At 48.3% G+C, this 142,099-nt stretch overlaps 1 protein-coding gene and 2 long non-coding RNA genes across 4 annotated transcripts; all 3 read left to right on the top strand.

Moving 5' to 3' along the window:
* Positions 1-29,801: 29,801 nt before the first annotated feature.
* SENP5 (SUMO specific peptidase 5) lies at positions 29,802-47,573 on the top strand. Of its 2 annotated transcripts, none has more exons than XM_059855687.1 (9): positions 29,802-30,056; positions 34,452-34,557; positions 34,707-34,854; positions 35,473-35,520; positions 37,418-37,495; positions 40,799-40,936; positions 42,612-42,695; positions 44,084-44,134; positions 44,225-47,573. In XM_059855687.1, exons 2-9 carry the CDS (start codon positions 34,469-34,471, stop codon positions 44,333-44,335), a joined length of 747 nt encoding a protein of 248 aa, XP_059711670.1. In that variant the 5' UTR covers positions 29,802-30,056; positions 34,452-34,468; the 3' UTR covers positions 44,336-47,573. The 2 variants fall into 2 exon arrangements, with proteins under 2 accessions (XP_059711670.1, XP_059711669.1); XM_059855686.1 differs by lacking the exon at positions 29,802-30,056 and adding an exon at positions 30,279-31,375.
* A 21,099-nt stretch (positions 47,574-68,672) lies between these two features.
* Positions 68,673-72,150, top strand: LOC132331837 (uncharacterized). The gene is made up of 2 exons (XR_009487691.1): positions 68,673-71,090; positions 71,910-72,150. It is a non-coding gene; the product is annotated as an uncharacterized LOC132331837 (long non-coding RNA).
* Positions 72,151-81,142: 8,992 nt separating this feature from the next.
* On the top strand, positions 81,143-85,788 carry LOC132331480 (uncharacterized). The gene is made up of 3 exons (XR_009487600.1): positions 81,143-82,633; positions 83,926-84,162; positions 85,483-85,788. It is a non-coding gene; the product is annotated as an uncharacterized LOC132331480 (long non-coding RNA).
* Positions 85,789-142,099: the final 56,311 nt, after the last annotated feature.

The following is a 142,099-nucleotide window of genomic DNA, read 5'->3' as shown; positions in this document are numbered from 1 at the left end:
CTAAATTTCTAAAGTAACAAAGAGCAATTCTAAATTTCAGATCCTGACAAAGGCTATCATCATTCCTGATGCCCTTAGATACTTATTTCAACTTTTTGCAACTTACCTTTGCAGTAGCTGGTGAGAAAAGAAAGCTAAGAAACACTAAAGTGATTTTGTGGTTAACTCAGTTATGTATGCAGTGCATAGGAAATCTGGATTCAGCTCCCGGCTTTGTTTTAGATGTGCTGTGTAATTGAATACACAGTGTCTGTTCACCTCACCTCTCCTTCCATCAGTTAAAACTGAGAACATTTCCATACCATCAGAAGGTGATTTTGAAGATATATTCACTGGTGAGAGATTAAAATAGACATAGGCCAGTAAATACTATTCTTTAACTGGGTTTTACTCTTTCTGTGAGAATTAACAGTGAGACAAGACTTTTAGGGACAGCTTCTTTCTTAAGAACAAAATTTAGTTGACCTTCATTAGTCTTTTACAAGATACTACAACTCTCAGCAGACTTTCTCATGCTAGATTTCTTCATCAAGAGGGTGGTGTAGCACTGGAAGAGGTCACCAAAAGTGGTTGTGAAATTTCTATCTTTATATATTTTTAAGAGGCTGCAGGGCCAAGCTGTGGATGACCTGATCTGGTGTTGGCAGCACTCCTGCTTTGAGTGGGAGGCTGGACTGCAGATCTCCAGAGGTCTCCTCCAACTAAGATTTCTGTGACTCTGTGAATCTAATTAGCTCCGTCCTACATGGAAATATCAAAGTTATTTTAGGAAATATCTGTATCTTTGTGCAGTGGAAGCAAAGAAGATAAGTGTTTGTTATCCTTTATTACTAGGATTGAGTAAGTATTCTACCAAAGGCAAACTCTTGAATAGCCCTGTTTTCTGGCTCTCTCAAAGCAAAACTAAAGACAGATATTAGATTAGATATGTTATCCATTTTTCAAATTATCTTTCTATTATATCCATTGATTATGCATCTTACATAATAATTTATTTGACAACACTATCCTGGTATCACTTCTGTATAATAATACTAAACCAAAAAATTGTCAAGCATTAACTCTACAAACATATTGCAAACTGCAGCTTAAGTATGTCAGTGTCTTATGAGGATACTTGAGGCTGAAATATCTTCCCTACCTACAGACTTTTCAAACTAATACATATATGCTCTACAGAGTTAACAGCTGCTGCTATCCCACTAATGGGAAGTATCTTCTCTCTCTTATATTCCAAATAAATCATTATTCACGTCTTTCTGTCTTATGTTCAAGGTCCAAATAGTCTCATCTCTGTAATAGAAACCAGCAGAACTTAATGAGTTCTCTCAACTGAGAGTGACTTGTGTGTACTCTCCTCTAGCTATTAATGCTAAAAGCTCTCACATAAAGAAGAAGAACTGTAGTGTAGTAACAACATGAGGCTCTCATTTTATATTTTTGTGTTTATTACTTATTACTATTTCACGTACATGAACTGATATAAAAAGAGTGTGCATGCATATTTACAAGGATGCACAATGCAATGAATTCTGCATAGTTCTATTAATGGGCTTTTGAGTTCTGTTTTTTTGGTGGAGGAGAATTGTTGCATTTGAGTGTCATTTGGTCCTTATGCATATATGAAAAAAGTCTGACTGCCAGGAATTAGGGAAATGAAAGATACAGAAAGTCCAGGCACTGAGTAAATGTTGGCCTTGATTTCCTCCTGTCATCTTACTGGTAACTTACATGCATATTGAATACCTAAATTCTCAATCCCTGCAGTTTTAGTCCTGAGAAAAAGTATAGTAAGTGTGCTAAAGAATAATTATTTTCCTTTGATGCACATTAATAATTTAAGTGTTCCTTTTAAGCACCAGAGATCTGGCTTGTTACTCTGGGTGTGTGTGCTGGGAGAAAAGGGTAGGAAGAGAAGCAATGACAGCACTGTTTGGCTGGGACTTGGGGAGCTCCAGAGATGAGCTGTGTAAGCTGCCCCAGGTGCAGCCAGGGGCAGGGACACATGTGGGCAGTGAGTGCCACAAGTCAGGAAGAGAGCACACCGTGACTGCAATGTGGGGTCTCCATCTCCTACAGCCACCAGCATTGTGTGGGACTGGGGAGGACACTGATTGCCTACATGGCAGAAGACCAAGCAGAAGTACCAAATCAGAGTGGCCTCTATTCTTCTGGCTTGGATATCTATTTTTTTTAAGGTGAATTCAATAGACTGATCCTAGTTTCAAGAGGTAAACAGCAGTGAAGGGTACTGTGCCTGCCAGAGCTGCCTGGACTGGCTCTGGAATGGAATCTGAACACATACTTACGTTACTCTCTCTTCCTTAGGAGTCCTTGCACTGTGCTTTTTGCCATTATGTCCCAAGAGTGTGGATGCAGGGGTGTAGCAAACAGCTGCCTTGTGTCACTCGCTGGCTGGTTCTCTGCCTGGGCTGGGAGCAGTGCAGGGTTTCAGCAGGGGATGTCTGTCTAAATCTGTGCTCTGCTCTGTGTTTATGTTGGAAAAGGAAAGATCAAAGCATGTGCATGGAGCTGAAAATGGAGACTGTGTAATTAGGGACCCCCTCTCATTCCCAGTCCCATGTACATGTACTGACATCCATGAGATCCTCCTGCCCTCACCACCGCCCATCCCGGGCCAGCAGACAGCTCTGAATCGAGCTGTTCTTGCCATGGCCATCAGAGGTCAGGGCTGCCTTTGAAGGGAAGTGGCTTAACCTTATCTGTGACTAATCTGTTTTCTGCAGCCAGGAAAGACCCAAGACCAGGTGATGATAGTGTCCCTGTCGAGTCAGAACAAGGCCCTGCCCAGCCTGGTGTCCTGTCTCAGACTGCAGTGCTGGAAGTGTAAGGAAAGAGCATAAGATGGTACTGGAGAGGACTCCATTTTCTGATGTCTTTCCAGCTTTGGTGCTCAATGTGGAGGCACTTGCTGAGCTCCAGGCTGTATCTGAATTGCAATATGTAGTGGCTGTTAGATTCCCATGAATTTATCTAATTTTTTCAATGCACTTATTCCTTTGGACTCTATATCAATGAACATTCACATGCAACTACCGACAGTGTAAAAAGTGTTTCCTTTAATTGTAAGAAGAGCAATTACTCCATTTGCTTTCTCCATCCCACTCCATGCTAAATACCTCAATCACATCCAAGTTCAGCTATTGTTTGCCAAGCAAAGGAGTCCTTGTGTATGAAGTCTCTTCTGCCACAGAAGCCATTTGGTACCTCTGATGTTCTTGTTGCTTTTCCTCACTCTAATGTACCTTTTTGAGATTGCACAAACAGAATTGCAGGCAGTGCTCAAAACATGGGCACACTGGGGAATGACAAAATTGCAGAATAATGTTTTCCATTTTGTTGCCTCTTCCTTTCCCATTTGTCCTTAGCAGTGTGTGAGTTATCAAGTCGCTCTGTTGTTAGAAGGGCCTACAGGGAGAGCCTTGCAGACTCCTTTTGGAGGAAGGATGTGGATAACAGGACATGATTTATCTGTTTAATTCATGTTGGACTGTTTGATTTTGCAAAATTAACTTCCTCCCCGAAGAAAGATGTCAGATGAAATTTTCAGTTGAAAGGTGCAAGGGGAGAGTGAGAGATTAGTGTTCAGAGCAGCGCAAAGTTGTGTGCTTTGATCCTTCTGCACACTTACTGCTCCTCTCCACTGCGTGTCTTGCCTATAGGACACAGTCTGGGGGCAGGACTGGGGGACTTATCCAAAAACTGCCAACCAGATTGTTTCCCTTGGATCAGACTCTATCGAAGCAGTTATGTCCTTGGCTTTTCACATGCAAAAGAAGCACTTTATTAAAAGAAACAAGATACTTCCCAGAGTCTGACAGCTTGCATTTTAACTATCACCCCTAACAAGGGACCTTAAAACTGACCCCAAGACTTAATTTAACCATTACAATTCCATTAGTCTAATTTGTCATGAAACGTCTTTAACTAATTACCTGCATTTGTAAGTTAGTCCACATGTCATGAGATAAGAAGTCAAGCATAGTCATAGGTCACTGCTCTGGGCTGCCATCACATAACACAGACCCTAGATGAAAGGGAATTCAGAGTTGATAGGAGGAATCCAAATGACAGCTACTCAGCCAGTACAAGGCAGACACGGCTGTAATGTAAAAACTGGACCATTGTCTTAGAAGTGGTGTTTTGGAAAAGATGGGGCATGCCCTCATTAGCAGAATAAGGTCTAGGAAGACTGAGCATTCCTCGTAAGCATTTGTCTTGAAGGTGGTAATTTGATAAATACAGGTCCCCACTAAAACCATTTGCTAAATTTGGCAGACAACAGTTTTAAATATTTATGACTGAATTTAGAGCTGTCCCTTTTCAAAGAGACCTGATTATATCCTGAATGGCACTTTAAAAAGCTCATTTGGGAACTTTTGTTGGTTTCCTCAAACAACAAATGTTGAAACAGAGGAAAAGACCAATTAGGAGTCTGATTAAAGGTTGCTCAAGCCTTTCACTGAATAGTTTGGATTTGGCTCCCTATTACTTGTTGGAAATCTGCCCATGAATTTATAGTGGGAGCTACAACATGCTGTGTGCCACAAACACCTCTCTCTCTCTTAGATTTAGGCAACTGTAAACTTCCCCTCATTTCACTTGTTCCAGTGCCTGTGACATTCCCCCTGAGACTAGATGAGGAGAAGGATATGGTACGTGATTAATGCAGGATGAAGCATTCAAAAGATTTTCTCATTCTGGTTCCCGTTTCCTTCCTCACTGAGCGGAGGTGCAGAGGGAGGTCGCCAAGAGTGATTCCCCCATCAATACAGGGTGTCACCATCACACTTCTGGCTGCTGGTGCTGGGTGTGAGGGGTAATTAAATCCCTGCCTCCACCCCAGCTCCTGTCCCTTCGCTGTTCCTTACAGACAGCGAATGCCGTTGAATTCTTCACTTCCATCACTCACTGGATCAATACAAAGGGCCGGCAACGACACAGTTATACTGGTCAGGCCAGCCCTACCTTGGTACTCCCTAAGTACAGGCTCTGTCCAAGCCATAAATCACAGCTACTCTAAATTATAGAGGCTGCCAACACATCAGAGGCCTGGAGTGGGAGCTCCCTGTGATCACAGCAGGGAGGGGAGGATAAGGAAGGCCCTGACCAAGCTGTCTATTCTGTACTCAGGAGCTTTATTCAGACAGCAAGGAAGAGGGCCTGGGAGCCTCTGTGCTCCTCTTGCCTGCCGCAGTGGCTCAGCAGTGTTCTGGGGTTACATGCTGTCCTCAGGAAAAATCAAAATCCTCCTTCTAAAGGCCACAAGGCAGTCACTGGGATTAGCAAGAAACTTCCTTTGCTGGCATATTACTGCAGACTTTATACCTGCACGTACCCTTTTTTGCATCCTGTGGGGAGAGAGGACTGACTCATTGATTTGCATCTTCCTCTTAGCAGCACTGGGAGTGCTCAGTCCTCTGTGAGGGGGAGGAAGGGCAGCGCCCCACTGTCCCAGCTCCTGCCACACAGCCACACCATGGCACTTCTTTCCTTCCTGTGTGGAAGTTCACCTGTTATTTTCTACCAATATTCTTCCAAATCTTTCAAGATAAATGAATCTTCAGATCTCCAAATCTTTAGCCTGTCTGAAACCAGCATAAAATATCTACCAGTCTGCAATGAAAAATCACAGACAATCCATCCTTTCGATCTCTTGCTTTTATCCTAAGCTGATAAGGGAGGCCCTCGTGTGCTTGTCAGCTTTGCATTCTTGGTGTGTGCAGCATAGCTGAGGATTGCAGATTAAAGGTGAAGAGTTGAACAGGGAAAAAATGCAGGAACGAAGCAGCTGTTTAATGAGATAGAGGGGCTTTCCTCTTGAAAACTGCTTATCCATATCCTGTCTCTTGGTAATTACAGAGTATTTTCTTTATGGGGAATGCTAGCACTGTTTTCCTTGTTTAATATATTTTACCCACTTGCATGATCATCTTTCCCCTCTGGTAGGTGAAACCATTCTTTATGAAATTGTGAATGTCAACAGCATTGTTTTAAGCTGCTTAGTTCTGTCTTGTGCATCTTTTGTCTTATAGTTAGAACAAAGTTCAAGTGTACTCAGGAGTTAAAGCTCAATCTGTAACTAAATTTGAGCCTTTGCAGTTTCAGGCTTGGAAACTCCTTTCCAGCCAAGTGTGTCTCAATCTCTAACAGAGCAAGTAAAGTTACTAATGCAGATATTGTTGAATTGACTTTCAGTGATTGGATGTGCTGTTCTGATAGTTAGAACCTAACATTTGAAACACAAGCTCTGGCAGCTGTTTTAGACTGCTCACGTCGCCGTCTGGCTTTCTGCTAGAAATTTTAATTTTTGAAAAGTCCTCCCTATGCCTTGCTCTGTTTTTCAGGTAGACCCTTCACCTCCTAGTGTCCCTAAGGATCTCAGGTGTGACAGCTTCATCACTGGTCCTGGTGCCTTCATCAGTGCTGTAATTTTCTGGTATTCACCTCCAAAAAGAGATCTAAGAATCCATCATTACAAAATCTGCATAAGCTTACAGGGGCTAGAGCAGCTAGTAAAGATCACTGGGAAATGACTAATGCAGATGTGCTGCCACTGTACCTACCACTGTCTTTGCTGGTCTCTGGAGAGGTGCTGGGAGAGCACAACACCCACCGGTGGAGAAAAACAAGAGAAGAGAAAGGATTCATCTGCCAGGAAGAGATGCAGTCATGACTCTGGCTTGGTGTGATAAACAGCATGTGCTGTTCAGAGATCTGGCTGTGCACAGGCCATATTCCCCTGATCTCTCTCCAGCTTGGAGATCCTTCTGCTGTGGTCGATGTCAATAAGTCTCATTCTTTGTATCACCTCCATTGCAAATGAGGTTAGGAAATGGGAACATTTCAAGGTTGGAAGGAGTGATCTGGGATTCTTCAGATACCAGAAGTTCCTGATCTTTCCTTGTACAGATAATGTCAATGTTTATATATGTAAAGGTGATAACAGGGAGGTTGGAGAAATGGTGGGATTTTGAGTTGGGATTGGGGGGGTTGCTGTGAGGTGGGGGTTTCTGAAATGGCAGAGACTTGGGATCATAGTCTGGAGAAGATGGATGCCTTGGCTTGAAGTGTATTGCCACAGTCTGGAGCGGGAAATCATACTGGATTTGAGACGTGGAACAGAAGAGACAGAAAATCTGCCTCACAAGGGATTGAAGGAATTTATTTTAGGGACTTGAAGTAACTCATTTCACGTGACTTTTCCTCCTCTATCCCATGCTCATGACTGCATGCAACAGTCATTTTTGCTGATGGAAATGTGGTCGCTGTATTTTCTGTGCCACTGTCATCTCCTTGTCTCTTTACTTGTCCATACAGTATCATATACCCTATGGCATCATATAATTAAAATAGATGATTATGCAGATGTAAGTGGATCCCTAAGGAAACTTAGCACATGGACATAACACCACAGGCAACTTTTAACTGATTATGCAGCTATAAAGGAGTTCCTTCTTTTTAAAATTAAAAACACCTTAACTTTTTTCCCTTCTTTTAAACGCTAACAACTTAACATTTTCCTCTCCAGATAAGCTTTGAAATGGAAGAGAGAGAGCAGTATACCTTATGGAAGCAAAGGCTGTAGGTTTATGAAATCTTTGGAAAGCACAAAAATATTTCCTCCCATTTGCAACACCCCTCCCCCTGCATGCAGAGTGCAGCCCCTGTATGCATTTGGTTTTCAGATCTGTGATTCCCACCCTCCTTTTTATAAGCTGCGAATTTTTTCCCTTTCAAAGCACAGATTTTACCCCCCCTCCCATGCCCCCAGGGAAGCTTTTGTCCCGTGAGTGCCCTAGGTTTTTAAAGAATGTGGTAAGTCCTTGGTTTATTCTGTTTCTGTACTGCTACCTCCAGTTCCTGATTCCTGTTCCTCTGCGGCCTCTGCTAACGCAGAGTCCATCCCAAAAGGGGCTTTCTCTGCAGCTCCAGTGACATGTGGCTGTGTGCACAGGGACTGCAGCCTTCTAGCCAGCATTCTTTTCTTCTTATTTAGTAGAGAAGAGGTATCACTTTTTCCCCCTCTCCATCATCAGCCTGATTTTATTACAATCACATAATGCCAACACTGTTCATGTTTCCTCATCCCAAGACTTGGTGGATCCATTCAAACACCGTGTTAATCCCCCTCTATTCTCAGTAGCACCTTTATGATGGTATTGCCTTTCCAAGCTACAGTTGATCTTGCAAGCCTTCACACCAGCTAATCCAGCCTCTTTTGGCTTCTTTCCCAAAGATGTAGAGTTCTAAGGGGAACACTCAGCAAGGATATTTTCACTCAGTATCAGTGGATCCAGAATTTCTTATTTTCTTACCTACAGGGCTGCTCACTCCTCTCCATAACTAGCAGCAATGAGGGATAGATACTGCTTACAGAATATAATAATTTTAAAAGGAAATAAGACAGAAAATAAGGAATCTAAAAGGTGTCTGCATTTTCCATCTGTATGTACAAGTCAGGTAGAGCTGCCCTAACATTTGTGCTACTGATTAAGGAATAGCCTGTTATGTAATAAGCAGTACACACTCTTCTCTAGGAGCAATGTTGCAGTGAAGCAGGAGAAACCACCTGGGTGGAGGGACCAAGGATTAGCTGGTGCCTGAAGCAGAGACTGTATAGACAGCATCTTCAGCAGTATTCCTCAGAGCAGCTCGAACAACTCTGGCAGATCATAGCAGAACTCTTCTACTTTATTATGTGCTGAAAAGTAACTGGTTTTTACACATTAGACACTAATCAAGGTCACCCTTTCATTGCTGAATGCTCTGCATTCACTGCGCTTTTGGCAGGAGGGTTTGCTCTGCTCCTGTGTGTTCAGAAAAAAAACCAAAATAAAATAAAAGGAGAAGAAATCCTTTGGCCAACCATCTGTTGGAACAGAGGCCATGGACACAATGCAGACATGAATGCCTGGATGCATTTTGCAGGTGTGCCCTGTGACCCATCTTTCCGTGGAGAAATTCACTGGAAAAATAGATTGCACTAGACTGTTCCTGCAACTGCAGTTAATCGTGCCTTTTCTATATTACTGCTACAGGATTAACACAAACATTGCTTCTATTTTCAGGCTTATCAAAGGCAGCAGCACATCTCTCTAATCTCCTATTTCCCTGCTCTCTTTAAAGTGTTTAAATGAATGGAGCACTGATGAGCAGGGATGTGGTGCCAGCAGGGATGGTGTCATTTAATGCCTCGCTATTTATGCTGTTTAATGCCTGTGTGGCTTTATGTGCCCTGGGTGACTTGCAAACCATCTGGCAGCCTCCACCCTTTCGCAGGACAGAAGGAGGTGTAGACAGCACCTTCACTTGTCTCTGGCTCAGAGAGTGACCAGCAGCAGTAAAACAGCTCAGTTCTGATGTGCCTGCTCCAACAGAGCCTGCACCTGCTGTCACTGAAGGATGAAGCTTGGAGGCCATGGATTGGTGACTCTTGAGACCAGGCAGGCTGGATCCCAGTGAGCTGTGGGCACTTACCTACATTCCTGTTGGACTGGTTGGCACACACAACCTGGATTTTTCTTACAGCAGTAAAAAGCATAATGATATCTGATCTTCCCCAGCACCTGTTTGTGCACTGTTAACTTGTCAAAAGGTTTCAGACAAGCTGGAATCGGCAGAATTGTGTGTGTCATATCAGCTCCTCGTCCTAAGAGCCCTACTGCTAGATTTGCAGTATCATTGAATCACAGCCTGAATTTGTAGCTGTATTACTTACACAAACCACAAATACTTGGGTTGTGTCCTCCAATCTGCTAGGAAGTGGGCTGAGATCAACCCTGCAGCTTTCACACCACTGTCAACTGGCATTAGCTTCCAGTCACTTTTTCCTTTGAGGCCAGATTGAAATCAGTGACCTAGAAGTAAAATACTCTGTATTTTGTTATCAAGAAGTCCCTGGAGTTGTGCAGTCTAAATTGGGATGTTTTCTCAGTAAGCTCTTTTGTATATCTACTACGGCAATTGTGCTGTAATCACCACAATCCTCTTTCTGGCAACAGAATTTATTAATTGCTTTCCACTTTCTTCGATGCATTTCTGCTCAGATCACAGTGAAATAAAGACTTTCTTCAGTGTGTGGAACAGTTAGCCTAATGTAACACATTAGTTTTCTATGGTGACATAATCAGAGATTATATTATGGATTCACTGATATTCCTGCACGGAGAGCAAACTAGAAACTGTGTTGAACGCTTACTGCACTGTCTATTAGCAGCACAGCTGTGGGATCTGACCCTGAAAATGCTCATGTCTGGGAGAATATTTGCAGAAGTAAGGACTAGTCATGTGTAGAAAAATTTTCACAATCAGCCTTCATGTTTATGGGATGGATCACTTTTGGACAGCACTGAGAGTCTGCTGGGAAGTGCTGGCTGCCCTTGGCAGTGCCATTGCTGGAGGTTCATTTTATTCAGCATTTTAAGGAAGTGCCCAGCTCATGTTGTAACTTTACTGCAGTCTGTTCATATGAATAAGTTATGTTTCCACTTTTTCTGGAGTTCAGATTCTGTGTTCAGATTCAAGGTCAGATCCAGTTGGTCACTCTGTGGCACTGTATAATGAATTGCCAGCATCCAAGAATATACAAAATTGGAGATTAGAAGCAGCTCCACCTTATTATCATGATAGTCAATTGCAAGTGGTAGTGCAGTGGATAAAGGGCAAGGTAATGTGACATGTGAGTGGAATAGCTCTCAATCTGTGTATTATGAAATTGTCATTCTGTGCCACTGTTCAGCATAAATGGACTAATCTTCAGTTTGAAAATGAGGAGAGCTTGACTGTTAAAGAATAGGTCATTTGGCTTCTGGCAGCAGCAGAAGATGCTGTAATATTAGCTGTAAGAACTTGTGCATTCTTGGTAAGGAGATAAAAATGATTAAATTGCACTGCTTGCTTCTCTATCTTTTAAAGTAATTCATATTTGGACCCGGATTCAGCTAAGCATTTGCATAATTCCTCAGGCCATTCCTATTCAGCCAAGCATTTCAGCTTGTGCTTAAGCTCAAGCAAGTGCTGAAGTTCCTTTCAGTTCCTGGGGCTTCAGCCTTGCAGAACAAAGTCTGGGCTGTTACTTTATGTTTCAGCAGCTTCTGAGGTGGCTGTGCTGTAGCAAATGGAAGTTTGCTTTGTATGTAGCAAATGGAAGTTTGTATTTGTTGTCTTATGGGCTGAATACTCTTTAATGACTCAGAAAGGTTAAGGGTGAAGATGTTGGGGCCCTGGAGAGGATAATTTTTAATAGAGTCCTCTGTTGGAAATCCAAGAGCCAGAACGGGGGTCACGTCTCCAAAGAGTTTCACAGACTCTGCAAAACTGGCGGTCACACTGACTGCCTCCCTTCCGCTGGGCTCCTCCTGGAAAGGAATGAGCAGAGCCAAGGGAAAGGTTTTGTTGGGCTCTTTGGGAAATGGAGCTCTTCAGGCTGAATTCTGTTCCAAATTATGCTCTGTTTTCCAGAGTAACTTCTCAGTTTGGTAGGGTTGTGCCAGGTGGTAGCCATTTGTGATGTGAATTGTAGTTTTAACATATCTTTCAAAAACTGCAGTGTTACCATATGTATTTGTACTGTGAAAACTTGGGAGTGAGGGTTGAAGAAGAACCTTGATATGCTGATTTTTTTTCTTTTGTGGGCTGAAAGTTCAAAACGTTTTGCCTGGCATTATCAAACTCTTGTGTGTCAGTTCAGTTTAGCAACAGAACATGTCAGCCAACAGAGTCCTACTGCTTTGTGAAAATGTGTGTGGGAACTGAAAATTTTTTAACTGAGATTGACCCCAATCTAAAATGAAATGTTTGGTTACGGCTTTTTATAGAAAATACAATGAAACAATTAAGTTTTTTTTTTTCCTTTGGAAAAAATAATTTTCAAACATTTGGTAGGAAACCCTTTACAGAACAGATTTATGGCCTGAAGTCTTGTTCACAGTGAAACTGGTGGGAATTTTGCTGTTGACTTTCATGTAGCCATTTCACTGAGGTTTTCTTTGCAGCAGGAGGGATTGTGTGATTCTCTATCTGGAGGTATTAATGCAACTTCAAAGCTTCTTGGCCCACTTCAGAAATAAAAAATATTCTTATATATCCCATTGACTTGTTAGAGGTCTTGCTTCACTGAAGGTAACATAATTTTTTGTCCCTGTCCCAGAGAACCACAAGGAACTCAATCTATATTTGTTAAAATGGAGACCAGCAACATGTTCTTCTAATATAAGAGCAGCAGAGGAAAGGGCAAATGGCCAGGTTAGTGCTCTGCTTTGCTCAGCTGTTTTCACATCATTGCTTTAAAATGTTTGCTCTGTAGAGGAGAATCACTGCAGGTTCCAGATGTAGGTGTTTACAGGGTGATTCTGTTTCAGTGCAGTGCTGTGCATGACTTTGTCTCTGTTTACCTGCTCCCAGTGCATGAGATGATTCACCTGCTCCTAGATTTTCCTTTCTGTATAGCAGATTCTATTAACCCCCAGAAAGCTCCAGCAATAGGAAGACCTCAGTTTTGGGTGGAAGCTGGTTTTCCACCCCAAACTGAGGTCTTACTATTAACAATATTTTATGAGCATGGAGCAGTTCATTCCATTGCTGAGTCCTTTGTTACCTCTTCTTCACATGTGTCAAAGTGTCAGCAATGGTGAGAGAAGGAAGAGAAAGGACTGGAAGACTCAGAGGATTCGGGAAAGGAGAACTCTGTGATCACTTTTCATGAGATACATGCATTTGGAAATTTGCTAAAATATGTCTGTAATGTTTTTCATAAGAAACATTAAATGAAAGTACAGTTAGTCCTGGACTATCCATTTTTCCTTGGATTTAGGGCTACCTCAGGGCAATCTTCTAGTTTTGCACTTCAAGCCCATCTCTACCTGATTTACTGGCAGGTTACACTGCACTGAGGACAGCTCTGTCCAGCTCTGTGTGGTAGATACAAAAAGAGCAGGACCTTCCATGAAAGAAGTGATTTCTAGGAGGGGCCTGAGAGCCGAGTTTCAAAAGCATCATGTTCCCAAAGAAAGGCCAAATTTTTCAGAAGGGCTGAACAACAAGCACTCCTGCTGTGACAGATGGCTGAGTATTTCAAAAGAACTTGCTATTAAAGCTGGCTGGAGATTCTCTATTCTCTTGTTTTTGACAGGAACTTGGGTTTTCTGTTAGACACAATAACAGTGCAGAATGGACAGATTTTCCTTCCAGCATTCTATTTTTATGTGAGAGTTTTAATTGTTTTGGTCAGGGAAACTCTCACCCCTGTAATACATTGATTTACACTCACTGTGCTGGGGAGCCATGTGACAGACTCTTCCCAAAGTCTGATCCCAGGTTCTGACTCCCCAGTGGCAACAAAGGTGTTCCAAAGCTCTGGCTGAACACAGGGGTGCTGTGTGTGATGTGGTGGGCAGAGCACTGGAGTGTGCTGCTTCTAGACATGTTTTCTTGGGTTTTCTTTTAGGTTTCCTAGAGACGGTTGAGTTTTGAGATACTTGATTTGGGATCCTGAACACAAGATCTCCAGTGAGTGAATGTCTTCACTTGTGGCTTCTCCCAGGTAGGACTGGGAGTGAAAGGCAAGCTGTGTCTGTATGTAGCTTAACATGCAGAAGGTAGGATCTTGGACCTTGAGGCTGTTTCTCAAAATGTGTGCTTTAACATTCCATGATCTAACTTTCCCACCCATAAACAGGAAATAAATCATCATCATCAGTGAAGGACTTGAAAAGTTCAGTGTTTATACATGCAACTTTGGAGAAGCAGAAATACAAAAAAATCCTTTTATTTCATCTGAATGTCTCAAAGCTCTTTTAAAGTGTTAATTAATTGAGCAGTCATAATGATGTGCCAATGGGGATGAAGGGGGAGGAATAATTTACAGGTGGGAGAAATGAGGCATGAATGACTGCCTGGCCTTACCTGTGCCATGCTGTTAGTCTGTGTCAGATCCAGACAGATACCTTCTGTCCCGTCTCCTTTTGCATCTGTGATGGGTGGCTCCTAGCATCAGTTTTCCCCCCTCCCTGCTTCCTCCTCTTCTGTAGGGAGCCCAACTCCTTATCCTCAGGCTGCTGTTTCATAGAAGTACAAGGAGTCCACGTGGCTCACCTCTCTGAGGGAGCAGGCCTGGAAGCTGGGACATCTGTTTCAACCTACTGTTCCACCTACTGAACAGGACACAGCCAGAGTCAATCCCACTGCATGGGAGAATGGAGTAAATAAATTATACTTCTGGGTTCTCTTAAAGCAATGGCACATTCTGCCCTGCCTTCCTCCTCCTGACCTCTGCACAGCTGGATTAATGTGTGCTGTCCTCTGCACTCCTTCCACAACAATTCAGTTTATACCTTTGCTGCACTGAGCAGAGTAGCTCAGGAATATCTGAGCTGGCTCTGAAATACCAGCTCCCCTCTGAGAAACAACAGAGCCTCCTCTGCCACTGTCTATTTCTTGTGTGAGCTCCTGTATCTGGGGTCAGTACACTTCTGTACAGAAAACATTGAATCTTCTGGCATACATTGAATAAATGAGCACAAGGTAAATTCAAATTGTTCAAAACTTATGGAATGGGCAGGATAAAACTCCTGCTTAGGAAAATACCCAGTGCACAATTTCATCTAGAATTTGGCTGAGAATCCTGTTTAAACTTGGTTCTTAAACACAGTTGTGAAATTCATGAAGATGTCATATCAGTAGCTCATCCAACAACCTTGAGAGCCTCTTGGGAAGGTAATCACAGCACCAATAGTGAGCAGTAATTCTAACAGGCTGCTTTGCTTCATTCCTCTGGCTACTCCTTGTTGAGCTCCTACAACTCCAGAGATGAAGTTTTTCTTCTACCCAACATGGTTCCAACTGCTTCTCCCTATCAGTTATTCATATCTGAAAGGGAAAGGAAAAACACTGACATAAATTGCTGGATCCTGGAATATGAGTTTTTTATTCAACTGACAGGGTTTATGGTTACCTTCAGACATAGCTTTTAAAGTAGTTTTTAGCTGGATGACAGAGATAAGCCCTCCAGGAAAAAGCAGTGGTAAAGTGGTGGGTCATTATAAATATTTTGCTCTCTCTGTAGTCGTGTTTTCCATTATTTTTCAGTTTATATATCTTGTAAAATTTTCCCAGTAAATCTGCTACCTTCTATGTGGTGAATTTAAGCCTATTGATTTGTAGCTGTCCTAATTGCATTTTACAGAACCCCTGCTGCCTCTGGGAGCAGAGCCTGAAAAGTCCTGTTTAGTGAAATGGATTGTCTTCCACAGGTCATTGACACCCTATATTCTGCCCTATCTAAATTAGGCAGTCTCCAGTATCTCTGATCTAATCCCAAAAGTGGTGGGTGTGTGTTATGTGCAGATATAATGCTTACACATAAATTTCTATTGAGCAGTTGTTGGAAAAGGAGCTGAAAGCAGGTAGAGTTTGCCCTCCCAGCTCAGTGCAAAGGCGGGATGCAGTGCCTGCTAACAGCTGGCTTTTCTGCAGCTCGGCAGGTGATGAGTTCCCACCACTTCAGGAGCCCACTGCCAGTGCTTAGCACATGCTGCTGTGAGAAATCTCATCAGTCAAAAGCATCTCATAAATAATTTAGAGGAAAGCAATTAGCACACACAGCTGTGGCTGTTTGCAAAGTCACAGTTATACCTGCCAGGGCAATCTGGAAATGGAAATTTCAAAACCATTTCTTGAAGTGGCCAGAATGGTCTAGCTTGGAGCTAAGGCTGATGGGTAGTTGTTGATGAGTAAGGAGCAAATTGCATTTTCATGTCTTTTTATGTGTAATGAAATCCAGGAGAGAATTTTAGTATTTTGTTCATATTGGGAAAGGGATCAAAGGGATGCATAGTTTTTAAAACTCCAGCAGTGAAGGCCTTATCCTTTTAGAAGCTCTGCAACTCATTCAGCTTCAGAGCAGGGGGGACAGATTTTAACAGAGACTTGGACATGCGTTTTGAAGGCATCAGCTAGTTAGAGTTTGTCTATATGTACAGACTGCTCAGAGAGGACAGGCAGGAGGAAAAGGAAGAAGATACTGTTTGAAGTGTCTCATCTGAGTATGCTTGCCTTGACAGATCGATGAGAGCAAATTGTTTGAGGACTTCTGGGTAATGATAAAAGGAAAGGGAACCTGCTCTTTAAGAATCTCAAGCAACTACAGGGAAGGTGTGAAAATAGATTTGTTTGTACAGGTGAGTCCTGAAGAAGGGGCATCAGAAGAAGGGTATCAAACATTAAATCTAGAGAAGACAAAAGGCTGTGTAAATAGGGCACATGTAAATATATTCTAGGAGAGGGTTAGAAGTCACCTACCATGTCACTATATTGGGACAAGGGGACACACAACATAACAGTACCAGATCCTCTCAGCATTTCTGATAGCTGTGCATTCAATCATGGTATCTCTGCTAACTGAATGCCTAAAACATGTTCATCTTCACAGGATCCCCCCTTGGCTGGGGAATTCCTTTGTTACCAACTGGAAACTAAATCACAGTATGTTACCACATGAGTCAATCCCAGTCCTAAACTCTGATTCTTTCCTCTAAGAGGGAACACTGTATTGAGAAAAAAGCATTCAAATGCAGGTTGCTCATAGTATGAATGCTACAAAGCATTTCAACTATGCTTAAAGACCATCTGAATTAGAAAAGACTGGAGTTAGTAGCAGTGGTATTATTTTATTCCGCAACTCTCCTCTGGGAAAACACGTCCCATTTCCTACTGTTGTCTGCACCATTTGACCTTTTCTTCTAAATCCAACTGCCATCACCTGGCCAAGAAAGCACCAGAGAAGCCCAAGAACCTGCCTGCCACTTTTGGGTGGTCAAGGCCTCCATCCAAGGAAAATTCCACAGGTGAGCCTTAGAGAGAACCAAAGGCAGCAGCTGCTCATTGACTGTGAGCTGGATGAAAATCCCTGCAGTCAGCCAACAGGCTGCCCCAGCTGCTCTGGCCTCACAGAGACAAGTAAGACCTCCTGTAAGTGACATTAATTGGAGTCTATCTAGAAATCTCTTACCACAGATTTTGCTTGACTGCAATGGGAACTTTAACACATTATTGAATACATTATGGCAGCCTTCCTTCCTGGACTGCATTATGATTAGCTGTTAGTGTGTTTTGGTAAGAGGCTCAGTATTTCATTTGCTTATTTCTTTCATGTTTTTATACTTAATAGCTCTTAGTAGAAGTGGGGAATGTGAAGAATGTCCTTTAGAACTGCAGATGAATAATTGCTGAACAGATAGAACTTCAGTAACTTTGAAAATCTTCCTTGAACTGAAATTCAGCCTGGGGTGAATCACTGGTCACTGGGGTGGATCTGGAGTATTTTGTGGTTTTTCTTCTTGTGAGTTAATCCAACTTTATTCCAATTTAACATGTTAGCTAGATGGGATCACTGTGTGGCTCTTCTTAAGCCAACTTAACACATTTTATAAGATTCTAAATCACATTATCTTCTGGACCACAAATAAGTGTTCAAGAAATGTAAGTTAAAATAATTATCTAACGGGCTTTAAATGAACATCTTTCCCTCCTATCCAGAGAAAAGTGAGTGCAGAATTTGGATCACTATTCATAAAAGCCTGTAAGAATATTTACTGGTATCCTTCTTGAAACAAGTTGAGCCCTTGATCTTTATAACAATATTGCAGGTATATACTAACAGCACTGCAATGCAGAAATGTGAGAAACTACTAAAAATGTCAACTAGGTCAACTAAGGATGAGTCAGGATTTTGTTCAAAATAATAGGCACAATGTTTTCATAATTCAAGAAAATATTCACTGTACAGGAAAGATTACTTCTGTTTTTAAAAAGGGGATTATCTGGCTACGGGGTTTGGCTGGGCTTTGCCAGTGACTGCCCTGTACATGAGGGTAAACATCTGCCTTAGATGGTTTCTTCTGGGTCCAGAGGTTACCACCTGAAGTGTCCTATCACATCCCATGCTGGGAGCTCTGGAGTCTGGATTGGGATGTCTCTCCATCGTCTCTGGTGATAAATTAGGGAAGAAAGGAAGAAACTGTTTTTCACTAAAGGTAGATTCATCTGCCTCACCTTTAATTTGTAGGAGCTGTCTGGGTGTGTCCACAATGAATGGAGAAGAAATGGTGTCTTCACCTGAAGATTCATCATCTAATCTAGATTTGATGATTTGCCACTGGAGAAGGATATACTTTACTGTTCATTTCAGAAGTCCTGGCAGTAAGGTCAGACTGGATGTCTCCTTTTACACAGTCAATTTTAGTTAATACCACTGTATTTCAGCACAGGAGGATCCCTGATATTTCTTGTGCTAGAACAACTCCATTAACACTGTACAGGTTTTGCTAGGAGTTTTTTTATGTGTTGCTTGTGTTTTTGGGGTTTTTTCTTGGGGGGGGGGGGGGGGTGTTGTTGTTTGGTTGGTTTTTTTGGATACTTGAAAAGCACAAGGAATTTTTCCTTTCCTCGTCTCTTTCCTCGTCTCTTTCCTCGTCTCTTTCCTCGTCTCTTTCCTCGTCTCTTTCCTCGTCTCTTTCCTCGTCTCTTTCCTCGTCTCTTTCCTCGTCTCTTTCCTCGTCTCTTTCCTCGTCTCTTTCCTCGTCTCTTTCCTCGTCTCTTTCCTCGTCTCTTTCCTTCATTTTATTTGTCAGTTCTAACTTGAAAAGCAAAGTTCATTCTGTGTCAAAAGCCTTAGGTATGGCAGGCAAGCTTACAGATAATATTGCATAAATGTCTTCATAGGACACTGGGAAAGGCTGACATCCTTGCCCATGTCATTTTGATTGCCCCATTTGACCTTACTCTCTCCTAGCGGATTCTCCCAGGCTAAGAAAAATCCATAAACACAGCTGCCTTTAAATGGTGTGAAAACATGTAGGAAGGCCCCTCCAGCATTCTCATTTTTCTCTGAATATGGTCTCGGCTTCTCCAGCCTCTCCAGAGAACAAAGATTTTCACCGACTCAAACATCCTCATTTCTGTCCTACAGTGCATGTTCTGTATCCTTCTCCAAGTACAGTTCTGGTGCTGCAGTAACTGGAGCTATATCCTGCTTTAGAAGGAGTTCACCAATTACAATATTAGTATCATTTCAGGAAGCTGATAATCAAATCTCTGCTAGTTTTTACCTCTTTTTCTTTCAAGTTGCAAGAATTGCAACAACAGCTTGGTCCTTCTTCTAATTTATTCCTTATTCCATTTCATTCTTTTGTTTCTGATGAAACAACCCCTCACAATCTGATATCAGTGAAAGCCAGCACAGTGTCAAAAGCAAGTCCCACGTCTGGCTGCCAAGCAAAAGACAAAATGTACCAGTAGGATGCTGTGCAGCAGCAGCATTTCCAGGAGGCAGCCTTCTTCCAGATTTAGTCCCTGGTGTGTCACTGCTAGAGAGAACACAACCAACATGTTTTAATAAAGAATATTGGCAGCTGACTGGAAAAGAAAAAACTGTGTTTATTCTTTCTGTATCACCATTTGGACTAGTGCCATTTATACATGTTCAGGGGAGATTCCCACCTGTGCTTCCAGCCTTGACCATTTCAGCCCCTGCCTCTGGTGGTCTCTGTGCAACTCTTGAGAACCTTGAGAAAAATTGTTGAGCATTTCTTCTCCTCTTTTTTTTTTTTATGGTTTGGGGTTTTTTTCTGTTTTGTTTTGTTTTCTTTTTGTTTGTTTGTTTTGGTTTTGGTTTTGTTCTCTCCATGTGGATAAATTCAATCATTCCGTTTCCAGTGAGCCTCATGGATAGTTGTAGTGGCATAACAGGAGACAGTGGAAGGGAACAGAGATGCAAGAGCAAAAAAGAGTGACAGGAATCAAGAAATTCTTCTGCTGGCTTCACTACTCTAATAAATATGTGGAATTGTACCTAGAACTAGCTTTATATTACCTGCTGAGCAGCTGGTGAGCTGCAGAGCAGTGGTTTATCTGCATGTTTTCAGAGGTGGACTCTGCAGCCTGTGTTGGTACCCTGATGACACTGCCTGTGGTACCTGGAATAAATATAGCCTGTACATGGTCTCCACGAGCTTTGGTCTGTGCAGACACACAGCAAGATATAATTATGAATTTTCCAAGTCCAAAGCTAAGCATTATGTCAGGGCTGCCTTTCTTTCACTACCACAGTCCCTTCTGCAGTTAAATCTCAAGCCTGTTGATTTCAATCTGTTTGTTTTCAAAACATACCTGCAAGGCAGGCAAGCAGCCCTGTCTGTGTCCTGTCAGTGAGATGTGAGAACACACTCAAAAGCAGCAAGGATCACTTGGGACTTTACTACTCCACCAGTGTGAGGGCAGCCACTGAGAGTGCCAGGAGAGCTGATGGGCTGTGTGGCTCCTCATCCCTCAGCACAAGGCTGGGTATCTGCACTTCACCACTTCAGGATGGCCCAAGCTATTCTGACTTGCACACAAAGTGGACAGAGAGCAAGAGCATTTTGTGTCCTGCAGCCTGGGCTAGGAGGTGACCACTGTGGGGTAGCACTGTCCTGAAATGCCAGATATATGGGGGCTCACTCTAGGAGTTTGTAGTGGAGCAGAATATTGATGTCAATGCACATCATTCTCAATCGCTAAGCATCCCCTCTCCCCCATGAAAATTAGCCTTGCCTCTGAAATCCTTGTCAATGTTGTAATTATGAAAGTACAGATATTTTAAATGCAGTTGAGTAAATGTGCAAGTTGTGGTGGTTTTGTGCTTTAAAAGCTCTCTCTGTATTTATATAATTGGGTTATAATCATAGAGGAGGAACTGAAAGCCTCACCCTGCAGTGGTAGAAAATGTCAGAGGTGCCCTCACCCCCACCTCTGCCAGAAGTTGCTGTGGGTGAATTGTGCAGGCCATGGAGTAGCCCTAAACAAGCTATCAGAAGTCTGCCTTTAAAATGTTGTGGGTTTGGGGGTTTTTAACCAGGTCACTTTGCAAATCAAGTTTGGAGTTTGCTGCATACATTATATGGACAGTCCTTACTTTGGGGTAACTGCATATACTAAGATGTGCAGCTGGAAAATTGACAACCCCTTAAATAAGTTTTGTGTGGATCTACATGGCTGTAGAGATATAAGGCCTAATCTTTATTGAGTCCATTGAGTTTTGGGGAAGAAGAAATGACACTTTTACTTTATTGTGACAGAGAGATCAATGTTTAAATTCTAGAAGATTCACTTCTGGGATATGTTGAAGTGATCTGCTTTTCAGAAGCTGCTGTGCACTTGTCCTGGGAGGAATAAGTGAACAAATAGGGGTGGAGGCAGCAGAATCCTGGGCAGAATGTGAACTCATGGAGTGGCCATAGGGAGGATCAGCAGGGGCAGAGCTTCTCCAACTGACTGAGATTCTCTTCATTAACTGAGCAGGGGCTAGAAGTACTGAGGCAAGGTTAAATAGTGGGGCTGTTTCCTCTTAGGGGAGCTTGGGCTACCTCTGCTGTATCATTGCTTCCTTCCTACCTCATGTACCCCTGTGCCATAGAAGGATTAACCTCATGAAAATTCTTGTGGCCTGAAAAAAACTTCAGACTTCCAAAGCATGGGCCAAGAAGTAGCCACATTCCATCATTACGTCCATAGTTATGTTCAGGTTAGAGTTTGCCTGCTGTGAATGTACCTTTTTTCAAGCTTCTTTACTTAGTTGTAATTTAACAACAATCCATTCCATGTATTTAAGGAAAGTATGTGCTGAGACCTACAGATATTTCTGCCAGTATAGTCTTTACATCACAACTTGACTTTATGTGAAGGAATGTGCAAGCTCTCTGGAGTGGTCCTTCATTTTATTCTGATTCAGAAGTGGAAAAACAGGCAGGGAAAACAAAAAGCAAATTTAATTTTCCTTCTTAAAGCCTGCCAGTTCGAATAATCTCTTGCTGAGTTTCCTGATGTGGCTGTACACATTCCTTCATGAATTCAGACTGGCTGTTAGCAGCCTCCAAATAAAACATAGTTACATGGAGATTTACCTTGGCCCTGTTCTTGCTTGGCGACATGAGATGCAGAGAGCAGCCAACTGGTTCAGCTCATGCTACATGTCCTCTTCCAGCAACTGCTTCCTGTACAAGCCCACTGGTCTCCAAATTAATGGGATTGTTGCTTTAGCTCAAGATGTAGGAGATTTAATTCTGGTGTTTGTGTCAGCGATCAATGAAGTCAGGAAACTGCCTTTACAGAGCATTCAAAAGCCCTTTTATTCCAAAAGAATCAAATCCAGGCTTCTGTTAAATGCAGTAAAGGCTGCCATCATTAAAACATTGAGGCTGCAAGTTTGGCCACAAAAATGTTACCGTAATGCAGCTGGTATTCAGTCCTTTCTGTCAGCGTTGCCAAGTCCAGCTTTTATTTATTTATTCATTTTCACAAGTCTCATGTTTTTCAGGCATTCCATAAAGCCTCGGTGTTTACAGGCATCTTACTCATCTGAGAAGCTCAGCTTCCAGTTTTTAAAGATCTGCTATTAGCCCTCACGGATGGGGAGGAAGCAGGAACGTGTGATGAGGCTGATCCTCACAGGCAAAACCAGAAGGCTCATAAAACCCCGCATTTAAAAAGTCAAATATGATTTTTTAAGAGGATCTCATGAACTGGGTCTCCCATTTATGTGTCTCAAGTGCCTGGCATAGACTCTACTAATGATTGCTTGGGTCAAGCCATGATGTGAGTGCAGAGGTGTTGTTAGATGCAGAGAGCTCCGCAGCATTCAGATGGATTGGGGGAGGAATCCTCTTTCCATTTACTATATTCCTGTTTTAACTTCATGGCCTGAGCCTTGCCCTGTGCAGCCTGGTTACTGTGTGTTTCATAAAGGCCAGAGGACTCATCCTGCTGCTCTGAAACTGTTTAGCCCATCTTTGGCTGGATTTACTGTTCAGGAAGAACAAGCGGTTGCTTAGGAAAGTGCTGTAGTTAAGGAGAGAAACGGGCTGGACATTTTTCAAACAAACAGATAAAAGCCAGCAACTCTGAGCTTGGCATGGACTTTACCATTTTGTTTGTTGCATCACCCCTTTGTCTTCTTTATCCCTTCTTTTTTTAAATTTCTTTGTTACAGCATTTCACAACCCACAGCCTGGATACGGTAATTCCTGAAGGAATGCACAGCATAATGAATACTGCATGATCACAAAATAGTTCACCTCGTGCAAAGCCATTGCAGAAAATGATGCAACATGGCTGTTTCCCAACCATCCCTGCTTCACTGGTTTCTTTTATTTGGAGAAATTCTTTCAGCTTCTCCTCACAGAGGCTACTGAGTGAGAGAGGAAGTGTAACCTTTCTCCACCCAGCAACAAAAATGCAATGGTTTTGGAGCACTTCCCATTTCCATGATGTCTCTCTACAATGCAGCACAGAAGTTAAACTGGCCTGTACCTTCTTCCCCAGCTGCAGGCAGGGGAACTGGGGTACAGAGACGCTGGGTGACCCACACATGGGGAACTGGGGTACAGAGACGCTGGGTGACCCACACATGGCAGCACACGGAGAAATAAGCCCTGCCTCCCAGGAGAAGGAGCTTTGCGAGACTGCCGGGGCCAGAGTTAACAGCAGAACTTTTTAATTTGGGGATTTTTAGCAGCACTTCCGTACATCGAGATACTAATTAATGGCTTCTTTTAAAAGGTCAGGTTGTTCAGCTTCTTATTTTATAAATTGAGTTTTTGAGAAGCACTTCCACAGACCGAGATATTAATTAACGGTTTATTTTAAAAAGTCAGGTTGGCATTTTTAAGTGTCTCATTTCCGCGGCCGTTCCCGGGCACAGCAGCGGCCCCGAGGTGCCGGCAGGACCAGGGCAGCACGGAGGGCCCGTGGCACCTTCGGCTTCGCAGCTGACGGCCGCACGCGGGCCCCGCGAGCGCTTCCCACAGACCGCGGGCAGGGCGGGAATGGCTGCGCCGGGTGGGGCCGGGCCCCGGCCCTGCCCTGCGGGCCCGGCCCCGCTGCGCTGGCTACCCGGGCGGGCCCTGCCCGCGGTGCCGCCCGGCCGCTCCCCGCCCGTCGCAGGGCTGACGCGGCGGCGCCGGCGCAGCTCCGGCCCGAGAGCGGCGGGGGCGGAGCGCGGCCCTGGCGGCGGCCGGGCTGAGCCGGGCGGCGCCGCGGGCAGAGGTGAGCGGGGGGCGGCGGGCGGCGGTCCCGGCCCGCCCGGAGCTCGGCCCCGCGGAGCGGCGGGGCCCGGGCGCTGTCAGCGCGGGTCCGCGGGCAGGCGGGCGGAGGCCGCGGGGCGCCGCGTGTGGCTGCGCTGCCTTCCGGCCCTCCCTGCGCTCCGGCCTCCTGCCCTGCCCGCCCCGCGCTGGCCGGGGCTGCCGCGGGGCTGTGACCGGGCCTGCGGGAGTCGGGGGCAGTCCGGGCACGCTGTGCCTTGGGCAGCACGGGGAGGCTCTCCCTGGCTACGTGCTGTGAGAGTTGGGGCGTTGGTGGGGTTGGGAAGCTGTAGAAGGGAATTTTCAGGTGTTGCAAGAGCTTTGTTTCTCCATCACTGGGCTCTCGACCCCACTCTGCCCCCGAGTTGTCTTCTCCCTGAGACCCCCAGTCTCTCTGCAATGTAAGCACAGCGCTTATCTGCTCCAGTACTATTTGCCCTCCCCTCTCTCAGCCCTTCCAAGCTGTGCTGGCCGGGAGGGACAGGGAGCTCAGCAACAGCAGCTGTGAGTGCTGAGCCACGGGACAGGCATGGCAGAGATGTGTTCCTCAGCTAAAAGCTGTTTAACTACGTGCTCTACTACTTCCAAACTCCACTTACTCTAGCCCAGACTTCTAGCTCAGAAGAGAGATAGATTGCATTTGGTAATACCCTCATCTTATCTTTTCATGTTGCTAACACAAGAGAAGTAATTTTTAAAAGGTGCAGGAAAATGTGTTTAATACTTGTAGAAATACACTCTCTCTTAAGGAAGGCCCTCAGAAAGCATCAGGAAGACCCTTGACCTCCGACACATTCAAGGACCCCAGATTAAATACCAGTTTCTGTTCCCTTCACAGAGCTTGGACAGCAGAGTTTGATGGACTTTGTTTCAGCTACTTCCGTGCTTCTCCCTTGCAGAGGTAGTCAGGAAGGAAGGGACAAAGCTTGAGTAACATTTCATTAAAATCAATCTAAAGCCTGAAGATTAAAAAAAATTTATATCCTTATGTTTTGCTTATAGAAAAAAATATTTGGGTTCTTTAATCTAGAAAATTTCCATCTCTGATTTGTGATAGTATGTCTCTTAAAAGTTCTGTTATCTAATATATATGTCTCCATTAATCCTGTTTAGCCTAAAGGAGGGTGTTTCTGTAAGTAAATTCTATCATCTTGTCAGAAATAAATCCAGTAGTTGTGTAGCCAGCTAGGTGAGACTGTGAGTTCCCAGAAGTGCTGGTTGAGAGAAGAGTCCGTGGTAGCTGTAGGAGTTGGAACTTTGCAGTGTGACCATGAGGTCACCAGCTGCATGTCCTGCTGTGTTCCTCTGAGTCAGTAACTCTGGACTTTGGCTATTTCTGTATGGTCTTGTGCTAATGAGTTATGTTGTGTCAAAGTGCCTTTCCCTAGGGCTTGCTTCACTTCTGGGACAAAATGTTTGCTTAACAGTTCACAGAACTGTGCTGGTCAGAAAAGAAAGAGAAGAGAGGATGGTTGCCAGTGCTGTGAGTCTGCTTTTGCATGTGCTAATTGAGTAATTTCAGACTTCCTGACCTTATCAGCTTAGCTCTGGCCACGTGGTGGTTTAAAGAGAGACACTCTTCTCCAGCTTCCTCTCTCTCTCCAGTTTTGGATCCTGCTTGGTGGAGGGAGGGCATCTTCTTGCCCAGCATATCTCAGCTGCACACCATAGTCTCAGGGCTGGCTTTCTCTTTCCTCCTGTCCTTGGGAGCTGCCCAGACCTCCAATGGGAAAGGCTGAGCTCTGGATGTTGTAAGAACTGCCTCCCACGGGAGCAGGTGATGCCTGAGCTACTCCTGCCTGCACAAGGCCATGCTCTCGCAGCTGTTCACTTTATTTACATTACTGATGCTCTTAGAAACAAGCTTCTTTAACAGAAGAATTTCCATGTGTCTCTTGACCCACTGGGCACCCTGACGCAGCCCTAGATGGCTTGTGCTGATCTCAGCAGAAAGGAGAGCTCTTCTGCAGTACTGTGGGTTTGTCCTGCACTTGTGTGGACAAAAGGTTTCTGTGGTCTGACAGTTCAGGTGTCAGCTAGAAACCTTTGGTGGCATTCTGTCAGCAGCATTTGCTGGGGTTGCTTTCCCCATTTATGTGCTTTTCAGTTAGAACTTGGGGTCTGTAAAACTGTCAAAAATAAATAGGACTGCCAAGGACTAATGAGTGGTTAAACTAAGAGGCTTATAATGGGTGAAAGGTGAATGTGAAGTATCTTTTACAGTACTCAACTTCACTGAAGGTGATGCAAGTTTCAGCCATGTAAGTTGCAAATGGAGTGATCTGCTGATTGATCTAAGGAAAATACAGAGTGTGTGTGCACTGAATTTGTTACTCATAAAGGATGGAGGGCCTCATGTTCTTCCATCCCAGTGCAAGTGTGCAGTGCTTGATGACAAGTTGCTACATTCTTTTTGCTTGTATCTTACCAGAGCTCTTGGGATAAGCATTCTGAAAACTGAGTGGTTCCCAAACATATTTTTTAAAAATTCGAGTATAAGCAAATCTGTAATCAGAATCTGCCATTAATATAGAGGTGTAACAGTGTGGGGTTGTCTTCGTCCAGTGCAAAAGAGATTGTACCTTTTAATATTTAACCAGTTGCAGGTGGTATGTCAAACACAGCTAAAGGGGTGAGTTACAATAAATTTCTTTCACTTTTGGTCTTTGGGCTTTTTGAGGTTTGCTGGTGTAGTACTGGCGGCATCCATGTGCAGTCACACAGCACAGGAACCCGGCTACCTCCACTGACTAGCCACACGACTCCAAGTTCCTCAGTTCAGAGGTTTTTCATCTCAGTTAATGAATGGGGCACATATTTCACTTCTCTTCAGGTTCTTAAACTTCGGGGAGTGCTTGCTTTATTTTTGGTTTTACATTGCTCACTTCGGTTCCCTTTCTAGCAGTGCACTTCTAAGCTGCCCCTTTGTCTTGCTGGTTTATGGTGCCAAGTAGACCCCACTGATACTCCTGTAGCACTGGTGGAAAGTAAGTTCTTCAAGCAGCATCTTGAATTAAGTATTTGCATATGGATTATCTTTTGTCACTCTAAGTAACACTGCTGTTGGAAAAGTGAACGGTTTTAGCTCCTAGGTCTGGGATTAACTGCTCTTTGGAGGCCTTCACTTTAAGGGGATCCAGACTCAAAACAGATCATGTTTGAAAGAGAGAGGGGAGGGCAAGAAAACTTTGCTTGGATTAAATGACTTACTCAGACTTTATTTACACTTTGGGGAGAAACTTTTTTGCACAGAAAAATTGTATAATGTGGAAAAATTGATGTGGACATCACAGACAAACATGAAATATTTTTTAATCCTTTAAGTTATAATTAAAGCATTTTTTAATGGTCTAAGTTAAAAATGAAACAGAAGAACAGGTAGGTAGAGTAACTTTCCTAACGTCTTCCTTTGCTGCAGTTTTAAGAAGCTGGATTTCATGACACCAATGAGTAAATATTTCCATTGCTGTTGCTATTATGTTGAAACTGTGGCATCATTCTTGTCTCCATTTAGGTTTGCCTTGAGTCCTTTTTGTTTCCAGGACTTACCTTTGCAAGAATCTGATGCAGTGTTTTTCCCCATGAGTTCAGTCTGGGTAGAGCAGTGGCAACTGTAGGAATTTCAGCTCCTGCATAATCTCTGCCCATTCAGAGAGCCTTTTCCTGTATCTCAGGCAGTGTCTGTGGAGACTCTTGGGCTTGGCTGTGAGAGAGCAAGGGGAAAGGTGATGATTCCAAATTGTTCAGGAGTGTTCTTAAAAACTGGCAGGTATGTGGCACCTATTGCAGAGCCTGAGAAGCTTAAACCCTTGCCTTCATCTGCTGTGCTGTCCTTGGAGTGCTCAACACCCGCTGTGTTGGCAGAAGCCCCTTGTGTATGGGGCTCTGCTGAGAATGTTGAGATTTGCCTGGGTTTGTTTGTTTTACCTGGATGAAATGTGTCTGGAATAAGCTGTCCTAGCAAGTCTGTGGTTTGGCTGATGTTTACTGAGGCCACTCAAGGAATGTTTTGTAGGTGCTGCACACAACAGACAGACACATAAGAGTTTATAGTGGAAAAGCAGGGGTAAATTGCATCTAGGGTAGAGAAATATGGAAGTGCTAGACAAGCAAGTACAAGAAAATTGGTGTGACGAGATGTTATGTCCTGATTTTTCTGATAACTGACTTGTGTGGTAAGAGAGGGTTACAAAAGAGCTAGGCCCTGTTGCCATGCTTTTATACTGTTAAGCTGTGCTATCAGTGGAGGTAGCCAGATTTACTTCTATGTTGTAGGTCCAGTGAATTCTGGACAGTTTTCTATGTGATGGGAATATCTTACCCAAGTGATAAGTTCTATTCTTTGTCCTCTCTGCATTTGCACTCCCCTCTCACTCCTCCACAAAAACAAAAAACGAAACAAAATTAAAAAACAACAACCAATCAACCAAAAACACACAAAAAATCCCAACTGCTGTTTGTGTCTAAGATAAGTAGAGTGAAAAATGCAGAAGAGCTTCTTAAGGCAGACTTTGAATACCTGTTTTTGCAGGTGTTATTCATACTTTCCTTAAAAGTCCAGTTGTTAATGTTTTATGTTTATTTATAGACTCCTTTATTTTGAGCTACACATGCCTATGTGTAATGATTAGGACAGACATAGCTAAGGCAAAACTTGCTATAATAGTCTGTAAGTCAGAATAATTATGATAGAGGGGCAGGACAAAGTCCTTTTCTGAACTTGAAAAAGTACAGACTTGTAAAGTACAGGATGAGATGTACATAGTGAGGCTGGGGCAATTTTCATGAAGCGTCCTATGTTGTGTGTGCTGCTTTTGCCTTCCCCTTTCTAAATTCTTCTAACTTCTAATTAATATTTTTAGCTATGTAGTGAAGATAAACAGATATTACTATGCAGGCATTACATGCTTGTGTAGTCTCAGATATATCCTTATTGAACACTTTGAGATACAGGTTTTTTAGTGGGGAAAGGAGTTTTTAGGATGATTAGCTGCTGTGCTGCTTTGTTAATGCAAAGATAAACACCGATTGTAGAAGCTGATGGTGGTGGTGTCATACGGAGTGAGGTGTTGCTGTAAATAAAGAGCAATTACTTCAGGAGTAAACTGTGCCATTCTTTATCTAGTCAGAGAATCAAAATTTCTGTGGGTGTTTGTGTTTTGCTGTTCCTTTAAAGGAAAATTGTGAGAGCTTGTGAAGTGTTTTCAGAGGCTGCTCACGTTTATTGCACAAGAGTAAGGGCTCCTTTGTACAGTGCTGATGGTGTGGGGTACCTGCACACACTTGTTGCTATCTTGGACTTCAGAGTTTTGTTTTTCAAAAGCCTTTTGCGGCAAACTGGTTAACTGTGCTTGCCCTAGGCATAGGCAGGGAGAGAGGTTTAACCTCAGGCTAGAGACTCATGAATTACATATGGGGAGCATGGGATGGGTCGGAATTACCTCTTTATTGCTCTACCTCTAGGGAAGGCCTGTTTACACACCAAAACGCTGCAACTATTACTTGTTTTTCCTTTTGGTGGAGTGAAAATGTCTTCGGGAATGTGGGGTTGTGAATGGAGGAGGGGGGGAATTTTAGATAGGCATGTGGCCTGAGGGGTGTGCCGAAGTGTTTTGCTATTATGTTACAGTCCAGATAACTCTGAATTAATTTCCCTTATTCTTTCAGCTATTTTTGTAGATCATAATGCAGCAGAAAAATGAAAAGCCATAGAAGACGTTTGCTTTGGCAAAGAAGTCAGCCGTTGGCCCAGTCTGGAAGATGGACCACTGGCTTTGGGAAGCTTGGGAAATACTGCTTCAAAAAACAAGTTTTCCTAACTTAGAAGAAAAGACAGAGTGCCCAGCTGTTTGTGAGTTTAAATCACAACAAACTGTACAGAATACTGCAGTGCAGAAGGAAGACACTTGAGCTCCAAAGCAGGTGGGCTCCTGATGTGCTTCTAAATGCAGAAACCTGTCCAAAACCTACTGTTGAATTATACAGCTTTCCTTACAAAACTACTGAGAGCAAAAAGGTCCTGTCCCTATCACGAAGCTAAAAGCTCGTCTGGAGAAGCAGTGAGGAAACTCAACAATGAATCCTTTCAGAGTGAAGATCCCTTGAATGAAGAATTTGAAACTGTTGCTGTTCTCAATAGCATCTCTGGCCATATCCATTATGTCTCATGTGACTCGCTGGAAGGTGCTGCCTTACCTGTAAAGAAAGGTGGTTTTGTATATAGCGTGGAGGAGAGCAATAATGATGAGGGCAACACAGTCCTGGTAGTTTTAAGCAACTATAAAAGGAAATGCTGTTGCAAAGGGAGTGGAATGGAACTTGTGGCCCCTTGACAGCTCTAAAGAGGTCCAAATTTAACCATCATACTGTAAAAAAGAGATTTTTATTTATGATGCATAAGAAACTTTCTATGGTTAGGTTTCGGTATAGAATCATAAAATTCCCGAAACTTCGAGCAAGAGGCAAGACTTGCAAATTAAAAAAAATCAAGCGAAGGTGGGTGCAGAAAGTTACAAGGGACCATCAGGAAACGCTTCAGCAGGATTTTGAAGGTGGATTGTGTAATTTGTTTTCCTCCTGGAAATCTAAAAGTAAGCGTCTTTGGAAGCGGTACAGCTTATCAGATATGAACAGTAATACACCAAAATCTTTAGGAGCGGAGAATGAGATATGTGCACCTGAGATCTGCCACACACAGGATGTGTCCGCTGAGCCGTGTTCTGAGGATCCAGAATCCGGAGGGCACGGTGGCAGTGTGGATGCTGTCCCACCAGAACTGCATGTTAGAGCTTCTCCAGAGGCAGAAACCCTGCACCAGGTGGAGACCAATGGGGCTCTTGCAGAGGATCATTGCTCTGATGTTGTCGTCTCTGTGACAGGAAAAGAAATCGCTGTTTCAGATCAAGATGGTGCAGACTCCAAGGAGGTTGTAGGTGTAGATGGAATGACACTGTTGCAATCCTCCTTGCAGGATTCTGATGTCAGTGATAATTTTGCAAATGGACCTTTTTCCATGGAGCTGACACAGAACGAGGACAGCTCTAGCCAGATGGAAGTAGAAGGCTCCTTAAACTTGGACATTTTTAGTTCAAAATTACTAGATCACCCTTACTGTAAAAGTCCTCTGGAGGAGCCTTCACCAGAAAGCACAGGACTGAAATCAGGAACTCGGAAGGGAGGCAAAAGGAACAGTCAGAAAACTTCCCGGGTGGCTGATGAGCAGTTGGCAGCGTGGCTTTGTGGTATACCTTTTAAATATCTTAGGGCATCCAGGAGTTCCTGAAAACTGCTGCGTGTATTGTGGAGTTTACATATTGTGTTAATTCCTTTATAAAAATGGTTTCTTACTCTGAATTGTAAAGGTCACTTAGCATAACATTTGATTAAATGAGGCTGCATAGAGGAGAGCTGCATGAAGGAGGGACAAATGAATGTTTATCTGACAAGCTATTTTAAGATTATTTTGTTTTAAAGACTACAATATAGTTTAATTGGAATCTGCAGGAGATTGTTGATAGAAATTTTAAATGTCTTATCATGTGGAATCAAAACGTTCAGGTTTTTAACTGGTTGACAATTGTTAATTTGTTTTTTGAAAATCCTAGGTATTCTAATGCTTCCTTCTGCTCTTATACTCTCTTCTCTTGCTCACTAAATCACTTAAACTTGGGTTTTAATATCCAAATACTGTTCATTGTCCCTTAGTTTTCTCTCAAATTGTCCATAGAGTAAGCTTAATGAATCCTATGAGACAATATTTTTTTTAAAAGACCGGTCTTAGCAAAGGGTTCAGCAAAAAGTCTTTGGGGTTTTTTTGTGCTATGCTGAGCATGCAGTATTTGATAGTCTGTCTAAAGAGAAGCATGATAAAAATAGTAATTGGTGTCTTATTTAGGTGTAGCAGCTTTTTACACACAGAGTAAGGAGCAGTAAGCTAACACGTTGTGCCATCTTGTATCATCAGTGTAACTTCAGAGATGTTCTGATATCTTCCTTTGGAGAAATTGGCTTTTTAGAGTCCCGTAAACTGTGAGCTGGTGTCAATGAGTGTTAAAGGAATTGTTTGAAGTTTGACGTGCTCTGATTTTTCTGCCTACCTGTTTTCTCCTTCAATTTTGTGATTGATTTCTCTAAAGCAAAATGTGAAAAAGGAGACAGTGAACCTCAAGAGAGGAGTTAGCTCTCCACATCCATATCTGTAAGTTAGTGTGGGATGTGCATCTCAGTGACTGGCTTTATGTGATCCAGCAAGGACCAGATGCTGGGTGAGAAATGGAGAGAAACTCTGGTAACCCAGTGAAGAGATCACTTCTGCAATGGAGTTTTAAAGTTCGTCCATCAGAAAAAGATGAACAGGCAAGAGCCAAGGTTGTATCAGGGTGGCAAAGGTTAATGTTTTGTGGTCTGATAGTATAGTACTTCTGAGTTTTCTCAGCTGAAAAGTTGTAAAGAAGAATTTTAGTTGTAGGAGTTCTTGTGTGTTTAGGAGTGTTGTTAATAATTAACTGCACCCTAAAATATAGTGCTGACCTGGCAAGAGTTCCTGGGGTAGAAACATGAAGGAGGTGCAAGTGTTAGGGCTGCTCTTGGGTTTTGAATTTCTCTGCAGCAGCTGAACTTGGACGTTAATGGGCTGCAATGCTTAGTGCATTCAGAAGTGCTATTAGGTATCAAACAGCCCCATGGTAAATCCTGTTCATGATGGGTATCTGATTTTGCCCCGGGGCTGAACTTTGTATTCTCTTCCTTGAGTTACACCAGCCCAAGTGAGGTCAGTAGTGCTGGAGGTCTGGAGCTCTGCTGCTCTTAGTTGTAATTAGAAGAACAGTCCTTCCTCTGTGCATTAATAAAAAGCCTTTAAAATTTTTACATATTAAAACAGAATAAGGTACACTCATAAGCCCCATGCATTGTCTAGCTAGACTTCTAGCCAGAGTGAGGAACATCTTCCCTATCACAGTGTACTGAGATGTAAGGGATAAAAATTGTTAGGCAAAAGTGTGGCAGAGTTGCCAGAAGGCTCTTTTCCCATGAAGAATGCTTCACTGGGCTTTGATCTTGTTCTTCAATCCTTCCTCTCTTCCTTCTCTCACACTTCTTGTTATATCTTCACTGCTATTCTCAGCTCATTTTGGTTTGGGTTTTTTCTTGGTCTCTCTCCTTTGGTTTTTATTCTAACTGCTGTTCTTCTGGCACTTTTTCTGTCCAATGTTTCTCTCGTCTTGCTTTTTCCTGTTCTGATCTTGAAAGTTTCCAGGAAATGTTCTTAAAGCCTTAGTAAGCACACAATGCTCTATCCAGTGATGCTCTGCCATCACACCCCAGCCTCAGAAGAGTCCTGGACTTTGGATTAATGCAGTTTTCCTGGACTCTGATCTCAGATCCAGCTTTCTGTACACAGAACGCATGTTTTCTGCTGCATCTGAAAATTCATTTTCAGAGAGCTGGACAACTTGGTCTTTTTTCTCTTGTTTACTAGCAAGTGTTGAAATCCTGTTCTCCATTCTCTTTCATTCTCAGAGTGGTTTTGGATGCTTGTGTGGAATTTTTATCTCCAGTGTTCCAGTCTTGTGTTTGAGAAAGAAAAACATTTATTTCCTAAGTTTTTCAATTCTTCCAGCACTCATCTCTTCATTATTTCCAAGTTAATATGTTTTTCTGGTGTGCTTGCTCAGTGTTTTCCTGGGCAATGACAGGCTGACATGGCTGTCTGTGTCACCTTAAATGCCATCCCTAGGATACAGGGGTAGAGGAGTTAAAGTTGCTGCAACTCTGTCTGGTGTCTTTTCCATTCACTGTGGTGTGGCAGCGGAACTGAGCAGGCTGCAAACACTGCCAGCTCCAGCTGCCTGCATTTGAGGAGAGTCATTCTGCCTGCCATAAGGACAGGATACTGGCTTCTCAGTGAAACCTGTTGCAGGAGCTGATGGCTTTTCACGTTGCAGTAAAATGATTTAAAATGCTAATTGAAGCAGGGAAGGGGATGGGTTCTTCTCTAGCACTGGTATAATTAGTTTGCTGTAGATATGTATGTGTATGGCAAGAAGAGGGGGTGATCTTTTCCTGTGTCGCTGAGTGATCAGATTCATGCATTTTTATTTTTGTCCTTCTTCCCCTACCTCCTCTTTTATTTTATGTTGTCAGTTTGAGCTTAGTTTTGTTAAATATGTGCTTGCCACGTGTGGTGATGCTGCTGCTTGTTGGTTGGGTGCAGAATGACTGCTGCTTTTACCTGTAAGAGCTGAGAGCTTTATTGGATTGGTGAACTCAGAAGCTTTTTATATGTTTGCACTTTAATTTTTTCTGGTATATTTAAAGGATTCCTAGATGAAGTTATGAAGAAATATGGCAGTTTAGTACCACTCTGTGAAAAAGATGTCATGGGAAGATTAAAAGAAGTCTTTAATGAAGATTTCTCCCATAGGTGTGTAGCAGTATCACATTGTCCACCTGGTAAAGAACAAAAATCACTGGCATTGCTTCTGCATGTTGTACATCTAACAACTAGGAGAACAGAATCCATTTGACATGACCTTGACTTTATTTTTCTCTACCTTTTCAATCCTGTTTTAGAAAACCTTTTATCACCAGGGAAATCATGAAGTATCGAGAAAAACATCCAAAAACCTCCACTTGTAATTTCCGGGTCTTCTATAATAAGCACATGCTAGATATGGATGATTTGGCTACACTGGAAGGCCAGAACTGGCTGAATGACCAGGTCAGAGATGCTTGGTGTTTATGTGCTTCCCTAACCCTTTTTAGCCCATTTTTATTAGAAAACCAGTTGTACACCTTCTGCTGGCATTACAGGTGGGCTACCCTTACTTTGCACTTCACAAGAAAAGGAGTGGTGGGCAGCTTTTACAGTGACAGGTGCAGTAAGTCTGGAAGCTGGGAGGTGTCACAATTACACTGTTTCCTTTTGAACAAATTATGTTGTACTATTTTGATAAAATAGTGGCTACTCATATAGGTTTTAGTAACTCTCCCCATCCTGAGCTTGAGCAGATTGCAAGAATGACAGAGTGAAACAGCAAACTGTGTCCCACAGCCAAAAAAACAGGAAGGCTGCAGAGCCCAGGGCATGCACCAGTAGATTTAAATTGAATTAAACTGCATTTAAGATTGAGGCAGACTTCAAGCAGCAAGTTACAGTCTCTCTCCAGGATGACCACTATTAGTTGCAGAGTTCTTGTCCTTCAGACAATGTGGCTCTTAAATCTCCTCTCCATATTGCTGATTTAAGTGGGTAGGGGCCGGTGTTTTATGGGCACTTGAGAATTTGGGTCTTAAAAAATTGTAATGCATGTATTAAACTATTTACTAACTCTTCCAGATAATTAACATGTATGGAGAGCTCGTAATGGATGCGGTCCCTGAAAAGGTGAGGGAGTTTTGTTATTACAAATGTACCTAATGAGAGATGGAGAGCGGAGGGTGAACCTTTGCACACTTCAGGCATAGAATCAGGATTCAACTCAACGATGGCCAACAAATTATAATGGAACGAGTGGTTCCCTTATAATTTTTTGCCATGTGCTGCTTAAATTTTCTACCTTTCCTTTTCCCTTTTCAGTGCTGTTGCTCCTGTTTCAAGAACTGACTGTATTAGCCCTGCAGGTGCTCTCTGTGGTAGCTTGGTGTCAGTGATGTACCTGTAGAAGACACGTGCCCCGTTTTGGCCCATCCCACTCTCCTTAATTCCCTGGAAGTTTCTGTTTCTAGCTTATCTGCATCTAAAGTGCTGTGTTCATGCCTATGCTCAGCAGCCTGGTGTTTCAGCTGAAATTTCTGATGAAGATGGATTTCTGCTGAGATGACAAACCATGAGTGTTAGCATCTGAACCATGCACATGTGCTGCTTGCACTCACCCTCCCGCCCACCTTGTAGCTGTGGGGGCTGTAACAGCTCAAGCTGTGTCAGCTGCCTGCCTGGTGAATGTGAATTTGTGTGGAGCTGCTTGGTTCCTTGGCAGTATTGACTCTGCAGGACTCTGTTTTGTGCATCCTCCTCAGAATGCTTACAGCTTTGCAACTGCAGTTCCTGACTGTTGGTGGCAATTGAGAGAAATAAAGCGAAAAAAAGTAATCAAGATAACAACCCCCCCCCATTTTGTGACTAAATTTGCAGCAGTGACAATTATAAAAACCCATCTGTTTAGGGACAGAACAGTTTTCAGGTGAGACCACAAAGGAAGAACCAAACAAAGCCATTTTTAGATGAGCTCTGCACAATGTAACTCTTAAAATCTTCGAGCTCTGAAGAAAGAGCATTGTTGCTTTGATTGGAGGTGATGGTGATTCTTCATTAGTATTCTCCGTATTTCCTGAGTGTGCTAGGCTAGGGGTATTGGAGATTGTATCTGTTTGCTTGTGTCTGCTTTTTCTTCCTAGTGCATAATTGAAATCCTCATGGGAGATTTTGTGCTGGTACCTCAGAATGTGGTTTTGAAGTCTGTTGGCATAGCTAATGGCTATTAGACTGTGTTCTCAGATGCTGAATTTTCTAACTTTTTTTTCAAGTAACAGCTCAAGCCTCCTACCACCTCTACACTAGCAGAATTATTAAAAACAGATGTTGCAGATTTCTATTTGTATTAATCTGTTAGTATAATTGCCAGAAGTGAAGCACAGGGAATAATAGTGTGAACTTGGAGCTATTTTTTTTTTTTTTGCATAAGCCTACATTTTTTTGTAATAAATGTTGATTTTCACTTTCCAAATGGATCAGTCATACCTTAAAAATACTTCTCAATAGCAGAATATTGTTCATGTCATAAGAGCTGAATGCCAAAGACAATGTTGTTGGACTGAATCTCATAACTGGTTTGATCAATTTTCTTTTTCTGAGTCTCAGCTTCCAGCAACTAAAGCCAGAAGTTGCTCCCTTCTCTACCACCCCTGCTTTTCCAGTCCAGTGTTCTCTTCCCTGTAAAGAAGAACAAAAACTAACTCCTTGTCCTGGTGTTTTTCTCCCAAGTCTGTCCCCAACAAAAAAATTAAACATGATATGCCTGGAGATACAAAAATGTAAATATAAATGCTGCAGTGGCTCATATGATATATTATAGGAAAAGGAGGCTTATTTTATTAGCTTGCTGAAGAACAGTAAAGTTGAGGCTTGGCAAAGCCTCTGTTTGTCCCTACTGGGGTTCTGTTTCTAAACCTACATTAAATATTGCCTCATTACAAGTTGTTTTGTATAAATTATCCTGGGGGAAGGGGAATGACTGTGCATAAAAATTTCTGTGCTCATTGCTCCCCTCTCTCTCTCTTTTTAGGTTCATTTCTTTAACAGCTTTTTTCATAGACAGCTCGTAACCAAAGGATATAATGGGGTGAAACGATGGACTAAAAAGGTACCTTCAGCATGCTGTCATCAGTGCTGGGGTTCTGCTGGGCTGGGCTCAGGCACTAACTTGGAGCTGGGTTACAGAGTCTTATTTGCAAAAGATGGGTTAGCAGAGGAGCTGTACAAAGTGGGAAGGGCTTGATGAAAATAGTAGTGTGGCACTATTCAAGTTAGTACGGGTATGTTGTACTTGGAATGGCTAAATCTTCAGTGAGAGGTTATCTCTTTGTGTATGTTCATGCAAGTTGTTAATTTAACTGCAAGAAATGTCTCTTACTGCTCCTGACAGTGCCAGGTACGCTAATCTACAGGAGAGCAGACTTAATTCTGCTTCTTCCTTTTATCTCAACTTGGTATTCTTTGACAAAATCAAATTGTTACTCCAAGTAACATATACCAGGTACTAGAAAGCAAAAAAGAGACCCATGGTTAATAAGCTGGACCGCTGTTCTCTTGACAAGAGCAGAATTCACGTTGCTTTCCAGAACCCACACCAGATCATGGGTGGGATATTTTCAGGGATAGCTAATGCAAAAAGAAATACTCTTTTTTTTTTTTTTCTATGAACATTTGTCCTTTCTAATATGGGAGATGAGGCAAGACTAATCAAAGGCCATGTTTGAATGTATGATCTTTCTGCAGAAGTACTTAAATAGCACACATCTGTGAAATGCTAGAGATGAACTCATTATCCAAATATAAAATCTATTCATATAATTTATTAAAAATCTCTTTAAAGTGAGATGGAATATCGGTGCTTAATATTCCCACATATTATTTTTTAAACATTCCTTTTTTCCAGCAACGCAAGTTTTGTAAAAACCCCTGAAATTAAGGCAGATTCTGGAAGCAGGGTCTGTATTGCTGTTGCTGTTGAGAGGTACCTGATGAGACAGGACAATTTTTAGATATTTACACTTAAATTCCTAAAGAATCTCTCAAGCAAGAATGAGAACTAAGCAGTTTCTATGGGAAGGATTCTGTAGACTCCTTCATCCTGCAATGTGCAATTAAGGGAATTTGTTTCTGCTCTTTAAACACCCCAGAGTATAGCACCATGTTTTGTAAATGTTCTCTCCTGGGATACAGAATATCCTTGCTGGCTCTGGCTGTAGTGGTTTCAGAGCTCCTGTTAGTGTCTGTCCCTTCTGATCACCCATCACACTGCCACTCCTGGTTCACTGTCATCACACAGAGCTGACTCTGCTCTCATGGTGAAGTGAATCAGGGTTGCCACCACTCTTCCTGTACATCAGTTTGTAACTAAAGACAAACTTTTTTCTGCCTGTTTCTACTCTTCTGCTGCAGGATTGCACACCTGCAGTAATCCCACAACTAGGGCCACATGAGGACCCTTGAGTTTTGTGTGGCTCTGCTGTTACTGGACATCACAGAAGATGTAGTTCATTTCTCTTATTCCAGTTTTCCTTTGTGGTCTCAGCTTGCTGCTGGCTGACATCCCTGTGCTTCTCTCCAGGAGTGATGGATTGGTGTGTAGTGAATGTGCTGTAATCCGGTCAGGAAGCAGTTTCTGCAGGTGGGAGCAGGGTCCGTGCTTGTCACAATCAAAGGACTGTTGTGAGCCAGGCTCAGCTGATAACTGCTGTGAATGCCCACACCTTTTTGTCTCTTGACTTCCCATTGTTACTCAAGAAATAGACTTTTCTTTCCTACAAAAGAACTGCCCTTGCCAGTCGTGTTGCAATTATGTACTGTTCAAATTGCACAGTGCTTAAAAAAAACAGGAAAAAAGCTTAGAAATCTTCCCACAGGATGAGTTCATTTAGTTCAGGATTCTATTTTTGCTTATTTTCTGGACTGTGCCACCAAAACCCCAGTAATTAGGCACTTCTTTCAAGAGGAGCTAGGAGAAGGAAGATCATGAAAGGCCTGGGCTTGGCTGGCTTCCAAAAGCATAAGGGCTCATCTGCCATACAGACACGGGGGGTGTTGCATCTGATCTACTCGTTCTGTACTTCAAGACCTTTTCCCTTGTTTGCTTGCCTGCGACCACAGTACATCTGCTACAAAGCTACCTTTGAGAAAGGATGAACCTGCTCTACCTTCTTGCCCTCCTTTCCTCTGTTCACCAAATCATCCTGCCCTCCTCTGTTTTCCTCTGGCAAGTCTCAAAGCCTGTGTTAGAGCAGAAGGGGTCAAACTACAAACTTGCTGTTTTTGTGGGGTGTTTGTAATTACAGCCTCTTCATAGAATCATGGAATGATTTGGGTTGGAAGAGACCTTACAGATCATCCAGTTCTGCCTCTCTGCCATGAGCAGGGACACCTTCCACTATCCCAGGTTGCTCCAAGCCCATTCAGCCTGGCCTTGAACACTTCCAGGGGTGGGGCAGCCACAGCTTCTCTGGGCAACCTGTGCCTATGTCTCACCACCCTCACAGGGAAGAATTTCTTTCTTCCATGTAATCTAAGCCTGTCCTCTGTCAGTTTAAAGCCATTCCCTCTTGTTCTGTCACTCCATGCCCTTGTCCAAAGTCCATCTCCAGCTTTGTTGGAGTCCTTTAGGTACTAGAGGGTGCTATAAAGTCTCTGCAGAGCCTTCTCTTCTCCAGACTGGACAGCCCAAACTCCCTCAGTCTGTCTCCATAGTAGAGGTACCCCAGGCCTCTGAACATCTTTTTGGCTTCATCTGGACCTGATCCAACAGGTCCACCTCCTTCTTACATGTGGGGCCTCAGAGCTGGATGCAGCACTTCAGGTGTGGTCTCCTGTGAGAGCAGTAGAAGGGCACAGTCTCCTCCCTGACCTGCTGGTCTCACTGCTTGTGATGCAGCCCAGCATGCAGTTGGTTTTCTGGGCTGTGAATGGGCTGTGAATGTACATTGCTACCTTGTGTTGAGCTTCTCAACAGCCCCAAATTCTGTCTCTTACTCATTTCTATCAGCACCTCTGATAGAAATGAGTAGTGCTCACACTGGACAAGTGTCATTACTGAAGAGATGAGGAGCTAACCTAAACTGAGGCTCAATTGTATTGCCGTCATTACCTAAGAAATCCCACTTCAGCACAGATGTTGCAGTGCAGCATGAGCAGGATTTTGTCACAAGTACAGTAGTGATTAATTCTGATACTGTAGAAGGTTCCACAGCCACTTTCTGGTCTGTAACTGTATTTCCGTGCCTGCTAATAAGTTGTGTATTAGGTAAACATGAAGAATGTAGTGAAAGAGTGGAGGTGGCAAAAGAAGATTTCAGTTATGGAGTGGCAGAAAGGAAACTTGGATACAATTATCTCTGGCTATGCTGTATTCTGCCTATGGAACTCTAATATATGTTGTTCTTTTTGCCAGGTGGACTTGTTTAAGAAGACTCTCTTGTTAATTCCTATTCACCTGGAGGTCCACTGGTCCCTCATTACTGTGAACATCCCCAGTCGAATTATTTCATTTTATGATTCCCAAGGCATTCATTTTAAGTTTTGTGTAGAGGTAAGAGTGACAGCTATGTCTGCAAAGTCTGAACTGTTTTCTTAAAGGAAACACTCCCCCTTTGTTTCTGTTCAGCCATAAGCTTTAAATGGGGTATGTCTGTCATTGTCTTGCTGTGTATGAAACGAGAATCAGCCTGTCCTGCTGAGGAGTCTGAAGCACAGAGCTCGAGGGTCACACCAGAGCTGGGAGCTGAGGTCAGACTGCCTATTGCCCAATTAGCCTGACCGTGTAATCAGCACAGCTTTGGTGGCTCTGACTTGGCACTCCCACAAAAAGCAGAAGCTCAAAGCCCAGTGCCATGGGGAAGCAGAAGGACCCCAAGGAGAGTGAGGGCACTTCTTTCATCTGTTAAGGGGCTTGTGTTTAGGATAAATGATAAATTGTAGTCCTTTAGGGGATAGGTTGCCTGGGTGAGAGCACAGGACTGAAGATGCTGTAGTGTTGCCCAGTGGGGTTTATGTGTTACTGTGCTATTAACAGTGTGTTGCCTTTTTCCTTGTCCTGCATTGAAATGGGGTGTTTGCCTCTGGTTAGAACCCAGCAACCTTTCAGGGCTGCAACCTGAACACTGGAGTTAAATTATCAGTTTTCCTGATAAAGAACAGCCAGGAACTTTTTGCTGGGCTTAGCAAATTGTAATGACCCTCTTACAAAAGCTAATTTTGTCAACTTAATTGCTTGCTTGATGCAAGCCCTCTACTTTTAACTGTGTGTAGTTGTTGGCTTACAGAAGAGTAGTAATTATTGTACCCAGGAGAGTTCCCAGCCAGGACTTCTGAATGAAGATAGTATGCCTGCTGGCATTTACTGAGGATGAAGCTAATGTTTGTCCTGGGAGCAAGAGATCTCATGCTCTCTAGCTTGTGAACGTGCAGCATGAACCAGCCATCCCTGTCAGCAGCCCTATGGTCTCTCCTGCAGTTTTGCAACCTGATCTCTCCCATCCCATTCCAGGCGAGGCATTTGCACCTGAATGTCTCACAGACATGAGGAAATCTTATGTATGCCTGTTCTAGGGCTAGGAGGGGAGCAATACCCCAAAATTCACTGTGATCCACACACTAAGGTGAATATTTGTGTACTTCAGTGTGTAAATTGTGCTGTAAATTCCCAGCCTGTTTACAGAGAAGTAGGATTTGCTTAACCCAAGACCGTAGTCTCATTTATCTTCCTTCCTTCTCTTCGCTTGTGTCAGCCTGTTTTTTTTCCCTGTATGTCACTAAAGCTCTCCCTGGAGCTTTGTTGATTAGCTGCAGAACTCGAGCATTTTGTATTGAGATTCCAGCAGGAAAATGTGGCCGTATTGAATGTAAGGGCCTTGGTGTCAGCCAGGAAAGAACACATGCCAGGCTGCTCTGTTTTTCTGTGCATGTCTGGGAGCACTCTGACCTTATGCCTGGGTGCCACAGCTAGTCTGGTATGAAGTAGAGCAGTGTTCAGTGTGGCTGAGGGGTGTTAGAGCTCCCCTTGATAGACTAAAATGAGCCTTGATGGTAGAAGGCACAGTACCCACCAGAGTTCATTTCTTTACCTCTAGATTTTAGCTGAGCTCCTAATGCTCACCTGAAATTTGTCCTCATTGTCAAAAGGATGCCAACCAAGCAGTCAGTGTTTCTCTCCTGTTCTTTAGCTGGTGAATAATGTTGCTTTTTTTCCCCTTTCTTCTTTGAAGAACATTCGAAAGTATTTGCTGACTGAAGCAAAAGAGAAGAATCGCCCCGAGTTCCTTCAGGGTTGGCAGACTGCTGTGACAAAGGTAAATGACAGCACTTTGAGCCCTGGGGTCTGACTTTGTGGGAGATTTCATGAAGCTGCTTCTAAATTCATGTATTTGTACAAGTACTAAATGGGTTTATGCTGCCCACATAGAGGGTGCTGGGAGAGATGCAGGTAGTTACGCATTGGAATTCCAGCTCTGTTGGTCATTCGAGTCCCACCAGGGCTTTAGCACTTTCTGCAAGTGGCTTGATGATCTGAGCCTTTCTCTGAACAATTAAATGTGTGCACAGCAAAACCTGCAGCTGGTGTCCATATTGACACAAGGTCAAGGACTGACTGAGCTGGACACTCAGCTGCCCCCCTTCTCCTGAAAGGGCTGTTCTGAATGGATGGGCTTTGGTGAGGGAAGGAAGGCTGGTGTTGCTACTGCTGATATTTTATGTTTGCTATGGATAGAGGGCTTTGGTCTCCAGGGCTGTTTGTGGCACATTGCGTTTGATCACAAGTAAACAAAGTCTGGCAACAATAAAAGGGAATAACTTGTGTGTAGTGTAAATGAGGGAATATGTAATTTGCGTAGCCATCCCATAATGGCTCCAAAGATATAAAACAGGTCATTGCACACTAGACATACTTCCAACAGCTCCCTCCTTGCACAGATTTATTTTTAGATGCTGATACAATGATAAAATGATTCTTCTCTGCACTCATGCACAACCTGTGCAGTCAGTTCATCCTCCTGCATTCTGTGAGGCAGAAGATCTGGGAGTTGAGAAAAAACAATTACTTTGCCTTTTCAAGTGCCAGAGACATAATAGCACTAGTGATTGGGACTTTTTAGCTCTGCATATCAAAATTGAGCATGTTTGAGAAAATAATGAAGGTTGAAAGTTATCATTTGAGACTGCCTTGCTCAGTCCTGTTGCCTAGTGATGAACCATTTGTCATGTTCTCTGAAACCCTTTGGTGTGGCTGGGGGAGGAAAGCCACTGCTAGTAGCATGGATGCTGAGAGTAATCTTCCTCCAGGCCTGTGTGACTTTGCTGATATAGTTTTGTCCTGTGTAAAGTAGATAATGCTGTACAAACATTTATTTAAACTAATTGAGACGCTGTTCTGTGTAGGTCACTAAAAGAAAATAAACTTGAAAGAAAGACTGTAATTTATTTTCTGTCCTACACTATATATTTTTCTAAATATTAGGTGTTATTCTAACAAGGTGTTGAGTGTCACCTTGCAAAGTTTGGGATGAGAACAAGTAATTACAACTCCAGTTTCTGGTGCTGCAGAACAGCTATCTCTGAGCATGAGACAACTGATCCTTAAGCTGAATCTGCTTTAGGACATTAAGCAGAGAGAGAACGAAATGATCTAAGTAAAAGGATAAAGATCTGACGTGTCTCTGGTTGTTTCTTTTCCTTTCAGTGCATTCCACAACAGAAAAATGACAGTGACTGTGGGGTTTTTGTGCTCCAGGTAAGAGTATTCCTATGTAAAAATCAGTGGCCTATGTTGTTCATGTAGTAAATGTCCTTTTTTTCAACCAAGCCTTTTCCTTTTCCCCAGTACTGCAAGTGCCTCGCCTTAGACCAGCCTTTTCAGTTCTCCCAGGAAGATATGCCCCGAGTGAGAAAAAGGATTTACAAGGAGCTGTGTGAACGCCAGCTAATAGACTAATAAAATGCAGCCAACCTAATTTCTCTGGCATTTCTGACAAGTTGCAGCTGGTGTTTGTGTACTTGAATTTCTGAAAATTTCCATGAATTTTGAGCGATTCTCAGCTGAGTGGTGTGGCCACTGTTGTTACCTCAACCTTTTGCAAAGTTCTTTAACTGGCAGAACATAACAGAGCTGCCATAGACTATTCCTAATGTCAGTTTGGTTCTCTTATGTTCTTTCCTGTATTTAATATTTATTATTTCAGCATGCATATAGGCAAAGCATGCAACTAAACCCATGAAACGGTAGATTTGGGGCACCTTTGAGGTGTAGCTAGAAATGACAAATACAGGTGAATTTGTCTGGAAAAATAAAGATGCATGGTATGTTTTCTGATGCAATAATGCTTTGAATGTATCAAAAAAAAAAAATCAATGCCATAAAAAGAACAGCTAGAATGTATTTGATAGTTCCATTGTCCCTGTTGTGGCTGTGTAATACTGGATACCACATTTTAGGGTGGCTAAACTCATCTACAGCTTTAATTTGTGAAGACCCCTTTTTCAAATAGTCCAAGTTGCTAATAAAGTTTGTTCTGTTAGCATTTCTCTGGCTGTCATTATCAGCCTGTCCCTATAGACAAAAAGCAGTCTTTGCACAAATAAAGCTTCAGCACTTGTCTGTGTAAGAGAAAGTACAGAAGTGTTCAGCCAGTCAGATAGATGGTAAGTTCCAAGATGCTGCAGAAGTCTCCATGATATGTGTATTAAGGAGAACTGTAAAGCTAGCCTTGAAGAGTCACAGCCTAGATAGTAAGATAAACTCGTTGACAGTGACTGTTTACATCTCAGATGGCTTGGAGTCATTTCTCAGATCCATGATATGCAGTGAAAATGTACCATTTCTTCCTTCAGCTCTGTCTGCAAAGCTTGTTGTCTTTAACCTCCCATTGGCTTTTGCTTTTGTTCAAATGTAAATTAATTAATTTCTGCTGCATCTGCTGTTTGATTGTCTCGAACATCCCTGGTTTTGTCTGTGTCCAGTAGCACTGATGGGTCTGGTTGGGAGTTGCGGCACTTGCGGGTGCAGTGCAAACACAGCGAGGTGATGTCACCCTGCTCCAGAGGGGTGGGAGGCCACGAGCCCAGCCCTGAACTTCACAGGGTTGTTGTGCTGGGCAGAGGGTGGGTGAGAGCAGTAGATCTGCTGGGCTTTCACCTTGGGCTGTAAACTGTGATGTGCTCCTTGTTGAAGAGAGCTACTTCTGCTTGAAGAGATTGTTGTCTGGCACTGCTACACCGGCAAATGTCTTTGCTGTGTTTTTCTGCCAGATACAGGAATGAGCCCAGAGGGAAAGTATTTTCATTGCTAAGCGTCATCTGCTGCACAGCTTCACTTTGTGTCCATCCATAGCCCTGGCTTCTGATGGAGGAAAACCACTTTGACTTCCCTGTCTTGCAAATTAATTCAGACTTGAGCTAAGCCAGGTGCAAATCCCTCCTAGAGGACGGGAGGGAGAAGGGAGGGAGTGCCAAGCACAGTCAGGCCAGGAAGTGGAAGCACGTGCACACTGCTGTGCTGGAGAAGGAGTTCCTGCAGTATTCTTGCGTGTTCCCACTTCCCCTTGTTGGCAGCTGGCAAGGACTGGCTTAATTTAGCAAGATAAGGAAAGCCTTAAGCACTTGGTTAGATAATTTAAATGAGGAACTTAATGAATCAGAAAGAACCTAAAACCCAGACAGGCAAGATACATCTGCCCATTGTATGGTGCAGAGCACCCCACAGCACACGGTTTGTGTTTCCCTGAGGTGTAACTGACAGGACAGCAGCACCTTCTTGAGGTGAGTGCTTGTGAGCAGTGGAGGGTGACTTCCGTGAAAACTGAAACTTGGGATGTAGTTCCTCCTGCGGGGTAGCACGTATAAGCCACTGCAGCCATTCTCATCTTCTCTGTGCACTGCTGTCACATGAATGGTTCCAATGCTTATGTGGTGGGACAACTGACCCAGGCCACAGCTAAGCCAGAGGAAAGTTCTTACCTCAGTATAACCTGCTACTAATTGTGCATCCCGGTATGAAGGAATACACAGAATTGGGGGGCCAGGAAGAGATGTGGAGGTGGTGCCACTTTGGGTGCATGAAAGTGAGGCTTTATTTTCAAGACTTCTGGCAGAAAGGGAGTGGAACAAAAGGAACTGCATGAGCAGATTGCCTTTATTTTCAGAACTTGAGCATTTGGTAAGGAAGCTTGAGAGGTGTCCTGTGAGACTACCAGCCTGGGAGGCTCAATGCCTCAAAGAAAGACCCTTATTTTTTTGTGCAAGTTGCCTTGTTGATGGATATTTTTCATTGCATGGGAATGTGCTGGAACACTGCACTACAGACAGTTGTTTCCAAAGGCTTGGTGCCTACTACGGGTTGGTAGGCATCCATCTTGCTGTGTGAGAGATGGTGAGGAGCCTTTAATCACGATCCCCTTATCAGCAGCATCAGCCAAAGCACAGGATTTCTGTGAGCTGTGTTGAACGTGGGTGCTTTGAAGCAAGTGCATGTGTGTCCCAGATCATTGGAGGGGAGGGGGCTTGCATTTGAATCTGCTGCCTTGTGAACTGGGGAACAGGGTGGGGAAACATGCATGTTGGAAAGTACTTCTTATGTGCTTTCTTGTCATCTAGAGGTTTCCTGACAAGTGTTCCAGTTGGTTATGGGGCAGCACAGAGGAGTTGCACTTGAGTCTCCAGCTGTGAACACACCAGTGAGGGGCCTCTGAAAAAAGAAAAAGGAGGGGAAATTGAAAACAGATCTAATGTAAGCAAAGTATGTTGGTGCAGTGTTGAAATTAATCACAGGCAGTCAGAATCTCAGGCTCTGTAATGGTGTATCCTGTGAAACTGGACTAATTAACTCCTCCTTGAGAATGTCTTTGATGCCTTAAAGGAGATAGACTTCATAATCTGTAGTCATTTTACTAGTTCTTAAAACATTCAGAACTATGTAGAGTGTTTTTATTATGAGAGGCACATTTATGTGGATGTAGTTATGGCTGTTAGCAATTCCATTAATGTGATCTTCAGATTTTCATAAATCACTCTGAACTGGTTTGGCAGATGCTTAAATTTCACGACTTGTTCCAAAGAGATTGTCTCCCTGTGCTGATTTATACAAATAGTCCCAGAACTGGTGAAGCCTCTGCCTCGTGCGTGACAAATTTAAGCTACCTGAGTTGTAATAAACCTTAAACAGAATTGAAAATGAATTATCAGTTTCCATTTTGTTTGCTCTAATCTATAGTTTTAAATGACTGTGCCCCTGATACAAATCAATAATACAGAGTGTGGCCTTGATTCTGCAAGGTGAGTAGAGAGATGCCTATTGCTGAGCTGCTGGCACTTGCAGAATGGAGGCTGGACCTTTGTGCTGTCTAATATGCAGTTGTTCTGTTCTTTCCTGGCTCTCTTGAGTGTGAAGGTGATATTTTGAATGTTTCACATGCACTGATCACCGAGCCAGACGGGCTTGCCCAGAGCTGCTGGCTTGTGTTGAATCTCCAGCGTAATGCTTAACCTGCCTTTACTTTCTCAGACTTTTGATTGGCGTTATCTACTGTAGCATTTACTCAATTCAACGTGAAAATTTAAACCTTGGGAAGTGCTGCAGAGTTAACTCCACTGAGCAACGACTGTGCACTGTGGGTGTGCTCTTGCATTGAATGAAGCCCATGTTCTGTGCAGTAATAAAATTGAGTTTTACCATAAACCCTGTTTTCTTTCAGTGGTTTGGTTTCATTTTAATTTTAAAAGCAACCGATGTGATGTTTGAGGGAATGTTTGTAGCAGCTTGTTTTGGGATGTGTTATTAGGAGAAGCCTCTCCAGTTGATTAGTTCAGTAACTCTGAGCTGAACACTAATGATGCTCTCTGTCTCACAGTGATGTAACTTACTGTGGCTTAAGTTCTGACAACATACAAGATTGGAGATGTCACCCATTGCATAAATAAGGGTGGAAATCTTGCATTAGACACTTTCTTCTAAGGTGGCATTTAAAAAACACAAATCTGTCAACAGAGCACGTAGGACTTAAATTGCTTTTCTAGATCAAACTACACTAATGCCCTTCTTGTATTGCTTGTGGATTTAGCTGTGTAACTATAGAGTTAAATCTTGTCTGTGCTACGTGTTACAAAGCTATGCAGCTTGTGAATTTGTGATAATGGTGAGAATGAAGGCTTAGCAAATGTCTCTTTAAGCTATTAATCATGAGACTGGCAACATCATTGTCTTTATTACATTCATAATTTAAAAATCCTATCTTGGAGGAGGAAACATGGATGCTTGTTAAATATATTCTTCAGTGGAAAGTACTAAGAAATCAGATCATTAAAGTACAGAATCATAAGAGACACTAGAGCCTTGCCAGGAACAATAATTACTATTTATATGTAATAGGCACTGGGAGGGAAAAAGATGAGTCTGGTTTGCTTATGCCTGAACTTAATGGGTTTTATGAGTAACCAGCTAGAAGGATTTGGGGATTGAATTTCATTTCAGAGTATGTAATATTACAAACTATAGAGCTAAAAACTGTTGTAAACGGAGCGAAATATCTTGAGAAATCAACTGGTTTGTTTTCTCTCAACACAAGGAAGCAGAACATGTGTGAAGCAGCTCCAGCTCCTGCCTGAAATTCTGATGATTATTCATTCTTGGGTTTAATTTCAGCATTGCTGGTAACTCATCTCCCCTGGCCTGGCACTTTGGGGTTCCAGACCTTACCTGAGCACTAAGGTTACCTGGGGCTCTTTACAGGCAACTTTGGGAAGTGGCTGAGGGGAGGAGGGATCAAAAATCCATTGGGAAATCTGTTTGCACCACCTTGTGATAAATGTTTTGTGGGAGGAAGGGCAGGGGAGAAACTGAGCTTTAAAAAAGATGTATTTTACTGGATAGTGTGGGTCAGGTCATGTTTATGGTATGTATAGAGCTCGATGCAGACAAGGAGCCATCTTGTGTATGGAAACCTTTGAGATGAGTGGGAGAGAAATGCAGGGAAGAGATGCCTTCTGCAGGGATCGTTGCTCTGCACAAATGGACACTCTGTCTTGCTTCAAGCCTGTGCATTTTACATCAACTTAATGCAGGCAGCAACTGCAGCAAAGGAAGAAATTCCCTCTGCAGTGTTCAGCTGAACATCAAGTTTCTTTAGGGCAGTTGGAGCTTGACAGTTCCTCCTCAGCATTTCTTGGCAGCTCCAGCCCATTGAAGAGCTGGCAGGCATTGCTGCTCCAGGCAAATACAGGGGTGCTCCAAGGGAGGATGCTCACAAATCCAATCGATTCCAGCTCACCTTTCAGGTCTGGCTTCCTTGGGGTTTCAGGTTCAGGGGATTGCTGGTTTTTGTTTTGTTTTTAAAGAAGTCTGAAGTACAGAGAGTTTTAGGGTAATTCTTCAATTAGTATGTCCCCTTTTCATTCAGGAAACTTGGCTTAGGAGATCTGCTCTCAGTTTTGCATACTGAAGTGCTTCTGTTTCACTATTAATGGGCAGAAAAGAGTCTTCAGGGCCAAATTTTGGGCAGAATTTTGGATTTTGTTCTCTGGTGAATGGATCTTCAGGTCAATAGTTTTTTTCCTTTAGAACATGAATATAGCTAAAATATTCTTAAGTAATGAAGTGTAATGCCTTGAATTAATTGACCACTTAAAATTATTGTAAGCAATTGTTTGTCCCCAGATGGGATGTCCTAGTCTTTAGAAGGGACTGGGAGGTATTTTGAGGGGATCAGTGCTGTTTAGAAAACAGGGAGCAAAAAGGTCCAGCTCCCAAATTCACTCTCTGATCATTTTACCTGAACGAACATCAGAAACAGAGCATTTAAGTTTTGATGCAGTTCTTAGAAGGGCTGTAGCTCATGGCATTTCCTGGGGCTGGGGGGGTTCCCTGGGTGCAGCCTGAGTCAGATGGATCTTCCCAGGGTACTCTTTGGCCACCAGATGTCACACAAGGACCACCAGAACAGCGTGTGCTGCTGAGCTCCAGCTCCCAGCTCATGGGGTGACCAAGCCATGGTGTCTCCTGGTTGCGTGTCGCTGCCACGTCGGTGGTTGTCTCCTCGCACGTTCCTCAGCAACGTCTGCACTGCAGTTGCAGAAAGAATGTGTGTGTTAAACCAACCCCCCCACCACCACCTTCCACCCACCATCAAATCCACTGAAAATCCCTCTGTATCAAACATGTAAGTGTTTGGCTCCAGTGTGATTACTCCAGAGTCCCATCAATTTTACAAATTGGCCGAAACATTTTTTGGTAGAGAAGCCTTGCATACCAGAGGTCTTTAGTCTGATCAAACTGCTGCCCTACCATAGATCATGACTGTTATTTTTATAACTCTGTATTACCGTGGCAAATGCTGGGAGGGGGGAGAAACCACATCAGTAGCAACCTCTGTCTGATTTGTGGTCATATGCTTATAACTTGACATGGTTTTGCAAATAACTAAACAAAACCAGGAATTCTTTTAGGGGGAGGAAAAAACCCTACCCAAAACTCCAAAAAACGGCTGCATCAAATATCTTGTGTGGAGTCTGAATTGCTCACAATTTGCATCTTCTAATGGAAAATGGTTCAGCACAGGAATGGGAACTGGTTGCCCTCTGTTAGCTGGGACTGTGCTGTGGCTGTCAACCACTGCCAAACACTGTGACAGCCTCTGGGCCGTGCATTTTCTTGAATTTTTATTTAATTGCTGGTGTCTGCTCAGGCTTTATCCTAATTTTAGTAACATTCAGTGCTCACTTTTCTCTGCAATACCTTTATAAATTCCCATATAATCTGATCTCTAATTTTAAAGCCATCTGTCATTTTTGAGCTGTATATTTTCCAGCTTTAAAAGGTCTTGTTGAAGGAAAATTTAAATTCATGGTCTACTGAAAATGTATTTTTCTTTAAATTATTCATTGGTAAAATGTCTTTGAACTTGTGTTTGTGTAGCTGGTGAGTTGGGGGCAGATGTTGGGATTCCTGGATGGTCCTTGCTCAGATGCCCTATCCAGAGCACTGCTCACCTCTTGGCAACAGTGGGACTTGCTGCATCAACACCTCACCCAAGGAGGGACCAACCTTCAGAGAGGTGTCCCCTGTCTGTCACACGCCATCCTGTTCACTAGGTGGCATTGCTTCCCATTCTAAAAGCTTCTAAATACTTCATTAATTATGCTAATCTCCGTGGTGGATGGAAAGTGAACTGCACTGCCATGTCTTCACCCTGGTGTCCTTTTTATTCTACTTTGCTGATGGGATTTCTTGGGTTGAGTGACCTGCAGCATCCTCATCCCAGTTGTTGAAGTTCTGGGTCCAGGGAAGGCTTTGGCTTGGCAAACGTGAGCGAGCCTGTTGGGAACACTCTGAAGGTACTGCCCAGGCTGTTGGTAGCCAGCTCTGTGGTGCCAAGTCCACCAAAGTCATTATTCTCCTCAAGTTACTGACCTGGATTATCATCTTTAATATAAATTGTCAATGTACTTGCTGGAGCAGGGATGCTGAAGCTTGCCTGTCCTAGAGTGGGAGTGAAGTGTGCTGATGTGAGAATCCTTTCTGACATCAGACCAACCATGGGGGCAGCAGGAGAGCAAGGTGCTCTGGAGGATAATGAGCTGCTACTCATCACTTGGGTGTTTTGAGGAAGATTTGTTCATCTCTTTTCCATGTAGCCCTGTTATTTTATTTTACATTCTTATGCCCTTTCTTGTCTTCCTCCTTTCCTTACACAAAGTCTTAATTAAGGGCTGGAATGCACTATGTAAGAATTGCACTATGTAAGATGTAAGAATCCTGTCTGTTGCCAATGGGAATTAATTGCAGCCTTTTGTAGGCTTTAAAATGAGATGAATTTTGCTTTTACAGGCTTGTTTTAGAGCAGGAGTACTTGGTTTGTCTGTGGGACACATCAGGAAGGCAAGGTGGCAAGGTCTCTGTGAGGTGCAGCTCTCACCTCTTAGGAGTCAGGTCCTGGGTGTGGGAAGTTACAGGAACCTGTGAGGCTGAGAAGGACCAAGCCCCCTGAAGCAACTGATGCAGTTGAGATCAGGGTGCTGCCCCTCGAGGGAGGGGGTCCTGCCACTTCCCAGCCTGCAATATTTATGCCCCTTTCCCCTTGCAAACCCTGGTGGTGCCACATGTGAGTTAAGACCTGCAGAGGCCGATCAGGACAGGCGAGTCCCACGCTGAGCTCAAGAACATCCTTGCTTTACTCTCAACCTCCTTGCTTTGCTCTCATGAAAGGACAAGACAAAGTAGTTTTTGAACAAGACTTTTAATGAACAAGCAAGATAAAAATAAATGTAAATTGAAGATCCTGTTTCTCATGTGTATTTTATTAAAGACTACAGAGTTGTTCATTCTTGCTGTGTAGTATAATTGCTAAAACATGATTTGTAACCAAATATAGCTGCTTGCATTAAAAATGGCAGTACTTCTTGCTAGGGAGGATGATATGGTAAAGGAATGCTCATTTAAACAATTACATAGTTCAATTTTTGTATTCAAAACCTCAGCTTTTTCACTTTTTTAAAAGAAAGCATAACCTTGAGATGGTTTTTAGCTTGAATTTTGTTGAGCTGCACTTGGATGAAGAATGGTATGCAATTAAAATAAACAATATACTTTTAAAACTCGTTATATACAGAAATTAAACTTGTCAAACCATGTTTTGCATTTTGCAGTGATTGAGTACAAGATAATGAATGTGACAGATTCTGGTCACAACAGGACTATGCCTTTCATTGTCCAGGGCCTCTGCAGCCATGGAAAGCATTTCCAGAAGCCATTTATGAGAGAGCAAGGGCTTGCATTTAGTGGCTTAGTACCTACAGCTTTTTGAAATGTTTTGTGTGGCTTTTTTCCTCTGAAATTCTAGAATTTTTAGCTCTCACCCTTCTGTTGTGGGTTCAGATTTGCCAGGTGAGCAAGGATGGGAAGATTGATTCCCTGTTTTCCCAGTTCCATCTGAGCTGGGCTGGGTGAAGATCACCTTAACCTACACTTGGCAGGTCTGGAAACTGGTGGCATGAGGAGATGAGCTTTGTGTGACAAAATGTGCAGATATTTACATGTAGCAAATAAATCCATCCTTTGTTCCCGTCTAAAGAGTGGCATGGTGTTCTAGTGTGGGACCCAATGCAGTTAAGTAACCAAAGGGTAACCAAGGGTTACCTGTCTTCTGAAGGCAGGGATGCTCCTTTCTGAGTTTGTAACCTGCTGAAACTCCCACATCCATCACCTGAAGTTGGCCTTTCTGAAATACTTGGTTGTTGATGATGTGAGAGCAGTCAAGGCTGTGCTGTACAAGGCTGGGATCCTGAGGTCTCTTCATTTCTCTCTTGCCCTCAAAAGGTTTAAGTGTTTGCTGACTCAAGCTCAGTGTTGACTGGAAAGAGAATGTGTTGTGGCAGTCCTGGTGTGCAGGAAAATGCCTTTTCAAACCTCCTCTCTGCTGTTTCCCAAGGAATTCAAGAGCCGGTTTTACATCCACACCTTTTATTCCTAAGTACCCCTCTCGTGAGATCCAGATACAAACTGTTTCAGAGATGTCTTTAAAAATCAATAGTCCTGGAAAAAAGTAAACAACTTCCCTCTGTTTTGAGATGAAGTCTCCAAGAGCCTGTGGATGTCTCTGGGGAGGATCATCAAAACCATCTTTAGCCCCACTCCCATGCCAGAGTTTTTATCCGGAGGAAAAGAACAATTGCATTTAATTTGAAATGCTCTTAGGACATGATAACTTATTTTAGAAATAGAATTGAAATAAGTTTTTTTAGACTTGATTGGAAGTTTTGGATACTTTCAACCTTATCTAAACAAAAACATTGATTTTTGGTTAGATGTCTCTAAAGCCACACTTCTGAAAGCTCATTCAACAGAATGCTTAAAGGTTTTATTTCTATCCCAAAGGTGAAAGAAAACAACTTCAAAATGTCAGAAATGCTGTTACCTGATGAGCTCTATTTTTTGTAAGGTCAAGAAAAAGTGATGGATACAGTAACAAGCGTTTCTACTGTTTCCTTTTAAAATATATATGTGATGCTCAAGTTCATAAGTGAAGTGTGTGCCTTTCAGAAGCTAAAAAATAGCAGTGTAAAACCAGAGTCCTTGGTCTGTCCCTCCTTGTTTCTCTTGAAATCGATTTTTGTTTTAAGTTCTTCTGGTGTAAATAATTTTAATGAAAAGGAGAAAATTGCTAGGTGGAGTTTATCATCTGGAATATATAGGCTTAGATGGTTTCTTGAAATACAGAAGACATGTGAGCAGAGCTCTGAATGCCCTGGAGAAATAGTGCCCAACCCCTTAAAAAGAAAATAATAATTTAAAAAAATTGTTGTTATCCTGCAGTAGAGTGGCCTGGTACCATTCTGTGTGGATGGAAGGGTTGGGGCTGTGGGTGCAGCCCTGGCACAGCCAGGGTGTACCTGGGTGTGTGATGGAGCTGCCCCTGTGCCTTGGACATGTTGCAGGGCCAGACCCCTTTCTCACAGCCCTTGAAGCAGGGGCAAGAGCAGCTGAGGAGCCTCATCCTCATCCTCCCCACTTCATTTTCTTGAAACTGTGGTCCCAGGAGATGGGGAAGCACGTGTTTGTGAGGGACTGGGGGAAAAAGGGGATTTGAGCAAGGTCATGATCCATCCCACAATGGATCCATGTGATCCATGATCACACTTGCTCTGTGCTCTTTGTTTCTTCCTTTTATCCACTGGTAAACAGTGGAAGGAAAAAGAGAGAGGAGAAGAAACACTTGAGGTAGGCAGGGACCACCTGGGTGCCAGCCCATCTCCTTCCCAGGAGAGGGCTGCATGCAGGAATATGTGTGTCTAGAGAGTTCTGTGCTCTCAAAACCTCTTTGTGCCTTTGGCCTTTACTGCTGGGAGATCCTCTGAGGCAGTGGTTCAAAATTTAGCTTGTGTCTCTTCCTCCACTCCCCCACACCTTTATCAGGGTCCCATTGAGCATCCTCACCCTCCTGTGCCCCCATGCCAGCCCAGCAGGGGCTGGTCCCAGCTCCCAGCCCTGGTTGTTCCCCCAGACACCTGAATTCCCCTGCCCTGATCCTGTCCCTGGTCACCTCCGTGTGGTTTTGTCACCTCAGCGCTGCCCGGGGCTGTGCCCATGAGCCTCCCCCTGTCCCTGCCGTGCCTCTGCCATCAGCAGTGACCGTCCCCAGGGCGTCACAGCAGGGAGCAGGAACCTCTTTGCTGACACCAGCGGGCGTCCGAGGGGGTCCGTAATGCTTTGCAGACAATTTTCTCTCTGTTATTGTTTTAAACTCCGTGTTAGCCATTCCTGCTTCCCAGGTTTCCGCGTGTTTCAAATTATTTTCCCCAGAGGCATCGACAGCATTTTTCCAAATTGAATCTCATTTATTTTCTACCCAGGTTTCCAATCTCTCTGGGGCCCTTTGTATTATTTCTCAGTCCGCACTGCCGTACAATATATCCTAATTTAGTATCATCTGTGAATTATATTACCATGCCCTTTAGTTCTTCTATTTAATGAAGATATTTCCAAGAAAAAAAAAATCTAAACTACATTTTATTAAAATAAGAAGGTAGAGTCTTAAAAACTCCTTTGTGGGTTTCCAATATGAATTCTACATCTTTTTCAAAAGAATCTTCAGCGTTTTAAAGAGAAATTAAAATCTTCCAAATACCAAAGTTCGTAGGTATAAAAAATAATCAGTTTTTCAATTAGTTGAGACCTCTGTCCCTGTGTAGTGAGCTCTGCATAGTGCACTTTCCCTGACATAGACACCACCTATGTACTCGCAGCAGATTTTTTTTTTAGACCAGCACCAAACATATGTTTCAATTCCTCAGTAAATTTGTTCCCTTTCCCTTCCTGACCTTTTCAGGTTTGCTCTATGTGGCTGTTCTAGCAAGCATGTACACTGTCAGGAATGGTGCTGAAGCAGCATATTTTAATGCAAACTATGCAGGCTTATTCATAGGAAGTGATTTTCAAATTCAGAATCATGAATATTTGCACTGTAAGGTTGATTCTGTTGTAGCTTTTTATTTATAAGCTGAGAAGTGCTGCCCGTTGGTGCCCGGCTGGGAGAGCACCACGCCTCTGTTGAGGGAATGCACCGAGCCATGGGAGCTGCATGTCCTGTCAACACAGCTCAGATTTCCAGCCCTGCACAGGGAAATAGCACTGGCAGCAGGCAGTTTGCTGGAGATTCATATCCTAAAATATTTGCTGCATAATTTCTAGCAGTGGGCAATTTCATGAAGACTATGATCTGCTTGTGAAGAGAAATAAGATGTAAATTGAATTAATAAATTGTTCTCTGCAAACGGTTTTCTGGCTCCAGAGGGCTTTTCTCTTTGAGAAGTGCTGGGGTCTTTGGTCCTCTGTGGATTGGGGGTTTGACCCTGCATGCAAACCAGCACTGGGGGAGGCTTCTGAAACACCTCAAGCTTTGGCAGCTCCTGGCTATGCTGACCCATCCCACTCTGCCTCTGGCTCCTGCTCTCTGGGGACTTTCCCCCCTCAGCTGGGGATGACCATGCTGAGCAGGGCTATGGATGCTGCTGGAAAAATTCGTGCTCTGTTTTCTCTTGGACAACGTGGAGGCTAATTGGGGTGGGTAGTGCTGTGTCTCCCCTGCCCTCGGGGGTGAGGAGGGCTGGTGTTGGAGCTTGGAAGCGTCCACAGTGTCAGTGCACAGGCTGAGCTGCCTGCGTGTCCCTGTCCCCTCTGGGTTGCTGTTGTTTGTTTTGGTGTTAAAAAATGAGCCTTGTTCTCTGCAGGTGTAGGGACTTCCCCAGGGATGAGGAATCCCCACGCTCCGGGGGCTGTGCCACCGACATTCCTGCCACCACCGAGGGGGATGCTCCGGGTGGAGCCGCCGGCTCGCTGCCACGCAGCAGCTGTAGGAAGTTAGAGGAGCCTTGGGGCTATTCTGGGAAACACTGAGGGAGATTCCCGAGGTTTCCAGAGCAGAAAACTGGCTCAGAACTGCCTGCCTCCATGCCAGACAGGGATGATGTAGAGCTGGGCGCAGAGCCCTGCAGAGAAGGGTGTTTGATTGACAAATCAATGGGATCCTGTAGGAGCGATGCAGAGTCAGGGACCACCCAGAGGGGTGCTGGAGGGCCTGGCCTTGTGCTAGTGGACTGCTCAGCAGGCTGCAGGTGAGCTCCACGTCCCTTGTATGGCACAGCAGGCTCCCTCAGGATACTGGCATAACCCTCACATGGCACTGTGTGTAGGGCCCATGGCTGATAGGGGACAGGGGGTGTAGGACATCACCTGCCTGTCCCCTGGGTCAGAGAGAAGATGCTTGTTGCATTGTCTTGATGTGTCCAAAGGTAGTAAAATTGCTTATCCCTCATGCCAATCCCATGGAGCAAAAACCTTGGGAAAAGAGGGACTAAAAGCCACATGTGCAATGCTGATATTTGCACTGTGTCTTCCACATGAGCACATATGGGTGTGGAAAACACTGGGTCCAGAACCTCCTTGGTAACTTCAGGTCTGGTGAAGCTGTGCTTCCTTAGCTCTACATGAAAGCCACCTTTTGTTTCCAAAGCCACCTTTCCTTCAAGTCCTGGTCATGAAAGGAAGCTCCAGCTCAGTGGGCAGTGTTGTGTTACTCAAGCAAGTGGTTAGAGAGTGCCATGTCCCTGGGGACAGTGGTGCCTTTATCCCAGGGGACACACCCAGACCCGCGCACCCCTCCTGTGCCACAGGCCAAATACCAAGTTCTCTGACTGAGCTCCCTTCCTCCCCTTTATCAATAATTTTAATCGTTTTAATAATGTCCCCTTGCATGGATAGGATTACGATTAGAAAATGTCAGAGCCTTGTTATCATCTAATTAGAGTCACATTTCAGCAGAACAGAAAGGAAAATCTTCAAGCGCTGCCTTGTGCAGTGAAATGGGGAGAAAGTGCTGATTTGAACCAGCTGCGGGCTGGGCTGCAGCCCCGGCTGGGACGCGGGCAGGGCGCAGGACATGGCAGCGGGCCCTGGTCAGAGCCCTCCGTGCAATCAGTGCAAACTGCTCCCAGATCGCTTTCGCAGAGCGAAAAACTCCGGCACAGTCCAGTAAAAACAATCAGGCTGTCAAGTTTGCCGGCTAACAGCTGAGGGGGTCAGAGCAGCAACACAACACAAACCAAAATAAACACCACCTCACTCTACCAAAAAGCCTTTATCACTCTTCTGGGAGAGAGGGAGGCACTTTCAGATGGCTTTAACTTTTCCCTTTTTTTGGTTGTTTGTTTTTGTATGCTTAAATGTGAGCTGAGAGTTAGGATCTCTTTCCGCCCTTCCCCTAATGCCATTATGGCAGGCCGAGGTACTCTTAGGAGAGCCTCTTTGTTTGCCTTTTGCAGGAGGAGGCTGGAAAGGCAGAGGGGAGACTGGGTGTGCTTAACCCCTTGGAAGCTGCCTGGGGGTTAGCTTTGGCTTGGCTCATCCTTGGGCCTTTGCAGCACAGCATCCCATCTGGGGAGGAGGTTGCATGGCTGCAGTGAGGGGCAGGGCTCTGATGATGCTGGAGTATCCATGTCTGTGTGGGATTTGCAGTGGCAGTGTGCCTGGTGGAGGAAAGACTCAGCTCCTGCAGGCCTAATGACCCCGAGGGCTGCAGCAACGCAGGAGTGACACTGTGCAATGTTAGGGCTCAAATGACCATTCACAAGTGCCATGGCTGCAGGGAGAGCAATGCATGCCCTGGCTCCTCGGTCCCTCCACGCAGAGCCCCTTTGGCTGCCCTCCCACTGGGATGTGCCATCAGTCTGCCCAGGGAGCTCATGTCTGGTAGCTGAGCAGGAGAGCCAGCAGGGAGCTGTAAAACCCAAACCTTCTGCAGCTGCTGTGAGCCTGAGCTGGGGTTGTGGTCCTGCTGTCATCCCAGTGGGACGAGCAGAACTGGCGGCACTTGGCCAGATCACAGGGTGAGGGGAGAAAAATGGAGTATTTCTCTCAAAACTAATGCCTGCTTGTGCCTCACCCCACTCTGTAGGGATAGAACCATAGATTCATAGAATTCAGGCTGGGAAAGACCTCCAAGTTTCTCAAGCCAAACCAAACCCAAGGGATACACCCCTTGCAGCCACATTACAGTGCTTTTCTCCGGGGAAGCAGCCATGGTTCCCCCACGGGTTTAGCAATATGAATGGCTCCAAGGGTCTGGGCTTAACCACTCTCCTTAGGGCCAAAAGAATCTTCCCCCAGTGATTCCTGCCTTTGGGAGCCTGCTGAAGGAGCAGGAGGACCATGGCCACCTGCTGGTGTGGTGCTTGCCTGAGGCTGGCCCACCTTAGACCAGCATTTTGTGCTGGGAGCACCTGCTGTGCAGAGGGGGGCGGACCCCAGCACTGACCAGCCCCACATAATAAATAACCACAGTAAAAATAGCTATCACTTAAATAGCACTTTACATCCTCAGGATGCAGTAAAACCCCAAATGCTTAATCACAAGCAGCTCTCTTGATGTTTAGAGTGAGCTGATATTTTTGGTCTCGGAGGAGAATGTATTTTCTGGTGCCAAGAGCTACAGTGGCTGTGTCAGCAGCTCCTCCGGGAGCAGGACATGGCCACAGCAGAGGCAATTAAAGCTCAGGTGTTACACCAGCACATCGGAGTGACCCAGCCCGTGGCAGGGACTGGTTCTGAGCCAGCCCCCAGCACTGAGCCCCGCCTCCCCCCTGCCACTGCTCCGCAGCCATCTACAGAACTCCTGACATTTTGGGATTTGCTATATTTAAACGGGTGGACAGTTTAGCCCTGGCCAGGAGCTCACCTCTGACAGTGATGGCTATTGAGAGTGGCACCGGGCTGCCCCCGCTGGGCCAGGGGCCAGCAGTGCCATTTCTGCCAGGCACAGCTCCCCCTTCCCAATTAGGGGTGCTGCTAATTTTAAACGAGCTGCTGCCACCAAGTAGGAGCACTTAAAATATCATCCAGCCAAAGTGCCTGTGGTGAGAGCCGAGGGTTGAGTGTGAAGTGGAAGCTCTGGTCCCTGATATTTCAGGGCAGGGAGAGCTGTACCCCTCTGCCTGCTGGAATGGGCAGGCTTGGGAAAGGAGGATTTTCTTTGGGTCTATGTTTTCCAGAACTTGGGGAGGGAGAGGGAGGTTTCTTTAATCAAAGTGAAAACTAGCTCTGATTTCATTTGAAAACTTGTGAAAACGTTTAATTTGACCTGATGCAAAGTGTTGCATTTCATTTTGCATTTTAATTAATTTTGTGATCTTCTAATTGGACTAATTTCAAAGAAAAAAAGTGTTTCTCTCAAAACTAGAAGTCAGAAGATTTTGAAGATCATTTTTGGCTCTGAAACACTGCTTAAAAGCGTCAGAGATGCTTTCTAGAAACCCAGGTTAATTCCTGCCTTTAAAGAGTTTACAAATGTCGTGGGAGTTAAACCTAAGGAGTGCTTTTAAAAAGGACCCTTGTTCCTCAGAAAGTGAGCACTGCTGCCTGTGATCCTGCGATGAAAGGGGAGAGGGTCTCTTCTCAGACCTTTCCTGCTCCTGAAAATATTCAGGGCACTCGTGGATATAGAGGGAGCTGGAGCCCATCACTGGCCAAGGCCCTCATGACTTCAGGAAACCCCAGCAATGGCAAAATCTCACACTGCCTGAGTCACTGCTCTTAAAGGAACACAACCAAGGACCTGGGATGGAGCCTCGTGGGATATTTCCCACTGAAGAGGCTTTTGCTCCCACACATTGTTTAGCTGCTGCAGTGGGCAGTTTGAGGATGAGTCCACCTGGAGAGCCTTCGGCTCAGTAGCCAGAGGGCTGAGCTTCCACCAGCTCCAGCTTCAAGCCCTGCTGGCACTGTGAGTATCCAAGGTCATCTGACACTGCTCAGATCTTAGTTTTGCTTTAATGCATCTCTTTTTCCAGTCAATTAGCAAAATAGAATCACGGATTTTAAAATGCATACATGTTTACAAAGTATTATAGCCAGTAAATCCCACTCTGAGGTCCCATGGGTTTCCTCAAGCCATATGGACACACCTAAGCTCAATGCATTCCTAGAGGAAAAAACCATTTCTTTAGAGAAAACTGTTAAAGATGTCAGTGGATGGCTGTAGCTGCAGCATGGGCCCAGGGGACAGATGCTCAGCTGCTGCTCTGCCACTGGCCCTCATCACACCAGAGTTACCAGTACCTGTATGAAGGAGACCACACTGAGCCTTAAATGAGGAACTTGCTTGTCTGCTGACCATCATCAGGGCTTGGACACAGCAGGGCTTCTCCAAAAGAGTCCTCTGCCCTGTAAAGATAAGTATGTGTCACCCTCGAATATTGTTCCCTGCTCAGAGCTCCACCAAGGCAGCTCCAGCCCCTTCCAGGTGCTCCTTAACTTGTGCTGGGTCTCATCTCCTCAGGCTCCAGGGGCTGGTGGCATCCAGCTGCCTGATGCTGATGCAGGAGAAGAGGCTCACGTAGGGTCAGATGCAACCTCCAGCTCCACCACAGCCATAGCTCCCATGTAAAAACCTGCAGGTGTGGGACAAAGGTGCCGTCCTAGGGCAGAAGGACCACTGGCTGATGCTGATCCCATAAGATGAAGGGAAGCTTTGGGAAACTAAAAATCCTTCGGGAGTTTGGCAACACCATCACCCCCAGTGGAAGTTGTCACAGGGCTGTTCCTTCTCCTAGAGCCCTGTTGGTGTTTCACGTCTATTAACTTCAGTTTTTAATTGGATTTTGGGTGTCCATCCAACTTTGTCCATTTCAGACACTTGGGAAGCCAACAATGGAGGAGCTGCCTGCTGTTGCACATTGGGTTTTTGTACATTATATTGAAGGGACAATGGGTACCAGATACCTCAACTGCTTTTGGCAAGTTTAGACTGCATTTTGGAAAGTGTTAGGGCTGCATTAGCTGGAGGTAATTTTATGCAGCATGACATTGGCACTCAAATAAGCTCTGACCCTCGGTGGGCACAGAGCAGGGCCCTACTGAGTGTGTGTGCCCTTGGATTGACTCAGCTGGTGGGATTGTGTTTCCCTGTACCACTGACCTGCCCCGACCCACCCCCAGAGCCTTTTCTCCATGTTAGTATTCCTGGGTGTATTTTCTCTGCTCGGTGATTAGAAGTCAGCACTCTGAGGCTGCAGAACAAAACACTTTCCTTGAGGATGGCATTTGCATTTGAAAGGCACGTTAGCTGTTCCAGGGACTTCACTACTTCACCAACTTCTTCTGTACAGTCTCCTGGCTCCGTTCTCACAGTGCTTAATTTGGGGCTCCATGCTCTGATCCCAGCGACCTGCATCTGGCTCGAAGCCAGCCTTAATTGCCCTGTCTGGGGGTGGTTGGGAGAGCCATCCAGCTCCAGCACAAATTACAGTGCTCTGAGGACAGCTGCAATTTCTGTCCTGCTGCCCCCAGTTCCTGGGAACTCTCCTGGCAATCAGCAAATGATGTGACTCACGTTCAAAGAAGCCAGATCCACTCCAGCCTAGCATGATATTTTGATTAGGAAGAGGCTGGCATAAGAGCCGAGTGGTTCCTGTGTGTGTGACAGGCTGTGAGCGTTATTCCCCCACTGCACCAGGCTCCTGCTCACTGCTGTGGCTTTGGGGAGTGAGTAAGGACCAAGCTGGGGTGCACACTTGCACCTCACCTTCCCTGCGATGGATGAGGAGCTCCTGCTGGCCAGCCACGCTGACAGGACGCTCACAGCCCTGCTCTCCCTGCAGGACTGGGCTTGGTCCCCCTGGGGCAAGCAGAGCTTTGGTGGCAAAGCTGTGTAAGCCAGCCCTGCCTAGACCTTCTCTTCTTTGCACAAAAATTCTACAGCTGGAAGTCAGGATTTGTTTGCCCAGAAACCCAGGCAGTTTGCAGGAGAGTGACTTAGGTCCCCAGATGTGTGGGTGAGATGGGAAATTGCAAACGCTCACACCTATAAATGTGTGTGTGAGCTGGGATGTGCTCAGAAGTGCTCACTTTTATCAGCTCTACCTAGTTCTGGAGATGCCTGGTTAATTTATCAACTGAGAAGCTCCATCTCGCTAAAAGTCTCATTTCCATATTCTTTCCAGATGGTCAAGATGCCACAGAGACAGTTTCTAAGTAAATAACTTGCTTCTTCAAGCAACCCACTGCCAGCCTCCCAAGTAGCTGCCCCAGATGGCTGGAGCATCCGAGAGGCACCTGGGTTGTGAGAGAAAGTGCCGAGTCGCATGAATAATAGACACGGGGTGGCTGTGGCTTTGTCCGGCAAATTCTGTGTTTGCAGCCCGGATCTGGGATGGAGAACTGCTGGGAAGTCACAAAGCCCTCTCCTGTGTGGGTCCAGCACAGCTGGGCGGTGCTTCGGTGGCACTCGGGGTGCGGATGGGGATGCCCCGTGGCTGGGCTGGGGTGCGGCCGTGCCGGGCTCCTGCTCCTTACGGCTTCTCTCTGCACCGCCGGCTGATCGCAAGTTAAAACCGAAAGGTTAAAAGCATTTAATTATGCTGATGCTTTCCCAGCGGATTAAACAAGAGGATAAATAGACTGCAGCGTGTTATTTGGGATTTGATTTTGTTTTTTAAACAAGGGGAGGGAGGCGGGAGGCTGCGGCTCCTTGGCAGCTGTCACACGTTCCGCTTTTGATGGTGTCAGTTGTGTCTGTGAGGAGGTGTTTCTCTTGCCACTGTCAGCATTTTCCGGGGGAGGCTGAATTCATTGATACAGTCTGTTTGCTGTCCACATATTCACAGTTCATGTGTTACATTTTACATAAAGTAAACTTAGCGAGGGGAAAACCTATTCTGCAATTCTTCAAAGCTAATGCACACTAAATATATTCTGACACTGACAGGTATTTCTTATTAAATAGCTCTGAACTGCAGTACCAGGTTTTGCTTAAGTGGCATTATTCTCCCTGAGCAAAGACAGTTCATTTATTAGTCATTCTGAAAACCAAATAACAAATATTATTCTCTAAGCAAACTAAACAAACCATTTAAAAGGGGCCTGTCTGAAATGATTAAAGTACAGTGTCTGAAAAGCAGCTGACATTTTAGTGCCAAAATACCATATGGAGGCTCAAATGCTTTATTAGCATCCTTTGACCTAAGCTGCAAAATCTCCCAACACCTTTGAGCGTGGCAGAGCTGCCTTCCTGCATGCAAGGGAGAGTGCAGAGGCAAATCTTCCTGCCAGTTCTTCAGATGTCATTTTGGCACACGGCAAAGTGAGGTGCAATAATTGAGGGGCTGGATGCAAGCAGGTCTCTTTTCGATTTCTGCCAGAGATACAGCGTAAAATAATTCAACAAAGCTGAAAGCGCAGGCTTTTCACTTATGCCATAAAAAATAAATATATAGTGTTTTTCTTTTTTCTAACAGCTCTCTCTTTTTCTCCTAACTAAATATTTCCTTTCTTCTAAGCATCAGACATTTCTAGCTTTCAGGCGTGCAAAGTAAAAGAGCACGTGCACTGATATATATTTATTTATGGTCTACATGGAGCTGCCTTTGTGTATCCCCAGCTCTGCTCTGAAGATTTCCTTCACAAGTAGGAAAACAATTTTGTGCTGCAGGTCAGACAGAATAACTGATACCACTGTTTACAGATCTGCACTCACTGGAGAAGCTTATTAAGCCACAGTTGGGTAAGGAAAAGCCTGTTCATCCACACTGGGATGATAAAGCTGTGGGTAAGAGGGCTTACGTGGCTGCTGCGCCAGGCGCCGGTGGGAAGGTCTCCGTGAGCACCAGGGAGTCGCTGGATGCCGGGAGAAGATGCTGGCCAAAGGAGCTGCTCAGACAACCTGTTGTAACATCATTCAGTCAGTCGTTCTCAGCCTGTTCCATCTGTAAAATGCTTGGGATCTGACCCACTTTTTTTATTTTTTAAACAAATATTTTCATTATTAATAAGAGTTTATCAGATAGTGAGAGGAAATAAGTTTTAGCCTGAGGTCTGCTCACGAAACGTCTCCTGTGAGCACATCCTTGCTGGCTCTGAAGCTGGGCAGCTTGACTTGGCAAGGATCAAAATAATATAAAATTTACGCGAGGAGTTTAATAAAAAACCTGCAGATACTGAGCTGATGTATGTTATTAACTTGCTTCTCTGGGATTAGGTAGGTCTGGGTAAATGAGGAGATATTGGTCCAGGTTTGCTTTCTGCCGGTGTTGTCCTAGTGACAGGGGATTACGCGCCGCTGGGGATTAGCCTGATGGCGTGACATCGCCGGGGTAACCATGTACATGCTGATGTCACTGAAGGCATTTGGTCATGTCCAGAGATTCTGGCATGAGCTGATGATTCTTCCCCCCATTAGCATCCCGGGAATGCCCAGCCGAGCAGCACATCCCCAGCACTCTGTTGTGTCCATCGGTCCTCTGCTCTCCCTGGCAGGGGCTGTGTGATCCCAGCGGTCGCTCCCTCCTTGCTGACAAGAGTGCACAAACAGCATTTTCATAGCTGGCACCAGCAAGAGCTGTACAATAGTGGGAGCATTCGAAGTTCCTCTGTGGACACATGATATGGTTCAATAGGATGGTTTAAATAGCTCCTCTTTGGAGAGAGAGAGCGGGTCAGAGAGGCACAATGGCTGTGGCTCTGTGCAGCCATCGCCGAGTAATGATAGGAGCAGCAGATGTGGTTTGTGCTTTCAAAGGCACTTCTGCCGGCAGCCTGCGTTAGGGAAAATGAAAGCTGGGCTGTTCCTGCAGCTCATGGGGGGTGCAAGGCATCCACATGACACAGGGAATAATTGGGATCTGGGGAAAAGCAGCAGAATGAGCGCTGGAGAGCAGCCCGTGCCCTGGTCGTGCCGCTGCCTTCCCGCCGTGGTGCCAGGTTCCTGTGGCTGGGCTCCCTTCCCACACTGGTGCCAGGCTCCCAGGCTGGTTTCTCGTCCCACAGCCGGGTGGTGGCTGCAGGTGAAGCCATGGCCCGCGCTGGCGAACGGCGCCGGAACAGCTGCAGCTCCTGCCAGTGCTGTGAGGGAACAACTTCGCTAATCTGACATCGGGAGCAAATGTTGCTAATGAGGAGCCCAGGCTTTGGTAACCATGGCAATTCATGTTCCTGAAAATGTGAAACAAAGTCAGAGAAGGGGCCAATCCTGCTCCCCTCTCCACTCCAGCACATTTTGCTTGCCAGGGATTGCCAGAGGATCACCGGGTCCAGCAGCCCGAGGAGTGAGGAGAGCTGGAGAGCAGGAGCAGCCTGGGGGCCTCATCCACCCCTCACAGGAGGAGCCTGTCTTGCTCTCAAAATATTGCCCTCCCACTGCCCACTCGAGGCCAGGCTGAGCCCCATCAGCCTGGCACAGGGCAGAGGCTTTGGCTGGTGCCAGGACTGCTTTAGCCATGACCCCCAGCTGGGAAAGGCAGCAGCACTGCCAGCACGTGCTGCATGGTCACCTCTGCCAAGTGGCAATTCACTGTCTGCTCCTCACACGGTGTCTCTAGGGCCAGCTGGGTTCCCTATAAATTTTTATAGAAAATATAAAATGACATCTGGAAGCCTATGGCAGGCAGATAGATTCTCATTCTTCCTCTAAGCAGGGAAGAGCATTGCCCTTTCTTAATTTTTCACAAATCTTGTTGTCGAGCTCAGTGGAGAAAAAAACCTGGTAATTGGGTAATCCTGTCTCCTGTTCCAGCTGCAGAGCCATCACCAGCTCCACACATCTTTGGAGAATAAACACAAATTCCAGCCTGTGCAATGGCCACAAAGCCATTTGCAGATATAGAAGCTAAATTGCAACGCACTGAGCCTAAAGCAAAACCAGGGTTAAGACCAAAAATATAATTTCCCAGGATAAGGCCAGTCTCAGTTCAATGAGCAGATGCATCCAGGTGCATCCCTGGGTGTCAGGACATCCCACATAGGTGCCCTCAGAGGCACCCAAAATCCAGGTTTCTCCCATAGCCCCTGTGCAGCCAGGGATTGCTGCGCTGCTGGCAGAGGAGGAGCAGGCGGAGAGGAGCGTTCTGCTTGATGAGGCCTTAGGGAAATCCACTGGTAAGCGAAAACCTCTAAAGCAAGGAGGGGGTTTTGCCTTAATTAAACTGCAGTGGGGCCACTGGTGCAGAAACCTGACAAAGCTTGGGGGATTATTTCAGCTGAGGAATGCGGGAGGTGCCACAGAACCCTTGGGTTGGTGGGAGACATCTGTCCAGGGCAGCAGCGAGTGCTGGTGCCACTGGTGGGGAGCACATGTGCTGCTGGGGACTGGAGACACCCCAGTGAGGGAACAGGGCTGTCAGACAAGGCAGGAAAATTTTAAAAAACTGGCAAATAGAAAAAAAAATAGTAAAGCAACAAAAGCGACAACCCATGCAGGTTTGTAACTGGAGTAAAGCTCAGAAAGAAGATCGATTAGGAGCCAAAAACCCCAAAATCCCAAGGCTTTGGGGCAGCCAAGGTTTCCAGTGCTGCACAGGATGAAGCACAGCTGCTGGCTCTCCTGCTGTGGCCCTGGTGCCTTCCTCAGGAGCTGTCTCAAAGACACCAGGAGCAGGGAGGGGTTTGTATGATGCCTGCAGAGATGTGCCCTCGCTGCCTGCAGGGCCAAGGTCTGCCTCCCCAAAGGATGGCCCTTGTTCTCTCAGGTTTTTCCCTGCTTGCCCAATCCCCCTGCCAGCAGCACTCCTTGCTTTTTCTGCCCACCATGCTTTGCAGAATCAAGAACGTTTCCCCGTCTCTTCTGCCTCTCTAATCTCACTCATGTTTATAGGCTTCAGGAGGCCAATTCTGGTGGAACAGCTTAGTTTTTTTAAATATTCTTCTTTTTGATGAAGTTAGGGTTTGGGAAGTCCTGGAGGACTGCCTCAAAGGAAGTGTTAGGTTCATGTGCAGAACAACGCAAAAAAAACAAATCTCATTTTACTCTCTTTGGAACAAGAATTGTCCCCTCTCTCCCTCTCTCCCCTTGGCTCCCTTCCTTCTTCATGACTGTGAAGAGAGAAAAAGCTCCTCTTGCTGCTAGTATGCATTTCCAGAGCACACTGGACATGTTCAGTATTTTCAGCATACTGGAAAGATCCCTCCCACAGGCTGCTGTCTTTGCTGCTGTGTGGCACCATAATTTTTTTTTTTTTTTTCGGAAAGGGGTAATTACTTTTCTTTATTTTGACCTGTTACTAATTCCCACCCATCAGACTGTCCTGGATCAACCACCATCACCTCCTGCAAAGGTGGGATCTGCCACTTGGTTCTGCTGAAGAAGGAATGGAGGAGGACAAGGGGTCCAAATCAAGAATCGAAGTGAAGCTTCAAAGCAGAGAAGGCATCAGGAAAAAACCTCAGTTAGGAGGAAGAAGGCAGGGAGGGAAGGAAAGGAGACCTGGGCTTCAGCTGCCGCTCCGTAGGGCTGTTTGAGGTGAAAGCTCCTTCCTGGGCTGGACACATGCTGTCCCATGCTTGACCAGGAAAACAGCAAGGCTCCCAGAAAAACATCAGCAGAGCAGCCACCCACCCTGTTCACATCTCGACACTTCACCAACACCTCCCCCTGCTTACAGTGATGCTGTGCAGGGCATTTCTGGCATGACCTGCAAGGGTCTGGTGGCCACAGCAATCAGTGCTGCCTGAGGGCTTCTGGCTATCGAGGCTGGGGTCCCTTCTTGCTGTGTGTATGAGCAAGTGACCTGTGCCAGGGACAGTGCCCCAGCCCAGGGCAGGGCTCCTGGGGCTGCTCTGAGTGTTCATCACGTTCTTACTACCCGAGCACACATTCTGGCAAGACATTCAGCCTCCCCTTGACTCACAGAGCTGACAGCTCTCAAGTACGTCCCAAGGATGAATAAAAAGTGACAGAACAGGTAGTGATTTCTGCAGTCAGCCAGAGTCTCTGTGAAGACAGTCTCAAAACTGTCTCACTGTCTTAGTGGCCAGAGGATGCCTGTCACAGGCACTTGACCTGTAGGCAGATGGTTACTGTCTGTCTAACACTGTCTTTTGGGGCTTGATAGGCACTTCTAAAATGCAGATAGATGGTGAGCCCTCACTGGGGGAAGGGGGCAGTGCTTGGCAGCTGAATGCCAGCGTTAGGATGTGCAGGGCAGGTTGCTGGGGAGCACGGCATGTGTCTGTTATCGGGGGCCAATTTGACAGCCCCCATCTGTATTCACCCTGAGGCTGGCAGGGGTTTGCAGAGCAGGATGGAAGAGCAGAAGTGTCACGGGGCTGATGTCACCTGCCTGTGATGTCACCACTGTCTTCTTCAGAGGAGCACTTCCAGTGATAGCAGAGCTTCTGCAGTCTGTCTGCCAGGCTGGCACTCGCTCTGTAGAGCGTAATTAAGGAAATATATTAATAGGTTGGGAGCCAGGGCCTGGGCAATGTTCTTGTGTGACAGACAAATGCAGAGACAAAGCAGACGCTCCCTTCAGAAGTCCTGCAGGATGCTATTAGCAGGCACAAACTCACATCCCATTAATGCCATTGCTGTTAGGCAACACCGAGTCATTTACGTTTTAAACAAAGCTCCCAGACCAGCTCCAGTCCAGGATCAGCTCCGGGAAACCTGCAAGGCTGTGTCTGCACCCAGGGAGCCTTGGGGTGTCCAGGAATACCCTGCAAGTGAAAACAAACATTGCAAGGGCTCAGCTTTTGTGCTGATTGCAAAGCCACCCCACAGAGGTGACACGGGACAGGAACGAGAGCATGGGGGATGCTGGCAGGGCTCATCTTTGCCAGGGTTTTTTTGAGGATGGTGGAGTTGGTCTAAGTTGATACTCCCTCATGGGCCATTAGTAACTTAAATGTAGCCCATGGGGTGGCCAGCAGGAAAGGACTCTGCCAGCTGCATTTACAGGGACAGCTCCTGCACTCTGCATCACTTACAAGCAGAACATGTTGCCCAACTCCACTGAAACAGCTCTGAGAGCCCTGAAACTGCCAGTTTCCAATCCCTGGCCTTACATGATGGTCTTAACAAACTATGGCATAAATATGCCAGGCAAGGGAAGGCAGCTTTCACAGAGGATTGGGAATGTCCTAAAACAAGGAATGTGTTTTTCAGTGAAAGGGAGATCTACTCATTTGAATGGACAGTGCTGCAGAAACAAACTGTTCAGAGGTGTTGGGAGGGGAGGAGAGGGGCACTGCAGCCAAAAACCAAGGGGCTAATTGTGTAAGGCTGGTGAGGAGATGCCTTGGTCTGAGCCACCGGTGTGCTAATGGGGAGGTTGCTTAGTTACAGTGTCAATGGTACCTCAGCAGCCCCAGGTAGGGGAGGGAGAGCCCAGCGTAAACAGCCAGGAGGAAGAAGGGTCATTAAACTGTTCCCTAAAGACCCCTAACTAGTGCTGGTTGGAGGAAATAAATAAGGAGGAAAAGTTGGTCTAAGTGCCAGGGAGGAAGCCAAGCTGTTCAGGAGATGGCTTGTCTGCTGCCTGAAACCACCTCTTGTCACTAATTTCAGCTGGAGACTTTTCCGTAGCGTGGTCTCAGCCCTCAAGCATTCCTGGCTTTTTTGTCTCTCTTCCACTTTCTCATTTAATTCCTTCTCCTTGGAGGTGGAGGCTGAGAGCTCTGGTGTGAGGGGGGCCGCGGTGCAGCCGGGGAAGCGGAAGGGTGCCTGGGGATGGGAGCACACACGTGTTGCCCCTTCACATGTGCCTCAGGCCTTTCAGGAAGAGCGGCCAGGTGGCTTTATGTGACCTTTCCTCTGTGGGCAAACATCACCCAAGCTGACCTGAGCCTGCAGCCTGTGGTACACATTAACAGAAAATCACGGGCCAAGCTGTGCCTGTGTCCTGGTCCTGTCCAGCAGGGGACAGTGGGCAGGGAGAAAATCACGGTGAGTGGCACTGACAGCACCGGCTCTAAACAACAGTTAGGAGGAGAATTATTTTAATGAATACATTTCCTTTCAATTGTATGCGAATAGTGAGATCCCATTAGAACGGGGAAGCAATTAAAGCTAATAAAGATGAACACGCAGCACTGGGCGCATGTGGAATAACAAACAGCGAACAAAGGATTCGGGAGAGAGCTGACTCTAATCCAAATAAATGAGCGGCGATGAAAGGGAAAGCAGCTCGGCTCTCCTGCCGTGAGACACGCTTCCTCCCCGCCGGCTCCCTGCCCGCCTTCACCTCAGCCTGGCAGGGAAAGTCATCCTCGGGATCGGGATCGGGATTGGGATCGGGCGTGGAGGCAACTGGTCAGTGGGATGGTCCCTGCCATGCCGTGCTGCTTGCCATGGGGCTGGAGGGGTGGCCATGCTCCCTGGGGAGCATCCTGCTGGATTTTGATGAAGGTGGCAAGTGGCCCCAGCTGGGGCAAGAGAGCTCAGCATTGTTTGGTGAGGCTGCAGTGGAGAGAAGGGCTGGACTGGGAGGGTGGCAGGAGCACCTAAAGTCGTGCCATTCCCTGCCTTGTATTTGATTATCGGTAGTGACTGTCCACCAAAATTAAGAGCCCTGAAGACAACAGGCTCGTGACAAGCCCGAAACTATCAGTGCTATGGTGAGGTGGAGCATGGAGGAAATAATAACCTCTTACAATGGTGTATTTACACAGTAGGCTCACAGGAAAATTGGGTAAACTGATAATTACCCAAGGATATTATTGGCTTTGGCAGAGTTAATAATAATTAGTACTTCTCCTTTTCCAGGCTACTTACAGGAGAGACCTTTTATAATCCACAGAATACAAAGGACCCAAACCACCAAGAACTGCTTCCACGTGTGGCTTTGGAAAAAAACCACACCGACTATTTCAGCTGGCAGGCTCCAAGGGTGAAAATCACACAAAAGACACTGGGGAGCCAGACTGAGAAATAATAATAACACTAGTAATAATAACAACAGTAACAATAATAATAATAATAAACTATTTTCTGTATTTGAAGAAAACCTTGTGTCAGGACTGCATTTTCCCCAGTCTATCTCATGCAGCCTAGCCAGAGATAAACCCAGTGCTGACACTTGACAGATTCGTGGGATGCTGGAAGCTGCCCTGCTGTTCCTCTCCCAGCGCTGGCAGCTCCTGGTTTGCTTTCTAGCTGTTGCTCTCCGTGGCAGTGCAGCACTTGCTCTTTCCAGAAAGCAGATATTATCCATCACATCTCCTCCTTCAGAGTCTCCCCAGTGCCCGTGAGACAGCAGCTCTGCACCGCGAAGTGCCTGGGGCTGCAGTGCCACGGCCAAGGATGCTGTCACCGCTGCCTTCCTGCACCCAGCCTGCTCAGCAGCACTGAGGGGGACACTGCCCTCCCTCCTGCCCCAGCCCGCTCTGCTGCTGCCCCCCCAGGAGAAGCCTTTTCTGGGTCAATGCCGCTTGACAGTTTGGGTTAAACGGGGTGAATTTGTTTTGAGACTCGCTGGAAGAGGAGTGTGTGTGTGCCCCCACCAGCCCATGGCCTCCTGCTTGCTGCTGCCTGGGGAAGGGGAGGTGTGGGGTGAGAGGGATCAGCCGGGGGATAAGTACTCAGAATGGATGTGTGTGATCAGGCGTGTGAGCACACCTCCAAAGCCGAGTGCTGCGAGGGATGCCGAAGGAGGGCTCCCGATTTCGGCACGCCAGCTGCGAGAGCAATCGCCTCCCCCCAGTCCCCCAGCTCCGGGTGAGCCCAAACCCCAGCAGTCCCTAAGGCATAGCTTTGCCTATCACTCCTACAGCCCCGCCTCTCATTCCCAGTTTTGCCCCCACGTTCCACCCAGCCCTGCCCAGCTGCAGTGCCCTGGCAGAGACCTCTGTGCCATTCCCGCTGCTGCCCTCGCTGCCCTCTGCCCCTGCCTGTGACAGCCACATCCCTGGCACGTAGGATCTTGGCCGTCTCTCCTGCTATGGGCAGCCTTCAAATGCTCAGAAATCACCAGTGAAACCCCCCCCTGCCCCAAGCTGGCCCATAAATCACAGCATTATAAAAATAAAACTGTTTTGTGCGTGCATGCACATTTCAGGTTGCCTTTTAAACCTGAACTTGTTTCTCACACGTTGGCAGAAGAACAGAGGGGAGTTGGAGTCAAAAGGCAAGCTTGAAAAATAAACGCATACTTCTCTCTTGCTGCTCATGAAGGGCTCCCAGAGGAAAACAGAGAAAAACAGGGCAGGAAGAGGCCCCGGAGGGGTCAGTGTGCCCATTCCCCAAAGCGAGGGCAAGCTCTTCCCTGCAGGCATCAGGCTGGTTTGTGCCCAGCACCTAGGGTGGTGGGAGTGCCAACTTGGTACCCACAGACCCCCATTTCCATTGCCCTCCCAATTTTTCTCTTTCTCCCTTTTCCACCCAGTTTTCCCTGCTTTCTTGTTGTCTCATGTCCATCCCTCGTGGCCGTCCCGTGTCCCTGCAGGGCTGCAGCACTGCTCTGGTGCCATGCCCTGCCTGGCCATGCCACGTGTGCTCTGCTCCTGCATGAGCCACCCAAGGAAGAGACTGAAAACTGTGCTGTCTTAAGCCACAGTTTAACATAATTAGACATCCTGGCTTGAGGGCAGTAATTACTTTTATAATCCTTAAACATATCTTAAAAAAAAAGTAATTGCCTCCCAATTCAATACCTTTCAAAAAATCCTTTTAAACAGCGCGGCCTCCTTCAAACACAACTCAGTCAACAGTAATTACAATAAATTATTCTGGGTTCTAAAAAACATATAGGAATTAATCTATATGTGCAAACTGCTAAGCAGTTGTGTTAACCCTTCCCTCCTGCCAGCCAGGTGCTTCCCAGCTCCCTGGCTGCAGCCCTGCCCTCGCTGGGCTCCCATCCTTGGGATCCAGCAAAGTCTCTGCCTGCCCTCAGCAGCACCAGATCTGCACAAAGCTCACACCACCAGGTTTGGCCTGGACACAGCTGCAGCCAGCTCTGGCTGGCGCTTCGCAGCCTTGGCTGCATTTCAGAGCCAAGCCATGGGCAGGCATCACCAAATTTACCAACTTTTTAGGCATAACTTTACTCTAACCTGTGAGGCAAAGGTGGCATAAGTGCTGCCCAATGGATTTGATCCTCAGCTGGGAAAAATAAGGCATAATTCTGCTCAAGTCAAAGGCGAGATCGTGATTCACAGCAGCTGAGAATCTGGCCAACAGTGTCAGCAGCACGACAATAACGTAATGTTTTCATTATGCATTGTTTTTTTCCAAATACTTAAAAAATTATCTAGGAATTACTCACACATCCAGTAATAGTTACCAGTCTTGGTGTTTAGGCGAAGGTTTCTTGAGACAGGGATGGGATTGAAACAGCTTTAGTATCGCCTCTCATGCTCTGTGCACTCCTCCTATCACTTCTGCTCTCCTCCTCCTCTGTGTACACAGTCCAGTAACCTCTTCCTGACAATCTCCAGATCCACAAAATTGCTCAGTTGGAATTTTGCAGTAAATAGAAAATTGCTTTGCTCCTTTCTCTCAGGACAGCACAGAAAATGAATCCAAATGAAAAAGCAAGTAGTGTGTATCTGGTAGACATAAACAGCACAAGAAAGGCAATTCTGTTTTCCAGCCCTGCTGCAGAGCAAATGACCTTGGAAATAATAAAAAGCCTGGGGCCTGAGCCTGCTGCAGAGCAGTATGAGCCTTTATTTGGGGAAAGGCTGGAAAGGAAAACCTGGAGGAATGGATATGTTGATGTGCAAGTCTCTACCAGCTGAAATGTCTCTGCTTGGGTCCACAGCTCGCAGCAGGAGGAGGACAGAGCTCATTAGTCCTTTCAGCCTCACCTGGTGCTCCTGGGATGATTTGCCCAAACCATCTCCCTCTCCTCTGCCAGCTGCCCACAGTGTGCCTTTCCCAGTTTGGAATGCCTTTCCCCGGTTGGGGTGGTGGGATGATGGCACGTGGCCAGGGGTGAGCAGCCCTCCCAACACCATATTCAGTCATCCCTGCAAACATTTGTAAATTATGAAAGCCTGATGAGGAGATCAGGGTAATTCATGGCTGTGGGAGGAAGGATGGGAAAAATTTCTAATTCTAATTGCACCTCAGACCAGTGCACCAAAACATGACCAAGTAGGAGGCATCTGTTGGGTCTCCAGCTCAGTCAGTGGCATCATCCACTTCCACCTGTGGCACTCAGCAGCAAGAGCTCCATGGATGCTCATGGAGAGGTCAGGAGAGAACTGAGGAGAATGAGGGATTGGACCCGGGAGTAGTTTGTGTCAGAGTTTGTGCTTTGGCTTGTGGGGCTGCCAAGGGGATGGTACCATTCAGAGCTCTGGCTGTGCTGGATCCAGCAGCACTGGCCAGGTCATTGTGTGCTGTGAGCCGTGTGCTTCTGGATTCCCACATTTCTTCAGAAAAAAGGAAATAAATAAATAAATACATTTTTTTTAAAGTCCATGGAGGCAGCCAGCAGAAAATATGTGCTTTAAAATATAGGTTCCTGGATAAGAGCAAAAGGACAGCGTGTGCAGCTCTGCTTGGCACGGTTCGCTGGTGCCGGGGACGCCGTGTCTGCCTGCACTGGAGCAGATCAGCGGCTCTACAGGGACAGCAGGGGAGTCCCAGGACAGCTTCACCCCCCTGCAACTCCCCCAGTGCTGCTTTACCCACCCATTTATCCAGTACAGACGACTCAAAGCAATTTGTGATTCCAAGGAAGGCCTTTGAACCGTAATAATCCCAATATTTGCTCTGTTACTGCTGCTTTTCTGGCCCCAGCTGCTCTCAGGCAGAGCAGGGTGTTGGATCTGCAGTGGTGAAGCCAAATGGAGGCTGGGCTGCTGGGACAGTTGAGCGAGTGCAGCTTGCCTGGCTGTGAGCAAACGACAGGCTTAGGTTTCACTGAGGATGGAAGGGGCAAAGCAGTTACCCACGGGGTCTGGAGGGCTGAGGAATGCCCCGGTGACCCACGCGTGTATCTCCCGGAGCGGCATCTCCCTAAATCTCAGAGCTTGTTAACTCAGATGCATTTTTATTCTGCAGCAAACTGTTCAATCTGAGCTTCAGAGGTGCAGCTTGCCCCCGCAGAAAGCAGTGAAATGATGAGGGGGGGAAAGGGAGAAGTAAATCCCACCTGTTTCCTGTTTTTATTTCCCCCACCCCCATCTTTCTGTATTTTCTTAGTGTTCCCTGGTCGTTTGGGAGCTCCTGCAACTTGTCCAGAAATACCTCTGCTAGTTCAGTGGCATTTTGGAGCCCAGGAATTTAAGGAGGGCTTAGAAATTCCTAACGCAACTTTCAACTGACTAAATGTGGGCGAAGGCAGTTCGCTGCTCTTTCTATCAGCATTTCTCTTTTGTGTCTCCCTTCCCCTCTCCTGACCTCTCCCTTGTCCCCCTCAGGCCCAGGAGCTGTGGTACCCAGCTCGTCTTCTCCTGCCCCGCGTCCATGGACATTTGGTGCACACGTGTGGTGGTGGCAGTGAGATCCAAACCTTCCCTCAGACAAATCCTATGAGCAGCTCTGCAGACTTCTGTATCTCTGACATGGTTTTGGGTACAAAATTCCACTATATTGCACGGTAGTGGAGAAATCCCTGAATGTGGGACTGCTCTGAAGACATCAGCTGGGAGATACAAGTTTCATTTGATATTCCCAGCGTTGCTGGGATGGTGCTTTACTATCCATCATGTCATGAGAGCAGCACTTAGTTTGGGACAGGAATTTCCTAAGCTCTGCACGTCTCAGGCAGAAGCAGCCAAATTTCCCCGTTAGAAAGATTCCTTAAGAAAACAGTCAGGATGGAAAACCACCCCATGAAAGCATGGATCACCTTCCCTGCAGCAGCCATCTCTACCTCCGCTGCCAGGGTTAGCAACGCAGCCAGAAAAATGTTTGGGAGATGCTGCCCCGCTACCTAGAAACCCTTATACATCTCCGATATGATCTGTACCACTCGCCTCACAATACACCAATATATTTTAACTACAACCCGAAATGTTGCAAAAGAACCTTTTGAGTGAGTCTCTTTGGTGCAATACAGATACGTCAAGGCTGATTGTTATTGTACATGTCAGGGCTGTTGAAGTGCAGGATAAAGAAGGCCATTGTGCTCCCACGGAGGGGACAGCTCGGATGATTAATGACTGCTCCCTCAATTCTCCGAAGAAGAGATGGAAGTCGGATAAGGCCTCCGCTGGCGGTAGGGGCAGAGCACCAGAAGACGTACCCAGAGTGGAAAAAAGAGCCCGGGGCTCCGCATGGAGGGGCAGGATCAATAGGCAGCAGCCTGCCGGAGCGCCGGCAGCTCGCAGGCTTGCGGCGGGAGCGGGGAGGTGCTGCCTAACACTGGGGCTTGTGTTTGCTGCTCTCACCTCCTTTCCTAATCCAGGCTTTTTTCTCACTGCTTTTCTGCCTCTGAAAGTGGCTCTTGGGAAGGCAGATTGCTGCCCATTGACTAAGGCAAATGGCAAAAATCAGGGAAATTGCAAATTGATCTTTGCTGAACACACACGGTGACTTTGTTACCCGCTTTTTGAGCCTCGGCGCAAATACCTCCCGGGCTAATTCTAAGGCGTGCCAAAGTAAATTACATTTAGTTTGCCTTAAATAAACAATGACTCTTCCAGGAAAGGTTTGTCTCTTCTGGGCACTTGCATCATTTATCATTGCTCCACTGTTTTGAGTTGGCTGCCCTTTTAGGGTGAGATGTCTCTTGGTTTTAGTGTGTGCACAACCATAGAGAGGACAAGGTCTTACCCCAAGAAAAATGTACTGAGAAGATGTCATTAAAGCTAATGAGAGTCCAGGCAGCTGCAGCTCATTAGAGAGTGCCTGGGGCCAATTGTAACTGAGACCTTTAAATATACATCATAGTCAAATAAACAACATCATATTCGATCTGCAAAGTCTCTATCAGTTCCTGCCCAGTCCTTATCACCCAGCCTTACATTTTGCTGAGAAAATGTTCCCTGCTCAATAACAAACCCAGAAGCAAGTGAGACCATCACACTTAGGACTGATGTGCTGAGAAATGGGCATAGAGGAGGGGGGTCCCTTCTCCTGAAAGCTAAATTTGAAATTAATTGATTACAAGGCTAGAAGACACTAAGGGCTCAAGCTCTCCACCCTGCCCCTAGGACAACATGGAAAACAGGTCAAAGAAACTGCAAAGATGCTGAAGACCAGCACATTTTAAACAGTGAGTGAGCAATTAGTTTTTCTCTAGTTCCTTTCTTTGGCTTCAGGACATGACTTTACCGTAAAAGAAAATGAGAGGTTTCTGACACTACTTTACATTTGTTGTCATTACGAAGCATTTAGTGAGGAATTACAGATTTACAAGCGTGGGGATTTCCTTCTCAATCAGCAGAGCTCCCAGAGGGGCTTCCCGTCACCCCCCTTCCCCCGCGGGCAGGAGCCCCCAGGCTGCCCATGGGCAGCCTGTGGCTTCCTCCTGTCCTCGCCCCACGTGTGATTATTAAGTCCTTATCGCAATAAGGAGTCACTGACACTGGGCTGCTTTCCAGGGAATGCTGCTCCCTTAATAGGCCATTATATCTCAGTAATAAGGGCTAAACTCTTCTGGGGGCATTTAATCATGAATTAAGTAAAATAACACCACCGATCCTGCCTTTCTCCCAGCCCTCACTAAGGGGGGTGATGCTGTCCGTGGATCCTGTCCAGTGCTGGCTGCTGGGGCTGCTGCAGGGTGTGCACAGCACTGCCAGAGGGGTGCAATGCCCCTCATGCTGTCAGGGCCGTGTCTGGGTGCCCATAAACAATGCAGAAAATAAAGCAAATTGGGACAGGCTGTGGCTGGGTTCATTGACTCCAAGGCCTAGCTCCCACATGAGGTCTCTGCACCCTCATTTGACAAAGGGCGTCTCCAGTTCCCGTCGTGCCGGGGCCTGGGAACTGGGTGGCTCTCACTGTGGGTATCTGCCTGCTTTAGGGCACAGTGTCACATCCCTGTGACAGGGCCATGAAGGCAGCACAGACACCCACCTTGGTGGGAACTGTTTTATTTGGGTAACTGAATCCCATCCTCTGTAGCTACATCATGGAGTGGGTGCTGTCCTGGGTGGTTCAAACCCAGAGTCCCAAGTGTTGCCTGGCTGTTGGCCACAGCTTGTCCAGAGAGGCTGAAGCCAAGCAGCAGTTTCCACCTTGCTTCCAGGGTATCCAAATCTCGTAGCATCCCAGAAGGGGCCATGCCCACCCTGTCATCCAGGAAGGGTCCCTGTCCCACACCACCCCAAGTCATGTTTAGCAGAGTCGCATTAGCAGAGCTGTGCTAACAATTTCCCACTCCCTGGCACTGTTTTGTTCATCACTGTGGACATGACCATAGTGACCTGCAAAAGCTGATCTGAGCCTGGGATTGTCACTGCCTGTCTGGGGCTGCTGTACCTTCTGCATTTGTGGGAATCAAACCATGGGCCCATCTCTGCCCCAGCAAGAGAGCTCTGGAGCCTGGGATGGGGGAGCCTCCCACCATGGGGGCTTGCAATGTATTCTGCTACCACGGCTTGCAAGGTCATCTCAGCATGGAGGTCTGTCAGGTGGCTTCCTACCATGGGAGCTTGCAAGGTGGACTGTGAGCTCTCACCTTCATCCTCTGGATGACACTGAAACACAGGATTAGGGCACCGAGTGAGGGAGGGACATGAATGGAAGCCCAGGGAAGGAGGATCTCCAGAACCAGCACTGCCAGGGAAGGAGCATCGGGGGATGAAGCCAGGGCAGAGCAGCCCTATCTTGCCCAGAAAAAGAAGCAGTTCCCTGCTTGATGTCCCCACAGGACCTGGTTTGCCCCTGGGTTACCCTGATCCCATAGGGACCTTGTCCAGATGAAGTCCCTGCTGCATCCAGCCTCACGTACTGCAGCAGGCATCAGAAGATCCAGGGAGCCAGGGCAGGACACCCTCCTGGTGCCCTGCCCTGGGGCAACAGAGCTGCCAGTGCTCCTGCAGCTGTGCCAGATGAGACAGGCACATCTCTGTCCCCTGGCAGCAGGGACACTGAGCATGCTGCTGCTGGTGCCATGTTCTGTTTCCAGCCCTCATCAGAGGTAGGGCTGTGCTGGCCTGGCAGAGCCCTGCCAGCACACAGCTGCTTTTAAATGGGGGATGCAGCTCTTGAGCTTCACTTGGCTTCAAAGCCAGTCTGGTAACAGCGATGCAAACCTTCCACAGAGACCCCCAGAACCTCCCCACACCAGGTATATTGATTTAATTTGCACCTGTGCATTTCTTGGCACAGCCTAACAAGCAGCAAGCCAGGAGTAAATTCAGTTAGGAGATTTCTGGCACAAAGCTGCCCCAGCTGAGCTAAGCCAGCATGAAACAACAGGAGTTCAGTGGGTTCAGACTTATGTGCAGCCCAAGCTTGGGCTGTAGCTGCCCTGAGATGGCAGGAGAAAATAGGAGCTGTTTGGGGTGAAGGGTTTTGCTGTGGGTAATTTATGTCACCTCAGAGCAGCTCTTTGCTGATACTGACTGCTCAAGGTGGAGGCTCTGGATTATACCTGGTTGCCCCCTATCCTCCCTGCTTTACCAGCATCCTGATGTCACTTAGGGGTTACCCCTTCTCCTCTCCCCGGGCCCTAAAGCATTCTGGAGCATGCCCTGGAGCCATCCCACTGCCGACCTCTGCTCAGGGAATGGGGACCTATGAGCAGGATGTTGATGTTCATACTTGAGGTTTTTTCCTCAGTTCCTTTCTAATCCGAATTTTCAATTGCTCATAACTTATGTCATTTGGGCTGGAATTTTCCAGACGTGATCTCCCCTACAAAGGTGGCTCTTTCCTTTTCCTTTTATTTTTTTTTTTTTTAACCAAGGAAAAGCATTCAGCCAAATGGTCTGGCCACGTCCATTTTCTTTTTTTTTTTTTTTTGGCCTTTTTTTTGGTTTTTTTTTTGTTTTTTTTTAGTAAACACAGACTTTTCTCATTATATATTAAAATTATAGTTATAGAGTCACCTTTCCTGCTGCAGTGTCAGTGGGGAGCAGGCCTCTGGCCGACCGCCGGGGAGCTGGCTGCGGAGGGGGATCCTGCCGTCCAACCCAGCTCAGTTTTCCTCGGCTCACCCAAACACTGACCCTCCCCAGAGCCCTTCAGATGCCCCAGGAAACCTGAATTATGACCCTTGAAGAAGACATTTTGCCCAAGAGCAGAGAAATACGTGTTCCTACTTTAGTGTTTGTTTTCCTCCAGCAAGCAGGAGGCAGGTCGGGTGGGGGCCAGGCTGCTTTCAGCAGGAGCCTTGTGTGGATTCAAGTTCAAAACCCCTTTTCCTTCCAGATTTTCCAAACGCACTGAGTTCCAAGTAGGGCTAGGAAATACATATTTGCAGGTATTTCTGATATATTTGTGCTGTTCCTCCCTGTCATCTCTCTGTTGTGAGGATCTGGGGGATGGTCCCCACCACTGAAGGATGACATCCCCACTTGGCTCAGGATGGCCAGCAGCAGGAACAGGCAGCGCACACATCCAACGCCATGGCAGTTTTGCAGTTCCTCCCTTCCTTGTGGTAGCAAAGGGGTTAAAGCTGACAGGGTGAATCCCAGGGGGCTGTTGGGGGGCCATGGCTGTGCAGAGCTGGGCGGAAGCCGCTCCCCCTCTCTGCTGCTGCTCGCCATGATGTCACCTCCCTGCTCTCCCCGAGGAAGCGTTAAACGAGCCCTTGCGCTAATGGGGCAGCGGGGCCAGGCCGTGCAGGTGGGCAGCACCTGGCAGGGGGTGCCCATGGCTGCAGCTGACAGAGGAGCTCAGCCCACAGCACAGCCCCCTCCAGGGCTACGTGCCACCTCCTGGCTGCTGAAATGCCTTGGAGAAGCCAGGGGTGAGACAAGTCACTCCGCTCCCCATGTCCCTTCTGACACCTGATGGGAATCTGGAGCAGGCGAAGGCTGAAGAAAAATCCCCATTACATTTTCCAGGGATTAATAGGTCATCTGACAGTGCAGGGATCATCCAGGCTTCTTTGGGGCAAGGTTGATCACAGAGCATCCCTGCTGTACCTCCTCCATCCCCATCCCATCCTGACAGCAGATGTGAGTCCAGCTTGCACCCTCGTGCAAGAGAAATCCTTTTCTGCAGCCCTTCTCCTCTGCAGAGAAGAAAGGCGTGCAAAGGAGGCTCCTATGTTTCTCCAATTAATGTAATTAAGAGAATTAAACTTTTGGAGGAGTGAGTTTTTCATTTTCTTTTTATTTGATTAGGGAAATTCCCCCTGCACACTCTGTGCAAATGAAACCCAGGCTCCTTTCCGTTGTTCGGCAGCCCCGGGAGAACACGTTACCTTTCAATCTCGCACTCTAATGTGTTTAGAGTTAAAATCCCCCCGCCCCAGGCGAGCAAAGGAAGGATCCCAGAGCCTTGATTAAAGCACAGCTTCCTGAGCAAGGATGTGCATGTGGAGCTGCTGGGCTTGCAGTGTGCCCTGCACAGCCAGACCAGCCCATGAGCACCAAGAGATGCCACGACATCAACGACATTCCAGTTTTCTGGTGGTAAGTCCAGGGTTGTGCAACAAAAGCCAGGGAAAAGCTAGGCACCCCTGGGATGGGGTGGCTGGTCCCCACATTTCACTAGAAGTCTGTCCTGGCCATCTCGCCCACGTGAATTCCAGTGCCGTGGCCCCATCAGGTGGTTCAGCTCACAATACTGAAAAGCAATTATTTTTGGCACCCTGAATATTAAAACCTCTTCTTCACAAGACTGTATTTAGCTATCAAGGTTACTGAAAAATAAAACATGAGTAAAAGTATTTGTACAATCCTGCCATGAGGCCTCGGGTACTTATATTATCCCACAAGTGCTCCAAAATTACAAGCCAGCTTCCCAAAATGAAATAGGCTTAAAAATCAATAAGAATAAAAAAATACATTATGACTTTTAATTTTTCTTCAGCTTTCGGAGCATTTTGGGCACACAGGGGACATGTTAGACATTAATGAAAGCTGCTTTTCTCATCTAAACACAATTTCAGGTGGTCGTAACTTTGAAAACCATGGAGACATCATTGGGTCTGAGGCAGGTACAGACCTGGACAGGGAAGAGAAATCAAAAAACTGGGGCAAAATGCCTCCTTTAGCACCACTGGGGCTTCCCACAATTTCATGTAGCGGGAAGTGTGTCTACAAAGAGCCAAACCTGCTCTCTTTTAGTTTTTTCCCCCCCGACAAAAATCTGCTGACCCAAAGTCTGGCTTTCTGGTTCCTCCCATTTAGCATAATGGATTGGAGATGGAGCTCCAGGAGCGCCGTCTGGGGTGGGAGGAAACCACAGGGCGGCTCGGGGGGCGGCGCAGGGCCCTCGTAGCTGGGCTGACATGAGCACAGGTGGCCCAAGAGCAGGCTGGAGGTGAGGCTTGGATTTCCCAGTGTTTGGCTCCTCTCCAGTAAAAACGTTGGAGCTCCGTGGCAGAAGATGAACGGGGTTATCTGGATTTAGCGGGAGGCGTTACCTTCCTTTTCGGCTCCAACGGAGGAGTGGGAACGGCTCCCTGCGGTCAGGAGGAAAACTTGAAGCTTTAAAACCCATCAGGTTTCTGGGCTCACAACGAGCTCTTCTGATGATATCTTTTTTTTTGATTAGGTGAAATATTTTTCTCTGTTAATCTCTAATTCCTCCAGATTTCCCAAGGGTCATCCAGAGGAGAGAAGCTGGAGAGGGGAGGAGGGAAAGGCTGGGCAATGTCATGTTGGGGAAATGGCACAGGATAAGATTTATGGATGCTTTTCCACATCCTCAGCTCTGTAAGTAACCATAAGGGCAGTGACTTGCTTGTGACAATCCACAGGTGTCCTCAACATGTGATTTTGGAGAAGAAAAGTACCCACAGCCATCACCCAGGGACCAGCTGCCCATCACCACAGCGCTGGCAAACATCCACTCTGGGAGGATAACGAGCATTTTTGGCTGCAGCAGCAACGACGCCATAAAACACCATGAACTGCTGCTTGCAGGCTTCTCCCATCGCTGCTCGGAGCATCTGTGGAAGGGAAAACTTCCCAGCGTAACATCCACAACCTCTTAAGTAAATAGTCTTTAATGTTGCACTAAAGGGTTGTAGTCTTAATATGTAAAATCTGTTTAGCTCTTTTTAATTCTTGGATCGTGCTGTGGAAAGTCCTCCAGAAGTTGCCTGTTGGCTCTTTTCCCGCAGCCTTTGGTCTCGGAGGAGCTGTGGCCAGGAACGCCCTCCCGCCGAGCGGCAGCCCCGGGCAGCGGGAGCTGGTGGGAGATGCCCTGAAGATGGCAGCAGGGCCATGGGCACCGCGCAGCCCGGGCTGCGACAGCGCGGGGACAGCCGCCGGTGCCACAGCGCTCCGCCAAATGCTGTTGGAAGCAAATATTTTCGCTTTTGAGAAGAAGGGAAAAAAAAAAAAAGAAAAAAAAAGAAAGAAAAGGGTGGGGAGCTCTTTTGTAACAAATGCCGGAGAGCTCTCCCCAGCTGCAACTTTCTGCCACATCAGGATGGAGCAAATCACACCCGCTCGCTCGCTCGCTGCAATCTGCCGGGATGCTGAAAGGCTCTTCAGTCCCTCACAGCTGGGTCCTGCTCGCAGAGTGGCAGCTGAGCCTTTTTAACGAGGCATGAAGGGTGGGGTGGGTTTCCCCGACTGCTTTGGGTGCTGCCGGCTTCAGGCTGAGGGAGTTATTTTAGGGTTTCTTCCTTTCCTTGTGCTTGTAGCCCTTGAAATGTAGGCTCATCTCTGGTCTGTGGCTGTTCCACTGATGGCATGAAGGCAAGAGTGAGATGGAGCCAGGACCCATTTGGCTCCTGATGGGGCTCTGTGTGTTCTGGTGCACTCACTGGATCTGCTGGGTGCTGCGGAAATTTGTAAATAAAAGAAAAAACAACCTTTCCCCCGAATTCTCCCAGTCTTGAATTAGGGAGGCTGAAGCACCATCAGTACGTGACAGGCTGTGGCTGGGAGAGGCACAAACAAGCACAAGGGGAGAGCACCAGGAGGAAGAAGAGGAAGAGGTCGGGGTGCTGTACCTGTGTTTTTGTTTAGACTAGGAGAGCTGCAGCTGAGCTTGTCTCCTGCCCAAATTGAGAAAGCTTGGGAGAAACCAGCCCTGCCAGGAATGGAGATGTGTGAGGGGGAGCAGCAGCCCTGGAGGGGTGAGAAAGGGGACTGTGGCAGAAAGGGCAGGCAGGAGGAGAGTGTCAGCACCTATGGGGAAAATACCCAACCTCAGCCATGGGGCTGCAGGGCAATAGGAGGGTTTGACCCACCACAGTGGAAAAGCAGGAAGGTGGCAGTGAAGGCAAGGAACATGGTGAGTCTGAGCAGTAGGGTTGAAATCATCATACTGCAGTGCTCTGACCTTCATCTCCATCCTGCAGCTGAGGGACCTTCCCCATGGCCAGAAACACTCGGATGTTGCACAGACAGAGCAGCTCTGCCCCCTGCACAGCTGGGCCAGGCAGAGTGGCAGGCTGGCCCCAGAGATGGGGTCCACTTCTGTGTAGAAGCACTGGTCAGGAGACAAAGGAGCCTCTGGGCCCACAAATCTTAAGGTAAGGACCCTGGGTGGTGTTAATGGCCCTAGAGCTGGCTGATGGAGTGGGCCTGGATGCAGGGATGTAAGGGAAGGGGATGGGTCCTGGGACCTAAACATCCATGTCTCAGAGGACAGTAGCTGTACAAAGAGAGCTCTGTGTGCCGACAGGCAGGACAGGGCCCGCAGACAGACTGGGGGAGGAGGAGGCTGAGATCATGTAAACACTGTGAAGGTAAGAGATGTTGGACCGAGGCACAGAGCACACGCCGGCAGGCGGCCACTGACAGCTCCGGGTGTCAGTGCACAGGCACAAGGGGCTTCAAAGGAGAAGGCAGTGAGGCAGCACGTCTGGCAGAGGTGGGAGGTGGGTTTGTGGCAGTGCTGCTGCAGTGGAAGAACGTGGAGATGAGATGTGGGAGTACATGGCTGCACGTGAACACAAAGCCCCAGTGCCACCACACGCAGCACCAGTACATTTGTGCAGCTGTGCCTCTGGTTCAGCTCCAGCCCAAGATATGTGATGTCTTTCCTAACCCTACTACAGAGGAAAGGCTTGTGAGTTTCCGCTGTGCCTCCTGACCTATGGCACATTGGCCTCATGCTTGCAGCAAGTGCCACAGTGAGAGCATCTGAGAGCAACAGGGGTCTGCAGTCCCTCTGTGGAGATGGGGCCCAGCAGCAATGCACACATCTGTCCTGCCAGCATCACTCATGTCCCTCCAGCCACTGGCAGAGTCCAAGCAGCTCCATGCTCTTGCTCAGACAAGACCTTTCTGTGCAGGTTCAGCTGTGATGGCATCCTTGGTGCCTGCCCTGGTGTCAGCATCCCTGGGGCCCCTGTGAGTCAGCACTCAGTCCCCTCTGCCTGGAGTGCTGCCAGCCCCTGAGCAATGATTTCCAGTGCACAGGGCCAGGTTGTGTGTCAGGAGGATTAATGACAGAGGCTTCTCAGGACTTTGAGATCTGGGTCTAATTTAAAACCAAAACAAAACTTAGAATTTTAGGAGCAGGGGAGTTGCTGTCCTGGGGCAAGCCTGGGATGCAGCTCGTCGCATATCCGATCTTGCAGAAACATGTGCCAGGACCTTCAGAGAAGGTACAAGCAAACACCTGGTACACAGGAAAAACCCAGCCTCCCAGGGGTGCTTTCTTCTTTGTCTTTTGCTATTAGTCATTAGCTTATGCTCCGAAGCACATGGCCTTATCTTCCCTCCAGGCATCTTCCTTTTATCTACCTTGACTCATGGCGCTACAGAATCTTCTATTAGCTGCGTAAATGTCAGATCTTCTTTAAAATCTTACAAAACTCTCTGCCTCGCTGTATCTTACGGCAGTGAGTACCACATATAAATCATGTGCTGGTGTAAAAATGAGTTTCTTATCAGTTTTTAGCTCTTTGGATTTCACCGTCTGTCCCAGCAGAGCTTTCACTGTTGCATGAGGGATGGACACTGGATGAGGAGTGAGCTGGATGCCAAGATGAACTCTGGTCTTTCCTGGCTTTTTCTGGTAAAGGGCTTAAAGCTGGTGACTGGAAGAGTTTGACATCAAAACTCCTCTGCAAAAGGTCTTCAGCGACTTTCTGGCTGGAAAGAGGGGCTGGCAGTGGAGCAGCTCTGCATGCCAGAGGGATGGGAAGTTCAGGCTGAAGATGTCTCCCAAGGCAAAGGCTTGGGGTTGTGCCAGGTTGTGGGAGGTGGAGGTTTGGGAAAGGGCTGCAGGGCTTAGCCAAGGACCAAAGGAAATGTGGAACAGGGGAACGTTTGTCTTGATTTAATTTGACACTTAAACTGAAAGAGTGTGATTTGTAGCTGTGCACATTTAAAAAGCTCCTCGAGATAGGGAAGTGGAGGCAATAGCAGGTTTGGATGCCAGATCAGATAAGACCCTGTGGGTAATGCCTCTACCTTACTCATTTTTATTCAGATTTATCTCCACGCTCCTTAAAAAACCCAATTGCTTGAAATTCTCCACAGCTGACTCTATTTCCAATATCTCCCTAACTGAGAGGCACCTGAAGCTGATGTGACATTCACTGTTGTGTTGCCTTAGCCTGGGACAGCTCTCCCTGGTCCTGCCTTCACATGACCAAAGGCGCTTTGGTGTCCTGGTCTCTACTGAGCACCAGGCTCTATGTTGTGATGTATTGGAGCAGCTTGGACTGGGACAGAGCCCCAGAGGTGATGGAAGGAGGTCCTGGAGGTCCTTGCTGTGTGCAAAGTCCCAGTGACTGTTGTTAGATGTTCCAGATGTATCCTCATATAGGGGCTGATCCTTGCAGAAGGTGGAGGGAACGGTGTTGGAAGGACCATTGAAGGTTTTGCTCACCAGGCCCCATTGCTTGTGCAGCAGAGACCAAAGCAGATGCCTCAGGGCTCTCTGATCTGCACAGGAGCTTTGCTGGGAAGAAGGGAAGCAGGCACAGCCTGGGCATGTGGAGGCATCACCAAGGAATGTGCCCACACCCTCCACAGGGCACATCGTGGGCTGCTGGCATGAGAGCCCCACAGGGAGTCATTCCAGCAGCCAGCTCCTGAGATGGGCCCTCTGGAGGTAGCTGGGGTAGCTGGTGGAGCACACAGAGTCATGGAAGTGCTGGCCAGGATGAATGTGTTTGGCACTGACCCTAATCCTTTCCTGCCAATACACTGATTGGAATTGAATTTCCAATATGAACCGTCGTGGGACTCTATCTGCAAGCTGGCAAAGAGAGCTATAGATTTTTATCAAGTGTTTCACAGCTATTTCTTTAATTTAAAAAAAAATAATAGGAGTGACTGCTGAAAACACTTCAGCAGCCAAACAGTCGTGGTGGTGTTGGGCAGGGCAAGACGTGGCTGGATGTGAGCTGGGGAGGCCAGGGGAGAGCAGCAGCTGCCAGAGCCACAGCCCAGCATCACGGCAGGACCAGCTCAGCCCCTGCTGGGTTTGTGGGAGGTTTCTCAGCCCCTCTGGGACAGAGGTGATACTCACTCCTGATGGTGTTACAGCCAAAAGGAGCTTGAGCTCCCTGAAGCTTCAGCCCACTGTTTGTCCCTCGCCACAGATGAGCCCCTTCCTCCCTGCAGGATCCCTCCACCTCAGGGACACCCCATCTCTCCATCCCATCTCCTTCCCCAGGGGATGGCTGACTCCAGCCAGGCAAGAGGGCTTTGCAGGCTTCTGGCAGACCTCACTGACTTTGGCCAGCTTTCACTGCTCGTTTCCCACTCCATTACAGGGTGGCACCCAAAACAGGACATATTCACAGGGGTAACTCTGGCAGGGCTGGAGAGGGTGCTGGAGGCAAGATGTTCTATTTGTATCTCCCAACAATACTCCTTTTTTAATCTTTTTTTGTCACAGTACAAGGCTCCTGCCTTGTGTTCAGCCTGCAATCCATTACATCCCCCAGCTCTTTTCTGCAGAGCAGCTGCCTTGCCAGCTTCTCCCTGTATTTATTTAGGCTTCCTCCCCTCTGCCCTGTATTTGTTCAGTTGAACCTTGCACTTGTCTTGGTGAACACCCTCCTGTTTTTCCTGGCTCTGTCTCTGATTTATGAAGATCGTTCTGAGCTCTAATCCTGCCTAGATGAGTTGCCTGAGCAATCCTGGCTCTAGCAGGAGGCGCGAGTTCTCCAGCAGGTGACAAGAGGTGATTTTCATCCATGCACAGGTTAAGGACAATCAGCTCCCCTTTCTTTGACACTTTTCCACCCTCATATCTTTAACAAGACTGGTCCATGTGTGGCAAATACCCAGGGAATGCTCTTGCTTGAGGATATTAAAAAAAAAAAAAAAAAAAGAGATAGGCATCATGCCCAGGGGAAGGCAAACATCCTAGAGATGCTGGGAAAGGGACACAGCATGACACTGCCCTGGAAGAGCCTCCCCTCTGCCCCTGTTGTTATTGCTGCTCCCTTTTTTGTCCTGAGCAGTTTGCAAATATTTTCAGTCCTGCAGGTTGTTTCCATTAAGAGGGAAAAATCAATGAGGCAGCCAAGAGTCTGTGGCTGAGCCTGCTCTCTTCTAAAAATGGACCAAATGCCTCTTTCCTGAGTGCAACGGGGTGGGTTTGCCTTTTCCCAGCTCTGACCCCATCGCTTCCCGAAAGCCGCTCCGTGTTCCAGGCCTCCCTGCCTGGGAGCTGCTCTGGCTTCTCCTCCCTCAGCCTGAGCCCAGCCCCGTGCTCATCCTGGGCTGGGGCTCGGCAGCTCCTGCTAATGGGAAAAGCATTCCTGTCATTTCATCAAGTCGCTTAATAATGTGCCAGAAATGCCTATTGATTTCTTGCACGCTTCTGTGGAGACAGAGGTAAATAAGAGCCATTCGTCATTGCATTATGTATCGGTAATTAAAAATTACTAGGTAACTTGAACCAAAAATTGAATAATTTGAAGTAAAATTAAATAATACTAGGTAATCAGTACTAAATGAGACCATTATTTTACTTATCAGTGACTAAAAATTACCAGGCATTTTTCCTCATTTGGATGCTCTCCTTCGCCCTCCGTGCCAGTGGAGCCTTTCTAATTTGTTTTAATTGTTAATTTTAATGAGTAGTGTTTTTCTGATAACATTTTAGCGTGTTTTGTTGTTTTTAGAGAGGGTTTTTATTGCATTGCACAAAGCCTGAAGCACCTCAATGTGGGAGCAATTTGGAAGCTAAATTATTATTATTTATTTAAATCAAACCCTCCAGCCTCTTTAACCGTTTGGCTGATTCTGTAATTGCAGTACCAGTGTGATGGAAATGCTCATGGGGTTGGCAAGGAAGTGTCTGGATACTCCTCTCAGATCTGTGACCATGGCATACCCCCAGCTGCTGGTTCTGCTTCCTGGGAAGATTTTTTGGACCCAGAACCGTGCTGTTACTCCAGGTTTGCCCAGAACTTCCCATCAGTGTCCCCAGCAGTGGTTTGGAGGCACCTGGAGTAGGACACAAGTAGAAACCTTCATTTTCAGGGTCTCATCCTATCCATGGGATAAGGAAAATTTGGGGGTAGGCAGCGAGACACCGATTTCAGCTCAGTTTTTACCTGGTGGTGGCAGCCGGGCAGGATGTGTCTGGTGCTGAATTGTTTTTGGAAGGGGTGGTGCTTCTTTGATGTGAAGTCACTACAGTCTTTAGGTCAAGGGCATCTTTGATGCTCTTTGAAGGTCTCTCCTTGTCCCAGTCCTGCTATGGCCAGTGGGGCTGTGCCATGCCCCTGGGGCCCCTGAGACACTTCATGGCTCCAAGAGGCCACCAAGGCTCACCAGACTCTTTGTGTCTGGTCAAAAACTCCAAATAGCTCGAGGTGAGCTGATATTCCCAGGGTCCTCTGACCCTTCTCTGCACCCATCCTCCTTCAGCTGCTTTCTAAGGGACTCCCAGTCCCTGTGCTCTAAACTGGCAGGGCAGAGCAGGGTGGGACAGGAACAGCATGGCTGCATTCCTCCTGCCCTGTGAATCTTGAGGAGATCCTGAGGCTGATTAGCCTGATCCCCCTTGAGCCTCCCTTCCCTGCAGGGAAGGCCTGGACCTCCATGGTCTCCCTGTTGTGCCTGGCAAGGGTTTGTCACCTCCCTGCTCCATGGCACGATGCATCTGCGCGCTCAGACGGAAGGATGCTGGCTCACTTGGCGGCTGCTGGGTCTCATTTCAGTCCCCTGTCTGTGGCAATTTGCGACGCGCCATTGCCCCGGGGCACGGCAGGAGCTGCTGCTCGCTGTGAGAGCACAGATGCCTTTCACACACGGGTCAAAGCCCAGGGAAACCCTGCAGGTATTCCTCAACCTGTGCCTGTCCTTGAGGTGTTGGTGGGGCTGGGGTGTGAATGGCACAAGGTCAGGCTGGATCGCCTTGCTCATGGGGGCTGGGGGTCTGTGAGCATCCCGCCCTGGGCTGCTCTGCCCCTTAATGGCTGTTTAAGGGACAGAAGTGTTGTCTCTTCTGTGGAGATGGAGGTTGTGAAACAGCCTTATAATGTTCCCTTAGTGAGTGCCAGCCCTCAGCCTGTGATAACCCCTGCTTGGTGTTGACCAAACAAGACAGCAGATGGAATAAGCAAATAATTTGGGAATTTTTTTTTTCTTTTTCTCTTCTTTAATAAGACCTTCTCTAACCTTCTCTGAAGTCCTAGAAAACAAAAGGTTGAAAAGCTTCACCTGCTGCTGGTGTCAGCTCTGCCTCTGTTTTCGGGGTCGTCATGCTTCCTTGGGGTGAGCCTGGGAGTCAGGGCAGGGAATGGGCTGGAAACACTGAGGATGGGAGCCTGGGGATGGCTGCTGCAGCTGAGGAGCAGGGGAAACAGAGGAGGGGAAGGGTGGACTTATTCTTGCAAGCTCTGCCTCTTACCCATGTGCATGAGATTCCTCTGAGCTTCCCAAATCCAAACAATCCACTGCAATCTCCACAGGGGTTGTGACTGGTGGGGAGATGCCCAGACAAATCTGCTGCTGGGCTGTTGCAGGGCACACAGGGAGCTTCCAGGGTCTCATGCCCACTTGCTCAACCCAGTGGGCCCCATCCCTGACCCAGTGGCCAGCCCCTGCCCTCTGATGAGGCATAGAAGCGCCAAATTCAGACCAAGCAGCCCCAGATCTCTGGGGTGCCTGGTGGAAGGATGTACTGGGGTCTGGACAGGGCTTTTTGTTGAGGTCTGCCTGGAGAGGCTGCTCCCTGCCTTGTACCTCTCACACCCAGGAATAGTTTTGTGGTACTTGGCATTCATCCCCCTACGCTTAATTTCATCCCATTTAGACCTAGTAAAAACTATTCCCTGCAAGCAATTTATTCAACAAATGTAGCTGGCACTTTCTGTTGCTGAGTTGTCCAGGAAGAGGCCACAATTTTTAATGATTTTTTTCCATTCAGTGAATGCTCTTTATGGCAGTATTTGAGCTCAGGGTTGTTCATGAATGGCAGTATAGTAAAAAAAAATATCCGGTGGCCTATCTGAGCTGCAGTTTGCTATTCACACTGCGAGGCCAGGCACCTTATCACACCAAGTATTGTTTCTCTCCCCTGAATAGGAGCTCTCATCTCCCTCAACTACCTCCACTCCTACCCAGAACAAAATTAATTTCATCCTGCAACAAATCTGGCTGCTTGATTAAATGAATCTGTTGCCGGCCCTGAAAGATATCTCAGTGAGCAAAATTTCATTTCTGGTGGAACACCCACTGAGGAAGCCACAGATACAAGTGGATGCCTCCCAGAGGAGCTCAGGGCTGTATTTACAGTGCTAACCTGCTTCTGATACCCTCCCCCTCCTGTTTGTAATGCCCTGGAAGGCAGCTCCTGGTGATGTGGAAATACTCTGGGCACCAGTGGCTCCTCATCAGGCTCTCCCAACCCCAATGCCTGCTCCTGGCTGATGCCTAGTCAAGCTTGGCAAATTGAGCTCTTTTAATTTTTCCTTGGAAACCGATCCCTCGAGCCCTCTTTTTTCCTGTGGTAGGGGAATATCACCCCCCACATTAATTTCTCTGCAATTTCTTGGTGTACTCTGAAGCCCTCAATGTGCTGCTGAGCCTGGGGTTGTAGGTGTGATGCTGCTGGCACAGCATCCTCTTCCTTACCCAGCTCTAAGCCTCTGTTACCCACAGACACTGACTACTTCTGTCGCCATCCCACTCTTTCTCTCTGCCTTGTTTCCAGGCACTGAAACCCTTTTTATTCTGTCTGATCAAGACAAACATAGGGGAGTACTCACAGACGCTTGCCCAGGGAGGGGTTTGCCAAAATTGTCCTATTCTGGAGCATTTTTATAGTAACTGTGTGATGAGGAAAAGATGGTGAGGGCTCACCGTTCTAATTAGGATCGTTTCTGTCTTGCAAGAGGGATTGGCGGGTAGTATTTATGGATACGAGTAGGTTCAGAAAAATTCCTAGCACCATCTGTTTGAGAGAGAACAGGAAGAATTTCAATATGCTTTAGACCTTGAAGTGTAATGTTTGTATAACAGGCTCATAAAATCAATTTCTAATAGTTACAGGTACCCCCTCAGGAATTTAAATAGTCTGTTAACAAAGTTATTCCATCTGCCAAGCGAATATATTAAATATGCACGTTCCATGCTACATATATGGTTGCATGTTCCTTTCTCCTGCATGACGTGCCCTTGGGTCCTGTGTGTCGGTTTTGCTCCTGGGTTACACTTGGGTTTTCCTGATGGCAGCTCACTGTTTAGTCCCAACTCAGTGGGAGCTCATTCACCTGCCTTTGGCCTGATAATTCATTGTTATGGTCACCTTGTTCCTTGGGAGCTGAGTGTGGAGGTTGCTCTGTCCTGGTCCCCTTCCCATCTCCTCCTCGGCTACCCATGGATTGCCTCAGTGGAGAGAACTGTCCACAGGGGTTAGAAGGGTTGGAGGGGACGGAGGGGTCTGAATTTGCAAACTGGGGACGTGCACGGGGCAGGATAATCCCTTCACACCCATTTTGCAGACTTTTTTACACTGGTGTTGCAGCCTAGATAATGAGCCAGTTGGGTTTTGCTCTGCTCCCTGCTCCTCCGTGGCACCTCACTTTTGCATTACCCTTGGGATCCATCAGTGCCCTGCTTGGTGCCAGAACTCCAACTGCCTTGTGTGTTTGGGAACAGGCTGACAACTCGGGGCATATGCAGGCAAACTGCAAATATGTCATCCTGCTAACTAAACAGTTTGCATTTAACGCTGCCCGCGGAGCTGAACGACACCTCGCCAGTTCTGCAAAGGTTGTGTTCTCAGCGCGGCCGGGAGTGATTTATGGTGAGCGTTAGGCTGTGTGTCCAGAATATCGATGGAGGCGTTTGCTGCCTATTGTGTTTAATAGCTCTTGGGGTCCCTCTTTTTACCATTGTGTCATTTGCTGCCTGCCAGCCTGTGCAGATCTCAGTCTGGGCAGAGTTATTGATTGCGGCGTGTTTGGAGCTGCCGCTGGCTGGGTGCTGGCATTGGTGCCTCTTCCAAACAGCTGCAGCAGGCACGGCCCTCGCTGGCCACTGTCCCCAAGTCCCCTTGTCCACCTGCTGCAGCATCACCTCAGGGAAGGTGCCCTGGAGGGAGGTGATCTCCCCTCCCCTCCCCACCCTGTATTGACAGGAACCAAAGAGAAACTGCTCTTTGCTGGGGAGTGGAGCTGGAAAGCAAAATCTGCACGGTTTTAATGGATTTACCCTCTCCACCCAGAAAGCAGATAAGGCACAGAAATCCCATGGGATTCACCAGCAGTCAGGCAGGAGATGTCCTGGAGGGAAGAAGCAAAACCCTGCACATCTGAGGCGTGCCGGGAGACTGGGATTTCCTTCTGATGATGATTTCTTTGTGCTAGGCCGTTTATTCTTCTTTTTTAATTTAAAAATCCACATTCCCACTTCCACATAGCTCGTTATCTCAGGGCGTGTGATGAGGTGTCCAGGGGTCTGTCCCAGCAGAGATGATGCAGAACACATTCGTGCGGGCTGTTGGATCTGACCCCCCTCTCCCTCGGGGAGCGGGTGGTTTTCATTTCAGCCTCTTCCATTAGAAGCTCTAAGGGGAGCTCCATCTATTAACTGAGAACTGCAGGCCTGTAAATTTTGGCAAGAAAAAGTCCTTGGAAACAAATCATCTGTATTTTCTCAGGGCTGTTTGTCCTCCCTCTTTGCATGTACAGCCTTTGCCGGGCGGGAGGCAGGTACTGCCACTGACTCCTTCTCCACATGTGCAGATTGATGGTGTCGGCTCCAGAGCCCGCTCCCTCTTCCCTTCCTTTCCTTCTCAGTTTTGTTCCTTCCCTTTTGAGCTGTTTCTGCTTTGCTTAGGAGACTCCTTTATCTGCCAAGTCCTGATGTGTATCTGTTCATTTCCTAGGGCAAACACATTGATCTGTGATTTCTGTTATGATACTGCACATTTCTGCTCCCTTTATTCTTTTTTTTTTTTTTTAATACTTTATCCTGCCATCCAGGAGGTGGTTTCTGTGCTATGGAGAGGCTCAGTGTTTCTAGAAAAATGTGTGTTTCCCTGCCTCAGAGCTGTGCCTAATTGCATACAGAGCGAGCGTCCATCCCTCTTAGTTCCAGTGTAATTCTTTGCGGTGTGTTCCTTTGTGATTGTGTTATTCCAGCAATAACAGCACTCTCCTTCCAGATATTTATTCTTTTCATGAACATCACCATACTGGCAAAGGGTTGGGCTTTTTTTTTTCCATCTTAATGCTCTACTTCATAGCTTAAATCAGGGATTTATGCTTCAGGGATCTCAGAGAAGACTTTCCTCCTTTCTGCTACCTCCTTCTAGGAGCACCATCTTTCTATGCTGGGATTTGGAGTTCTTGGACATGTGTTACTGATGCCGGGGATGCTGCTCTGCTTTTAGATTTGTATTTACTGCTGAGCTTTGCTCTTTAATTTTGTTGTTCTCTTTCTGGCACAGAGATGAAATGATGCAAATGAAGGCTGGAATATTTGGTTTGCACAAAAACCAGCCCTGGCTATTCCAAGTGGAGGCTGGCAGGGAGTGGGAGGGCAATGGGCATCATTTTTCCTTGCAGCCACTGCAGCTCTGGGCATCCTGTGAGGGCTGTAATGGAGGGGCAAAAGCCTGGGCAGAAGTGGGTGTTCCCAACACCTGGCACAGCAAGATTTGGAGAACAAAGTGCAGAAAAGGCAGGGATGCCTCTCAAAAATACCACTTACCTCTATCACACCTCTCCCTGTGCTGAGGATAACACATTAGTTTTTCATCCTGGAAGACCTTATTTCTTATTATGAGTTAGTTTTACAGCACCCTGATGTGTGCTCAGCACTTTACGGTGCAGGGAAAAAGATGAGGTCCATGTGACAGATTTACCCAGCGTTAAATCCTGACTGAGTTACAAAGGAAAGAAGCAGCATGTCTGTGCCCTGGCCTTCATCCTGTCCTGCTGCCACAGGGGCTTTGAGACCCTTCTATGTTTTTTAGTGACATGAGGGAGGTTTTTCTGCCCCATGGCAGCCCTGCTGCCCACTGTGCTCTGCTTCTCACCCAAGCCATCACTTTTGGCAGGTGGGAGTTCTGTGAAAGCTGCAGCAAGGAGGGCATATGGCACACAGCTCCCAAACAGGGACCAGGGAATGGTGCTGTGCCAGGACCATTTGACAGCCTGGCACAGTCCCCCTGAGCCACCTGTGAGTGGGGGAAAACGTTGGCATTCAGCAAGGGCTCATTCGCTCAGGCTGGCACCTCAGCTGCAGGCTTTGCTGGAGCCAGTGGGACTTAGAGGCTGTTTTGGGGTGGGTTTGCAGCTGGGATCCATGCTGGAGGAGGAGGGTAGGCTGCCCCAGGGCCATGCCCCGTCTTGGGCAAACTCCCTCTGCCCTTCCAGAGGGTGCCTGGGTGTAGGATCATCTCAGTCCTGTCATCTCGGTAGGAGAGGTGCAGACTGCCTCCCACAGCTCTGGGGGTGCTCATGCCCCACCAGAGTCAAAATGGGAGGCAGTGGGCCCTCTGCTCTGTCCCCATGCCCAGGTGCTGCCATTGCCCTCCCTGGCTATGTGGGAATGGCTCCTGGGGCTGGAGCATGCTGAATTTCACATTTCAAATGGGGTTTCTGGCACCCGGCCAAGCTGCATTTCATGTTGTCAAATATTTTGGCAAACCACATCTCAGCTTTAGTCTGAAGCGTCTTTCGCTGGGGAAACGGCGTCGAGCCGAGCTGCCGGCAGGATCCCGGCACGGAGGGGAGCACAGCACTGCCAGACACACCCTGAGCAGGAGCTGCTGGTCCTGGGGGACACTGGGACCACAGCTGGGCAGGGTGACTGGTGTCTGGGCAGTGAAAGGGCCAAGAAAACGTGTTTCAAGGTGACTGTAAATGGTTTGTGAAATCAGGCTGAACGGGGAAAATCGTATTGACAAGAATAAGAAAACCCTGAAAAGTGATTTTTCAAGTCTCAATTTTGGCTTTTTGTTCTGAAATTGCCCTGCATTAAGAAGAGAATAAAAAAAATATATAAAAAGAAAAGAAAAGAAAAACCAGCTCTAAGTAAACTAGAAATAAAGGGACTGTATTTTTTTTACCAGCTCATTGGAAAAATGAAACATATTTGTTCTGGGTCAGACCAAAATGAGCAGAGCAATCAGTTATCCACAGAGCCACGCTGCAGGCTGCCTTTCCTTCTGCTCTCTCTCCTGGGCATCCTTGAAAGAATATCCAATACATTTTTATGATGTTTGAAAGACAATATCTCTGAGGAGAGGGAAAAAAAGCAAGGTGTGATCCCAGAAAGTCTGCTTTCACAGCTTGGACAGACCCATCTTTCCCTCCCGCGGCCGCTGCTCCTTCCTCCTGCCTGTCACGTTGTGTGGTTAAAGCACACGTACTCACAGCCCCAGCACCATGATGGGTTTTGAAAGCCTGAGAAATCCTCCCAAAAGCCTGGTTTCCGGCCAAAAAAACCCGAGGTTATGCAAACATACACGGAGCTTGCAAACAGGCTGTGTGTGTTGGATGGAGAGCAGCTTTGCGAAGCAGGTGTGAGCTGATGCGGGAAGAGCTGCGCTGCCTGATGTCTGCACTGAAATCCACTGTCAGCCCACAGACTGAAACCAGGGCTCTGGAATTAAAGAAAAAACAACCAAGGAATAAGAATCCACCCTTACAGCAGCATCCCAAGCACAATCCCACTGGATCCCAGGCTAGTAGGCAGTGTCATCCGTGCAGGTTAGGGCTGCAGGACTCCTTTTTGTAACACCACCAGTCCATTTGGAGACAGTGGGGGGACCCCTCCCCAACCCAGCTCACCCACCTGCATCCCCCACCCTGCTGCCCCTACCCTGGTTGTGCCCCTAGTCCCCTGCATGACGTGCCTGTGTCAAGGTTTAAAGGTGAATGGCTCCTCAGCAAAGGCACACCTGAAATCTCGTGTGTCAGTGAAACCTCCTAAAAACCCAGTTTCTGTCAGCTGCCAGGAAAAAGCTTGTTTGGGTTTAAAATGTGTTCAGAAGAGTCATTCTCTTATGAAAAACTGTGGCTGTCAAAGCACCACAGTGGAGTTGCATTTATTATATATTAATGACTCCACATCAGCTGCGCTTGCTTTACAGTACCCAAATATTGGAAATATCAGTGTACGAGCATTCCCCAGTGTGAATTGTCAGACACGCAAATCTTGGGAAGCCCAGCAAAAGCAAAGCCACTCTTACCTACAGGAAATGCTCCCTGTGCTGGTGAATGCCATTGTGGCAATGAGACTCAGCATCTTAGAGCTGTGCACTCATAACCATGTGAAAAGTGGGGAAGATGTGAGTCTGTCTTACTCCATCCTGGAGCTGGCTACTGCACCAACCTCCTGTTTGGATGCCTTTAACAAACATGGGATGAAGAGGCTCCTGCCAGTGTGACAACGTGTAGGGAGGCACCTGGTGTGAAAAACTTTCAGGGAAACAGGACTGAGGTGTTTGCACTGTGGGATTCTTGACACCTAGTGTTGGAGGCTGATCAGAGCAGAGAGAAATTCTCTGCCATGCAGAGGGTCATTCAGAGTATAGAAGCCTTTTTCTCATTGCTCCCTGGAGGAACTTGTTTGGGGATTGAACCCAATACTTCTATTCTATTCTATTCTATTCTATTCTATTCTATTCTATTCTATTCTATTCTATTCTATTCTATTCTATTCTATTCTATTCTATTCTATTCTATTCTATTCTATCCTATTCCATTCCATTCCATTCCATTCCATTCCATTCCATTCCATTCTCCAAGCCCCTGGGGGTTACTGGGGAGGAGTGACATCCTTCCCCTTCACCTCCCTCATTCAGGGCAGGGAAGGATGCTGCTTGGGTTGGGTGAGTGCCAGGCAGAGCTGATGCCCCTGGGGCAGAAGCAACAGAAATGGCACCAGGGAAGCTGCGACTGGGACCCTGCTGCTTGTGCCTTTCTCCAGTCTGATAAAGGACACTGAAGCATCTCTTCTCACTCATTCCTTGGCCAAGATCAGGCATGAGGAATCATCCCTTGAAATGGCTTTCTGCAGCCCTCACTGTCCCCACCGCCAGGCAGATTCTGAAGGAGCACAGGCCCGATCTCTCCTAAGCTCTTTGCTCCCAGAAGAGAGGAACAGATGTCCCAGAGTAGTTCATCAATAATGTGTATTTTCCTCACTGATCTCTCCACAAGATCTTGGTGGGTATGGACATGCTTCCCAGCCTCTCTGCTCCTGTGTTCATTGAGAAAACTGAGGCACAGTGTGGCGGGAATGTGAGCACAGGAATCTCCTTCAGCACAGGCAGGGCTGCAGCAGAGCTGGCACCAAAACCCCGGGAGTTCAATGCTTCACCTTGTGCCTCTGCTGCAAATCCACCTTCTTGCACCACTCACTGTGCTCAGCATTAGTGTGATATTAGCTTGAAGGAGACATTGACACTCTGTTGGGGATTTTTTTGTTTCCTTTAAAGCATGCCATGTGGCAGTTATTAAAAGAGCTGCCTGCATTTTACAAATATTTCCAGGAAGAAATCTGCCAGTGTCGGGGACTGCAGAAGAGGGAGTGTGAGGATGACCAGCACGAGGCTGGCTGACAGACTGTGCTCTTTATCCATCCATCAGTCTGTCCCCAGAATCTTCCTTTCCCCAGTGAAAGGGTAACAGCACTGAGCCAGGGTGCCAAAGCCTCTCTGTGCCCTGCTTTCCCTCTCCAGCCTGGCACGGGGGACCAGTGGCCCCCTCCCTCGGTGTAGATTCAATTTGGGGCATTTGCAGCATCCCCATCCTCAGGGACAGCAGTGTCTAAATGAGGACTGCAAAGCTGCCAGGCTCCTGCCTGTGAGCTGCCTGTTCCCTGGGGACACGGGGAGCTGAGCCTTCCTGGGGGATGCCTGTGATCAACAGCACACTGATGGCTGCTGAATCTGGGAATGGCTGGGGCTGGAGGGCTCCTCCCAGGGCACTGCCAGTGAGAAGCAGGAGGAGAAGCTATGCCTAGGGAAAGGGCTTGTTGAGAAGCTGAGGGGAATCACGGACAAACAGGGGGAGTTTTCTGCAGGAGATGTCCAGGTAACATTGAAGAGGGATGGCAGCTCTTGGTGCCACTGGGAGCTTTGATCGCCCTGGCCATAACTTACACAGCCATGACTCAGTGTAAAGTGCCTCCTGCACCTGCCTGCCTCTATAACGGATAAACAAGAATAGTTTGTGGTTAAAATATTGCCCTCAGATGATAATCTGTGGGACATGGTTTACACAGAGCAGCTGCACTGGGAGCAGGGGTAACCTCTCCGTCCTTGGTGAGAAGTTGTTGCACCCTTGGTGCTGGATCAGGGCACAGGGAGAGGAATGCTGTTGGATGAAGGGGTTTGCAGTCTGTGTATGAGGCTCTGCACTCCCCAAAGCAGGCGAGGTGCAGGCAAGGGTCCTTTACCATTCACAATAAGAGTGCTTACTGTGCTTACAGATAGAAATGGTATCAGTGAAACCTCAGAAGTCCCACCCAGAAAAACAGCAACATCAAATCCCTGCAGCTCCACTTTCCCAGGACTGTAACCTCCCTCCAGGATGGTGGCTGCTTGGGGCTGGGTGACCAGGATAACACTGGAGCAGGATCTCAGCCTGGAGATCTCAGCAAGATCTCTTGAGGCTCAAAAGAGGTTTGGGGACAGACAAAAGTCTCCTGCAAGTGGGTGGCAGTGACGCAGGGCAGAGCATTGGTATTGCTGGTATGTCGAGCACCTTGTTTATTATACCTCAGACATGTCGCAACAGTCCTGGGTTGTGCAATGATTTCCAGGAGATTTCCTGCTTTCAGTTTTTGGAGCTCTCATTCCCAGGGCTCAGTTTCTGCCAGAGATGGGTTGTGGTAGAGAGAATGAGTTTGATTTTAACTCTGCTTAGGTGGGGTTTTGTGTTGAGATACCAAGTGTGTGATAGAGAGAGGGAGGAGACTTTTCTGAATTGTTTTTTCTTCCTTCTCAAGAGCTTATAGCTGTGGGGTGAAAGCTCGGTCCAACTTCCCATCTTGGTGATCTGATGCTACTTTGTTCCATAAAAATTTTAGGCCCTGACACCAGGAATTTCACTCACAGGGAATTAAATATTTCTTCCTAGCACAAATAAGAGGTTGTATTTGACAACTGGCCTTGCCTTCCCACTGCAGGAGGCTGAGGATCCCATGATCCAGCCTGAGTATTTGTGGCACTTCTGGGGCACTCCTCTCACCCCTGCCAAGTCCCAGCCCTCCTCAACCAGGTTCTGGCACATTCCTCCCTTTCCCTTGGCACATGTGCAGTTTTCCTCTCCATTCTCTCCCTACCTAGAATTTCTAGAGTTTGCGCCATGAAATGGGAGTCACCTCAGCCTCTGCAAGGTGCAAGAGCAGAGAGAGCTCTGCTCTCCCAGCATTCACAGTTTGGGGCTTGGATAAATCCTCTGAGTTGTCAGGCAGCAAAGGCGAGCTCTTCATTCGGCGCGGGTGACCCAGGAGTTTCAGAAGCTTAAAATGTTGCACAACTTGGAAGAATTATCACTGGGAAAACTGCTGTAGCACCCCAGGGAAATTCAGAGCTCCGCCACAAATGCAGAGGAATTCAAGCCTCTCCTTGAAGCGGCTGCAAGAATTTCTCAATTTGGCCATCTTTGTTTTCCAGAATCTCATTTGGCACATTGGCTGAAATCTTCCTGGCCTGGGTTATGCCCCCAGCTCCAGAGGCTTTTCTTATTTTTGAAAACTAAATGCTGGCACGGTTTAAAGGAATTGAGGGAAGATCTTAAAATGGAAAATGTTGGGCAAGCCTGAATAGTTTTGCAGCATGCAGCATGGTGAGGGGAATCTCCTTGGTGGGGAGACTGGGTCCTTCGTGCTGCGGGCGGCTGTGCTCAGCCAGACTGAGCACGGATGGGCTCTGAGCATGGGAGGATGCTCCTGTCCCCACTCCAAAGGAGCGCAGCAAATACCAGGGTACAGCAACACCAAACCTGCTTCCCACTGCGTTTCTTTGCAGGGAGGTGAAGGGCAGAGGCTGAGTGGGACCTCTCCAGCTCACTGCCATGTCCAAGCTCCTTCCATATCTGGACTTGAGCCCTCAAAGGATGAGTTGCACCATGTTGTTAAGCCCACAGCAAGGTCCCCCTCTGCGCTTCCCTTGCAAAGAATGAAATAACCTGGAAGCTGTTGGCCTCTGGAAGCAATTTAGCATGGGACGTGGCTATTAATTTAAATAGATTACAGAAATTTGAACTAAGCTGCATATAAATCTTCTGACCAGTTCTTTGGGCTTTGGTCTCCGTTGTTTACACTTTTTTTTCTTCTTTCTTTTTTTTTTGAATTGTGTTTTATTGATTCCTGAAGCTGTGATGTTTCAGTTGGAGCTCACTGCTTGGATGGCAGGCGGCTTCTCTCTTTCACACATATTACCTTTCAGAGCTACTGTGAGTAGGACACAGATGTTGTTGGGTCTCAGGTAAAGCCATCAAAGGTGGACGTTCAATCAAGTTTGACATCATCTTCAACCTGAAGGCAAAGGGGTTGGTTTTGATTAGCAGCTCGCGGGGCTGAGCCTAACCCGTATCAGCGCTGCTGCTGCTACTTTACCTGAATGGCAAAACCACAGATGGTAATTATAACCATAAGTGCTTACAGATTTCCTAACAACAAAGATAATTTGTTTGCTCCATGCCTTGTTAGAAGGGGAATTTTGTTCTGGTGACTGGGTGGTTTGTGAATCAGTCGTTGCCCTTTCACCCCTCCGTCCCCAGCTCGGCTGTTCCCCCCAGCTGTGGCCATTAGATGTTGATCCAACCAGAAGGGTCCTGCCGAGTCTGGTCCCTGCAGTGGCCACAGAGACGCCAGCCCAGTGCAAGGAGCAGTCCCGGCCTGGTGGGGAGAGGAGTGCTCTGGGATGCTGGGCAGGAAAAGTCCTCCTTGCTAAAACCCTCCTTTCTTCATCCTATGCATCCTATAATTTCTAGGGCAATTGAGGGGGAAACTTGCTGTCAGGCTTGCCCTGCCAGGGCTGAGCAGAGTAAAGCTCAGCTGCATCCCCCTGCTCATCCCACTGCCATGCCGTGGGGAATGACAAGACAGCATGTGAACAGCCAGGCTTGCACCTCTGTTTTGGGAACCACTGCCAAAAACCATGGCTTCCCTTCCTTCTGAAGGTGACCCAGCACCTGAGATCTTGGGAGAGAAATGGAGGGAGCTTGTCCCTATTGATCCCTGACAGGCGGAGGTCTCTCTCCACCCGCTGGGGACGGGTTACCTGTGAATTAAACCAGCTGGTGCCAGTGGCTCGCTGGCAGCCCTGGCCCATGTCCACAGCCATTCCTTAGGGCAGAAAGCCTGTGGGCTCGGCTTGGACTCCGGCTTGGCAGCAGCTGAGGGCAGTGTCTCGCCTGGCAGGCAGGCAGGCAGGCAGATAACAGCTTTGATTTCTGGGTCTCACTTTAATTATAATGGAAGGACGCGGCTCGTTAAGTGCCCGCTTTGCTTTCCAGCGATCCCTCCCGGCTGCCAAGAGCGCTGGGCTAACAAAAGCATTCCTGTCCCCGCCGGGGCCGGCCGCAGCAGCCCGTATGGCGAGCAGACGGAGGGGATTAATGCACACAAGAACAGTCTGCCCGGCTCCTGGTCCCTGCACACAACCCGAGACCTCTGAGCAGCCTCTCCGGGAGGAGAAACTGCCCTTGAAATGGAGACCTCCTCCGAAAAACACCCTTACGCCTTTACACCAGCTCATCTCCGCCTCTCTGCCTGATACCAGCAGAATACCTGCAGGGTCTTGCCCCAGGGTGTTTCTTCTCTCCCACAGCTCGGATCAGATGATTTTTTTCATGCCAATCGTACCTGGAGTTGTTCAAGACGGTGATATTGATCTTGTTCATATTTGTTGCCTTAATGAGTCACAAATTCTGTCTGTGAGCAGAGGAGGTTTGGAGGTGCCGGCTGGCTGCTGCTAACCCGCCTTTCTGGAAGGGTAGGAATTTCAGCAGATTTGGAGAACTGGTGTTTTCCTAGATTCCTAGAGGAAATTACACTAATTGCAACAACCCCCCTGCGCCTGCAGCAAGCAGAAGAGATAGGATCTCCCCAAATGTCTGCTCCTGAAGCCTGTAGCCTTCCTAACAGCCCTTCTCCCACCCTGCAGCATCGAAGGACCTGCAGCAGGTGATCTGCCAGACCCAAGCACTTACAGTTGCTTTGAGGCTGAACTGTTCCTTTTCTGCTTCACCTTTTGTCTGTAAATGGTACTGGGGGCTGAGCAGAGGTGTTAGCTCTCCACATGGGCAGGGCACTCGGGCTGCTGCCCACCGCCACTCTGATCTTGGCTGGGGCCAAAATTTCCTTGTTTTGAAATTATTATAGTATTCAGACTACACAAATATCCTCACATGGGCACGGGGTCACAGCGCAGTGCTAGTGTGGAATTAATATAAATGCTCTATGGGGTATGTCTAAACAATGGACCCGTATTATTCAAGCTTAATATTAATCAGCTTTCTCCTCCACTCAGCTCTAGCAATGTCCCCCCTCCAGACCCGGACATGGAGTGGTTTGGGGACGCAGACTCTTTCCAGAGCAGGACAGTGGGCTTCTCACATCTCTCAGATGCTCCTCAATAGGCTTAATTTAAACATTAACTCCCAATTTGCCTCTGGGCTCAGGGCATGGAAAAAATTAGAGCAAAAGGAGAATTTTTTCAAGAAGCTCTGAGTGAGCAAAGCAGGGTTATAATAGAAATAGTTTTTGACCTTAATTATGGTTTCTAATGGAAATAGTTGTGCAACCTCAGCAGTGGGGTTTGGTATGTGCAGATCTGAGCCGAGGAGGGTGATGGGATGACAACAAGGGCTCGGCAGCCTTGGGCTTCCTTCTCACGGGAGGAGAGCTGGGCTGGGGCTGGTGAGGGAAATGTTCCTCACTGCCACCAGCCCCAGCTTTGGATCTCTCCGTCCAGAGCCAAGGCTTTGCCCCATTTCTGCCTCAGATGAGAACGTAGGCAGCCTCAAGTCCCTCAGCAGTGCCAGCAGAAGTACAGGCAGCACCTGGGCTAGCAGCTCCAGGCAGAGGAGCGGGGAGAGAGCCTGTAATTCCTGCTGGGATCAGCACAGCAAGAGCACAGGGGCAGCACGGCTCGTCCTGCTCAGCTTCCCCGGGTCAGGGGAAGGCAGGCTGACTGCCGGGCCCTCTCAGCTCCTCCAGGAAAGCGACTCAGCTGTGAATGCCGGTACAATGAACTCCAGCACTGTCCTCCACGGATAAACGATGCCAGTGAGAGCAGAGATACTTGTTTGAAGGATCCAGATTGCAAAATAATGACGCAGCATTTTGGGGTGGGAGCAGGACGGGTTAATTACTGAAGAGGAAGCACATCACCTCTGGTGTAGGGTCAAACCTCCTTGCTCTGGAAATCTGCTGTTATTACCCCTGCTCTAACGGGTCACTTGGCACCGCCTGGGAGCACTGACGTGTGCAGCTAATGTGATTTAGAAACCCCTGCTCCAGGCCATCAGTGGATGCTGGCCCTTCAAGGGGCAGGATCGCCAGTTCACCTCTTTTCCTGCCGCAAAGGCATCCAAGATCTCGGGGCAAAAGGCTTCCTTGTGGCTAGGGAAATTCAGGTGGGATGAGTGGTTGATTAGCATAGCTGCAGGGCTGGAGAACACCAGCCAAAACCACTGCCAGACTGGGCAGACTGGGGTATTGGGAGATCCAGAGGGACTTGAAGAAGGTGTGACCTCCTCCTGTGCCTGCACACTGCCAGGAGCAGTCATGGAAAATGTTGGTGACATCTTGCAAGGGACCGGTCTCCATCTCTGCAGTGGTGTGGGGAACGACAGCCCCTCTTCCCCAGCGTACTGAGCAGAGCTTCCTGTCACACTGTCCCCTTGCCAGACCTCAGCCAGCTTTAGGCTGTCCCCAGAGTGAGCAAGGTCACCTCCCAAAGACATCCATGTGTCTCTTCTGGATATAAATGCAGGAAAGACGGGTTTATTCCCAGTCAAAAGGGAATGTGTGGTGCAGCAAGCCCTGTCCAGCCTCCAAGGTGTATTTTTGAGAACACCTCATGGTGTGATCTCACAAGTGTGATCATGAGGAGGGACTGAAGCTGCAGCAGCTCTGTTTCACCTCCTGGGCTCAGAGTCAGTGACCTCCTGTATCCCAAAGGCAGCCCCCATCTTACCAAGAGCAGAGGGACGATGCTCTTCTCCTGGGGTGGGACCCAGGGCAAGGACTCCCCGCAAACTCAGGACCCAGCAACAATTGCCAAGGCACATGTCCTTGCATTTTCAACTCTCAGTTCTTGAAAACTCAGGAAAACCTGACCATTTTGGTCCTCCAAAGAGTGCTGGAAAACCCTGGCCTCTGTGTGGGGGTTGAGTTGTTTGGAAAATTCAGGCTTTGTGCTGAAGATGCAAACATGTTAGTTCCCCTCCATTGCCCATGTCTCTGTGTAGGCTGCAGAAATAAAGCAAGTGTTTAACATGCAGGCATTTAACCCTTTCAGGATTCTGGTTTATTCATAGCATTAACTAACATAAAGAATCGTCCAGTGAGTTTTGACAGCTACTGTTTTAAAGTTTTTATCACAGTTATTTTTTTCCTTTTATCACAGTTTTTGTATTGTGTGGTGAAGATTTGTCTCTATCCTTGCCTAGTTTATCTATAATTCAGGACGTTTTTACACTTAGGTTATAATTGACTTTTCCATGCTGCAGCAACTCAAACAATAACTATTAATATTCAGCAGTCTATAGTGATAAAGATTTCCATTTACTTTCTTTTACTTAACCGTGTGAATATACGGCATCCTATCTCACACGGGTAATAGTGAATTCATTCATATTTACTCTCCATTTTCCTGTATAACAATATTGAAAGAGTGAGCACTGCGGGCTTGGGGACATCTGACTCCCGCTCTCAGCTGGCCAGCCCTGCTTCCACAGAAGGGAGTCAACACCTGCAGGTCCTGCTGAGGCTGTGATGCTGCCTGGCCATCACCCCTCAGGTCTTCCCAAGGCTGAGGAAGAAGGTGGAGCAGAATACAAAGCACAGCCTCAGCCTTGCTGCCCTGAGGAGCAGGACCCTGGTCCTGATGAGGACACTGCATCTGCACCCGAGAAGCAGTTGCCTTAAAAACCCAAAATGGTGTTAGAGGGCTGTGAGCTGAAAATTGGAAAAATGCCTCAAAACCCTGCCCAGGTATCCCTGATGGTGTGGGATAAATAATGCCACAGATGGGTGGGTGTGCAGGGTGGATTGATGGTGGAAGGAGAGAGGAGCTGGGCTGGGAAGGCCGAACAGTTCATTCTTCAAGGGGATCATGCTGCAAACACAGAACCAGGAGTGCCCTGCCCTGGGCTTTACAGTGTGACCTCACACAGGGTGGGTGAGGGAGGCTGACGACACACCAGGCTGATCTCCCATCCCTTTTTCTGCTGTAAAATGCATGGTGGCAAGTTTGGCGGGGAGGCTGTGAACACCAGCACTGCAGCCAAGGCTCTGATGCACCACTGTCACCACCAGAGATGGCAAAGGTGTCCAGGCTCTGCCGTGGGGGCTTTATTCTGCTGCACAGCCTCCTCCTGTGCTGCAAAGACACCGTGTCTGGGTGCTGCTGGGACCAGTGCTAGGCTGGAGAAGCAGCCAGGAGTGGAACCAGCAGGAAACCCCAAACACCTTCACCCTGATGCTGGGCAGCACCAGACAAGCTGGCTCTCAGCAGAGAGGATGGACTGGTGGCAGGGGGAGCTGCCCCTGTTGCTGTGCCTGGGGATGGAGCCGTGTGCATTTCCTTTCTATTGCCCCCCAAAGGCTGCATGCCTTCCTCCCAGCCCTGTGGGGCCCTGTGTGGCACCCCACTGCAGGGGCTGGCACCAGCCCTCTGCCCAGGCTCTTGGCACACAGCTGGCACTGCCAGGGTGGGAAGCACTGCGTGGGGAGATGCCCTCTCCCCTGTCCATCTCTAACAGAAGGTGGAGCAGGGGCCGGCTGCAAAGCCAGCAGCAGGCAAGGTATTAACTGCAGCTGTGTCGAGCTGTTGTGACTGAGCTCTTCCTTGTAATTATGAAAAATGTCCTGCACAGGGGAGAAGCAGCAGAGCTGCTCCCCCCTGCCTGAAGAGAATGACTTTCCCAGGCAGCTTTCCTTCAAAAAAGAGGGGTTCTCCATCCTCTCTGCCCCAGCCACCCACGGAGCAGGACTGTTCCCACCGGTGCTGTTGGTGAGCTGTTCCTGTGCTTCACGGCTAGTTAAGGGCTAGTGGGGTTAAAGGGATAGTCCATTAATCTGCCCGCCCAGGTCAGAGCCGAGGGACACACATGCAGCTGGTGATTTATGGGCAGCCTGGGCCCGTGCCCCTTCTCAGGGCTGCTGCCAGAGCTGCCCAGCTCGGTGGGCACTTGCCAGGGCTGGCAGGAGGGACAGCGGGTCAGTGAGCTGTTCTGGCTGTGGCCAGCGCTGCTTCCAGCCTGGCTCAGCCCTGGCAATAACTCACCTCTCAGAGACGCACCCTGTGCAATGCCCAGCTCCGTGTGAAGGAGGGCTCTGTGCCACCAGAGCTGCTGTCCCCGGTGTGCAGCAGGTGGGATGGGGACAGGCAGCACTCCGGGGACACCGCAGCCACCGGGAGCTGGGGGCTGCCCCTGAGGCACACGCGGAGATGGGATTCCCTCTTCTTTCATGTTCCTCTTGGCCTCTGATCAGAAGTGCATGCTATCTGCCTGCTATTAGCCTGCCTGCTGCTCTCTGCCCCGGGAGCAATCACAGGGTGAATGAATAAACACAACAGCATTTAGGGAGATCTGAAAGGAGATGTGATGATAATTTCTTCCCTGCAAATTGTAGGCGCTCATGTTTTCAGCGTGCTGAAGGCAATTAGAGCGGAGCGGAGCTGGCAAGACGAGGGACAACGCTGGAGAAGCTGCGACTATGGAGACGTAATAACAATTTAGATTCTATTTAGATACAAGTGGCTACAAGTCGCGTCTCAATATTGAATCAATTGACACAGACAAATGATTTAATATGGAGGTTTTCACCAGAGAGGAAGGGAGGGACCAGCCTTTTAGAGGCACCCAGATGGGATGGGCATCAGGGCCAGATCCAGAGCTTCTGGCAGCAGAGAGGGGAGACAGAAAGGGGTGATCCTGTGGGGAACAAATGCCCTTTCTCTCAGCTTTTGGCACTCTGGGCTGGCTTATGCTCAGCATCGATTGAGGAGGTATTTTTAGAGGCAGTCTGGTATTTGTTAACCTTCTTGTGCAGAGTGGAACTCACTTCTCAGAAGCATGTGTGCGCGCACGCGTGCGGGAGGCAGGAGAGATCCCGCCAGAGATAAAACCTAAGTAGCCAGCCCCAGCCAAAGGCCGGGCGCAGCTGTATAAATATGAGGTGGCCCCCCTCACCCCCACCTCCTCACAGCCAGTGGGGCTGGTGACACTGGAGAATGCTTTGCTGTCATTAGTTAATTGAGCTGCCGATGTTAAGAAAAGGTTATGTATTTCTCCTGGTAGTTTTTCTTTGTAAAACTCTGACAGGGGTCTCTTGCAATAGCAGTGGTAATGTCCCAGCTGGGGAGTCCAAGCAAATCTTCCCTCTGGTGCGGATTTTTTTTCCTTTTTTTTCCCTCTTTTCATATTTTTCCTCCCGTACGGAGGTTGCTCTGGGGAGGAGCAGAGAACCCCAAGCCACCCTGTGTGCCTCCTCCTGTAAGCGATATCCCCCACTGCCGCCCCGTGCAGGGTCTCCCTGCCAGCCTGGGGACCACCGGCAGCGTGGGCCCTCCACCCCTCACCTGCTTCAGGAAACCACCCAGGGACCCATGCACAGTGTCTGTTGTCCCCTCACAGCTGGGCACAGAGTGCTGGAGGGGGAAGGGGGATTGGATCCTGTCTCTGGTGCTGGAAGCACTGCAGAAGCATTGCAGTTTGCTCCTATGGAATCTGAGAGGCTTCACTAAATTGGGCCCATGTGCATGGTGCTGTCAGAGGGGTCCCTGAGTATCCATGGCTTGGCTGATGCCATGAAACCCATTTCACTGCAAGCATTTTTAATGTGCACCTCTTGAGACCAAGTGCCAGGGACCTGGGAGACAGTCTCCTTCCTCTGCCTTGGCTGGGAGTTGTTCTGCTGGGAAGTTTTCCCTGATGGAGATGGGTCTCACCTGGGATGGCTGGGAGTAGTGAGGCAAGCTGCTCTGCAGGTTGGGTATGGGAGGGAAACGGGAATGCAGGGTCCTGGGAGCTGCAGTAGGTCGGGTTCAAGCAGCCTGTGTTTGCTGCTGCAACCTCCAGCACTTTGCTCCGGGCAGAGCAGAGCCCCTTGTGCTGCTGCAGCAGCAGGAGCGGGTGAGCTGTCTGTGGGTGCAAGGATGCATTTGCTGGGACCACAGCGAAGGTGCACCTTGCATTTGTGTTTAATGATCACGCAAACCTCCTGTGCCTGTGAAGCACCGCCCAGGTGTTCAGCTCTTCCTGGGGACAGCAGGACCAGCTTTTGTAATGATTCACCTTCCAGCTGCCGTCCCGCAGCAGCTCCCAGGCGTTCACATCCACATGAAACAGAGGGCTGCCATTATCCACCCCCAGAGCAGCGAGGCGGAGGAGCAGGCTGGGCGAGCTCCTGGCTGGGATGGCTTCACCCACGGTGAGAGCAGCTCCAGCCATGAAGAGCAGCGTGGCCCGGGGCCGGCTGCCATGGCCATCCCCACCCCCCGCAGCAGGAGCATCCACCCCCCATCCAGCCAGGACCCACCGCTCCTCACGGAGGGGATGCGTCCTCCCATTGGGACCAAGAGGGGAATGACAGGACATGGCAAGGCAGGGTGGAAACCCTGAGCAAGCAGGATTTCACCTGCACTTCTCCCATGGGGACCTTATACCAGTGCAGCACATCTTACTACAGGTTTTGCTCAAACAGCTGCCTTCCACTTCCTTCAGGTTCCACTGACCTGCCTAAGCCTCAGTGCTTTTATTCCCCAAAACATCTCCGCTCAGCATTCTCAGTTCCTGAACCAGGTGATGATTTGGCAATGGATCTGCCAGTGAGACAGACCTGCACCTGCCTAACAGCTGGCAGTGCCCATCCGTGGCAAGCTCAGCTCAACCAGCACAACATGCCCCTGTCATTGTTGCCACTGTGGCCAAGCATCAGAGCCTGCTGCCACAGAGCCTTGCAAAATACTTGCCATAGACCCCGTACTGAGGTGGAGGGAAACCCTTAAGGAGTGTCCAGGTGAAGCATGGGGGGTGATGCACTGCTGTGCCACTGCACACTGCCCTGGCATCGGGTCTCCACAGGATGAAATGTGACCCGGGCAGTCAGCGGGTCAACCCCGCCAGGGTCAGAGCCTGGCCCAGCGGTGGCTGTGTCCGTGGAGGAGGTCACTGACCCCAGCTTCCCACTACTGCCTGTGGTGAAGAGGTCACCACACCCCCCCCCCCCCCACCAGCACAGTGGTCGCTGGCTGATCTTTAATTAATCCCAGGCAAAATTAATCAGTTGACATCCGACAGCTGAAGGGCGGATGGTGACCGCTCTGGGGCTGCGCCTCCTCTGAGCAGCAGCACTGGACCCGTCTGAGCGTCTCTGACCCCAGTTCTGGGGGATACAATCAAGATTTCCTGGAATTGTGTCTGACAGTCTTCATTCCCAATAGAAAGATCCTTTCCCACTGCTGCAAAGCAAATCAGTCCTGGGACCACAGCAGGAGCTATTTCAGTGACAGCGCTGCATTCCCCTCATCATAGGGATGACCATGCCTTCCCATTTCCCACTACCTCACTCCCTCCTCCTGGCCCAAGTCTTTAATCCTTCCCCCACAGGCTCCGCCAGTTTGGATTTCTAATCACGGTCAGTGAATGCTGGAATTAATGATCTGATCCAATCGACATCCAGGAATCTGTAACGAGACTCTGCTTTAGATTAATCAGTCATTAGGCCAAAATGCCAACACGGTGCCTGAAAACTATTTGTCTTTCCTGCTGCACTTTCTTTTTATTTCTTTCATTTTAAATTACTCCAAGGGGCTCAGCTCTTCCCCTTTTCCTTCTCAGGAGAGGGAGCAGCTTCCTTGTCACAAGTGCCAGCCCCAGGTCCTGACCCTCTCCTGTCCCTTACATACAGTCTTGGATGCTCTGGCTCTGCTTCCCTGCAGATTGTCTAATTTGGCACATAAAAAAGAGGAAAGTCAATCCTGATCTTAAATGCAATGACCAGGGTTTGCTTCAGAAGCAGGCACACACCTTGCTGGTAGAAGAGCTGCCAGAGGGTGCCAAGGCTCCTGCTCCAGCCCTCAGCCATGCTCTGGCAGTCTCCAAGTGTGGGGGATGCTGCACAGCCTGGGAACTGTGGGGCTCCCACCTGCAGAGATGATGGCAGGGCTGCTGGGCTGGGATGTGGGGCACACGTGGTGGGTGCTGCTTCGGAGGCAGGAGGGAAAGCAGCAGGGGTCCCATTTTGGTGACCTCATTCCAGCAAAGGATATTGGAAAACAGTAACAAGATCAGAAACAGGCTGAGATACGTGGCAGGGCTGAGCCCCAAGACCTGCTTACCGTGAGAAATTTAAGGATCCCAATCAGTTGATCAAAGGAGAGGAGACCTGAGCTGCACCAGGGGAAGATATCTGATAGCAGAGGCTTCTCCAGCTTAGCAGGTAAAGCAGGATGCCGCAGCTGGAGGTTTCAAAGGAGGGGAAAAAAAATTGAATTCAGGCAGAAATATTTTTTTGGGAGAGGAATTATCTGCTGCAGCAAGGGAATGTTGCAGGTCCTTTGGGTACAAGGTCCTTAAATCTGTGGGTGTCACTCAAATGCTAAGGTCTAATTTCACACTGAAGGAACTGATGGGGTGTTTCCTTTGCCACGTGCAATGCAGTGCTAATGCCTGTGGCCTCTGCTGGCTCTGAGACATGAATAAAACAAAAGGAGTTCCCAGCTCCTTCATGCACACCTCTTTGGAGATGGAGGGGGCAGGAGCAGGGTTTGCAGTGCATTTCTGTGGCTCATTGTGTCCTCATCCCAGCACCCTCCTGCCAGAGAGCTGGGTAAATCTGATAAGTACCAGGGTTAGGCTTTATTCCATTTGAGTAACTTCTGAAACATGACATTTTTAGCCAGATCCGCACCTTTCCCTGCGGAGCTGCAAATGCCCCTCACTTAGCTTTCAGGGAATAGGTGCTGATCTGTCAAATGTTACCAGGAGAGCTGTGGTGGGCTGGGAGGGTGCAGGGGGCCTTCCAGGGAGAAAGCCTGACTGTGCCCTGCATCCTGGGAGAGCAGCAGGAAAGCAGAGGGAATGCACAGCCTGTCACCAGCTTAATTGCCTGATGCTGAGCATGGCTTAGCACTGCTTCTCCTCAGCTGCTTTAAAAAGCAGAGTTTGCTGCCCTGCAAGACCTAAGCATTCTTCAGGAGGAGGGTCACAGGCAGGGGTGCAGGTGGGCACACTCTCCCCTGGAGCCCTGGTGCTTCCCAAGGTGTTCTGTGCTCAGCACCAGGGTGAGGCATTGCCAGGACAGAGCCTTTGCCCCCAGACCTGGCAGCTGAAGGTATCGGAGACACCCTCGAGGGCAGCACTGTGCAGCAACACCATGGACCCCTCCGGAGAGAGCAGACATCCAGTGGCCATCCATAATGATGTGGGTAGGGGAGAAGGGGATGTAACAGGCACAAACAGCATCCCCTCTGCAAGGCCCGTCTCCCACTCCATACTTGTTGTATGGAATACCCCCTCCCATCACCCTGGGAGCCAGCCAGGCTGCAGAGAGGTGCCCCCAAAGCTGCCCTGCACCCCTCAATCAGAAAGCCCCCCTCTGCAGCATCAGCCCTGGCTCCCAGCCTGTATTTCCAGCCTCAGCAGTGATGGCTGGGAGCAGGGGATGCCCCACTGCGTTGGTCACCCTGGGGGTCAGCCCCTTCCCTCTGGCTGCTCCGAGGGGGATGAGGGAACGAAAGGTGCCTGGAGCTTATTCAGTCTTCTCACTGGAGGAGGGGAGTTTATTGGAAAACACCTGGAATCTATTAGGCCTGGAATATGGAGTCAAGGTTTTGCCGCCTGCAGGCAGCCCAAGTATAAATAGCGGCAAAGGGTTTGTTTTGACTACTTTAAATTGTGCAGGTTTCGTGCCCTGAGAATTGGGAGTTTGAAGCTGCTCCTAACGTAATAATCCACCCGCTTCCCCCTCCTACCCCAGTGGCCAGGAATCTGCACCTTGTTCTCTTCTCCTTCTCATTCCTCTCTTTGTTTGACTATTTTCCCTATTTCCCATCTGTTTATCACAAACCTCCCTCTTCCTGGAGCCTTCGTGAGTCTCCAAGGAGGGGAGAGTTGGAAATGTTGTTGCACGCAGGGAAGTGGAGGGGAAAGTTTGGAGCTTTACAATGAAAACCAGAGATGGGGGGGGAAAAGGAAACAAAACCAAGTCCCAAAACACTGGGACAGACCCTCTGTGTGATGGGGTGACCCACCAGTGATGGGGGACAGATTTCCCCCCGGGTGATGACATGAGCATTGCCACTTCATCCTGGCTGGAAACAGAGCAGGAAGGTTTGGTGAGGAGCCGCTGCCCTACCACAGCCAACATCCTCTCCCATTCCCAGGGCTGCAGCAGCGTTGTTCCTGCTAATGCCATAGTAATAGAGTGGTATGAGGCTCCTAATGGAAATGCTACATCACTGCCAGCACAGAGTCCTCAGTCCCAGTGCTAATGATTATTGCTACTGTCTCGTGCTGATGCCACCACACTGATGTGTCTGCCAGTTCCAGGCAGAGACTGATGCAGCCTCCATTCAAAGGAGTTGCTGTTCCAAATTAGACCATATATCTGTGAGGAAAAGGAGGAAGGGAGCTCTGAGGGCAGCAAGCTCACGGAGGAGAGGATGGCTGTCATCACCACTACGTGGAGCAAAGGACAAGCTTGGCCACTGAGGTTCCCCAAACTGCTCCAGCCTTCTCTGGCACAATGTCCCCTCAGCAACACCATGCTCCCTGCCCAAAGTCAGCCCTCATATCCTCCTCACATCAAGCTCTTGGAGTGGTGCCCAGCTGAATTGCTCACAAAATGTTTTGGCATCACCTGGTGCAAACAGAGCAGCACAAGAGACAGCGCACCAGGGCATTGTCACAGCGTCACCCATCCAGTGCAGCAGCCACGTGAGTGGAGCCTCTCCTGAGCACACCATGGTGGGACTTAGGAGACCCTGGTGCTGAACCACTGCCCCTGACCTCCGAGGAGCAGCGCCCTGAGGGCTGGGGCTGCCGCACACGACAGGGAGCAACTCTTCCCCGGCTTCAGAGCCATCTGTGCTGTAGACCGGAAAGTCAAACCCCGCTGACAAGCCATCTGGGGTGTCCAAACGACTGCACATGGTGCAATTTATTTTCCTACTTTTCCTTTTAATCATTGGTTTATTTCATTCATCTGGTGAGAAAACAGCCTTGAAAACCAAGGGTTTATGTCCAGGAAGGAGCTTACAGTGGCCAGGGTGGCTGGGTGCAGCACAGGTGTTGGCTTCTCAGCACCTCCTCACATGTGGCCAATGGCTGAAGTCACGCCTCAGGGCTTCAGGGTCCGGGAGCCCCAGCTGGGAGCCCAACGTGGGGACTGGGGTCAGGCTGCCTGCAGACAATAACAAAATGCTAATCCACAGGAATAACAGTGGCCACAAACCACCCAGAAGCACTGTGGTGCTGTGCATGCCTATGCAAGGGGACAGGGAGCACCACCAGCTCAATCAGTGGTGCTGTGGAGATGGAAACTGTGCACTGTCAGTTCAAAACATCCTGCCACCAGGCTCAGGCTCGCTGGGGGGTTTTCCCAGGCTTGGTTTACCCCTTGTACACATTTTCTGCTCTTCAAGCTCTTTGTCCTAATCTCATTTAAGAAACAGATTTGGAAGAATGAGGTTGGATGTGAGCTGGGAGCTGGAAGATGTTCACATTCCTGCTCAGTCTGTGAGCGTCCATGCCCATCACTGGGGACATGACTGTGCCCCGGGCACAGCATGTCCTGCTGCTGGGGTTTTCGCAGCTGGTGTTTGCCTGCAGCCATCCCATGGGTTGACCTTGAGGTATCGGCACAGGGCTTCAGTGGTGGCAAGGCTCAACAGCATCCTTCCCTGAGGCGCTGTGATCAAGGACAACGCTGTATCTTTGTACTGGGAATGCCCACAGAGCCCAGACAAACTCAAGCCACGGGCTATCCCTTCCACACTGCCAGAACTCTGGCTTCACTACACAGCTTCCCAAGCTGGCAGAGCCCCCTCCCAGCATACCATCCCCTCACACGGACCCTCATGGCATGTCCCGATGGTTGCAGAGTGGGACAGCACCTTCCCTCACCCCTTTGTGCTGCCAGCATCCCTCCACCACCCACCCGTGTGCATCCCAGGGTGCCCGGAGCCGCGGAACTTCCTGCACCGACAGCTCAGCCGGTCACTCGCTCATCTCTGGAGCAGTCTCTCCCACTCACACCCTGCCTGAGCATCATCAGGCAGCCCCGCTGTGACCGGGCCATCGTGGGGAGGGGGACATTGCAGGCTGGGGTCCTGCACCCACCGTGACTGCGCACATGCTCAATCTTGTCTCCTTTCTCGTGGAATTAGCGTGACACAATTAAAGCATCTCGTTAGCCGGCATTATTTACTCCAAAGGAAGCGTGGGGCCGGCCGCGGGGAGCTGGCAGCTCGGCGTTTCGCACGTCATTATGTTCCCCTCACAGCTTTGAAGTCGGAGAGCCGAGGCAGCGCTGATTCCCTCGGCGGACTCCCGCGCCCGGGCGGAGGCGGTGGCAGGAGGGCCCCGGGGAAGTCGTGTGGCACCCGCCACTTTCTTCTTGTCCTGGCTCCTCATCCTGCGAGCGCCTCCCGAAGCCATCACCGCATGGCTCGGCACCCGGCGGGGCGGCTCCTGGCCACCCCGGGGCTGCGGGAATGCAGACATCTCTGTCCACTGCTCAAATGCGTCCCTTTTCCAGACACCTGGATACCCCCCGTGGCATGCCACCAGCTTGTGCTGAAGGTAAAGAAGCCTCCCAAAGCCCTGATGCATCCCTGTGCTCCATCCCTGGGAGCACTGGTGGGCTCTCCCCGGAGTGGCGGGCTGGGATGGGTGCACAGGGACACCAGGGCTCCTTTGATGCCGCGGGTTTATTTACAAATGACGTGCGATATCCTGTTCCTCCTGGCGCAGTGGGAATTGAGCAGCGGAGGCTGTGGGTTTGCTCAGCCTGCCAGGCCTCCCCAGGCAGCGCTGAACCCAAATGCTCCTTCACCTTTCCTTCTTCTCAGGACTCATTCCACCCCTTCTTCGATCTTCCTCTGCCTTTTCTGCTTCTCCTTTTCTTTTTCCAGTGTGACTTACTGCTCTGTGCTGGCAGCGTGAATCCTTTTATCTCTCTGTGCCCACGCAGCAGGGCTGGAGGAAGCTGCCTGGGCAGATGGGTCATCTCCAAGGTTAAGCAGCATCTCGGCGTCGCTCCCAGGCACCACTTGCCTCCATCCTCGCTCTAAGGTTGGAGGATCTGCCAGCGTGGCTGGCTCTGTCCCGGCTGCAGGGATTTCACCAATCTTTTCTTTTAATAGGACTAGGGGAAAAAAACAAACCAAACTGAAACAAAATGTTATTTTCACACCTCCTTAACCAGCCGGCTCATCCTTTCTGCTAGGCAGTGGCTGCGGGTTGCCTTCCCCTCGGCATTCCTGCCTGGCGTGGGTCCCAGCCCAGGCTGAGCTCCCCAGCGCCCGCGGTGACCGGCGGAGCTGCCAGCGGCAGCGGGAGGCTCGGAGAGAGGAGGCAGCAGCACACGGCGGGACCGGAGCACAGCAGGGCGGGCATCCCTGTCCTGGGGTGCCCCGAGGGTCCCAGCCCTCCACAGGGACCCTCAGCAGGTTCCTTGGAGCGGCTCCAGCGCCGGCGGACCCTTGTGGGTTTCCACCAGCCACCGCGCCTGAGCCGCCGCTGCCAAATGCTTTGGGGGAGAGGAGCCAAGTCAGGCAGTCGGGAGATAAATCTGAGCTCGCTCTGGCTGTACTGGGACTTTGCTCAGGATTAATTGGAGGCAGCGGTTCTCCTCCTGCTCCTCTCCCCCCCACAGGGCCGGGGCAGCCGAGCTGGCAGCCCGGGCTGGCCCAGCTCCTGGCGGGAAGCTGCTGACATGTTTTCAGCATGAGGAAGGTGCGTGTGTGTTTGAGCTCAGGCGCAATCACTTGGGGAGGAGGGAGGAGGCGAGGGATGTGCTAAACTATGAATGAGAGCAGATCGGAGACGTTCCCTGCAACCCTGACAGACTCACTCCCTGAAATATTTAGAGGTGCTTGCAAGATGTTGTTAGATCTGGCTGCTCAAGGGATTGTGGTTTTTTTCCTGAACAAAAGCCTGGCGTCCACCTGAAGGTAAAGCTAATCTAAGCAATAGAGAAAAATAAACACCAGGATGTAAAAGATGGACAACAGTCCCAGCAATAAAAAAGCTGGAGTGGAAAAGAAGAGTGGGAATTGCCAGCGGCTGGTTTATTAGCCACACCGCACCAAAAACATCTGACACATGATGCAAGATGCAAAACACAGCCTTAGTGCAGCAGGATAAGGCATGGGGAGATGTCAATGCTTGTCATCCCAGAGCACTGCAGTCCCACTTCTCGCAGCCTGAATTAATCAGTCTGCCAGGAGCAACCTTGCTTTGACCTCTGGCCTCCCCTCTGCCCTCCCCAGCAGCCGAGAATCGGGGAGTTAAACACAATTTAAGCGCTGCCTCTTCCCAAATGCAAAGCCTGGGCTGCTGCAACCATCCTGAGCCTCTGGCAACGCCCCCCTGCAAATGCTGACCCAGGGCTTCAGCGCCGAGGGTGCCAGCGGGGATCCAGCAGCAGCCGCAGCCCGCGGCCGCCCAGCATCCTCCTCCGGCATGTTATGGCGAGGATGTAATTTCTAAAATAACACGTTACTCGTGCTTAATTATCCCACTTTATAGAAGTTACTTCCGGCGCCAAGCTCGAGTTATGAGATGCATTTCTGAGCCATTGTCTGGGTGCCAGGAAAGAAGAAAAAGAGAGAGTCAGAGTTATGATTGTTATTGGAGTGTTTTATTTTGGTTTTTAGATGTCTGGATTTCTGTTATAAAATGTATGAACTGCAAAGGAACTGAAATCTTTATGCTCACAATATTAGTTTCTCATTTCTAGACTGAAATGCTTATGGCTCTTCTTAATTCTCTTGGAAATATTCTGTGTGTTTATTTCCCCAATATGTTTATGTAACTTCCTCTGGAAACTCAATTTTTAGCTAACTAATATTTTTGTCCAGAAATTCCTTAGTTTGGTTTCTTTATTAACAAACCTGGCATTTCCAGTTAAGACCATAGGTGTGCCTCTGCTAAGTTCCCTTGGTTTCCACCAGCTCAAACAGATTGCTTGAAGGGTTTTGGCTCTCCTTTGAGCTGACCCAGCCCAGATACAGCTTCAAAGATGCTCAAGCAGCCACAGGAGGTGCAAGTCCTCAGTGGTCCAGTGTGATTGGAGTTATCATAGCCACGGGAGCAGCAGGCAGGAGGAGAGGGTGCCACTCCATGGCGATGACTTTGGCAGCACCAAAACCTGCTCAGACAGGAACCTGGGGGTCAAAGGGTGCCGGGGACAGAGCTGGCAGGCTGAGGTCTCTCTCCCACGTTCATCTCTGTGGATGCAGTATGAGGCAGAGGGGGGAAAGGGGTGCCTGGAGAATGCAGCTTGCCCCAGGTCCTCCTCCCAAATGGCATCACTGAGTCAGCCAGGCTCTCTCCACCTCCTTCTACTTTGCACGTCCCTGTAAATGTCTAACACCTTTTCACAGTAATGTCATTTGAAGATTTAATTAAGGTGCTGTTTGTTCCCTCTCCCAGATAATTAATTGAAGGTGTTAGATAAAACCAGGCCTAACACCAATCCTTGCTGGGTCTGAACAGCACCTTCCAGCTCAAGATATTATTGTTCCCTTTTGTTTCAGATCCTTCTGCTTGTTCTCAGCCCTGTGAAAAGGCTTATATCCAAACCAATTTGAATTAATTTTTCAAGCAAGATACCACAAGACCGAGATACTATTAAAGGCTTTGCTAGAAATCAGGGTTCATTAGAACACACCCGGCTGCCGTTCCCTCCCCTGCGCGTTCTGCCCTTCAATAAAAAGACAAAAGACAAAGAGAGTTTTACCTGCCAGGGCTTTGGTGTTTAAGCCAAAGGACGTGCGTGGCTGTAGGGAAACTGATCCCTCACATGCCACAGCAATGAGAAGGCTTTTGGTGTTGACCTTGTACTTCCTCAGCAGTGCTGAGCCTGGCACAGCTCAGGTCCTGGCAGTGGGGGCTCCCTGGGGTGATGTCCACAGATGTGGGGATGTGGGGATGCCAACATTGCCTTGGGCAGCAAAAACCCAGCCTTCTGTGTGTGCTGCCCCATTCCCATTACCCGTGGCTTCAGCCAAGGCTAGGACCCAAATTTTGACACTTTTCAACTTTGTTGAGCAAACTGCAGAGGTTCCTCCAAGGTGACACAGACATCACATGTGATCACCAGCAGTCCCCTGGTCCCCCTGTACATCTTTCCTTTCACCAGCTAGTTCCAGGGATGAGGGCCAGCCAAACCTGACCAGTTGCACCAGCAAATCTGGGCTCTGGGAACATCTGTGATGTCAGGCAGGGATCTGTGCAAGGCCGAGGGATTTCTTCTTGGAGATGTGAGGAGAGTCCAGTGCAGCCACCCCACTGAGCACCTCCCTCGGCTCAGCACCATTCCCTTTTTCTTCAAGTCAATGTCTCTCTCCCACACTGGGAAGGACCCTTAAAAATGATTAAAAGAGCTAGAAAGCTTTTGCAATTTCTCCTTGAAATGGAATTTTATAAAGCAAGAAGAATCCCACACTTATTATTTAAAAGAAGGGCCCTATCAGCAATGGGGATTTTGTAATGAGTTGATTTGAGCATGTTCTTGCTGACTACCTGGGTACCTTTACCCTCATCTCAGTGGGAGATTTTTAGTGCAATTAGTAGAAAGTGTTCAACAGAAAATGTACTTGCAGCACAGAGCCCCCTGGTTTGCTGCACTGCCTGCACCTTGCAGCCCACACGGGAAGATGGATGATGTCTGAAGGGGTTCAGTCCCTATTTCGTGCCTCTCTCCACCAAGAGGAGGTCCACAGCATTGGCACAGCATGCAGGGCAGAGTGGGGCTGGGAGAGGGTGCCTGGTCTGTCCTGATAACCAGGAGGGAGCAGCTTGGAAGACCCACATCTGAGGTCACTTTTAAGTCAAGCACCTGACAGAGCTGACAGCAAAATGACAAAAATCCCTATATTCGGTGCTGGTATATTCCAGCCATGCCTACAGCCTGCCTTTCCTGTCAGAGAAAATGCACACCACCTTTCCCAGCTTCCCGAATGAGGCCCGGGGTATTCTCCCATCCCAGCTTTTGTCACTCACACATTGCATTTAAATGGAACCCTTTCTGTCTCCTTAACAAGAATGGCATGGCTTTGCTTATTGCCTATTAACTTGAGAGGTGAACACATCGCTGGTGGAATCAAAAACATTTACCATGAAAAAGAAGAGCTGAAATCCCATTTTCTTCCTGCAGCTCAGTGGGAAACAGCCTGTCAGGGCCAGGCAGGGCTGCGAGTAGCTGTGCTGCTTAGGCACCTCCTCCACAGACAGCACTTCCCAGCCATACTGGAGGCTCCCACTGGAGGCTCCCCAGGAAGGACAAGCACCTCAGAGTGCCAGAGCTGAGGGACAAAGGGATAAACTGCTCCGTATCTTCCCAGTTTCCACCCCCAGTATTCCCTTCCATCCACTGGTACCCCCACCCATGAAGCCCCCCTCTTCTGAGGACAATGGCACCATGCAATCAAAGCCGGAGAAGGTCACACAACTGTCCAGGGACAATGACACAGGAGACCTCTGCTCCCTTCCCTCTTCTCCAATCACAGCCCGTTCGTTCTGGGGATTTGGGTTTCCATTAGTGCCTGTTTGGTGGCCTTTCTCCTTTACACTGGCATTTCCACGGCTGCTTAACTTCAGTGCATTTCATTAGCACAGAGGTTTCTGTCGATATTAGAAAGTCACTGTAATCATCAGGGGGATTTGCATGGCTGTTAGCCCAGGATCTTCACTGTTTGCAAGTATTTTCAGCAGCATTTTTGCAGAAAAAGGTGCCTTTGACATGCACGCCGTTGGCAGAGAATCCATACCCCCATGTCCTCCTCTGTACTACTGTGCTGCACTCCTCTCACCCAGCTGGAGTTGGCAGTGGTAAAGATGCCAACCCCAACCAGGAGCTGCACATGCTCACCAGGATGCCCATTCATATTGGGACATCCTTGTCCCCTAAATTCTTCTGGTATGCCCAGCAGGATGCCCATACCCATAGGGGTTATCATGCCCGTTGGGATGCCCGTGCCCACCAGTGCACCTGTGCACACCATGACCATGATACCCCCATCACCAGGCACTTGGGGATGCACGCAGCCAGGTCATCCTCCCGCTGATCCATTGCTGTCACCCATCTCATTCCCCCAGCATCCATTTGTTCCTTATCCCTGCTTCTCTGGGCTGGTATTTGGTGAGCTGCAGGGGTGGAAGGGCAGATGCAGGGTGGTGGGGACACAGCAGGGACAGGGCAGTGGGACAGTGGAGATGGCCTCCCCTTCCTTTCCACTTCCCTGTGAGCTCTGGGGCCGGCCAGCCTTTGGCGGACAGTGCAGCTCTGTTTTGCATCACTGCTTTGAAAAGCCCTAGGAGAGAGCGGTGATTTATGAGAGGTTTCTTGTACAAGGGGAAATAAACCTCTGACCAGACCCAACTGAAATCCACACTGCTTCATTTTCTGTGGAATCAGGATTTTACCCCTATCTGAGGATTTTGCTTCTTTCCAAGAAAAACAGCCAGTGACTTTCTCATAAACAGCCATGCTCTCTCCCTTTTCAAAAGCCAGGCTGGCTGGGAAGGGCTCCTTTCCCTGCCGGCCTGCATGTCCCGGTCCTCACTCCTCCACACCGGAGCCCTGCGGTTCACAAATCACCGCGTTTCCGACCAGTGCCGAAGCGAGAACATCTGCTGGGAAAGTCAACAGTAATTAATTGGCTTTTAACTGGGAGATAGAGAAGCGGGAGAGAAGCACAGCCCCCTTTAATGAGAATAAAAGGTGTTTGAGTTTAGAGGAGTGCAGAGGCGCCCCGGTTACTTTGTAATGCGATAAGGGGCTGGGAATTTAAACCAGAAATGGAGGGGCTAAGGGGGAGGGGGGATTGCGGGTGCTCCGGCAAACTAGCGGAGCCTGGAAGGGAGATGGTGCCGAAGAGCTGCGGTTCCTGGAGCAAAGGGGCTCCAGGTGGGAGCAAGAGCAGCTCAGCCCCTGCCTTGCCCCCAGCTCCTGCAGACGGGTGCTGAGGCTGCGGGGCTCAGGGGCTGCCGGCAGCAAGGTGATGCTGGAGCAGGACCGAAGGTGCTAAAGGGCAGTGAGGGCAAGACTGGGGGAGAGATGCCAGAGGTGGTGGCAGCAGCGTCAGCATTTCCTGTGTGTGACAGAGCCGGCGTGGCTTGTCTGTGAGAGACCAGGTTTGCTGGGACTGTGTGGCTGGGCTGGGGGTGGCTCGGCAGAAACCCCTCGCTGGCTTGGGAAGTTGAGTGTGGGTGCAAGGAATGTGCCTGGAATTTGACTTGGCTGAACTGGAGAAGAGTCTCTGTGAGCTGCTGGAAGCAGAGACCCTGGCACCCTGGTAAAAATAGCACAGGGAGGGATGGAAGAGAAGGCAGCAAGGGGAAGAGAGGAGAAAGAGGTGATGCTGGGGGCGATGGGGCTTTTGGGGGTGGAGGTGGAAAAAGCCATGGGGGCCTGGGAGTGAGAGGCAAAAACTGCATCCAGGGATTGCTCTGTCTGCTCTGCATGGGCTGTGGGTCAAACAATGGTGAGGAAAGGGTGCTGAGGCAGTAGCAGTTTTGGGGGACAGCTCCTTCTGGGAGAAAAAAATTACCAAAGGCAGCTGCAGGTGTATAGTTGCAATTATGATATATAAGTGCTAGTGCAATATACCCTTTGCAAAGGGATGGCACTCAAGCTGTGAGGAACAGGCTAGTGCAGGAAGAAACTCAGTTAATTAGTTAAGCAGAGCTCTTTAGGAAGTGTTTCCTCAATTGCTTTTTTCCCCTTTATTTCCGTAACTACCAAATGGTTTGTTGCTCATCCTTATGGTGAAACCTTCCCTGAGCCTGCCAAGGAAGGCTGCTCTGTGTGAAGCAAAAGGAGGAAAACCAAAGAGTTCTGCTGTGGGTAGGAATATTCATGCAAAAGAAGATTTTTAATTTCTTTGAAAAGCCTGATTTTTAATTTTTTTTTTCTGATATTGAACCTAGGAGGCTTCTGTGTATTTAAATCACCACACCATCACCCCATCTCACTTTTCCTGCTGGGGTCTGTCCCAGTGTGCCCCTTGAGCTATCCCTGAACAGGAGAGGTGTGAACTCCTGGCACCCCCAAACCAGCCCTGAGCCCCCAGCACTGCCTGCACTCTGGGCTGCCTTAGCCCTGCCAGGGAAGCAGAGGGAGAGCATTACCCAGCTTCGCACAGGGGAAATGATATAATTGGAGCTGTTTGGATTTAGAAATTAAAATAATTTGAGTTTGCTCGGAAAGGTTCATGCAACGTCAGCTTCCATCAGGCGGATGAGAAGCAGAGGTGCCCCAGGAGTGAGCACTCTGACAGCTCTCCCAAATAGCTCTCACTCTGTGCTCCTTGTGCTCCAAAAGGCCTGGTTAAACCCTGCCATGCTGCTCATGATTTCGAGGGACCCTGACAACTTTCAGAGCCCTGAGACTGCAGGACAGATTCGTTGAGAAATCCCACCTAATCTCCTGTTTCCAGCCTCCTCCTGCTCCATGGTTGTCTCCCAGCTCTTCCCCTCCACCTACATTGAGGACAGCTTCTCCCTGAGGTCCCTGCATCCTTCCAGGCTCATCACTTGCTGGTTACACCTGTATTTCAAACCTTCCCAGTTCCTGTTGTGTTATTGCTGTTTGCAGTGTGACCTAATTAGGCATCATCTGCAAATGCAATTACTTTGCTATTTATCTTCTCAATGCTTAATGTTCATCCCAACCAAGACTAAACCCAGTGCTGGTTCCTCCACTGGCTGCTGTGCCATGTAGGCTCCTAAGCCAGCCTTGCTTTGGAACCAGTTAATTCCTCCAGGAACTGTCTACAGACACAGGATGAAATGCTGTGTGTCCTGCCAGGCTTTATCCACCAGTGCCTGCCTCCAGAGAGGGTGCAAAGCTCTATAAAATACCAACTGGTTTTGACCGCCCTAGTTTGTCCTTTAATAAATTCATCCTTGGCATTGCTTGTGGCTTTGCTCTCCTTCGAGAGCATCAAATGCCTTTTCCTCAATCCCCAGTTTCTTTGGCATTCCTTGCCTGGCAGATGAAACAAATTTCCTGGCTACTAATTGTCAGTGTTCTTTTCCAGTCTCTTCCTTTTATTTTTCTTTTAAATTTAGTTTGTGTTTATTTTCTTCTCTGGCAGTTCCCACCATCCCCCCACCCAGGTTCTTCACTGATTTGTTGTGCCAGCTCAGAATTTGGCCAGCTGCAATTTTATTTTCAGCGCTGGTGGTGGGTTTTAAAGTGGTGGAGGCTCACTTACTCCCTTAGTGAATTCCCTTAATAATTCAGAATGCGTGTTGTTCACCCCAGCTGATTTGTGCACATTAGGCTTGTCAGGGCTTCCCTTACGTGCTTTTTATCAGTAAGTGTATTTACAAGGTCTTCATTAGTTCCTAATTGACCATGCCTCTTCTCTTTAGTTATCACCTTAAAGAGCAATTTAAAAAAGCGATTCGACAACAGCCATTTTAAAGCTCTTCATTCCTTCCAGTCCCTTTCTCATTTATTATTATCCTTCTGTCTTTCTAGTGCTTCTTTCCCCCAATGTCTTTAAAAGCCCTTCATATTCCCTGGAACATTTTGTAAGTTCCAACTTATCCTACTGGTCAGCTGCTGTCCCTGTTGCTTCACTCACTTCCTGCCCCTGTTTTTGGTGCTTCCCAGCTCCTCTCTGACCATGTTTATTCTGGCATTTCTCAGCCCCAACCTGCCCCAGAATGAGGTATTTGCCTGAGGGATTTCTTATTCTGTCTGTGGCATTAGGGAATGAGGACTTGTGTCACCTCTTCCTGTGTCCTGTGCTCCCATCTTGCATCTCCTCCTGGTCCCGCTGGCTATGGGGCTGATCCTGACCCTCCTGCCTCAGAAACTGCTGCTCTTTCCAGCTGTCCTCTCACTTCTGGAATTCACTGCAGCAAATCCTTCTGCCCACCAGCTCCAAGGTCAGTCACTCTTTGTGCAAAATGCAGCATCTTCATCTATGGCTTTTGGGTTTTTCCAGTGCTGCACTCCCTGAACCTCCCTCATCCCCTTCCTCATGGCAGTGCCGTGTCCACTGCCTGTCTCGCATTTCCCTCCCCTCCTGCTGCACCATAGTTTTGCAGGCTGGGGGACTAAACAAGTATTCCCCTGATTTATTCATACACTCATGGCTTTAAGGCCAGGAGAAACTATTAGCTCCCTTAGCCCGACCTCCTGCCTATTGCAGGCCATTAAACCTCATCCGGTTATCCCTGCTCCGAGCTCCATCCTTTGTTTGGCTGAAGTGTATCTTTTTGGAAAGGCCCCCAGACTGGATGTGAAGACAGCTTTATATAATAGTATTTTCTATCCCACCCTTTATATATTCTATAATGTTTTATTTGGGTTTTGAATGCTGCTGCATTATGCATAGACGCATTTGGGGGAATATCTGCAGTGATATTCAGGCATTTTCTTTTCCACCTCAGCTGTGTTCAAACTGTTTGCTGTGCACATGAATAGTCCAGGACATTCCCATGCCAGACACTGGGAAAGCAGTGCTGTCCCCTGCAGCAGGACCCAGCCATGACAGGGGCCTCATTATGCCCTGCACCATGTTCACTGCCCTGCATTAGCCCACCTCAAAGAGTTTGCAAGTTTTCATTGCTTTAGCTCTGACTTCCCAGCCCTGGTAAAGAGGAAGACAAGCCTGGTTCTGGTGGAGATCTCCAGGCACCCCATGGTTTAATGTTTTCCTTCTCATTTCTCTTTGAAAACTGGTATTTTTCTTTTTTTTTTTTTTCCCTGTGTTTTGTCTTCTGTGGCTTATGTTCCTTGACATGTTGGCTGGTTTTGATCTTTTTTCTCTTTCTGCATTGCAAAATTGTCAGCTGTGTAACCTAGAAACGGGGCTGGCTGAATGATACGTTTGCAAATAATGTTTGTTAGAAGTTTATCTCCCTCTAGTTTGTGAATCATGCCTGCCCCAAACCTGGTTTCGGGGGAAGTGCTTGTTAGTTGCCACCAGACAGCTGAGGAAAACAGGGGCTGCTCCCAGTTCCCACATCAATTTCCTCCAGGACTTGGTGCAAATCTCATCATCCTCCTCTCCACAGTGCTCTCCAAGCCAAACACAGATGTCTCCCATTCCTGTTTTCTTTGGGTTTTGTGCCACAGACTGGCACGGCTCTCTGCATTGCACCTCTGGGGCCTGAAGGCACAAATTCACATGGGCACCACTCTTGTGCAGGTCACTATTGCCCAGCTCTCCTGATCCTGCTGCAGTATCAGCCACTTACAGCACATGCCAGCTGAGCCCCTATCTTCAAATGATCCTTGGGAGCTCAGCATGGATCCAGGCACTTTCTTCATTCTTGCTACGGGGGGTTGGGGTCAAAGACGCTCCTTTTAGCTTTTTCTTTGGGTTTTCCTTCTGTATTTCCTTCTCAGCTTCTCCCTTGACTCCTTTACAAAGATTTTCAAAGTCTCCAGCTTTGCCATTGCAAGGCTGCTGTGTGCTCTGCCGCCTGCCCAGTGCTCCCAGGCACTTCCCATCCATCTCCTCTCTCCTCATGAGAGTATCTTGCTGCAAAGCTGCTTCTAGATTTGGGCTGCAGCCCTTGTCCCAGCTGTCCTTCTTCCCTCCCCTCATCCACAGAGACAGCAGTGGCATTCTTGCAGGCACTTCCTCTCCTCTCGCAGCACACGCCATCATCAGCCTCTGCCTTGTGCTAGGTGTGCAGTCCCAGGTTTTTCTCCCAAAGCCAGGGTACCTCTGTGTCCATCCTTATTTAATTTAAACACCAACAAATTCTCCTGTCTACGGTGTTCATTTATCTCAGAAGCTGTCCAATTCCTGCAGCCACCCCACAGCTCTCCCTGACTGTGCACTTAATATGTCCCTGGGTTGGCTGAGCATTGGAGCTGCCTGGCTGTATTTATTTTACTTGCAGCTGGCTCTGGTTTTCCAGAGCAGGCATCCACCTGCGCCCCGCTGTCTGCTGCTCCTGGTGGCTCAAGTCTCTCTGGTTAGGTCACAAGTTTCTGATTGCAAATATCATTCCTATGCCTTTCTTGGGATGTAATGGTGAGGACGTGCTATGGGCAGCAGCCAGTGGCACCTTGGCAGTGCTGCTGCCTGTCCTCAACCCCACCTTTGAGAAAACTCCAATATGCAAACCCCTGGGTGGAGGAACATTTTCTGTGCTTCCTCACATCTGCCCACCAAAGCCAGGCTCCCTGCTACAGGTAAGGGGCAGTAGGCCATTCAGTCCCTCTGGGGCTGTGTAGCCCCCTCAGCACTCAAAAATAGCTCTGCCCCTCTCCACAACATCCCCACTTGGCTCTGTGGGTAACACTCGCATCTCAGTCAACACTTCATACTTCAAGTGCTCACCCTTCACTTGTTGGAGCCTGTTAATCTTGGCAATTAGCTGTTGCTCTGATGCAATTTTCATGCATGCTGTCCCTCTCCCAAATCCCTCTAAGACCCCCTTGGAGCGTGTTCCTGTGCTGCTGCAGCTGCCTGCTTGGCTCCACACCAGCCTTCCCCGGCAGAGCCCAGCGCCGTGGGGAAGCCAGGCATTTATGTAGGTGTTATGTGCACTTAGATGCCTGCTCCCTGACACTGCATTCTGCAAATCTGACAAGAGCAGCGTGCTGCCCTTCTACCTTTGCCCTCTCATCCTGCTGGGAAGAGGGGAGAGGGGAATGTCTCCTTTCAGTCTGCGCAGCCCCAAGGCCTGATAAAGATTCAGGCTGAGCTATCGCTGGAATGAGGAGCAGGAAGAAATCCGAGCTGCATAATTAGGTACTTTGGGAACTGTATCAAAATGCAGCTGACTATAGATTTCTGTACAGTACGTGCTCTTCTGCATTGACTCCTGCTCCTTCTTCCACCAACGCACCGGGAGGGGGTGAGAAGCCCCTTGCCCAGGCCCCTGGAGACGGAGCTCAGCATGATCCCATGAAAAAGCTGAGCAAGAAGTTGGAGGTGAAGGGCAGGTTGGATGTGGCTTGGAGCCTAGAGTGAGGAAACTTCATGTGCTTGCTTCCCAGCATGCTGTGGGCTGTGACTTTGAACCCCCTCTGCAAATAGCCAGGGTTCATGGAGGGACTGTCCAGTGCCACCATCAATGTCTATTCCTGGCAGGAATAGCCCACAGGACCTAGCTAATGGCTTAGGTTAAAAATATGTAAATGCTTAAACTGGTTAAAAATTGCAGTGTGTTTTCCCTCTCAAATCGAGACAAAGTTGAAATATCAAAAATGTTCATAGAATGGGAACAAAAAAGAGATTATGAAATGTCAGATTTCACCACCGACAGTTTTGATGGAAATACTTTGACATTTGCAAACTCAAATGTTTAGTTTGTCAAACCAGATGGAAATGTCACACCGAGACAAGTTGAAACATTAATCTGTCTGCTCATGGGGGGCTGTGATCTCCTGTGGGACCCCCTTCCCAGCTGCTCCCCGGGGTCCCAGGAGCTGCCTGTGCCCTCCAGCAGAGTGGGGCTGGGGTATGTCCCTCTGGATTGAAAGCTCCAGTGTGGCTGGGCAGGAAATAACATCCAAAACCTTGGTGGAAGAAGGCCATCCGTGGGGATGGGAAGGAAACAGCATATTTGGGGTATTGAGATGCTAATCCAAGAGACAGAAAACCACATCCCTCTCACCTGCCTGAATACAGATTTCACAGTGGATTTGGGCAAGCCAACCCTGCTGTGCCGGGGTTTCCCCTCTGCAAACTGGAGTAATAACTCTTCCCTGCTTCAGCTGGAGGCTGCAGGCTGAAATCCATTCCTGCTGGAGGAGTGCTCGGATGTCAGCACTGAGGCCCTGTGAGTGCTGCAGAGCGCAGTGCTGGGTGTGGAGATGGCATTATGTGACACTGCAGGGCGGCTGCAGCACTAAACCCTCACCGTGGGAGCAGCACTGGAGGCGCAGAAGTGAAACGTGATGGGAAAGCACAGGGCTCAGTGGGGACTGAGGAGCATGACTGGACTTGCAGGTCAGGACTGGGTTTGTCTGGAGAAGGAAGTTCAGGAGACCTGGCCACCAGCGTCCCATGGCCATCAGGGTGCTGCTGTGCCCCACTTGTGGGGGTGGCTGTAATCCTGGAGAGAGCTGGGGTTTGCCCATCCCACCCACCCACCACCTCAGTACTTCGTTTTTCTTCTTTTTTTTAAACTTCCCTTCTGATGGTTGCAGGAAGAGTTTGAGGAGAAAAGGCAGAAAGATGTGTTTGAATTAAGAAACACGTCCTGGAAAAGCAATTCACAGAATCAGCTTTTATTGTATTTTGCTATTGTCTGGCAAAAAAAAAAATTGCCAGTATTTTTTATCTGCTCTTACATTAATGTGCTAGGCTGAAGGCCGTAGGTGAAACACGACTCATTGTGTGGACAAACCTCTCATCTTCTATTGCTTTGTGGACCAAAACTACAGGGTAAACCAGCAAAACTGTCGCTGCTCTGCTACCCATAGACATACCTCAGGCACCAGCCTCTGTTAGTGATGCCTTCCTGCTGTTGAGTTTTCTGCCTATAATTATCAAAACCTTTGAACTGTTTGAGCCTCCAATTGCTCTTTTGGGCTGGTGACCCCCAGAGCTGCCCTCGCCTCGTGAAGGGGCAGCAAAGGCTGTGGCAGAGGCTGTGGGGTGAAGGCAGCCTGCGATGTTGTGTCCCTGCTGCTGTGTGGGCTGTCTCGTGGTGGTTATTAATGCCTCTGCTTTGCTTACCCAAGTGCTTAGATGGTTCAATACATTCTCAGACCTGTCCTTACACTATTGTTGGGAAAGATTCATTAGGACTTTGGCTGGAAATTATAGTGACAGAGCTGGGTAATTTATGGCTTTTCTTGAGGGTTGTGCAATTATTCAATAAGTGTCTTTCCTTCCTCTACCTCCCACCAGCCACTTGTTAGAAATAAATATTGAATTTATTTGCGGAAAAGTAACCACCGACAAAGCTGTGAATGGATGGGAAAAACCCAGCGAGGCTCTTTGGGTCTCTTTGCCCTGTGGGGATGGGGACTCCCTCCCCTGCTCCTGGCTGTGTGCATCACTTCCTTGGCACTGTTGGCACCAGGTCTTTCCCATCTGCTCCTCACAAGATCCCTGCTCACCCCAGACTGCCCAGTGGTGTCCAGTTTGGTGCATTTATTGCTTTCTCCCCTCCCCAGCCTGTGGTGGGAATCTCCCCAAAGCCAGTGCTGGGGCTGGAGTGCCAGCTCACAAAGCAAAGCTCCCACCAAAGCCTGGCATCTCTCAAGTGTCAAAGCCTCTTATTAGGACCCTGCTGGCATCAGACCCCAGCCCTGGGGCTGCCCCCTGCCCCCACAGTGGTCCCCAGTTCTGGTGATGCCTCTCAACATCTGCATCGCTTTCAAAGGCACCTTAGATCTTTTTGACTTCCAAGCACCCACTGATGGGACCTGTTAATGCTGATGAAGTCCAGCCCCAGCTCCTCTTTGCTGGTTTGGGCAGACCAGAGAGAGGGGAGAAGCAGGGAGCTGGGGCCATCCCCAGCTGAGCGAAGAAGCATCTCACCCAGTCCCAGGAGAGTGACAGCATCGGGGTCAGGCACCATATGGACCTCACCAGACCGGCAGATCCCGTTGAACCTGGGCTCCACGTGGGACTTCCCACCTTCCCTGCCTGCTCGGAGCAGCTATCCTCTGGGATGGCTGATCCCTGTGGGGGGCAGTGACACGGTATTTCACCTTACCTTTCTCTCAGGGTATTCAGCTGGATAAACTCCTGGCAGGCCTCATTGGGCCCCTCCCCTGGGAGATGAGGAGAGCCCCTCTGAGGGCAATCCCAGCCTGCAAAATCAGGCTCTTGTTCAGCAGTTCCTGACAGAGGAGAGGCTTAGCCTCACCTGACAGACCTCGTTCATCTGGACTGATCCCCGTGCCTGAGCATGGACAGGGTTCCTCCGTGCCTGTGCAGCCCCTGGGCTCCTCAGGGGAAAGTGAGGCTGAAAAGTGCCTCTACCAAACTGAAGCCTCCAGGGCTGAGCATGGCACCCTCTAATCCCACTGCAAGAGGATTTCAAAGAGGGGGTGCCATCGATGGAGGTACTGGCACCAGAGTGTTCCCCTGTTATCTCTCCTGTTCCTTTGTGCTTTAACATTCTGTTTGAATTAGTGGGGCCTGTTCCTCGCAGCGTGCATGACTATGCATTTGTCTACTTTGGATTTCATCCGCCATTGACTGGCCCATCCATCAAGCTCTTTTCAGGCCTTTTGAAGTTCCCTGTAGCCTTCGCTTGTTCCGAACACTCTGTGCAGTTTGGGTCCTCTGCCAGGTTTTTCTTATGACATTTTTCATTCTCCTTTTCCAGATCATTAAGGCATCTCTTTAACACCCATGGTATTGACACAAAAACTTGGGGAGCCTCCCCATGGGTACCATAGCCTTCTGGAAGGTAGCCCTTGTTAATATATGCCGTTTTGCCTCTTTGCTTCCAACCATTAGTGTTACTTTTTCCATTTGCTTTGCAGGCATTTAATTCCCTTAATAGCATCTCGTAAGAGACCCTTGTCAAAGAGCTTTGAAACCCCAAACATATTATGTCAAGTAGTTCTCCTTAGTTTGCCCTCCTGACAATGGAGGAACGCATCCCAGCAGATAGATAGCACGAACCCCTTTCAGGAAGCCAGGACTGCTTGCTACTTTCTTACTTAGTTAATTTACAGGCTTTAAAATTCAGCTTCTTATGAGCACCTTCATCTCTAACCACCGATTCAGTTCTCACAGCCCTAAAGAGAGTCGTGTCTCCATGCCTGCCAGAGAGCAGGCTATTTCCCTCACTGGCTCTTTTGTTAGCAGCCAGGTCACTTGGCAAGTGAGAGCCATCAGAGCCTTCGGGTATTTCGCTTTCAACTTCAGAAGCTTTGTGCTGGCCAGACTCATACTATTTCTGCTCCTTTGGCTCAGCTCTTTGTAGAAATATTTCGTTGTTATCACCTGAAAATAATGGGCATCTCTCTGCTATCCCTGCTAGGCATCAGGTGGTCTAAAAGAAAACCCTCCTTGGCTCTCCTACAACACCTTAGCCTGCCCTGGCTCTTCCCATCACACCCTGGCGATGTCGGTGCCGGCAAGTCAAGTCACGCAGCAGTGCCGAGGGAGCAGGATGGGGCTGATAAGATCCCTGCCGAAGCTGGGCTGGCTCTGCATTACAGGTACAGGGCAAAAACCTGTTTCTCCCACCTCGGGTGATTCATGCCTCTCCACTCCCGTGAATCATCCCGGCTGTTGTGTAAGGCTCATGCTGCTCGTGTGGCAGGGATGTATTTTCTGTGGCTTTTATAAAGTTCTGCACAATTTATACCTGCTGCCCCTGCCTTAAAACATTTACACTCTTTATTCAAGGCCTTAAGATTTATGGTCCCTTTCCTGAGACCCTGGGAATGGTATCACCAGTGGGATGATCCTTGGGCCAAGATGCTGTTTATTGTTATCAAAAACAATCCTGCTCTGCAGAAATTCCTGACCACAAGGAAGGGAAAACTGCTGTTTTTCTCTCCAACACCCATGCCCATGAATCTTTAAACAGGAGGAATTATTTCCCTGAATACTGCGCACTGAAGACATTTAACTCTAAGAATATGTGACAGCTCATCAGACGAGGAAGCGAGATGGTTTTGGGGCTGTGGAGGGAACGCCAAGTGCATTTGCCGGGAACAACCCCTCTTCTGGGAATTCCTGCAGCTGCCAGGCAGGAAAACCAACCATGTTTAGTAATGGGGTAACCCCCCCTCCTACCTCGGGGTACCCTGTGCCCAAGCAGCTGGGGGAATTCCCTGGCGCAACCACTCACGCTGGCCAGGGCTTGAGGTTTTGTGTTTTTTAAACAGCGTGTGGCAACTTTTGCCTAAACTTCTCCAGACAGACCTTTTGTGCAGATTACCTGTCTAGCTGGGCTCTTATCGACGTGTTTATCACTGCCGCCTCTCGCTGTCAGCACTGTTTATAGGCAGGGGAACCGAAACCCTATGCTAAGAAATTTCCTCCTCCTCTTTTCTTTCAAATCTGCATCTGTTCCAGACTCCCTTTCATTAGAGACCACATGAAAGACAAAATAATCCCAGGCTATCAGGCACAGAAACCTTTGCGAGGTAAACTCCTCTCTGCTGGTAAATAAGGCACACCCTGGCTGGGGCTCTGCCCTGGCACCCAGGGAGGTCCTGTCCAGCTCCTGTCACCTGCATCCTTATTCCTGGGTACCTGCAAGGCCTTCAACACCCACCGGGGCATTTGCAGACCCACAGTGAAAATTCAGAGTGCAAAGTAATGTCGGACCCCAGGGATTTCTTCCTGCACCTGCATCCCGGTTGTTGTGGTGGTGCACAGCGAATGCCCCCCGGGAGGCTCGGGCCGGGGGTGGGGATGAGTTCCGTGCCTTTTTTACCTGTTGTAAAAATATTTGTAGAGTTGCAGCAGGCTGTAAAGAGCAATTTTTGAGGAGGGAGGAGCAGGGCTGATACCGATTAGGCAGGAAATGGCTCAGTGTGGATGGCATCCATATGGGAGAGCTGATAGATTTGGCGTCTTGAAGGCATCCCTTGATGGATCCACTGATAACCTGGCAGCAAAACAGACCTGGGCTCTCTGATTCCCTGCCAGCAGCTGAGCCGCAGCCTGCTTGCTTGGCCTTCATTAACACCTTTCTGCCATGAGAACTTGTTGCCCTGCCCTGGGGACCGGTGGCCCCGTGGAACCCCTGGGGGGCTCAGCTGGCCAGTCCCCACTGCGCTGCCTGCCGGGGATGCTGCTCCAGCTCCTTCCCTTTGAAGGCTCGGTGTGAAATCTGGTCAGAGTTTAGGGAGGCAGAAGGGCAGCTTGCAGAGCAGCCCAAGTCCTTGGGATGAAAAAGCTTCGTTTTGCAGCTCTGGAAAGAATCAGCGCATTTCCAGGCTGGGCTCCTGCCTTCCATTGGAGACAGATGGAGAGCGCAAAACACAGGGAAGGCGCCCGGCTGCTCCCGCCACGCAGGGGAGAGCTCTCTCTCAGGCATGGGTCCTGCTCCTTGTCTTTCTCTGGGCACTTTAATTTCACAGCCCACCTTTTGTGCACATCCATAATGTTCAAAGCCAGCATGGAGGTGGTGGGAAGCGAGTGGCCCAGATGTGTCACTTGAGCCCCTCAGGGTGACTGAGAACCCAGTAAGGCCTTCCTGTGCCAGGAATGCTGGTGTGTCCTACTCTGTGGTGGCTTTCCCTCTCTGGAAATTGGCAGCAAAACGAAGAGGATTTCAGAGGGAAATCAAGATGTAGCAGGATGATGACTGGAAAGGAAGCAAGATGGAGAAAATGGTCATGTAGCAGGAGGCAGTGGTACCCTTGCCAGGATGGAGACTTGGGAGGCAGAGCCATTTTGTGTGCCTGCTGGTGCTTAGTGCTGCTGAGGGTCTGCATCCTCCTTCACCAGCCCCTACCACGCTGATCAAACACAAAACATGCGACTGAACCTTGGTATGGTTCAGCAGGAAAGTTTTTTCATGGGCAAAATTGCCTCCTGCATGACTCACTGGGTAATACTTTTGGGGAAAAAAACCCTGTCAGCAAAGCTGTGCTTCCTTCGATGCTTCCAAACAGGTAGGATGAGTGGATTGTCCTGACACCCACCTCCCTGAAATCCCCATCCCTCCCTCCCTCAAGCACCCATAGGGTTCCCTGGTGAAGTGTGACTGGGCTCTCCTGTGCTGTTAACAAATTTGTGCCCAGATTAAAATGAAGCTCTGGTAGCAGAAGGTGAGCTGTGTAACTGCCTGGGGTTATGGCAAAGCTGATGGTTAAAATAGATTCCCCAAAAGTGCAGGCAGATCTCCCACTCACTGGCTGCATTAGCCACAGCAAGAGCTGCTTGCTCCTGCTCCAGGGTCATGGCCTCCCCAGCTGCCAGCCGGGACAGTAATTTCCCTGTGGTTATTTCTGCGATAACTTATTTCAGGTTTTTATGATGCTTACAAATTGGACAACATCTTAAAACATAATTCAGGCCTTAACTGGCTTTAAATGCGTGTGATTTTACAGGGATGTGTAAAATATTTTTAAGTGTTGGTAAATTCCAGGGACTGGAGCTGTGGGCAGATGGGGAGGGATGGAGGGTCCGGCCCGAAAATGTTTTTGGAGACACAGGCTGGGAACCAGCAATTGGGAGTTGTTTACAACCATGAGGAGTTATGTGGTTTGAGCAGGTTGTAGACCACATAGCAAAATGTTTATGGGGAGTGAATCTGCACCTCCTCTTCCCCTTAAAATTGGTTTAATTTGTACGAATTAGCTCCGTAGCCAAGCACTTGATACTGATACACAAGAATTGCTGTGGCAGGGAGATGGCTCCCAGGTGCTGGAAATAAAAGGGAGCAGATGAACTGGACTGAAGTTGTGTTCCTCAGGAACATCAATCAGCATGGCAGGAACTGGCCATGTGAACTGTCTTGTGCCTTTGAACAATCTTCCACCAACTCCTTTCTGCTGGGAAGGTGGCTGCTCCACTCCTGCTGCCCCATTAAAGCAGCAGGAGTGGGTGGGAGGCAAACCCGACCCTGAGGGTTGCTGGGTAGGGGATGGGTGTGCAGCAGTGAAATAGGGCTGTAGCCACCCCACCTCTTGCCTGGGGCAGGCACAGGATCTGGCAGAGCCCTGGTGGCTCCAATCTCTCAGGCAAGACTGCGGCCACACAGGGGATGGGTTTGCTGCCACATGTGTTGCACAGCGTCTCAAGGGTGGCTTGCAGAGGAGGGTAGGGAGGGTTCTGTCAGGTACTACTCCCTTCCTTAACGAGCAGGAGGCACCTCTCTGGCTGGGATTGGATTTGCCAATACTGACAGAACCAGGGCTGCTCACACAGCGCGTGGTCCTGGAGCAGAGGCACCCAGAGGGATCACACGGGTGAGATCGAGCTGGGATTTGGTTCTTGTCCTTCACAAGCAAGAAGGTGCTTTGGGTAAGCAAACATGATCCTGCGGCAGGGAGCTGGATCTGAGCAGCAAGGCTCCAGGAATGGTGCTGCTTCCAAGCAGGGAGGCAAGAGGACTGTCCTAAGCAAACTGGCTGTTCCAGGTGAAGTCTTGGTGAGCAGAGCTTGGGGAGGTGGGAGCTGCACAGGCATGGCACCAGCCTGTGTGCCCTTGTTTCCAGCTGGCGAGGAGCTCTGTGGGTGTTTGTGTTTGTAGAAATAACACTCTTGTCTTGCTCTTTCCTTATGTGAGGGTGTGGGCATTTGACTGAAATGTAATCCCAGGAAAGGCCAAGGATTTTGGCTGTTGTTGCAGGCACATAAGGAAGATGTTATTGTCAAGTGCTCCCCTCCATCCAGGCAAGAGGTGTTGCGGAGGTGGCTGGAGACTGAAGGGAGATGGGGGGAGACAGGGGAACTCCTGGGCAAGGCAGGATGGCAGCAGAGAATCCGGGGGAGCTCTTTGGCAGGTAGTCTGCCATCACAACAGCACCCATGGCCAGGCTGGCCTGGCTGCCAACATCTCCTTCTGCCAGGCTTGGATGACTGCAGCCGCCAGTCTCGCCACCAAAGCCCACGTGAGATTTCCTGCCTGCATCTCTTCCAAAAAAAGCAGCTTCCAGCCCACGGGAGAAAACCAAGCGTGAGAGTAGAGACGCTGCGATGATGCATCGTCTCACCGACACCCACCCACGTCTGGGGGGAGGGACCCTCTGGGCAGCCCTGGATGCTGCTGCAGGGAATGGGCCTGGGGGCCAGCTGTGGCCATCTGCTTTATTGACACTGGGGCCTTCAGAATCCCATCAGTGGAGCAGGAGAGAGTGTGTGATTGACATCCCTCCAGAGGACATTGCTCCAAGAGACAGCCTGGGAAAGCATTGCATGCAGCTCCTTGGGGATGGGCAGAGTTGGGGGATCCCATACTCCATGCACAGCTGATGCCCACAAGACGCACTGAACTCCTCCAAGGCAGCCCCAAGGGTCAGTGAGGGATTGGGGACCAGTGGGACTGTTCTGGGCTCTGGCCATGTGCTGCCAGCAAGCGCAGGGCGCCCCAAACACAGCAGCTGTGCACCCAGCAAGTACGCTGGGGGGAGCCTGGGGATGGACTGTGAATTTGGGGAGAGCTCCACCCCTGAGTTTCCTGCAGGGCAGGTTTGCAGGCAGAGGGGAGCATCTTGGGGAGGTAACAAGGTGCTGACAAGAAACGGTTTGTTTTTCCGGATGGTGTTTCACAGCTCCCTGTGGAGCTGCCCGGGGGGACAGGGGAGCGCCGAGGCAGGGGAGCACCCCACAGGGCCGAGGGCTGCTCTCACTCACAGGAAAAGCGCAGGAGATGCTGGCTCTTGGTATGAATGCAGCCCGGCTCCGCCATAAGGAAGTGATTGAAGCTTTCACGATCTGTTTAAGCAGTGACATATGTTTCCTGCAGGCGCTGCGTGCTGCATGCCAGCGGATGAGATACGGCCCCGCGTCCCCGCCTGGCTCTGCCAGGGGCAGGGCTGGCCCCATCCCCACGGCCGCGTTTGATACGGCCACGGCCGGCGCTGCCTGTGTGGGAAGGGGAAATTGCTCCCACGGCAAAGGGAAATAAACATGAGGAGAGCAGCCTTGACAAAAAGCGTGTGTTTCTCTGCTCTGGGGCCCCGCTGCAGGCGAGAGCCTCGTGACGCGCAGTGGGGCTGGGGATGAGGGAGGGGAAGCTGGGGCTGCGGGGATGTCTGCAAACTCCCTCTCATTCACAGGGGGTCCCTCCCTCCAGCTCTCAGCTTTCAGTGCCGAGACATCCGAGGAACCAGTGCCAGGGGAGTTGTGGGGTATGGGAAAGGTCTAACTGCCCAAACCATGGAGCCCAGGTGAGGTGCTCTGCCAAATCTAGAAGCAGCCAAAGTGGGCTGAGTGGTTTCCCTGGGGAGGGGGCTCTCCTCTGGAAATTGCAGTGTCTGAGCACCCAGGCACTGATACTCAGACTCAGGCTTGCATGGATTCCAGATCCATCCTCACCTGCACACCTCAGCTCTTTCTGCCCCATCCTTCAGCATAGGGGAAGTAATTCAGAAGCTAAAATACTGACTGGGGACCTTGGGCCAGGAGCGTGCCAAGCTCATGGAATGCTGGGGATGCCATGAACTAGGCAGGCTGGGGATGGCTGAGACATCAGGCATCTGTGAAACCATGAGCAAGAGAATGTGGACATCATTCAGGAGCTGGAAGCAGGTGATGGTCCCCAGGTCTGAGAAGGGCATAAGCAGCCATGGTCTGTGGAAACCTTTGCCAGTAATTGAGGCCATGCAGGGGGCTTAGCTAGAGAAAAGGGAGGCAGCAAACTGTTGGGAGAGATGCATGGCTGGGGGCTGCCAGAAGGGATGCAGGCTCTGCTCTGGGGCAACATCCATGGTGGCTGGTGAGGCTGACCCCCACCCAGACACCCATGCAGCCTCCAGCCTGTCCAGGATGAGCCTAAAGATGGGTTTGTGGCAGAGGCAGTAAACTGGGTGTGAGAGTGAGAGGGAAGGGATGAAGAGGCTTTACAATTGAGTTGAAAGCCCCAAGACCTTCTTTGTGATTCCTAAGGACCAGTGTCTCCCCTGGCATCAGTAGCCTGTTGATTATACCGACAGAAAAGAGACAGCCAGGATCAGGGCTTCCCATCCCTTACTGGGGATTTTGGCTTTAAAACATAGCCTTCTTCCTTAGCTACAGGGCAGAGAGCACTACAGCCTGCCTGGGCTGCAGGGCAGCACCAGCTCCCTGGTTGTCCCATTAGCTCCCACATCTTTCAGCAGTGAAGCACCAGGCAAGGCAGTGCTCACCTTCAGAGCAGAAGCAGTCCATCTTCACCATGTGCCTTTCCAACAAGGAAGAGCGATTTTATTAAAGGACTTTTGTCCTTCTGAAGTTTTCTTAGAGAGTGCTTTTATTCCCTCCCTTCTCCACACTGGGTGCATTTATCAGCAGGATTACAGGTATTTCTTGGAGTAGCTGAGAATATCTCCTTGCCTGGTGCTTGCCCGGGGTGAGGAGCCTCCAGCCTGTGCCTGGTAGTGCTTGTGCAGGATGTCAAGTGATACCTTGCTCCAGGAGGCTGCACTGAGTCAGTGAGACACTTTGAGCACGTGTGTGTGTGTTGGCAGGGGCTGTTTTGTCAGGGATAGGCATCACCCTCGTGAAGTTTCATGACTGCAGTCGGCAGCAGCCAGAGCTCTCCTGTCTGCACAGCCAGGGCTTTCTCTGCAGGTTTCAGACATCCCAGGCCCAGGTTCATTAGCAGGTAGCCAAGGTTTGCTGTGACTCAGTGCAGCAGTTTGCTCCAGCACTGGATTACCTTCACACATTACAAATCAGGGCTGAGTTTCTCCACGGTTTTGGCACTGGGCAGGTGCCTGGAGCACGTCGCAGGGAGGAACAGGCTGGGGGAGGCGGAGCAGGTGAACTTCACTCTTCCAGCTCTGGAACAAAGCTCCCACTCCTGGTTGTAGCTTTTGTAGGGAGAGATGATGTTCTTTGCCCTGCTGGCAGCACTGCAGAGAGCTATGCAGTGCCATGGCTTTGCACAGGCACGTGGAGCATCATGACAATGGGGCTGCTTTCCCCAAAAGCTGCTCCCTGGCAGGCACTGAGACAGCCCACACTGAGCAGCGGTTGATCATTCTCCATGTAACTGCTAGAGATGCCTAAATAATTCATTAATGGTTTGGGGAAACAAAAATATTGTGCAGTGAGTAATTTCTTGCCAGTGATGCTGTGCACAGCTGAAGCAGCTCACAGGCAGCCACAATGGTGTGGTGTTTGTGGGACATCATGGGCCCAGGCTTTTTCCTCTGACTTTTTATTCCTTTTTTTTTCCCCCATGTGAGCTGTCCTGTCTCTGCACAAACATGGAGGTTTATAGTTTCTCAGGGAAGTGGAGTGAGGTGGTTGAAACAGAGCATGGGCTGGCAGCAGGGGATGTGGGGAGCAGGTAGTGGCTCATGAAACCACCACAGCCTTGCTTGGCCTGGCTCTTTGTATTGCACGCAGGAGCCATGGGACATCAGAAATTTCTTCTCCCAAAATATCATTTCCAGCAATGAGACTGGTGGCACCAAGCCAGGCAGAGCCCTCCCCAGCCAGTCCCCATGCACTGATGACAAAGAGCTCCAGGAAACCCATCCCAGACCCAGCGTGGGCAGGGGAAGGGCCCAAGAGCTTCATGCTGATAGCAGTGACAAGGAGCT

The sequence above is a fragment of the Haemorhous mexicanus genome, chromosome 10 (assembly GCF_027477595.1).
Source record: "Haemorhous mexicanus isolate bHaeMex1 chromosome 10, bHaeMex1.pri, whole genome shotgun sequence".
NCBI classification, from domain to species: domain Eukaryota; kingdom Metazoa; phylum Chordata; class Aves; order Passeriformes; family Fringillidae; genus Haemorhous; species Haemorhous mexicanus.
This window is presented reverse-complemented; position numbering and strand designations above follow the sequence as displayed.

Bases quoted from the DNA above. Each gene is read 5' to 3' on its own strand.
- SENP5 (XM_059855686.1), top strand. From the start codon at position 30,424: ATGCTGTTGCAAAGGGAGTGGAATGGAACTTGTGGCCCCTTGACAGCT. The intron at 31,376-34,451 runs GTATACCTTTTA...GTATATTTAAAG, and splicing joins GTTGGCAGCGTGGCTTTGTG to GATTCCTAGATGAAGTTATG. The intron at 35,521-37,417 runs GTGAGGGAGTTT...CTCTCTTTTTAG, and splicing joins TGGATGCGGTCCCTGAAAAG to GTTCATTTCTTTAACAGCTT.